The 144,179-nt window shown below is 42.1% G+C and overlaps 4 protein-coding genes, 1 long non-coding RNA gene and 7 pseudogenes across 21 annotated transcripts; 4 read left to right on the top strand and 8 right to left on the bottom strand.

The window, feature by feature from the left end:
• Positions 1-3,680: 3,680 nt before the first annotated feature.
• Positions 3,681-7,740, bottom strand: LOC113577037 (uncharacterized; annotated as a pseudogene). Its single transcript, XR_014118165.1, has 3 exons — positions 7,467-7,740; positions 7,155-7,368; positions 3,681-5,155 (listed from the first exon to the last, which is right to left on the bottom strand). The product of XR_014118165.1 is annotated as an uncharacterized LOC113577037 (transcript).
• Positions 5,248-11,537, top strand: LOC145652030 (uncharacterized). The gene is made up of 3 exons (XR_014118198.1): positions 5,248-6,922; positions 10,188-10,371; positions 10,872-11,537. It is a non-coding gene; the product is annotated as an uncharacterized LOC145652030 (long non-coding RNA).
• Positions 11,538-11,904: 367 nt separating this feature from the next.
• LOC145652017 (uncharacterized) lies at positions 11,905-18,069 on the bottom strand (annotated as a pseudogene).
• Positions 18,070-18,223: 154 nt separating this feature from the next.
• On the bottom strand, positions 18,224-23,165 carry LOC118242713 (uncharacterized). Its single transcript, XM_035534976.2, has 2 exons — positions 22,895-23,165; positions 18,224-21,299 (listed from the first exon to the last, which is right to left on the bottom strand). Exon 2 carries the CDS (start codon positions 21,153-21,155, stop codon positions 19,296-19,298), a length of 1,860 nt encoding a protein of 619 aa, XP_035390869.1. The 5' UTR covers positions 21,156-21,299; positions 22,895-23,165; the 3' UTR covers positions 18,224-19,295.
• A 1,324-nt stretch (positions 23,166-24,489) lies between these two features.
• LOC145652112 (uncharacterized) lies at positions 24,490-25,940 on the bottom strand (annotated as a pseudogene).
• Positions 25,941-25,977: 37 nt separating this feature from the next.
• On the bottom strand, positions 25,978-28,995 carry LOC118242715 (uncharacterized; annotated as a pseudogene).
• Positions 28,996-33,020: 4,025 nt separating this feature from the next.
• On the bottom strand, positions 33,021-36,038 carry LOC118242716 (uncharacterized; annotated as a pseudogene).
• Positions 36,039-37,399: 1,361 nt separating this feature from the next.
• LOC145652111 (uncharacterized) lies at positions 37,400-40,026 on the bottom strand (annotated as a pseudogene).
• Positions 40,027-40,063: 37 nt separating this feature from the next.
• Positions 40,064-42,982, bottom strand: LOC113577685 (uncharacterized; annotated as a pseudogene). The gene is made up of 2 exons (XR_014118171.1): positions 42,905-42,982; positions 40,064-41,321 (listed from the first exon to the last, which is right to left on the bottom strand). The product of XR_014118171.1 is annotated as an uncharacterized LOC113577685 (transcript).
• A 24,975-nt stretch (positions 42,983-67,957) lies between these two features.
• lbx1b (ladybird homeobox 1b) lies at positions 67,958-69,620 on the top strand. Its single transcript, XM_027010065.3, has 2 exons — positions 67,958-68,471; positions 68,683-69,620. Exons 1-2 carry the CDS (start codon positions 68,135-68,137, stop codon positions 69,162-69,164), a joined length of 819 nt encoding a protein of 272 aa, XP_026865866.1. The 5' UTR covers positions 67,958-68,134; the 3' UTR covers positions 69,165-69,620.
• A 4,013-nt stretch (positions 69,621-73,633) lies between these two features.
• Positions 73,634-77,399, top strand: cenpk (centromere protein K). Of its 3 annotated transcripts, none has more exons than XM_027009990.3 (10): positions 73,634-73,780; positions 74,251-74,392; positions 74,693-74,749; positions 75,033-75,096; positions 75,574-75,620; positions 75,706-75,788; positions 76,076-76,174; positions 76,537-76,672; positions 76,933-76,986; positions 77,102-77,399. In XM_027009990.3, the coding sequence occupies exons 2-10, from the start codon at positions 74,273-74,275 to the stop codon at positions 77,255-77,257; spliced, it is 816 nt and encodes a 271-aa protein (XP_026865791.2). In that variant the 5' UTR covers positions 73,634-73,780; positions 74,251-74,272; the 3' UTR covers positions 77,258-77,399. The 3 variants fall into 3 exon arrangements, with proteins under 3 accessions (XP_026865791.2, XP_035390864.1, XP_026865782.2); XM_035534971.2 differs by having other exon boundaries at positions 73,634-73,886; positions 75,712-75,788; XM_027009981.3 differs by having other exon boundaries at positions 73,634-73,886.
• A 4,754-nt stretch (positions 77,400-82,153) lies between these two features.
• Positions 82,154-141,241, top strand: rims1b (regulating synaptic membrane exocytosis 1b). 13 transcript variants are annotated; one of them, XM_081700993.1, is made up of 32 exons: positions 82,154-83,040; positions 94,049-94,262; positions 96,704-96,715; positions 104,533-104,819; positions 105,249-106,114; positions 108,368-108,408; positions 109,124-109,234; positions 109,598-109,697; positions 110,354-110,477; positions 110,845-110,901; positions 111,196-111,242; positions 111,455-111,573; positions 111,715-111,845; positions 112,344-112,515; positions 112,904-113,057; positions 113,454-113,510; positions 115,342-115,495; positions 118,821-118,934; positions 119,442-119,504; positions 121,611-121,703; positions 122,949-123,032; positions 123,305-123,370; positions 123,632-123,742; positions 130,047-130,153; positions 130,813-130,928; positions 132,397-132,548; positions 134,629-134,837; positions 135,799-135,946; positions 136,753-136,859; positions 137,240-137,341; positions 137,744-137,883; positions 138,112-141,241. In XM_081700993.1, exons 1-32 carry the CDS (start codon positions 82,874-82,876, stop codon positions 138,328-138,330), a joined length of 4,644 nt encoding a protein of 1,547 aa, XP_081557119.1. In that variant the 5' UTR covers positions 82,154-82,873; the 3' UTR covers positions 138,331-141,241. The 13 variants fall into 13 exon arrangements, with proteins under 13 accessions (XP_081557119.1, XP_081557120.1, XP_081557121.1 ...); XM_081700994.1 differs by lacking the exon at positions 96,704-96,715 and having other exon boundaries at positions 82,157-83,040; XM_081700995.1 differs by lacking the exons at positions 96,704-96,715; positions 110,845-110,901 and adding an exon at positions 97,245-97,265 and having other exon boundaries at positions 82,160-83,040.
• The last annotated feature ends 2,938 nt before the right edge of the window (positions 141,242-144,179 follow it).

The following is a 144,179-nucleotide window of genomic DNA, read 5'->3' as shown; positions in this document are numbered from 1 at the left end:
AAACTACAACCAAACATAAAACAACAGAATAATTAAATAAGTATAACACACTATGGACACAATTTACATCGGCAACCAATTTCCATACGGAGGATAAACAAAGATCATGAATGTGGTTGCAAAGCCAACGTCAGAACACGTTCAGAGTCTGAATCATAAATAAATAGGACAAACCTGTTTTTTTTGGACAAACTAAGTTTGAGAATTGCATAGATGTATCCACAGGTACATATGGGCTGAGCAATGATGTGCATAGTTTTGGTATTATTTCTTTATGTATATCAACCCTGAATACACTATATAGTGTGTCTTTGCTGACACCTTCTTAAAGACAAAATGAGATTAAAATTAAAGGCAATGTTTACAACACTTGTTTAAGATCATATTTTACCTGCCCAATCATTACCTTTTATAAACTAATGACTTACTCTTCTGCTGAATGTCCCCAGTGAATCTGAGAGCCCAGCAGAGACTGGAAAACCTCTATACATAAATCCGCCTTTCACAGTGCATAATCTGGAATATTCCCTTGTTAACTACTGAGCCATTGTGCATTAGTAGAACAAGAAAATGACTGAATTAGGTACAATAGGCACTATTCTTTAGACTGTTATAACATTTTAAATACAATAACAATCATGTACATAAATACGGCTGTCATAGTAAGACCCACAAATGATGTTTTCCTGCAATGCAACAATTTATTTAATATTTTTTACAGGAGCATTGCGTGAAGGAAATTTTAAATTTCAAACATTTAAGACCTTAACAAAATTTAGCATCTTAAGAAATATCACACTTTCTTTAATAGAAATGAGAATTTATTGAGTTCTTCTTTGTAAGGCCAAATATAAAAAAAAAAATAATAAAACATTTTAAAAGGGGGGGGGGGTTGAATCAGCCCCTCTGGCTCCACCTACTGCTCCTAATTATATTTGCAAGAATCCACTGCACCTGAATCAAATCAACCAATCAGAGCCAGCAGGAGTGTAAACAGAAGTAAACAAAATGAAGAAAAGCAAGCTAAAAGGAACAGAAAGGAACAGACGGAGTCAGATCAAACAAACATTACAGGAGTGGAAGGAACTACAGGACATTACAGGACAACATAGCACATTTCTCATGAATGCAGTTGTAGTCAGGCTGTTAGAAACTGGTTCAAAGTGACCAGTCCTTCAGATTCTATCTCCTCCAATTTACCCTCTGCCCTCCGTCCTCTGTAGCTGGATCAGGGGAAGTCAAGAGATACTGACACCAAGGTAGAGAATCAAGAGAGTTCAACTTTATTGAGGAAAGCACAGAGTATATATGTGTCCTATATCTACTATCTAAATCTACAGGATGACGGGGAAAAGTGAGGCATGTTCTAAGGGTCTACGTAGAAAGGAAAGAGACAAGCTTAGTAAAGATTAGATGTTCTCTGCATGAACGAGCCACGAGCTGTTCCCGTGCTCGCCATGAGCCACTCCTGTGCTTAGAGAGAGAGACAGGGAGAGAAAGGGAGAGAGAGAGAGAGAGAGAAAGGGAGAGAGAGAGAGAGAGAGAGAGAGAGAGAGAGAGAGAGGTAAAGGAGACAAGAAGAGGGAGCGGATGCCCTTGGGCAACCAGCAATGTCATGGCTGATAGGCAGAGACTTGTGTTTGGTGCCTGAAGAGAGAAAGGCTCCAGTATCCAACACTAACATGAGTGTGGCTCTAATGCAAAGGCCAGTGATGAGCTGTTTTATCTGAATGTCCCCAAGCTGTTCTATCAGTTAATTACTACTTAATTAACACTACTTACAATAGTTCCTGTAATCAACAAACATCTACAGCACACTGAAATAATTGTGCTAGATATTTTACCAAATACATATTTCTCATATCTAAAGGATTCATTTCTGCTTGTTCGTTGGCTCTGAAAATGGAACAGCATAAGGCTTAAATTTATGACTGGAAAAATAAAGTACAATACTAACTACAAACCAATTCATCATAGTAAATCCATTACTTTAACTGTAGTCAGGTCTACCCTGATCATATCTTCCAAATCTTTGTATAGGAATGGAAGCATCGAGGCGTCAGTTTGGTACTTTGTGAGAAATGGCTGAAACCATTGATCCACGTAGGTGACGATATATTGGCAAACTCCAATGGCTCTCTCCACTGCTGGCATTTTTTGCAGCTTAAGATGCCCACAAAATGGCTGATGAAATGTACCACACTCATTCACAAACATGAAGTTCTCCCTTCTTCCAGGGGCACAGTGAAACAGGTAATACAGGACGCTGAGCACTGTCAATATGCCACACCATGAAGCCATTCTTAAAGGAGTTGTGCATCATGTGAAGGTCATTGCTCTTTGCTTGTGTGGTAGCTCAGTGGTTAAGGTACTTGACTTGTAATCAGAATGTAGCTGGTTCAAGCCGCACCACTGCCAAGTTGCCACTGTTGGGCCCCTGAGCAAGGCCCTTAACTCTCAATTGCTCAAGTTGTACTCAGTCATAATTGTAAGTTGCTTTGGACAAAAGTGTCAGCTAAATGCCATAAATGTAAATGCTCCTCTAGTATGAGCTCAACAAACTCCCAGTTAACAGTGGGCCCATCCACTCACAGAGACTGCATGTTGCTCAGAAGCAACTCTTATGTACGTTCCTACACATTTGAAAAAAAAAGGAGGAAACAGTCAGTTCTTTGTCCCAAGTAATCCACATCAGGCTAAGGGATGCTTGTATTAGCCTAATAATAATCAAATTCTAATTATTGTTTCTTGTTAATATACACAAAAACAAAAGCATACACACCATACAAAGATAATATAGTATGTACACACAAATGATATAATTAATAATTATATAATTCATATATAGGATACCGAACTTAATTATTTCACTATTTATCAGACCACAGATTAATTGTATGTCATATTTAGTATGAAAAGTATGTTAGTGTGTGACTTGAAACAAAATGTTACTTACACTGAAATTATCTAACGTCCTCGGCTCAGGAGTGGCCCAGGAATTGCAATCCATAATAACAGAAGAGCACGTGCGTCTCTTCACTGCTTCAGTACCTCAAACAGAGATCCACTTGCTTGCACTTTGCTGTTTAATTCCTGTATTCATTGAACAAGATCACACAGGTTTTCTCAATAACACTGCATGATGGCTCTCTTTTAATGAACGAAGCGACGCTATATTTGGCATCAGGGGTGGTTTTAATTTCACCACAGGTGCTCTGAATGAATGGTGCCTGCTCAGCACGTGGAGAAGACACAGCACTTCAGTCTTTTGAGTCTCTGGCAGTGACACAAAACTGCTCAAAGCCGACGGCACAGAAGTTGCGAGGGAGTCTACTGTGAGGGAGTCTTCAAGGACTGCCAAGTGCAAACAGTGCAGGAATTAGCGTGGCCCCACTGCCACTAGCTGCCGCTGGTGCTTAAGAGATCCAGTATGGAATTCAGTTGGCTCAACCCCACCTATGACATGATGAGGACAAGCATCCAGAAGTTGATGTGTGTAGGGAACCCTGGATATTCCTTCTGTCCTGTGAATAGTCATGTCAGAGATGACTCTGTACAGTAAAACTCACAGAGAGTGATACAGCTACTGTCCTGAGTGAATGCGCTGGTGATTACAGAGACTAGTCTGTTGAATAAAACTCTTCCCACACACTGAGCAGTGATATGGCTTCTCTCCTGTGTGAATGCGCTGATGTTGCTGGAGACTACTCCTGTGAGAGAAACTCCTTCCACACTCTGAGCAGTGATATGGTTTTTCTCCTGTATGAATGCGCTGGTGCTGTTGGAGACTACTCTGTTGAATAAAACTCTTCGCACACACTAAGCAGTGATATGGTTTTTCTCCTGTGTGAATGCGCTGATGTTGTTGGAGACCACTCTGGCGAGTGAAACTCCTTCCGCACTCTGAGCAGCAATATGGCTTCTCTCCCGTGTGAATGCGCTGATGATGTTGGAGACTACTCTGGTGAGTGAAACTCTTTCCACACTCTGAGCAGCGATATGGCTTTTCTCCTGTGTGAATGCGCTGGTGTTGTTGGAGATTGCTCTGGTGAGTGAAATTCTTTCCACACTCTGAGCAGCAATATGGCTTTTCTCCTGTGTGAATGCGCTGGTGTTGTTGGAGATTACTCTGATGAGAAAAACTCTTTCCACAATCTGTGCAGAGATACGGCTTCTCTCCTGTGTGAGTGCGCTGGTGTTTATGCAGATTACGCAGTTGAGAAAAACTCTTTCCACACTCTGAGCAGTGATACGGCTTCTCTCCTGTGTGAACGCACTGGTGTATACGGAGATGAGAGAGTTGAGTAAAATTCTTTCCACACTCTGAGCAGACATATGGTTTCTCTCCTGCATGAATGCGCTGGTGTTGTTGGAGATTACACAGTTGAGTAAAACTCTTTCCACACTCTGAGCAGACATGTGGCTTCTCTCCTGTATGAATGCGCTGGTGTTTTTGGAGAGCACTCGGTACAGTAAAACTACTGCCACACACTGAGCAGCGATATGGCGTCTCCCCTCTATGAATACGCTGGTGTTTACGGAGATTACTCTGGTGAGTAAAACTCCTTCCACACTCTGAGCAGTGATATGGCTTCTCTCCTGTGTGAATGCGCTGATGATGTTGTAGACCACTCTGGTGAGTAAAACTCCTTCCACACTCTGAGCAGCAATATGGCTTCTCTCCTGTGTGAATGCGCTGGTGTTTCTGGAGATGAGACAGTTGAGTAAAATTCTTTCCACATTCTGTGCAGAGATACGGCTTCTCTCCTGTGTGAATGCGCTGGTGTTTCTGGAGAGCACTCCGTGCAGTAAAACTCTTTCCACACTCTGAGCAGTGATGTGGCTTCTCTCCTCTGTGGATGTGCTGGTGTTGTCGGAGATAATTCTGTACAGTAAAGCTCTTTCCACACTCTGAGCAGTGATATAGCTTCTCTCCTGTGTGAATGTGCTGATGTTGTTGACCACTCTGCTGAAAAACACTCAACCCACATTCTGAGGAGAGGTGAGTTCTTTCCTCTTCCATGTCTTTCTGCGATTGTCTGAGGTGTGTTAGTGAGGAGATTATTATGTTTGTGGAGCACTGAAGCTTTTTTTTGTTGTCAGACTCGTGATAAATCTCCCAATCTTCTGATTTACTAGTCGAAGCACATTTTACCTGTATAGAAATATGGACACACAAAACAGAAGACTTGCATCAGATTATAACATTTGTGCTGAGTTTATGCCATTTTTGTGTGGACTGCTTTAGAAAAACAAACAAACATTGTTTTACATTGTTATGTAATCAACCTGAAGTCTGCACCCCATGCGTATGATTTTAACTAAACCAGTCTCAACCGTTTGTGCTATAAAGAGTTTACATTGTGCTGCAACTGCTCTCTCAGATGTGTAGCGTTGTTTACGTTGCTTACATCGCCTGCATGATGGGTTCCAACTTCACGCCAATTGTATCTAAACTAAGCTTTATATCTCAAAAACTAAAACTGCAAAAATTACAAATTCAAAGGCAGAAACGATTGACACTGAGACACATGGGGTGCCAACTTCACATAGATCTATATCATCATGGTAACAATATTCAAACTGAAACTGCTTAAGGTCAAATAAAACTAAAAAAAATACAAAACATGAGTACATTTCAGTGCAAGACATTGGATAGGACACCAGGATTAGGCAGATATTTGTATTTTCAGAGTTATATTAAGATATTGCTACTACTAAAAATGTGTACTAAGAAAAATGTGAATGAATGTCTAATTCACATCTAAGCATAGTTTCAATAACAAGGACAATGTAAAAACAAAAACGTTGTGTGTTGTAAATGTCTGAACTCTCCAAAGTCATAACTTGAACATTTGATCGTTAAGGACTGGTGAGCTACATGGGTGAGTTAGAGTACGACAAATATTGACCTGGTATGATACACTTCAGGTTTTAACAACTAAAGTAAGTTAAGATTAAATTATCAAAATAACACATAGAATGTTTGGACTTAACCTTTAACAGAACAGTTTGTTCCAGAGGTCATTTAACATGATCTTTGGTGAATTCGTCTCTATCACACTAGAAGCTGCTCTCCTGTTTTGATTCACCAAGAGCAACAGTAGAGAATCTCCCCTTGAGATCAGAAGGCCATCAGATTCTGCTCATCATCATTATGAGAACAATTCACATATTTGAAAGAAAACAGGCAGACAGAGAGGAACAAATAACTGGTAGGGAAAGGTTGACCAAAGAAGCAATAAAAGTAATTAAACTCCAGTATGTAGGGGTTTTACCTACGAATCCTTACACTGCATATGATTTACTATGCCTCAATTATTAGTCTCATATAATCCAATAAAAATGACCACAAGCTCTTATTTTTACCTAAAGAATGTAACATTAATGATTTGGTCTCTGAAGAATTGAATAAATATGAGCTCTATATCTGAAGATATTGGCAAAAAACATAATCTGAATATCAAAAGAAATAACTTGTTCAAGTTTGGTTTATTTGTCACATACATAGTCATACACAGTATAATAATAATAAATGGTATTTATTAAACACAACTACTAACTGCAGAGTCAACGATCAATATATGCACAGAGAATAAGTAAATTGGCTATTTAGCCTGTGTGTGTGTGTGTGTGTGTGTGTGTGTACAAGCAAAGCCGTAGGCATGATCTGAACATTGGTGGGGACCAAATCTCCCCAGGGGAGAATTCGCCAACTCATGAGGAAATAATTATGATTACAAAAATATATATTATTATAATAACATTGCACAAAGCTAGTGTGGAATTTTTTTTATTCGTTATATTGGGGGATATCGGGGGGGGGGGGGGGGGCATTTTGAGCTTAATATTGGAGGGACGTGTCCCTCCCAATGTGTGTTGTGTCTACGTCCTTGTGTACATGTCCTGATGCAAGGAGGAGGTAGGGTTTGCTATCCTGGTTCTTCTATAGAGTACAAAGGAAAATGGTGCAGAGTTTGAACAGCAGAGTAACGTGGCTGTATATCAATGAGCTCAGCTGGTTTGTCAAAGCGTGATCGTAAATAAGAGGACAATGTCGCTGTTTCAACAACGATCAATAACGTCACATTCAGAGACTGTGCTGTGCTGTTTAACTAACTCTAAATAAACAAGGGTCTTGGAATTAAACGTACCCAGATGTGAAAGTCTCACGTGTTGATTTTGGTGCTTGTCCTCTGGAATTAAAGAGTAATTTCCAGCGCTTGTTCCTCGGTGATGAAACGCGACGTCGTGCGGATGTACTGGGCCTTTGTTTCAGGCCGACTGACCTCCGTCGCACGTAAACAGAAGCAGTGAATCTGTTGCTGTGGTAACGCTGATCTCGCGTTAGCTCAAATGCTTCCGTTCCTTAGATTAAAATAAACATTCAAGGGAAATAAAGAAACATACTTCTCAGCTGTTTGATAACTATCTACGTAGTACCGATAAAGAAAGAGCGAAATTACCTTAGCGGGAGGCAAAAACGAGGACAGAACGAAGCTCTGTTGATCAATGTTCGAATTCCGCGTGGTTTTGAATATACCCCTTCCTTCCGATGACGCAAACTTGCGCTGTGCGTTGCTGGTGGTGCTGCCACCTGCTGGTGGGCATGATACCTACAAGAGCTCAGTGCTGCATTCTGAGCTCAAGCTGGGCTAACCATCATATGAGATAATGCACACTAATCATTTTTATGTATATTTTCTTTAGCTAGACACAAATCTATTTCATGTTGTGTCAAGCTCGATTAAAGACAAATGTAACGTGCTAGTCAATGTACTCCCGCTCCTTTGACATCCCGACACACACGTTGTTTAAAGTAATGATTTTAGATTATCTGGTTATGTTTAGGTTTTTGTTTTTAGATATCAAATTAATAATGTGTTTATCTGGAGAAAATAAGGTTTCATTTTCTCAATACCTCCATAAAATTTGTCAATTATATAGAGAAAACAATGTTTATGATGTGGTGTTAATAAAATAATTAGAGATCTCTATAAAAATAAAATTAACTCATTATAACAGTAAATTGGAATTTTTAATAAAGATGCTGATTCATGGCCTTTTAGGGCTTCCATGCCCAACCAGTTTTGTTCATTTAATCACAGCTGTCAAATTGGTTATAAAAGTCTTCCTACAGGAGGATCACTATACTTCTCTATATGTTGTTGTTAATTGCAATTACTTTAATTGTCTTCTTAAGACTCATTTGGATTTGTGTTTATAATAATAATAATATAATACTTTTTTAACATTCTGAGCAAATTTTAACCATACCAGATAATACTGATAACAGTAATAATTTTGATCACAATAATTCTGATATTACATGTTTCACCAGTTTCATCTCTCAAACAACAAATTATTTAAAAAAAAAACCCCCAGATAGTCCATCTAATGACTTTACTGAGATACACCACATGTCCAATTATCCATCAATGACAAGTGTACCACAAGCCAAATAACCTTAAACCACAACTAGCCCACATCTAAAATAATCCTTCAGATTCATCTACCCCAAAGACAGTTGCCCCTCATCCAAAATACCACTCCATGTCTAGATGCCCTTCAACAGATTAAAGTCAAACGTAACGTTTGACATCCCGATACACACGTTGTTTAAAGTAATGATTTTAGATTATCTGGTTATGTTTAGGTTTTTGTTTTAGATATAAAATTAATAATGTGTTTATCTGGAGAAAATAAAGTTTCCTTTTCTCAATATCTCAATATGATGTCTGACCTGCATTTGGTGCAGTCTTGTCACTGGTTAAGTCATTCCCGAAAATAAATTATATACCTCTGATAGGTAGTTGACTGCACACTGCAACTTTGACCGTGCCAGTTACAAGCTCAGAGACTAAATAAACGGTATGGAGAGGTATTTTCAATACATAAAAATCTATACCTTGTATTAACACATAAGAATCGCATCTAGGATCCTCAGACAAAGGGAGAACAGTGTCTAAAGTGAATGACTGAGCTGCACAAGTATCTCTCAGTATGCGAGCTGGGTACTGGTTTGCATAGTACAGCGACAGTGGCACCATCCCATAAAATACAAAAGGCTTAAAAGAAGCGTCTACAGCATAGAACACAAATGAGGAATTATAAAGCAACTGGGATGACAGAACCTGAAACAAGCCAACCACACGGGAAACAACTAGGCATTTTCTGGTTCCTTTGAATTGATTTTGAACAAGCCACGATGAGACGACCACTTTCATGACAATAAAAACACTCACGAGACTCACGCAGTGTTTTCTTAGGTGCGTTCTGGATTGGTGTATCAACACGGGTGTTCTGACACACACGCTGGGGAGGGTGAAACATCATTTTGTTCATAAGCACAAATTCGTCTGCCAGAATGGCAGCATTAATGAGGGCTGTAACCTTTTGTTCATTTAGATGCATGACAACCTTTTCCGGGACACAGTTTTTAAATTCTTCTAACAGGACAAGTTCTTTAAACTGTTCCAAAGTGGTTACTTTGCATGCAGCGCACCACTTATCAAGGAGTGCGGTTTTGTCTCGAGCGAATTCAACATATATCTGGCTGGAGGTTTTGGAATGTTTTCGGAACCTTTGTCGATATGCCTGCGGCCCTAGCTCATATGCACACAAAACCGCAGACTTCACTGTATCATAATCTAAACTTTGCTCCAAAGAAAGAGCAGAACACACCCCCTGAGCTCTTCCCACAAGCTTACAGTGCAACATTAACGACCGAACGTCTTTTGGCCACTGTAGTGTGGTTTAGTTACGTTCAAACACCTGGACACACATGTCGACCTCATTCTCATGGAAATAGTGTACCAACAACCAGGTTTTTATTGACATCAAAGCCAGTACAAGGCGATGGAGTCAAATGCGCAGACAGGGGTGTGCCAGAGGTGTTCTACGTAGGTGTTCGAGGAGTAGAGACAGTGGTAAGGGTCCACACCTTGCATGGAGTGGGCACCGGACGAGAGTCAGCAGGAGGAGTAAGAACAGAACGTGCTCGTCTCTGCTCCGGTTCTAGGTCCCATACTCTGACAAACTAAGTTTGAGAATAGACGTATCGACAGGTACATATGGTCTGAGCAATGATGTGCATAGTTTTTGTATTATTTCTTCATGTAAATCAACTATGAATACAATGTCTTTCCCCACCAAAATTCATATCATTGTCATCTACCGCCCTCCAGGTTCCCTTGATCACTTCACTGATGTGCTTGACATCCTCCTGAGTCAATTCCCCATTGAAGGAAATTTACTCATTCTCCTTGGTGACTTCAGTATTCTCAGACAAGCTGCATTCCTCCTGCATCCTTCCACTATTGACAGCTTTTGACTTCACCCTCAACCACTCTCCACCGACTCACAAAGCAGGTAATGTTCTGGACCTGATCTTCACCCGGACCACCACATCACATCAGACATCACAGTCACCCCCCTTCACCTCTTGGACCATCAATTTCTATCCTTCTCTCTCTCCCTTCCTTCTCTTTCCATCCAGACCTCCCCAACGTGTTCCTCCTCCTTCCATCACAATCTGCACTCCATAACTCCCTCTTGCCTTACTTCTTCTATTTTGTCCACCCTTCCTCACACCTCCACATCCAAACCATGTACTTCTCCACTGGTGTTCCACAGGGCTCAGTATTAGACCATTGTGACAGCATCGTTTCAGCCCACTAGCCTTTCCCCACCAAGACTTCGGTCCCCCTCACCTGAGTACTAATAAGCTACACCTGTCTCTCATTCCAGTCACCCTTATAACATCCCAGTTTCCCACCTCCAAATCGCAAAGTATTGTATCCTTATATGCATGCCGAGCGTTCTTTGTTCCTTTTGATTCCCCTGGCTTTTGACCTCTGCTTCCTCCTCAGACTACGCCTCGTTCCTAGCCCCTTGGATTACTCAGGTTCATGCCTAATGATTTACAGAGGGAACAGTGCCCTCAACTCTCCTCGTCCGAACCACCGCGTTGACGACTGCTACTCATATCCACCTCGCACCCATTCCTGTCAGTACCAATAAACTCTTACAATTGGATCCTCACTTAACTGTGTTTGGGAGCTCGTTACAAAATACTTCGCCACTTCGATAGATCCAGCAGAGTTACAGGCTAAGCTCACTGAGCAGGAAGGCATACAGCAGTCCCTTGCTGTCTTTAAACGCAGACTGAAGACCCATCTATTCGTGAAATATTTAAATGACAATTGACCCTGCTCCTACATTGACTTAATACTTATTGTAGGGTATTGTTTATTACACTGATGTTGTACTTATTATTACACTTATCAATGTTTCAGATAGACCTTATGTATTTTGTACTTCTATGTATCAGCAGTGATCCCTGTATTTCTACAGTATTCTAGATCATTGGTATATTGGACTTTAAACTACTGTAGAGACTAGGATATATTCTATGAGTAAATGACAAAGCACTTTTGTAAGTCTCTTTGGATAAGAGCATCTGCTAAATGCCATGAATGTAAATGAAAATGAATACAGTATATAGTGTGTCTTTGCTGACAGCTGTTTAAAAACAAAATGAGATTAAAATTAAAGGCAATGCTTTACAACATATTTTACCTGCCCAATCATTACCTTTTATAAACTAATGGGATACTCTTCTGCTGAATGTCCCCAGTGAATCTGAGAGTCAAGCAGAGAGACTGGAAAACCTCTATACATAAATCCACCTTTCACAGTGGATAATCTGGAATATTCCCTTGTTAACTACTAAAACATTGTGCATTAGTAGAACAAGAAAATGACTGAATTCGGTACAATAGGCACCATTTTTAGACATTTTAAATACAATGATCATGTACATAAATAAGGTTGTAACAGTAAGACCCACAAATGATGTTTTCCTGCAATGAAACAATTTATTTATTATTTTTTACAGGAGCATCGCGTGAAGGACATTTTAAATTTCAAACATTTAAGACCTTAACAAAATTTAGCATCTTAAGAAATGTCACACTTTCTTTAATAGAAATGAGAATTTATTGAGTTCTTCTTTGTAAGGACAAAAAAAAAAAAAAAAAAAAAAAACATTAAAAAAAAAGGGGGGGGGGGGGGGTTTGAATCAGCCCCTCTGGCTCCACCTACTGCTCCTAATTATATTTACAAGAATCCACTGCACTTGAATCAAATCAACCAATCAGAGCCAGCAGGAGTGTAAACAGAAGTAAACAAAATGAAGAAAAGCAAGCTAAAAGGAACAGAAAGGAACAGACATTACAGGACAACATAGCACATTTCTCATGAATGCAGTTGCCTTCAGGCTAACATGAGCTTGCTTCTAATGCAAAGGCCATTGATTAGTTGTTTTATCTGAATGTCCTCAGGCTGTTGTATCAGTTTAATGTTTGACTGGATATTTGCGTCTCTCTTCCCTCTCACAGCTAACGTTTTCATAAGCACTTTACTACTTAATTAACACTATTTACAGTAGTTCCTGACATCAACAAACATCTACAGCACACTGAAATAATTGTGTGCTGGATCTTTTACCAAATACATATTTCTCATATCTAAAGGATTCATTTCTGCTTGTTCGTTGGCTCTGAAAATGGAACAGCATAAGGCTTAAATTTATGACTGGAAAAATAAAGTACAATACTAACTACAAACCAATTCATCATAGTAAATCCATTACTTTAACTGTAGTCAGGTCTACCCTGATCATATCTTCCAAATCTTTGTATAGGAATGGAAGCATCGAGGCGTCTGTTTGGTACTTTGTGAGAAATGGCTGAAACCATTGATCCACGTAGGTGACGATATATTGGCAAACTCCAATGGCTCTCTCCACTGCTGGCATTTTTTGCAGCTTAAGATGCCCACAAAATGGCTGAGCAAATGTACCACACTCATTCACAAACAAAGTTCTCCCTTCTTCCAGGGGCACAATGAAACAGGTAATACAGGACGCTGAGCACTGTCAATATGCCACACCATGAAGCCATTCTTGAAGGAGTTGTGCATCATGTGAAGGTCACGACTCCAAACAATCTGTAGATGGGCTCCAGTACATTGTTCTCTCTGCTCCTCTAGTATGAGCTCAACAAACTCCCAGTTAACAGTGGGCCCATCCACTGACAGAGACTGCATGTTGTTCAGAACCAGCTCTTATGTACATTCCTACACGTTTGAAAAAAAAAGGTGAAAACAGTCAGTTCATTGTCCTAAGTAATCTACGTCAGGTTAAGGAAAGGTTGTATTAGCCTAATACACCACCTGGATTTAACTAAGGAAATAGGTAAGAGCCTCCCATTGGATAATTACTGTATGGGTGATTATGTTTCAGCTGGCAAGTTATTTAACCCTAACTGATGCAGTGAGTAGCTTCTCATTTGTTAAACAACCATGTCGAAAGACACATCCTGTGGTCATGGAAAAGATGGCAATCTATTTCAGAAGAGTCAAATTATTGGCATGCATCAAGCAGAGAAAACATCTGCTGAAACTACTAAAATCAGTTTAAGAACTGTCCAACACATTATTAAAAAGTGGAAGGACAGTGGGGAAACATCATCTTCGAGGAAGGAATGTGGTCGGGAAAAAAAATCTTGAATGATGATCGGCGATCACTTAAACATCTGTTGAAATCAAATCGTAGAAAAACAACAGTAGAACTCAGGGATATGTTTAATAGTGAAAGTAAGAGCATTTCCACATGCACAATGCGAAGGGAACTCAAGGGATTGGGACTAAACAGATGTGTAGTCTTAAGAAAACCACGTCAGTGAGGCTAACCAGCAAAAACAGCTTCAATTTACTAGGGAGCATAAAGATTGGACTCGAACAATGGAAGGTCATGTGATCTGATGAGTCCAGATTTAACCAGTTCCAGAGTGATGGGCACATCAGGGTAAGAAGAGAGGCAGCTGAAGTGATACACCCATCATGCCTAATGCGTACCGTACAAGCTTGTGGGGGCAGTGCTATGATCTGCGGTTGTTGCAGTTGGTCAGGTCTAGGTTCAGAAACATTATATGCCCAAAGAATGAGGTCAGCTGACTACCTGAATATACTGAATGACCAGGTTATTCCATCAATGGATTTTTTCTTCTCTGGTGGCATGGGCATATTCCAAGATGACAATGCCAGGATTCATCAGGCTCAAATTGTGAAACAGTGGTTCAGGGAGCATGAGACATCATTTTCACACATGGATTGGCCACCAGAGTCCAGACCTGAACACCATTGAGAATCTTTGGAATGTGCTGGAGAAGACTTTGTGCAGTGGTCCAAATCTCCCATCATCAATAGAAGATCTTGGGAGAAAATGAATGCAACTCTGGACAAAAATAAATGTGACGTTGTGGAAACAATGCCACAGCAAATGCGTGCCGTAATCAAAGCTAATGGCAGTCTAACAAAATATTAGTGTGTGAACTTTTTTTGGCCAAAAATTTTAATGATTGTTTCTTGCTAAAATACACAAAAATAAAACCAAACACACCATACATAGATAAACACAATATAGCATTTACACACAAATTATATAATTAATAATTATACTGAATTTAAGTCATTCACTGTTTATCAGACCACAGATTAATTGTATGCCATATTTAGTATGAAAAGTGTTAGTATGTGATTTCAAACAAAACGTTATTTACACTGAAATTATCTAAAAAGTCCTTGGGTCAGGAGTGGCCTATGAATTGCCATCCATAATAGTAGATGATGACATGCATTTCCCATCTCTTCACTGCTCAAGTACCTAAAACAGAGATCCAACTGCTTGCACTTTGCTGTTTTTTTCCTGCATTCGTTGAAGATGAACACACAGGTTTCTTCAATAACATTGTGTGATGGCTTTCTTTTAATGAATGAAGCAATGCAATATTTGGCATCAGGGGTGGTTTCAATTTCACCACAGGTGAAAGACTTTACATATCTGAACGTAGTAACCAAGACACTACTACTCATGTCATTTGCTCTGAATGAATGGTGCCTGCTCAGCACGTGGAGAAGACACAGCACTTCAGCCTTTTGAGTCTCTGGCAGTGACACAAAACTGCTCAAAGCCGACGGCACAGAAGTTGCGAGGGAGTCTGCTGTGAGGGAGTCTTCAAGGACTGCCAAGTGCAAACAGTGCAGGAATTAGCGTGGCCCCACTGCCACTAGCTGCCGCTGGTGCTTAAGAGATCCAGTATGGAATTCAGTTGGCTCAACCCCACCTATGACATGATGAAGACAAGCAGCCAGAAGTTGATGTGTGTAGGGAACCCTGGATATTCCTTCTGTCCTGTGAATAGTCATGTCAGAGATGACTCTGTACAGTAAAACTCACAGAGAGTGATACAGCTGCTGTCCTGAGTGAATGCGCTGGTGATTACAGAGACTAGTCTGTTGAATAAAACTCTTCCCACACACTGAGCAGTGATATGGCTTCTCTCCTGTGTGAAGGCGCTGATGTTGCTGGAGACTACTCCTGTAAGAGAAACTCCTTCCACACTCTGAGCAGCTATATGGCTTTTCTCCCGTGTGAATGCGCTGGTGCTGTTGGGGAGATGACTCTGGTGACTGAAACTCTTTCCACACTGTAAGCAGCAATATAGCTTTTCTCCCGTGCGAATGCGATGGTGTTTATGAAGATTACTCTGGTGAGAAAAACTCTTTCCACAATCTGTGCAGAGATACGGCTTCTCTCCTGTGTGAATGCACTGGTGTACACAGAGATGAGAGAGTTGAGTAAAATTGTTTCCACACTCTGAGCAGACATATGTCTTCTCTCCTGTATGAATGCGCTGGTGTTTTTGGAGAGCACTCGGAACAGTAAAACTACTGCCACACACTGAGCAGCGATATGGCGTCTCCCCTCTATGAATACGCTGGTGTTTACGGAGATTACTCTGGTGAGCAAAACTCCTTCCACACTCTGAGCAGTGATATGGCTTCTCTCCTGTGTGAATGCGCTGGTGTTTCTGGAGAGCACTCCGTGCAGTAAAACTCTTTCCACACTCTGAGCAGTGATGTGGCTTCTCTCCTGTGTGGATGTGCTGGTGTTGTCTGAGATAATTCTGTACAGTAAAGCTCTTTCCACACTCTGAGCAGTGAAATGGCTTCTCTCCTTTGTGAATCTGCTGATGTTGTTTGAGATTACACTGTTGAGTGAAACTCTTTCCACAATCTGTGCAATCATACGGCTTCTCTCCTGTGTGGATGCGCTGGTGTGTACGGAGATGACACAGATGAGTAAAATTCTTTCCACACTCTGAGCAGTGATATAGCTTCTCTCCTGTGTGAATGTGCTGGTGTTGTTGACCACTCTGCTGAAAAACTCAACCCACATTCTGAGGAGAGGTGAGTTGTTTCCTCTTCCATGTCTTTCTGTGATTGTCTGAGGTGTGTTAGTGAGGAGATTATTATGTTTGTGGAGCACTGAAGCTTTTTTGGTGCCAGACTCGTGGTTAATCTCTTGATCTTTCCTGATTTACTAATGGAAGTACATTCTACCTGTATAGGAATGTGGACGCACAAAGCAGAAGACTTGCATCAGATTATAACATTTGTGCCATTGCAATTTCTGTCTGGACTGCTTTAGAAGAAAAAAACAACAACATTGTTTTACATTGTTATGTAATCAACATGAAGTTGGCACCCCATATGTATGATTTTAACTAAACCAGTCTCAACCGTTTGTGCTATAAAGAGTTTACATTGTGCTGCAACTGCTCTCAGATGTGTAGCGTTGTTTACGTTGCTTACATCACCTGCATGATGGGTTCCAACTTCATGCCAATTACATAAACTATACCTAAACTAAGCTTTAGATTTTAAAAACTAAAACAGCGCAAATGAAAAATTCAAAAGGCACAAACGATTGATGCTGGTTTGAATTAAAATTACAGTGCAGGACATTGGATAGGACAACATGATTAGGATTTTTGTATTTTCAGAGTTATACTATGATAATACTGCTACTGTACTAAGAAAAATATGAAATCAATATCTACTTTACATCTAAGCATAGTTTCAATAACAAGGACAATATAATAACAAAAATGTTTTGTCTTGTAAATGTCTGAACTCTCCAAAGTCATAACTTGAACATTTGATCGTTGAGGACTGGTGAGCTACATCAGGTGAGTTAGTCGGGCAAACACTGATCTGATATGATACCTGATGTGTTTGGACTTAACCTTTAACAGAACACTGTTTGTTACAGAGGTCGTTTAACGTGATCTTTGGTTAATTCGTCGGCTCTATCACACTAGAAGCGCCTCTCCTTGCTTTGATTGATCGAGAGCAACAGTAGAGAATCTCCGTCTGGACGTCGCCGTTTGTTTCAGGCCGACTGACCTCCGTCGCACGTAAACAGAAGCAGTGAATCTGTTGCTGTGGTAACGCTGATCTCGCGTTAGCTCAAATGCTTCCGTTCCTTAATTTAAAATAAACATTCAAGGGAAATAAAGAAACATACTTCTCAGCTGTTTGATAACTATCTACGTAGTGCCGATGAAGAAAGAGCGAAATTACCTTAGCGGGAGGCAAACACGAGGACAGAACGAAGCTGTTGATGACAATGTTTACAGCTGAATTCCGCGTGGTTTTGAATATACCCCTTCCTCACGATGACGCAAACTTGCGCTGTGCGTTGCTGGTGGTGCTGCCACCTGCTGGTGTGCATGATACCTACAAGAGCTCACTGCTGAACCCAGTCCATAGTCCATCTAATGACTAGAATGAGAAACACCACACGTCGAGTTATCCCTCATGACAACTGTACTATGAGCCAAATAGCCTTGAACCACGATTACCCCACATCTAAAATGATCCTTCACATTCATCTACCCCAAAAACATGTCTAGATGCCCTTCAACAAAATCTTCCCAATCAGCCCAATAGCCCTCAACTGCCAACTATGTCAACAGCTAAATAACCCCTCAGCTTCAACCACCCCACATTCAATTGCCCCTCAGCCAAAATATCCATCAACAGCCAAGTGACTTTCAAAGGCATCAAACCCCATCAGGTATATAACCCTCACACAGAACTATCCCAAAGCTAAATACCTCTACCAAAATTTAACCCCTCAGCCAAATACCCTTCAAGCTAGCAGTGAAACAGCTTCCCCTTCTCCATCATCCACGTAATGAGACCAGCACGTGGCTTTGTGTTTATAGTGACGATCAAACAGTGATGATCTTGGCAAAACATGCATCTTCTGCTATAACATGCTTTAAAATCTTCAATAAAATGTTTACAACAATTTGTGAACAATGTATTTACTTAATTTTTTACAGGAGCATTGCAAAGAACATTTTAAAAGTTAAAAGGTTTTTTTTTTGGGGGGGGGGGGGATGAGAATCAGGCTCTTCCAGCTCCACCTACTGCACCTAAGTACATCTGCAAGAATGCACCAGTCCTGAATCAAATCAACCAATCAGAGCCAGCAGGAGTGTAAACAGAAGTAAACAAAAGATGACTAATGAAGAAAGGCAAGCTAAAAATAATGACTGAGCCAGAGATAAAACAAACTTTTCAGAAGTGGAAGGAGCTACAGGACATTACAGGACAACATGGAACATTACTCATGAATGCAGTTGCAGTCAGGCTAACATGAGCTTGCTTCTAATGCAAAGGCCATTGATTAGTTGTTTCATCTGAATGTCCTCAGGCTGTTGTATCAGTTTGGTGTTTGACCGGATATTTGTGTGTCCCTCTGCTGTCATATTTGACATGTTATCATAAGTGGCTTACTACTTAATTAACACTATTTACAGTAGTTCCTGTCATCAACAAACATCTAAGCACTGAAATAATTGTGTGCTGGATCTTTTACCAAATACATATTTGGTTTAGACTACTTCTCATATCTAAAGGATTCATTTCTGTTTGTTTTTTGGCTTAGAAAAACAGAACAGCATAAGGCATAAATGCATAACTAGAAAAATGCAGAACAGTACGATACTAGCTACAAACCAATTCAACATGTTGAAAACTCATTACTTTAACCGTTCCTCTCCTGTGTAGGAGGAAAGCAATGAGGAAGAAACAAATGAAGCCTTCTCAGTTAGGGAGTGATGCAGCTACTCTCCTGTGTGAATGCGCTGATGATACTGGAGACTGCTCTGTTGAATAAAACTCTTCCCACACACTAAGCAGTGATGCAGCTACTCTCCTGTGTGAATGCGCTGATGATACTGGAGACTGCTCTGTTGAATAAAACTCTTCCCACACACTAAGCAGTGATGCAGCTACTCTCCTGTGTGAATGCGCTGATGATACTGGAGACTGCTCTGTTGAATAAAACTCTTCCCACACACTAAGCAGTGATGCAGCTACTCTCCTGTGTGAAGGCGCTGGTGTGTATGGAGACTACTCTGCTGAGTGAAACTCTTCCCACACTCTGAGCAGCGATATGGCTTCTCTCCTGTGTGAAGGCGCTGGTGTGTATGGAGACTACTCTGCTGAGTGAAACTCTTCCCACACTCTGAGCAGTGATATGGCTTCTCTCCTGTGTGAATGCGCTGGTGATATTGGAGATGACCCTGCTGAGTGAAACTCTTTCCACATACTGAGCAGCGATGTGGTTTTTCTCCTGTGTGAATGCGCTGATGTTGTTGGAGATTATGATGAAAAGTAAAGCTCTTTCCACACTCTGAGCAGACATATGGCTTCTCTCCTGTGTGAATGCGCTGGTGTTTCTGGAGAGCACTTGATACAGTAAAACTACTCCCACACACTGAGCAGTGATATGGCTTCACTCCCGTGTGAATGCGCTGGTGTACATGGAGATTACCCAGCTGAATAAAACTCTTTCCACAAACTGAGCAATGATGTGTCTTCTCTCCTGTGTGAATACGCTGATGTCCTTGGAGACTACTCTGTTGACTAAAACCCTTCCCACACACTAAACAGTGATATGGCTTCTCTCCTGTGTGAATGTGCTGATGTCGTTGGAGACTACTGCGGTGAGAGAAACTCCTTCCACATGCTGAGCAGTGATATGGTTTTTCTCCTGTGTGAATGCGCTGATGCTGTTTAAATGTACTTTGTTGAATAAAACTCTTCCCACACACTGAGCAGTGATATGGCTTCTCTCCTGTGTGAATGAGCTGATGTTGTTTGAGATTACTCTGTATAGTAAAACTCTTTCCACACTCTGTGCAGAGATACGGCTTCTCTCCTGTGTGAATGCGCTGATGTGTACGGAGATGACACAATAGACTAAAAACCTTTCCACACTGTGAGCAGACATATGTCTTCTTTACATGAATGTGCTGGTGTCGTTGGAAATGGTACAGATGAGCAAAACTTTTTCCACATGCTGAGCAGACATATGGCTTCTCTCTTGTGTGAATACGCTGGTGTTTTTGAAGAGCCCTCAGTACAGTAAAAGTACTCCCACAAACTGAGCAGTGATATGCCTTCTCTCTTGTGTGAGTGCGCTGATGTTTATGAAGACTACTCCGGTGAGTGAAACTCTTCCCACACAGTGAGCAGTGATATGGCTTCTCTCCAGTGTGAAGGCGCTGGTGTGTATGGAGACTATTCTGGTGAGTGAAACTCTTCCCACACTCTGAGCAGCGATATGGCTTCTCTCCTGTGTGAATGCGCTGGTGATATTTGAGATTACCCTGTTGAGTGAAACTTTTTCCACATACTGAGCAGCGATGTGGTTTTTCTCCTGTGTGAATGCGCAGATGTTGTTGGAGATTATGATGAAACGTAAAGCTCTTTCCACACTCTGAGCAGACATATGGCTTCTCTCCTGTGTGAATGCGCTGGTGTTTCTGGAGAGCACTTGATACAGTAAAACTACTCCCACACACTAAGCAGTGATATGGCTTCTCTCCTGTGTGAATGCGCTGGTGTGCACGGAGATTACCATGCTGAGTGAAACTCTTTCCACACTCTGAGCAGCGATATGGCTTCTCTCCTCTGTGAATACGCTGATGTTGTTGGAGAACACCCTGTTGAGTGAAACTTTTTCCACAGTCTGTGCAGAGATACGGCTTCTCTCCTGTGTGAATACGCTGGTGTTCCTTTAGAGCGCTCTGTGTAGTAAAACCCTTTCCACACTCTGAGCAGCAAAATGGTTTCTCTCCTGTGTGAACACGCTGGTGTCGCTGGAGACTTCTCTGTTGAAAAAAACTCAACCCACATTCTGAGCAGTGGTGAGTTCTTTCCTTTTTCATATCTTTCTGCAAATGTCTGACATGTGCTAGTGTGCAGATTATTATGTTTGTGGAGTGTTGAACCTTTTTTTGGTGCCAGACCCGTGGTTAATCTCTCAATTTCAGCAATCTGAAATGCTCCTCAGGATGGCCTTTCTTGATTTACTAGTGAAAAGAAGAAGAAAAAAAATCAAAATTTATTTCTATAGTGCTTTTCACAAAACATGTCACAAAGCAGCTTTACAAGCCCCCAGTGAGCAAGCCAAGGGCCACAGTGGCAAGGAAAAAACCCCTAGAGCATGAGGAAGAAACCTTGAGAGGAACCAAGCCTCAAAGGGGGGGCTCTATCCTCCTCTGGCCAACAATGCTCACCACAATAATATTCATTTAAAGAGAAAAATAAATACAAAAATGAAAAAATAAGCAATTAATGTCTATTCAAAGTACATATTAGCTGCATAGGAATGTGGACACACAAAACAGAAGACTTGCATCTGGACGTCATGCATTTCTGGATGGAAAAGACAGACATTACTAACTCATTACATTACAAATTATGACATAGAACTTTTACAGGGACAATACATAACCTATGTGAAGATGGCAACCCAGATTGTCTAAGATTATAACATTTGTGCCTTTGCATGTTTTGTCTGGACTGCTTTAGAAACATAAAACATTGTTTTAAATTGTTATGTAATCAACATGAAGTTGGCACCCCATATGGGTGATTTTAACCAAACTAGTCTTAACCATTTGTTCTGTAAAGAATTTACATTGTGCTGCAACTGCTGGCTCTCACGTGTAGCTTTGTTTACACTGCTTACTTTGCTTGCATGATGGATGCTAACTTCATGCCAACTGTATCTAAACTAAACTTTATATCTCAAAAACTAAAACAGCACAAAATGAAAAATTCAAAAGGCACAAATGACTGACACTGGTCTGAATAAATCTGAGACATATGGGGTGCCAACTTCACAAAGATTCATATCATGATAATGATATTCAAACAAATTGTTTGAGGTCAAACAAAACTAAAAAACATGATTAAATTTCAGTGCAGGACATTGGACAGGAAAACACGATTCAGCAAGATTTTTGTATTTTCAGAGTTACACTATGATAATGCCACTACTGTACTAAAAAAAATGTGAATGTCTAGTTCACATCTAAGCATAGTTACAATAACAAGGGCAATATAATAACAAAAAGGTTTTGTCTTGTAAATATCTTAATCTAGCAGATTTTCAATACCAAGTTAAGTGGCAACCCACGAACTATAGAACTTTCCTGAAGCAAACACTCCAAAGTCATAACTTGAACATGTAGCTCACCATTCCTCATCGATCAAACAACATCAGGTAAGTTAGAGTAGGGCAAATATTGACCCGATATGATCAACTGAAGGGTAACAACTAAAGTAAGTTTTAAGGTTAAATGAGCAAAACAACACACACAATGTTTGGACTTTAACAGAACTAGAAGCGCCTCTCCTGCTTTGTTTGATCGAGAGCAACAGTAGAGAATCTCCGTCTGGACGTCGTGCGGATGTACTGGGCCTTTGTTTCAGGCCGACTGACCTCCGTCGCACGTAAACAGAAGCAGTGAATCTGTTGCTGTGGTAACGCTGATCTCGCGTTAGCTCAAATGCTTCCGTTCCTTAGATTAAAATAAACATTCAAGGGAAATAAAGAAACATACTTCTCAGCTGTTTGATAACTATCCACGTAGTACCGATAAAGAAAGAGCGAAATTACCTTAGCGGGAGGCAAAAACGAGGACAGAACGAAGCTCTGTTGATCAGTGTTCGAATTCCGCGTGGTTTTGAATATACCCCTTCCTTCCGATGACGCAAACTTGCGCTGTGCGTTGCTGGTGGTGCTGCCACCTGCTGGTGGGCATGATACCTACAAGAGCTCAGTGCTGCATTCTGAGCTCAAGCTGGGCTAACCATCATATGAGATAATGCACACTAATCATTTTTATGTATATTTTCTTTAGCTAGACACAAATCTATTTCATGTTGTGTCAAGCTCGATTAAAGACAAATGTAACGTGCTAGTCAATGTACTCCCGCTCCTTTGACATCCCGACACACACGTTGTTTAAAGTAATGATTTTAGATTATCTGGTTATGTTTAGGTTTTTGTTTTTAGATATCAAATTAATAATGTGTTTATCTGGAGAAAATAAGGTTTCATTTTCTCAATACCTCCATAAAATTTGTCAATTATATAGAGAAAACAATGTTTATGATGTGGTGTTAATAAAATAATTAGAGATCTCTATAAAAATAAAATTAACTCATTATAACAGTAAATTGGAATTTTTAATAAAGATGCTGATTCATGGCCTTTTAGGGCTTCCATGCCCAACCAGTTTTGTTCATTTAATCACAGCTGTCAAATTGGTTATAAAAGTCTTCCTACAGGAGGATCACTATACTTCTCTATATGTTGTTGTTAATTGCAATTACTTTAATTGTCTTCTTAAGACTCATTTGGATTTGTGTTTATAATAATAATAATATAATACTTTTTTAACATTCTGAGCAAATTTTAACCATACCAGATAATACTGATAACAGTAATAATTTTGATCACAATAATTCTGATATTACATGTTTCACCAGTTTCATCTCTCAAACAACAAATTATTTTAAAAAAAAACCCCCAGATAGTCCATCTAATGACTTTACTGAGATACACCACATGTCCAATTATCCATCAATGACAAGTGTACCACAAGCCAAATAACCTTAAACCACAACTAGCCCACATCTAAAATAATCCTTCAGATTCATCTACCCCAAAGACAGTTGCCCCTCATCCAAAATACCACTCCATGTCTAGATGCCCTTCAACAGAAACTTCCCATTCAGCCCAATAGCCATCCACCACCAACTATGTCAACAAGTAAACAACCCCTCAACTACCCCACAGCCAATTGCCCCTCAACTAAAATATTCATCAACAGCCAAGTGACTTTCAAAGGCATCAAATCCTGTCAGGTAAATAACCCTCAAACAGAACTACCCCACAGCTAAATACCTCTACCAAAATTTACCTCCTCAGCCAAATACCCTTCAAGCTAGCAGTGTAACGGCTTCCCCTTCTCCATCATCCACGAAGTGAGACCGGCACGTGGCTTTGTGTTTATAGTGACGATCAAACAGTGATGATCTTGGCAAAACATGCATCTTCTGCTATAACATGCTTTTCAATCTTCAATAAAATGTTTATAACAAATTATGAACAATTTATTTACTTCATTATTTTTTGACAGGAGCATTGCGTGAAGAACATTTGAGAAGATAAACGTTTAAAACCTCAAGAAAATTTAGGAGCCCAAAAATGGTCAAAAACAATGTATTTAATATAAAAGAGAATTTATTGACTTCTACTTTATAAGAGCAAAAAAAGAAGAAAAAAAAAGAAGGGAGAGGGGTTTTGAATCAGGCTCTTCTAGCTCCACCTACTGCACCTAAGTACATCTGCAAGAATGCACCAGTCCTGAATCAAACCAATCCAATCAGAGCCAGCAGGAGTGTAAACAGAAGTAAACAAAAGATGACTAATGAAGAAAGGCAAGCTAAAAATAACCGACTGAGCCAGAGATAAAACAAACTTTTCAGAAGTGGAAGGAGCTACAGGACATTACAGGACAACATGGAACATTACTCATGAATGCAGTTGCAGTCAGGCTAACATGAGCTTGCTTCTAATGCAAAGGCCATTGATTAGTTGTTTTATTTGAATGTCCTCAGGCTGTTGTATCAGTTTGGTGTTTGACCGGATATTTGTGTGTCCCTCTGCTGTCACATTTGACATGTTATCATAAGTGGCTTACTACTTAATTAACACTATTTACAGTAGTTCCTGTCATCAACAAACATCTAAGCACTGAAATAATTGTGTGCTGGATCTTTTACCAAATACATATTTGGTTTAGACTACTTCTCATATCTAAAGGATTCATTTCTGTTTGTTTTTTGGCTTAGAAAAACAGAACAGCATAAGGCATAAATGCATAACTAGAAAAATGCAGAACAGTACGATACTAGCTACAAACCAATTCAACATGTTGAAAACTCATTACTTTAACCGTTCCTCTCCTGTGTAGGAGGAAAGCAATGAGGAAGAAACAAATGAAGCCTTCTCAGTTAGGGAGTGATGCAGCTACTCTCCTGTGTGAATGCGCTGATGATACTGGAGACTGCTCTGTTGAATAAAACTCTTCCCACACACTAAGCAGTGATGCAGCTACTCTCCTGTGTGAATGCGCTGATGATACTGGAGACTGCTCTGTTGAATAAAACTCTTCCCACACACTAAGCAGTGATGCAGCTACTCTCCTGTGTGAATGCGCTGATGATACTGGAGACTGCTCTGTTGAATAAAACTCTTCCCACACACTAAGCAGTGATGCAGCTACTCTCCTGTGTGAATGCGCTGATGATACTGGAGACTGCTCTGTTGAATAAAACTCTTCCCACACACTAAGCAGTGATGCAGCTACTCTCCTGTGTGAATGCGCTGATGATACTGGAGACTGCTCTGTTGAATAAAACTCTTCCCACACACTAAGCAGTGATGTAGCTTCTCTCCTGTGTGAATGCGCTGATGTCGTTGGAGACTATTCTGGCGAGTGAAACTCTTCCCACACACTGAGCAGTGATATGGCTTCTCTCCTGTGTGAATGAGCTGATGTTGTTTGAGATTACTCTGTATAGTGAAACTCTTTCCACACTCTGTGCAGAGATACGGCTTCTCTCCTGTGTGAATGCGCTGGTGTGTACGGAGATTACACAGTAGAGTAAAAATCTTTCCACAGTCTGAGCAGATATATGTCTTCTTTGCATGAATGTGCTGGTGTCGTTGGAAACGATACAGATGAGTAAAGCTTTTTCCACATTCTGAGCAGACATATGGCTTCTCTCCTGTGTGAATACGCTGGTGTTTTTGAAGAGCCCTCAGTAAAGTAAAAGTACTCCCACAAACTGAGCAGTGATATGGCTTCTCTCCTGTGTGAATGCGCTGGTGTGTACGGAGATTACTCTGATGAGCGAAACTCTTTCCACACACTGAGCAGTGATATGGCTTCTCTCCAGTGTGAAGGCGCTGGTGTGTATGGAGACTACTCTGGTGAGTGAAACTCTTCCCACACTCTGAGCAGCGATATGGCTTCTCTCCTGTGTGAATGCGCTGGTGATGTTGGAGATTACTCTGCTGAGTGAAACTCTTTCCACATACTGAGCAGCGATGTGGTTTTTCTCCTGTGTGAATGCGCTGATGTTGTTGGAGATTATTATATATAGTAAAGCTCTTTCCACACTCTGAGCAGACATATGGCTTCTCTCCTGTGTGAATGCGCTGGTGTTTCTGGAGAGCACTTGATACAGTAAAACTACTCCCACACACTGAGCAGTGATATGGCTTCTCTCCTGTGTGAATGCGCTGGTGTGCACGGAGATGACTCTGCTGAGTGAAACTCTTTCCACACTCTGAGCAGTGATATGGCTTCTCTCCTCTGTGAATGCGCTGATGTTGTTGGAGAACACCCTGTTGAGTGAAACTTTTTCCACAGTCTGTGCAGAGATACGGCTTCTCTCCTGTGTGAATACGCTGGTGTTCCTTTAGAGCGCTCTGTGTAGTAAAACTCTTTCCACACTCTGAGCAGTGATATGGCTTCTCTCCTCTGTGAATGCGCTGATGTTGTTGGAGAACACCCTGTTGAGTGAAACTTTTTCCACAGTCTGTGCAGAGATACGGCTTCTCTCCTGTGTGAATACGCTGGTGTTCCTTTAGAGCGCTCTGTGTAGTTAAACCCTTTCCACACTCTGAGCAGCAAAATGGTTTCTCTCCTGTGTGAACACGCTGGTGTCGCTGGAGACTTCTCTGTTGAAAAAAACTCAACCCACATTCTGAGCAGTGGTGAGTTCTTTCCTTTTTCATATCTTTCTGCAAATGTCTGACATGTGCTAGTGTGCAGATTATTATGTTTGTGGAGTGCTGAACCTTTTTTTGGTGCCAGACCCGTGGTTAATCTCTCAATTTCAGCAATCTGAAATGCTCCTCAGGATGGCCTTTCTTGATTTACTAGTGAAAAGAAGAAGAAAAAAAATCAAAATTTATTTCTATAGTGCTTTTCACAAAACATGTCACAAAGCAGCTTTACAAGCCCCCAGTGAGCCAGCCAAGGGCCACAGTGGCAAGGAAAAAACCCCTAGAGCATGAGGAAGAAACCTTGAGAGGAACCAAGGCTCAAAGGGGGGGGCTCTATCCTCCTCTGGCCAACAATGCTCACCACAATAATATTCATTTAAAGAGAAAAATAAATACAAAAATGAAAAAATAAGCAATTAATGTCTATTCAAAGTACATATTAGCTGCATAGGAATGTGGACACACAAAACAGAAGACTTGCATCTGGACGTCATGCATTTCTGGATGGAAAAGACAGACATTACTAACTCATTACATTACAAATTATGACATAGAACTTTTACAGGGACAATACATAACCTATGTGAAGATGGCAACCCAGATTGTCTAAGATTATAACATTTGTGCCTTTGCATGTTTTGTCTGGACTGCTTTAGAAACATAAAACATTGTTTTAAATTGTTATGTAACCAACATGAAGTTGGCACCCCATATGGGTGATTTTAACCAAACTAGTCTTAACCATTTGTTCTGTAAAGAATTTACATTGTGCTGCAACTGCTGGCTCTCACGTGTAGCTTTGTTTACACTGCTTACTTTGCTTGCATGATGGATGCTAACTTCACGCCAACTGTATCTAAACTAAACTTTATATCTCAAAAACTAAAACAGCACAAAATGAAAAATTCAAAAGGCACAAATGACTGACACTGGTCTGAATAAATCTGAGACATATGGGGTGCCAACTTCACAAAGATTCATATCATGATAATGATATTCAAACAAATTGTTTGAGGTCAAACAAAACTAAAAAACATGATTAAATTTCAGTGCAGGACATTGGACAGGAAAATACGATTCAGCAAGATTTTTGTATTTTCAGAGTTATACTATGATAATGCCACTACTGTACTAAAAAAAATGTGAATGTCTAGTTCACATCTAAGCATAGTTACAATAACAAAAAGGTTTTGTCTTGTAAATATCTTAATCTAGCAGATTTTCAATACCAAGTTAAGTGGCAACCCACGAACTATAGAACTTTCCTGAAGCAAACACTCCAAAGTCATAACTTGAACATGTAGCTCACCATTCCTCATCGATCAAACAACATCAGGTAAGTTAGAGTAGGGCAAATATTGACCCGATATGATCAACTGAAGGGTAACAACTAAAGTAAGTTTTAAGGTTAAATGAGCAAAACAACACACACAATGTTTGGACTTTAACAGAACACTGTTTGTTCCAGAGATCGTTTAACATGATCTTTGGTTAATTCGTCGGCTCTATCACACTAGAAGCGCCTCTCCTGCTTTGTTTGATCGAGAGCAACAGTAGAGAATCTCCGTCTGGACGTCCGTTCCTTAGATTAAAATAAACATTCAAGGGAAATAAAGAAACATACTTCTCAGCTGTTTGATAACTATCTACGTAGTACCGATAAAGAAAGAGCGAAATTACCTTAGCGGGAGGCAAAAACGAGGACAGAACGAAGCTCTGTTGATCAATGTTCGAATTCCGCGTGGTTTTGAATATACCCCTTCCTTCCGATGACGCAAACTTGCGCTGTGCGTTGCTGGTGGTGCTGCCACCTGCTGGTGGGCATGATACCTACAAGAGCTCAGTGCTGCATTCTGAGCTCAAGCTGGGCTAACCATCATATGAGATAATGCACACTAATCATTTTTATGTATATTTTCTTTAGCTAGACACAAATCTATTTCATGTTGTGTCAAGCTCGATTAAAGACAAATGTAACGTGCTAGTCAATGTACTCCCGCTCCTTTGACATCCCGACACACACGTTGTTTAAAGTAATGATTTTAGATTATCTGGTTATGTTTAGGTTTTTGTTTTTAGATATCAAATTAATAATGTGTTTATCTGGAGAAAATAAGGTTTCATTTTCTCAATACCTCCATAAAATTTGTCAATTATATAGAGAAAACAATGTTTATGATGTGGTGTTAATAAAAATAATTAGAGATCTCTATAAAATAAAATTAACTCATTATAACAGTCAATTGGAATTTTTAATAAAGATGCTGATTCATGGCCTTTTAGGGCTTCCATACCCAACCAGTTTTGTTCATTTAATCACAGCTGTCAAATTGGTTATAAAAGTCTTCCTACAGGAGGATCACTATACTTCTCTGTATGTTGTTGTTAATTGCAATTACTTTAATTGTCTTCTTAAGACTCATTTGGAATTGTGTTTATAATAATAATAATATAATACTTTTTTAACATTCTGAGCAAATTTTAACCATACCAGATAATACTGATAACAGTAATAATTTTGATCACAATAATTCTGATATTACATGTTTCACCAGTTTCATCTCTCAAACAACAAATTATTTTTAAAAAAAAACCCAGATAGTCCATCTAATGACTTTACTGAGATACACCACATGTCCAATTATCCATCAATGACAAGTGTACCACAAGCCAAATAACCTTAAACCACAACTAGCCCACATCTAAAATAATCCTTCAGATTCATCTACCCCAAAGACAGTTGCCCCTCATCCAAAATACCACTCCATGTCTAGATGCCCTTCAACAGAAACTTCCCATTCAGCCCAATAGCCATCCACCACCAACTATGTCAACAAGTAAACAACCCCTCAACTACCCCACAGCCAATTGCCCCTCAACTAAAATATTCATCAACAGCCAAGTGACTTTCAAAGGCATCAAATCCTGTCAGGTAAATAACCCTCAAACAGAACTACCCCACAGCTAAATACCTCTACCAAAATTTACCTCCTCAGCCAAATACCCTTCAAGCTAGCAGTGTAACGGCTTCCCCTTCTCCATCATCCACGAAGTGAGACCGGCACGTGGCTTTGTGTTTATAGTGACGATCAAACAGTGATGATCTTGGCAAAACATGCATCTTCTGCTATAACATGCTTTTCAATCTTCAATAAAATGTTTATAACAAATTATGAACAATTTATTTACTTCATTATTTTTTGACAGGAGCATTGCGTGAAGAACATTTGAGAAGATAAACGTTTAAAACCTCAAGAAAATTTAGGAGCCCAAAAATGGTCAAAAACAATGTATTTAATATAAAAGAGAATTTATTGACTTCTACTTTATAAGAGCAAAAAAAGAAGAAAAAAAAAGAAGGGAGAGGGGTTTTGAATCAGGCTCTTCTAGCTCCACCTACTGCACCTAAGTACATCTGCAAGAATGCACCAGTCCTGAATCAAACCAATCCAATCAGAGCCAGCAGGAGTGTAAACAGAAGTAAACAAAAGATGACTAATGAAGAAAGGCAAGCTAAAAATAACCGACTGAGCCAGAGATAAAACAAACTTTTCAGAAGTGGAAGGAGCTACAGGACATTACAGGACAACATGGAACATTACTCATGAATGCAGTTGCAGTCAGGCTAACATGAGCTTGCTTCTAATGCAAAGGCCATTGATTAGTTGTTTTATTTGAATGTCCTCAGGCTGTTGTATCAGTTTGGTGTTTGACCGGATATTTGTGTGTCCCTCTGCTGTCACATTTGACATGTTATCATAAGTGGCTTACTACTTAATTAACACTATTTACAGTAGTTCCTGTCATCAACAAACATCTAAGCACTGAAATAATTGTGTGCTGGATCTTTTACCAAATACATATTTGGTTTAGACTACTTCTCATATCTAAAGGATTCATTTCTGTTTGTTTTTTGGCTTAGAAAAACAGAACAGCATAAGGCATAAATGCATAACTAGAAAAATGCAGAACAGTACGATACTAGCTACAAACCAATTCAACATGTTGAAAACTCATTACTTTAACCGTTCCTCTCCTGTGTAGGAGGAAAGCAATGAGGAAGAAACAAATGAAGCCTTCTCAGTTAGGGAGTGATGCAGCTACTCTCCTGTGTGAATGCGCTGATGATACTGGAGACTGCTCTGTTGAATAAAACTCTTCCCACACACTAAGCAGTGATGCAGCTACTCTCCTGTGTGAATGCGCTGATGATACTGGAGACTGCTCTGTTGAATAAAACTCTTCCCACACACTAAGCAGTGATGCAGCTACTCTCCTGTGTGAATGCGCTGATGATACTGGAGACTGCTCTGTTGAATAAAACTCTTCCCACACACTAAGCAGTGATGCAGCTACTCTCCTGTGTGAATGCGCTGATGATACTGGAGACTGCTCTGTTGAATAAAACTCTTCCCACACACTAAGCAGTGATGCAGCTACTCTCCTGTGTGAATGCGCTGATGATACTGGAGACTGCTCTGTTGAATAAAACTCTTCCCACACACTAAGCAGTGATGCAGCTACTCCCCTGTGTGAATGCGCTGATGATACTGGAGACTGCTCTGTTGAATAAAACTCTTCCCACACACTAAGCAGTGATGCAGCTACTCCCCTGTGTGAATGCGCTGATGATACTGGAGACTGCTCTGTTGAATAAAACTCTTCCCACACACTAAGCAGTGATGCAGCTACTCTCCTGTGTGAATGCGCTGATGATACTGGAGACTGCTCTGTTGAATAAAACTCTTCCCACACACTAAGCAGTGATGCAGCTACTCCCCTGTGTGAATGCGCTGATGATACTGGAGACTGCTCTGTTGAATAAAACTCTTCCCACACACTAAGCAGTGATGCAGCTACTCCCCTGTGTGAATGCGCTGATGATACTGGAGACTGCTCTGTTGAATAAAACTCTTCCCACACACTAAGCAGTGATGCAGCTACTCCCCTGTGTGAATGCGCTGATGATACTGGAGACTGCTCTGTTGAATAAAACTCTTCCCACACACTAAGCAGTGATGCAGCTACTCCCCTGTGTGAATGCGCTGATGATACTGGAGACTGCTCTGTTGAATAAAACTCTTCCCACACACTAAGCAGTGATGCAGCTACTCCCCTGTGTGAATGCGCTGATGATACTGGAGACTGCTCTGTTGAATAAAACTCTTCCCACACACTAAGCAGTGATGCAGCTACTCCCCTGTGTGAATGCGCTGATGATACTGGAGACTGCTCTGTTGAATAAAACTCTTCCCACACACTAAGCAGTGATGCAGCTACTCTCCTGTGTGAATGCGCTGATGATACTGGAGACTGCTCTGTTGAATAAAACTCTTCCCACACACTAAGCAGTGATGCAGCTACTCTCCTGTGTGAATGCGCTGATGATACTGGAGACTGCTCTGTTGAATAAAACTCTTCCCACACACTAAGCAGTGATGCAGCTACTCTCCTGTGTGAATGCGCTGATGATACTGGAGACTGCTCTGTTGAATAAAACTCTTCCCACACACTAAGCAGTGATGCAGCTACTCTCCTGTGTGAATGCGCTGATGATACTGGAGACTGCTCTGTTGAATAAAACTCTTCCCACACACTAAGCAGTGATGCAGCTACTCTCCTGTGTGAATGCGCTGATGATACTGGAGACTGCTCTGTTGAATAAAACTCTTCCCACACACTAAGCAGTGATGCAGCTACTCTCCTGTGTGAATGCGCTGATGTCGTTGGAGACTATTATGGCGAGTGAAACTCTTCCCACACACTGAGCAGTGATATGGCTTCTCTCCTGTGTGAATGAGCTGATGTTGTTTGAGATTACTCTGTATAGTGAAACTCTTTCCACACTCTGTGCAGAGATACGGCTTCTCTCCTGTGTGAATGCGCTGGTGTGTACGGAGATTACACAGTAGAGTAAAAATCTTTCCACAGTCTGAGCAGATATATGTCTTCTTTGCATGAATGTGCTGGTGTCGTTGGAAACGATACAGATGAGTAAAGCTTTTTCCACATTCTGAGCAGACATATGGCTTCTCTCCTGTGTGAATACGCTGGTGTTTTTGAAGAGCCCTCAGTAAAGTAAAAGTACTCCCACAAACTGAGCAGTGATATGGCTTCTCTCCTGTGTGAATGCGCTGGTGTGTACGGAGATTACTCTGATGAGCGAAACTCTTTCCACACACTGAGCAGTGATATGGCTTCTCTCCAGTGTGAAGGCGCTGGTGTGTATGGAGACTACTCTGGTGAGTGAAACTCTTCCCACACTCTGAGCAGCGATATGGCTTCTCTCCTGTGTGAATGCGCTGGTGATGTTGGAGATTACTCTGCTGAGTGAAACTCTTTCCACATACTGAGCAGCGATGTGGTTTTTCTCCTGTGTGAATGCGCTGATGTTGTTGGAGATTATTATATATAGTAAAGCTCTTTCCACACTCTGAGCAGACATATGGCTTCTCTCCTGTGTGAATGCGCTGGTGTTTCTGGAGAGCACTTGATACAGTAAAACTACTCCCACACACTGAGCAGTGATATGGCTTCTCTCCTGTGTGAATGCGCTGGTGTGCACGGAGATGACTCTGCTGAGTGAAACTCTTTCCACACTCTGAGCAGTGATATGGCTTCTCTCCTCTGTGAATGCGCTGATGTTGTTGGAGAACACCCTGTTGAGTGAAACTTTTTCCACAGTCTGTGCAGAGATACGGCTTCTCTCCTGTGTGAATACGCTGGTGTTCCTTTAGAGCGCTCTGTGTAGTAAAACTCTTTCCACACTCTGAGCAGTGATATGGCTTCTCTCCTCTGTGAATGCGCTGATGTTGTTGGAGAACACCCTGTTGAGTGAAACTTTTTCCACAGTCTGTGCAGAGATACGGCTTCTCTCCTGTGTGAATACGCTGGTGTTCCTTTAGAGCGCTCTGTGTAGTTAAACCCTTTCCACACTCTGAGCAGCAAAATGGTTTCTCTCCTGTGTGAACACGCTGGTGTCGCTGGAGACTTCTCTGTTGAAAAAAACTCAACCCACATTCTGAGCAGTGGTGAGTTCTTTCCTTTTTCATATCTTTCTGCAAATGTCTGACATGTGCTAGTGTGCAGATTATTATGTTTGTGGAGTGCTGAACCTTTTTTTGGTGCCAGACCCGTGGTTAATCTCTCAATTTCAGCAATCTGAAATGCTCCTCAGGATGGCCTTTCTTGATTTACTAGTGAAAAGAAGAAGAAAAAAAATCAAAATTTATTTCTATAGTGCTTTTCACAAAACATGTCACAAAGCAGCTTTACAAGCCCCCAGTGAGCCAGCCAAGGGCCACAGTGGCAAGGAAAAAACCCCTAGAGCATGAGGAAGAAACCTTGAGAGGAACCAAGGCTCAAAGGGGGGGGCTCTATCCTCCTCTGGCCAACAATGCTCACCACAATAATATTCATTTAAAGAGAAAAATAAATACAAAAATGAAAAAATAAGCAATTAATGTCTATTCAAAGTACATATTAGCTGCATAGGAATGTGGACACACAAAACAGAAGACTTGCATCTGGACGTCATGCATTTCTGGATGGAAAAGACAGACATTACTAACTCATTACATTACAAATTATGACATAGAACTTTTACAGGGACAATACATAACCTATGTGAAGATGGCAACCCAGATTGTCTAAGATTATAACATTTGTGCCTTTGCATGTTTTGTCTGGACTGCTTTAGAAACATAAAACATTGTTTTAAATTGTTATGTAACCAACATGAAGTTGGCACCCCATATGGGTGATTTTAACCAAACTAGTCTTAACCATTTGTTCTGTAAAGAATTTACATTGTGCTGCAACTGCTGGCTCTCACGTGTAGCTTTGTTTACACTGCTTACTTTGCTTGCATGATGGATGCTAACTTCACGCCAACTGTATCTAAACTAAACTTTATATCTCAAAAACTAAAACAGCACAAAATGAAAAATTCAAAAGGCACAAATGACTGACACTGGTCTGAATAAATCTGAGACATATGGGGTGCCAACTTCACAAAGATTCATATCATGATAATGATATTCAAACAAATTGTTTGAGGTCAAACAAAACTAAAAAACATGATTAAATTTCAGTGCAGGACATTGGACAGGAAAATACGATTCAGCAAGATTTTTGTATTTTCAGAGTTATACTATGATAATGCCACTACTGTACTAAAAAAAATGTGAATGTCTAGTTCACATCTAAGCATAGTTACAATAACAAAAAGGTTTTGTCTTGTAAATATCTTAATCTAGCAGATTTTCAATACCCAGTTAAGTGGCAACCCACGAACTATAGAACTTTCCTGAAGCAAACACTCCAAAGTCATAACTTGAACATGTAGCTCACCATTCCTCATCGATCAAACAACATCAGGTAAGTTAGAGTAGGGCAAATATTGACCCGATATGATCAACTGAAGGGTAACAACTAAAGTAAGTTTTAAGGTTAAATGAGCAAAACAACACACACAATGTTTGGACTTTAACAGAACACTGTTTGTTCCAGAGATCGTTTAACATGATCTTTGGTTAATTCGTCGGCTCTATCACACTAGAAGCGCCTCTCCTGCTTTGTTTGATCGAGAGCAACAGTAGAGAATCTCCGTCTGGACGTCCGTTCCTTAGATTAAAATAAACATTCAAGGGAAATAAAGAAACATACTTCTCAGCTGTTTGATAACTATCTACGTAGTACCGATAAAGAAAGAGCGAAATTACCTTAGCGGGAGGCAAAAACGAGGACAGAACGAAGCTCTGTTGATCAATGTTCGAATTCCGCGTGGTTTTGAATATACCCCTTCCTTCCGATGACGCAAACTTGCGCTGTGCGTTGCTGGTGGTGCTGCCACCTGCTGGTGGGCATGATACCTACAAGAGCTCAGTGCTGCATTCTGAGCTCAAGCTGGGCTAACCATCATATGAGATAATGCACACTAATCATTTTTATGTATATTTTCTTTAGCTAGACACAAATCTATTTCATGTTGTGTCAAGCTCGATTAAAGACAAATGTAACGTGCTAGTCAATGTACTCCCGCTCCTTTGACATCCCGACACACACGTTGTTTAAAGTAATGATTTTAGATTATCTGGTTATGTTTAGGTTTTTGTTTTTAGATATCAAATTAATAATGTGTTTATCTGGAGAAAATAAGGTTTCATTTTCTCAATACCTCCATAAAATTTGTCAATTATATAGAGAAAACAATGTTTATGATGTGGTGTTAATAAAAATAATTAGAGATCTCTATAAAATAAAATTAACTCATTATAACAGTCAATTGGAATTTTTAATAAAGATGCTGATTCATGGCCTTTTAGGGCTTCCATACCCAACCAGTTTTGTTCATTTAATCACAGCTGTCAAATTGGTTATAAAAGTCTTCCTACAGGAGGATCACTATACTTCTCTGTATGTTGTTGTTAATTGCAATTACTTTAATTGTCTTCTTAAGACTCATTTGGAATTGTGTTTATAATAATAATAATATAATACTTTTTTAACATTCTGAGCAAATTTTAACCATACCAGATAATACTGATAACAGTAATAATTTTGATCACAATAATTCTGATATTACATGTTTCACCAGTTTCATCTCTCAAACAACAAATTATTTTTAAAAAAAAACCCAGATAGTCCATCTAATGACTTTACTGAGATACACCACATGTCCAATTATCCATCAATGACAAGTGTACCACAAGCCAAATAACCTTAAACCACAACTAGCCCACATCTAAAATAATCCTTCAGATTCATCTACCCCAAAGACAGTTGCCCCTCATCCAAAATACCACTCCATGTCTAGATGCCCTTCAACAGAAACTTCCCATTCAGCCCAATAGCCATCCACCACCAACTATGTCAACAAGTAAACAACCCCTCAACTACCCCACAGCCAATTGCCCCTCAACTAAAATATTCATCAACAGCCAAGTGACTTTCAAAGGCATCAAATCCTGTCAGGTAAATAACCCTCAAACAGAACTACCCCACAGCTAAATACCTCTACCAAAATTTACCTCCTCAGCCAAATACCCTTCAAGCTAGCAGTGTAACGGCTTCCCCTTCTCCATCATCCACGAAGTGAGACCGGCACGTGGCTTTGTGTTTATAGTGACGATCAAACAGTGATGATCTTGGCAAAACATGCATCTTCTGCTATAACATGCTTTTCAATCTTCAATAAAATGTTTATAACAAATTATGAACAATTTATTTACTTCATTATTTTTTGACAGGAGCATTGCGTGAAGAACATTTGAGAAGATAAACGTTTAAAACCTCAAGAAAATTTAGGAGCCCAAAAATGGTCAAAAACAATGTATTTAATATAAAAGAGAATTTATTGACTTCTACTTTATAAGAGCAAAAAAAGAAGAAAAAAAAAGAAGGGAGAGGGGTTTTGAATCAGGCTCTTCTAGCTCCACCTACTGCACCTAAGTACATCTGCAAGAATGCACCAGTCCTGAATCAAACCAATCCAATCAGAGCCAGCAGGAGTGTAAACAGAAGTAAACAAAAGATGACTAATGAAGAAAGGCAAGCTAAAAATAACCGACTGAGCCAGAGATAAAACAAACTTTTCAGAAGTGGAAGGAGCTACAGGACATTACAGGACAACATGGAACATTACTCATGAATGCAGTTGCAGTCAGGCTAACATGAGCTTGCTTCTAATGCAAAGGCCATTGATTAGTTGTTTTATTTGAATGTCCTCAGGCTGTTGTATCAGTTTGGTGTTTGACCGGATATTTGTGTGTCCCTCTGCTGTCACATTTGACATGTTATCATAAGTGGCTTACTACTTAATTAACACTATTTACAGTAGTTCCTGTCATCAACAAACATCTAAGCACTGAAATAATTGTGTGCTGGATCTTTTACCAAATACATATTTGGTTTAGACTACTTCTCATATCTAAAGGATTCATTTCTGTTTGTTTTTTGGCTTAGAAAAACAGAACAGCATAAGGCATAAATGCATAACTAGAAAAATGCAGAACAGTACGATACTAGCTACAAACCAATTCAACATGTTGAAAACTCATTACTTTAACCGTTCCTCTCCTGTGTAGGAGGAAAGCAATGAGGAAGAAACAAATGAAGCCTTCTCAGTTAGGGAGTGATGCAGCTACTCTCCTGTGTGAATGCGCTGATGATACTGGAGACTGCTCTGTTGAATAAAACTCTTCCCACACACTAAGCAGTGATGCAGCTACTCTCCTGTGTGAATGCGCTGATGATACTGGAGACTGCTCTGTTGAATAAAACTCTTCCCACACACTAAGCAGTGATGCAGCTACTCTCCTGTGTGAATGCGCTGATGATACTGGAGACTGCTCTGTTGAATAAAACTCTTCCCACACACTAAGCAGTGATGCAGCTACTCTCCTGTGTGAATGCGCTGATGATACTGGAGACTGCTCTGTTGAATAAAACTCTTCCCACACACTAAGCAGTGATGCAGCTACTCCCCTGTGTGAATGCGCTGATGATACTGGAGACTGCTCTGTTGAATAAAACTCTTCCCACACACTAAGCAGTGATGCAGCTACTCCCCTGTGTGAATGCGCTGATGATACTGGAGACTGCTCTGTTGAATAAAACTCTTCCCACACACTAAGCAGTGATGCAGCTACTCTCCTGTGTGAATGCGCTGATGATACTGGAGACTGCTCTGTTGAATAAAACTCTTCCCACACACTAAGCAGTGATGCAGCTACTCCCCTGTGTGAATGCGCTGATGATACTGGAGACTGCTCTGTTGAATAAAACTCTTCCCACACACTAAGCAGTGATGCAGCTACTCCCCTGTGTGAATGCGCTGATGATACTGGAGACTGCTCTGTTGAATAAAACTCTTCCCACACACTAAGCAGTGATGCAGCTACTCCCCTGTGTGAATGCGCTGATGATACTGGAGACTGCTCTGTTGAATAAAACTCTTCCCACACACTAAGCAGTGATGCAGCTACTCCCCTGTGTGAATGCGCTGATGATACTGGAGACTGCTCTGTTGAATAAAACTCTTCCCACACACTAAGCAGTGATGCAGCTACTCCCCTGTGTGAATGCGCTGATGATACTGGAGACTGCTCTGTTGAATAAAACTCTTCCCACACACTAAGCAGTGATGCAGCTACTCCCCTGTGTGAATGCGCTGATGATACTGGAGACTGCTCTGTTGAATAAAACTCTTCCCACACACTAAGCAGTGATGCAGCTACTCTCCTGTGTGAATGCGCTGATGATACTGGAGACTGCTCTGTTGAATAAAACTCTTCCCACACACTAAGCAGTGATGCAGCTACTCTCCTGTGTGAATGCGCTGATGATACTGGAGACTGCTCTGTTGAATAAAACTCTTCCCACACACTAAGCAGTGATGCAGCTACTCTCCTGTGTGAATGCGCTGATGATACTGGAGACTGCTCTGTTGAATAAAACTCTTCCCACACACTAAGCAGTGATGCAGCTACTCTCCTGTGTGAATGCGCTGATGATACTGGAGACTGCTCTGTTGAATAAAACTCTTCCCACACACTAAGCAGTGATGCAGCTACTCTCCTGTGTGAATGCGCTGATGATACTGGAGACTGCTCTGTTGAATAAAACTCTTCCCACACACTAAGCAGTGATGCAGCTACTCTCCTGTGTGAATGCGCTGATGATACTGGAGACTGCTCTGTTGAATAAAACTCTTCCCACACACTAAGCAGTGATGTAGCTTCTCTCCTGTGTGAATGCGCTGATGTCGTTGGAGACTATTCTGGCGAGTGAAACTCTTCCCACACACTGAGCAGTGATATGGCTTCTCTCCTGTGTGAATGAGCTGATGTTGTTTGAGATTACTCTGTATAGTAAAACTCTTTCCACACTCTGTGCAGAGATACGGCTTCTCTCCTGTGTGAATGCGCTGGTGTGTACGGAGATTACACAGTAGAGTAAAAATCTTTCCACAGTCTGAGCAGATATATGTCTTCTTTGCATGAATGTGCTGGTGTCGTTGGAAACGATACAGATGAGTAAAGCTTTTTCCACATTCTGAGCAGACATATGGCTTCTCTCCTGTGTGAATACGCTGGTGTTTTTGAAGAGCCCTCAGTAAAGTAAAAGTACTCCCACAAACTGAGCAGTGATATGGCTTCTCTCCTGTGTGAATGCGCTGGTGTGTACGGAGATTACTCTGATGAGCGAAACTCTTTCCACACACTGAGCAGTGATATGGCTTCTCTCCAGTGTGAAGGCGCTGGTGTGTATGGAGACTACTCTGGTGAGTGAAACTCTTCCCACACTCTGAGCAGCGATATGGCTTCTCTCCTGTGTGAATGCGCTGGTGATGTTGGAGATTACTCTGCTGAGTGAAACTCTTTCCACATACTGAGCAGCGATGTGGTTTTTCTCCTGTGTGAATGCGCTGATGTTGTTGGAGATTATTATATATAGTAAAGCTCTTTCCACACTCTGAGCAGACATATGGCTTCTCTCCTGTGTGAATGCGCTGGTGTTTCTGGAGAGCACTTGATACAGTAAAACTACTCCCACACACTGAGCAGTGATATGGCTTCTCTCCTGTGTGAATGCGCTGGTGTGCACGGAGATGACTCTGCTGAGTGAAACTCTTTCCACACTCTGAGCAGTGATATGGCTTCTCTCCTCTGTGAATGCGCTGATGTTGTTGGAGAACACCCTGTTGAGTGAAACTTTTTCCACAGTCTGTGCAGAGATACGGCTTCTCTCCTGTGTGAATACGCTGGTGTTCCTTTAGAGCGCTCTGTGTAGTAAAACTCTTTCCGCACTCTGAGCAGCGATATGGCTTTTCTCCTCTGTGAATGCGCTGATGTTGTTGGAGAACACCCTGTTGAGTGAAACTTTTTCCACAGTCTGTGCAGAGATACGGCTTCTCTCCTGTGTGAATACGCTGGTGTTCCTTTAGAGCGCTCTGTGTAGTTAAACCCTTTCCACACTCTGAGCAGCAAAATGGTTTCTCTCCTGTGTGAACACGCTGGTGTCGCTGGAGACTTCTCTGTTGAAAAAAACTCAACCCACATTCTGAGCAGTGGTGAGTTCTTTCCTTTTTCATATCTTTCTGCAAATGTCTGACATGTGCTAGTGTGCAGATTATTATGTTTGTGGAGTGCTGAACCTTTTTTTGGTGCCAGACCCGTGGTTAATCTCTCAATTTCAGCAATCTGAAATGCTCCTCAGGATGGCCTTTCTTGATTTACTAGTGAAAAGAAGAAGAAAAAAAATCAAAATTTATTTCTATAGTGCTTTTCACAAAACATGTCACAAAGCAGCTTTACAAGCCCCCAGTGAGCCAGCCAAGGGCCACAGTGGCAAGGAAAAAACCCCTAGAGCATGAGGAAGAAACCTTGAGAGGAACCAAGGCTCAAAGGGGGGGGCTCTATCCTCCTCTGGCCAACAATGCTCACCACAATAATATTCATTTAAAGAGAAAAATAAATACAAAAATGAAAAAATAAGCAATTAATGTCTATTCAAAGTACATATTAGCTACATAGGAATGTGGACACACAAAACAGAAGACTTGCATCTGGACGTCATGCATTTCTGGATGGAAAAGACAGACATTACTAACTCATTACATTACAAATTATGACATAGGTTATGTACTGTCCCTGTAAAAGTTCTATGTGAAGATGGCAACCCAGATTGTCTAAGATTATAACATTTGTGCCTTTGCATGTTTTGTCTGGACTGCTTTAGAAACATAAAACATTGTTTTAAATTGTTATGTAATCAACATGAAGTTGGCACCCCATATGGGTGATTTTAACCAAACTAGTCTTAACCATTTGTTCTGTAAAGAATTTACATTGTGCTGCAACTGCTGGCTCTCACGTGTAGCTTTGTTTACACTGCTTACTTTGCTTGCATGATGGATGCTAACTTCATGCCAACTGTATCTAAACTAAACTTTATATCTCAAAAACTAAAACAGCACAAAATGAAAAATTCAAAAGGCACAAATGACTGACACTGGTCTGAATAAATCTGAGACATATGGGGTGCCAACTTCACAAAGATTCATATCATGATAATGATATTCAAACAAATTGTTTGAGGTCAAACAAAACTAAAAAACATGATTAAATTTCAGTGCAGGACATTGGACAGGAAAACACGATTCAGCAAGATTTTTGTATTTTCAGAGTTACACTATGATAATGCCACTACTGTACTAAAAAAAATGTGAATGTCTAGTTCACATCTAAGCATAGTTACAATAACAAAAAGGTTTTGTCTTGTAAATATCTTAATCTAGCAGATTTTCAATACCAAGTTAAGTGGCAACCCATGAACTATAGAACTTTCCTGAAGCAAACACTCCAAAGTCATAACTTGAACATGTAGCTCACCATTCCTCATCGATCAAACAACATCAGGTAAGTTAGAGTAGGGCAAATATTGACCCGATATGATCAACTGAAGGGTAACAACTAAAGTAAGTTTTAAGGTTAAATGAGCAAAACAACACACACAATGTTTGGACTTTAACAGAACTAGAAGCGCCTCTCCTGCTTTGTTTGATCGAGAGCAACAGTAGAGAATCTCCGTCTGGACGTCGTGCGGATGTACTGGGCCTTTGTTTCAGGCCGACTGACCTCCGTCGCACGTAAACAGAAGCAGTGAATCTGTTGCTGTGGTAACGCTGATCTCGCGTTAGCTCAAATGCTTCCGTCCCTTAGATTAAAAGAAAGATGCTCATCAGCTGCGCGTTAACTGTCCACGTAGTGCCGGCAAAGAAAGAGAGAGAGACGACGGAGAAGATATTTAAGGCCAAACCTTAGCGGGAGGCAAAAACGAGGACAGAACGAAGCTCTGTTGATGACAATGTTTGCAGCTGAATTCCGCGTGGTTTTGAATATACCCCTTCCTTCCGATGACGCAAACTTGCGCTGTGCGTTGCTGGTGGTGCTGCCACCTGCTGGTGGGCATGATACCTACAAGACCTGCATTCCTCACCTCATCCAATTATAATGGGTGCTCACATCTATGCGCCTCACAGTGCTTGCACTTGTATATCTGAAAAAAAAGAAATTTTAATTTACATAAATGAATACAAAGTATTCTACTACAGTAGGACTCAATATAACAGATTCGTTAGGGATTGAAGGACAAAAAATGTAGTTGTGATGACTGGTGGTTATTGCCTCTATATGTAATATCATGATTTTGGAAGGAACTTCTAAATGAATGAACAAATAACATGAAACAAACTCAGCACCCTGGAGTAGCTGCTTTCCATTTCCTCCTCTTTTTCAGTCAGTTCTCCCTGGTAGTGGCCAGAGTGTGCACAGACTAGAACAGTATTACCGTGGTTAAACACTGGCATCAGGAATACTGGACTTCCGAACCTCCAAATGAGAGGGAAGTGTCTGTCTGACTTAATTTGTGACCCCCACAGAAACAGGGGAATCAGGGATGATGTGAGCTGCACTGTGAACCCCACTCTCATCAATCAGGATCACTTGCTTGGGAAAATGTCTTCCTTCCAAAAACTCTACTACTCTTTTAAACAGATGCAAAATAGTACTATGATTTAGGAAACAGTCTAAATTTATATTATTGCCCAAGCCTTCATGGTGTAGTGTCATTATTTCTCTGTGAGGTATCGATGGTAAATCCAATGTTTCTAATTCTATAGTTGAAACAACATGAAAATGTATTTCAATTTTCTCAAGAAAAAGGTGTTCTGTTTTGGGTGGTTAGTGTATAATTAGTGAGTATGTAAGTGCAAATCACATGCCGAGCTTAAAGATACCCTGTGTAACGTTTCAGTCTGGTGATCTGCTGTATCCCTGGAAGTGAGGTCTAAAGATACTGGTCTTCATAGAATTCAAGAAGTGCCCAACACTCCTTTTTTGCACGTCTGCACATTTCCCCCTCCATACCCCAGTTACGATGGAGGACTGAAGAGTTCTGGGCTGCTTACTCAGGTAAGCCTAGATCAATAGCCTAGATTAATTTATTTTACCATTTCAGTTGTATCCTGTTGTTGCTTCCCACACATTTTTTATTAGGACATTCTTTAAGTCACTTAAATGCCCATAGGTTCTTATGGTGTGAGATCAAGACATACTTGGAGGAGTTGGGCACCAAAGTGGCAGTGAACTGACTGCTAATTGCACTGAATCTACTACTTAATGGTAACTTTAATGGTCAAGACAGCTAGGACACAGGGAGGTTTAGATCCAAATGCGCAAGGCTTTAATGGGTTCACCATACAGATAGGGACTGTATGAGGGGTTTATAGGATTAGCATTAGTAACCAGGAGATCACGATGCAGAGAGTAGTCAAATCCAGGGTCAGAACCAACAGGCAGAGTCCAGAGTGAACCGAAGGGCTGGGAGCGAGGTGTAGTCTGGGGAGGAAACAGGTCAGTAGCCACAAAAATCAACAGGTGATGAGCCTAGCGCAGAGGTAGCGTGAGGGAAAATGCTTAATGCTGGTTTGAAAGAGGAAGTGAGAAATATGTGACCTTTGCCCTTGCCTTGACCAGTCTGCAAGAAAGGTGGCTAGAGAAGTGATGGAGCATGACAGTTATCGCTTCTCTGTTGCCGGGCAGGGGTGCAGCAGCAGGGAATAACAACTTGTTACTTGTTACTGCCAGGAAAGAATGTTTAGGGACAGTTGAGATGCCTGGCACCTGGAGTCATGAGATTAGCGCATGAGAGAACAGCGGGGAATGGTGGGGGTATATGAACTCATGTTTGAGAGAAGTTTGAGGCTTCTCTCCATCGATGCATAAGGGACAGTACCAATAAAGCTCGCTCATCGAGTCCTATTGGCTTTTCCTCCACAGGTAGCTCAGTGGTTAAGGTACTTGGCTTGTAGTTAGAAGGTTGCTGGTTCAAGCCCTGTCACTGCCAAATGAAAACTGCTTCTTTAATAATGAGTGGATAAAAAATGACAACTACACCACATGGCTAAAGCCAACCCTGGGTTATTCACTTTCTGCTACCTGTTCCACATGCTCAGGTAAAACCTTGAAGAAACACAAGGCCAAAACCGTTTTAGACGACCATGCTGATATAAACAGCAAAAAAAACCAAAACAAAACAAAAAAACGCCAGAAACACATTTTTATTATTTCCTCTTCATATATTTACAAAAGCAAACTGAGGTAAAGGTAGGCCTTCTGCATACAGACACATGCAGCTTTGGGTCTGGCTGTGACTTATTGAAGACATGCACGTGAGACGCGTGAGGTAGCCCCCTCAGGTCGTGCGCAGTGACGTACGTGTTGCCTGAGCAAGCTCTCCAAACTGCCACAGAGGACTCGCACGCCACGGCCTCAGGGGCTTGTACAGGATCAGCGTGTTCTTCGAAACTTGGCATCGTTACTGGCATCACAATGTTCAGAGCTGCCTTTTTGAAGTGTCTCTCTTGAAAGTGCCAGCATGTCTGCTGCTCCACCCAGAGAGCGCACCGGGTGAAAACGCCGCTTGGCAGTAATTAATCGGTTAACGTTAGCTGTTAATATCTCGTTTGGTGGCTGCACCTCCGGCTTTGCAGGATCTTTTCTGGTTTATACGTTTCTTAGAAATTGTTTGTTTTATGTATATGGAAACTAAAACAGAAGTGTGATGGTTCTGCCTCCACCATTCTCCCAACGCCCAGAGCCCTTATTCGCCCATGTCACAGGCGCGCAGTGACACTGCATTCCAGATGGATGCCTTGCATTCTAAGAGTTTATTAATACAACATTACAATACTGGGACATATCCTCAGGTTCCACAGAGTATAGGACCTACTGGCTGTCAATCACTGCAATCTACATACCTGAACAATCTTAAAATAGCTAGGGCCACTGGATAGTCACCTTCAATAAAGGCAAAAGCAAAAAAGAAATTCACTACTACTCCACTCAATGTAGTATAAACCATTAAATAGAATAGGAAAAAATAATCCCATATCAATACAAACTATCCCACCTACCATACATGGAGAAATCCCTACGTGACCAACTACAATGGCACCTCGCCTAAATAGCCTAACAGTGGCGTGGAACAGATTACCTTGTCCAGGCAGTACGTCCATCAAGAGACTAGGGTTTTAAAAAAATTAAAAAGGTATTTGGCATAGAGCTATTGGATTTTGCAGGGACTAATGAATTTAATAGAAGTTACCATATCCATAGGATTTTCTTTGCATCTTTTGCATATGTTCAATGTTACATATGTCAGAGTGAACATTAAGTGAATCAGGGCTAAGATGTAACAATTACATTTACATTTACATTTACATTTACGACATTTAGCAGACGGTCTTATCCAGAGTGACTTACAAAAGTGTTTTGTCATTTACTCATAGAATATATCCAAGTACAGTACAGTAGGGTAGAGTCCAATATACCAATGAACTAGAATACTGTAAAATACAGGTGATACCTGCTGATACCTAGAAGTGCAAAATACATAAGGTCTATCTTAAACAATTATAAGTGCTATAAACAATAAGTGCTAGAGTTTGTTAAACAACATAAACAGTGCCCTACAATAAGTATTAAATTAGTCAGTCAATAATGGAGCAGTGTCAGTTGTCCTTTAAATGTTCTGCAAATAGATGGGTCTTCAGTCTGCATTTGAAGACTGCAAGGGACTCTGCTGTCCGGACAGCAAGCGGGAGTTCATTCCACCATCTCGGAGCCAGGACAGAAAATAGTCTCGATGCTTGTCGTCCATGAGACCTGAAGCAAAGCATTTCAAGCCGAGCCATACTTGAGGTTGGAAGTACTCGATGTACAGATCGGGCTTTGACCACTGACCTCATGTATGAAGGGGCTGGTCCATTTTTGGCTTTGTAGGCAAGCATCAAGGTTTTAAATCTGATGCGTGCAGCTACAGGGAGCCAATAAAGGGAGCACAGCAGTGGAGTAACGTGTGAACTTCGGAAGATTGAAGACCAGTCATGCTGCTGCATTCTGGACAAGTTGTAGAGGTTGGCTCTTAGAGGAAGTCCAGCAAGTAGCGAGTTGCAGTAGTCTAGTTTGAGATCACAAGAGACTGCACAACCACCTGGTTAGCTTCCTGCGAAAGAAAGGGTCGAATCCTTCGTATGTTACAAAGGAGGAATCTGCAAGACCAGGTTAGATTAGAAACATGAGTTGAGAACGACAACTGGTTGTCCAAAGTTATGCCCAGGCTACAGGCAGCTTCGGATGGTGATACCAGGGAGTTCTCAAAGGAAACAGTGAGGTCATGGTAAGGGTTGGGAGTACCTGGGATGAACAGAAGCTCAGTCTTACTGGGGTTGAGCTTCAAGTGGTGGGCTGTCATCCATGACGCAATGTCAGTCAAACATGCCAAGATATGTCTGGAGAGCTGCGTGTCAGAGGGTGGAAAAGAAATAAATAATTGAGTGTCATCGGCATAGCAGTGGTAGGAGAAACCATGAGAAGATATTACATCACCAAGCGAACGAGTATACAAAGAGAAGAGAAGGGGGCCCAATACTGAGCCTTGTGGAACACCAGTGGAGAGTCTACAAGGTTTGGATGTGGATCCTCTCCATGTCACTCGATAGGACCGTCTATCCAGATAGGACTGAAACCATCTCCAAGCAGAACCAGTCACACCAAGCCTGGAAAGAACAGAGAGAAGAATGTTGTGGTTCACTGTGTCAAAGGTTGCTGAAAGGTCTAGAAGAATCAAAACAGATGACTGTTTGGCAGCTTTAGCGGCATGAAGTTTCTCAGTCACTGCTATGGGGGCCGTTTCTGTAGAATGTGCCAGTTTGTAGCCAGACTGATTGGGATCATGCAGCTGGTTCTGGGTGAGAAAAAGAGACAATTGATTATAAACTGCTCGCTCAAGGCCTTTTGAGAGGAAAGAGAGAAGTGATAACAGTCTGTAGTTGGTAACGCTGGAGCTGTCAAGTGTGGCCTTCTTGAGGATTGGTACCACCCTGTTGGTTTTGAATGCAGTAGGCACGTATCCAGAAGATAAGGAGTTGTTGACGATGACAGAGATGAAAGGAAGCAGATCTCTTGCGATTGTCTGGAACAGAGCAGAAGGAATTGGATCCAGCGGACATGTAATCGGATTGCTGGAAGTCAGGAGTGGAAGAATTTCATCTGTGGAGAGGAGAAAAAGCAGAGAGGTGGATGTTGGGGAACGCACGCTGGTTGGAGGGCTGGGAACAGAGGAAAAGGACTGCTGGATTGCTGCAACCTCCTCAAAGAAGGTGATGAAATCCTCCAGAGTAAGAGATGAGGAAGGAGGGGGAGGGGAGGATTAAGGAGAGAAGAAAAAATAGTGAAGAGCTTGCATGGATCAGATGATGATGATGCGAATTTCTCCAAAGAATGGACCAAAGAAACCTGAAGTACAATTAAAATAATGCTTGGGCATGCCCCACCTGCCACATAGTTTTTTTGGATTATTTGCCTTGAAGGAAGAGCATTGTATGCTGTTCATGTTCCCTTGGTGGCAGTAGAGCTGTGGAGAACCCACTGAAAACACTGAGCAGAATGCATCAACAGCAGATGAAATCATTCACAAATGGTAATGTAGCAGAATTTATTTGAATATTTAGATATTATTGATGTGACATTGGCGACACAGAGGGAGCAAGGGGCATGGCTGAAGAATAGAGCTCTTTATTCTCCATAGCAAAAACGAAGTCAGTACAATGACTGAAGGAAAACAATAAAGATAGTATAGCGTAGCGTAGCACTCCGTCTGGATACATCCGGGTTTAGTCCGCTAATGCACAATGCTGTCCACAGGGACCTATGGGTTTAAATAATGGGAAACAATCAAGGAACAGGTGAGTGAATCAATAAGTGGGTGATATGGAGCGAGGCAGGTGTTTACTATGATCCCGATCCGGAGTGGGCATGTACATACAGAATGTACAGATCCATTTCGTATAATAACATATCTACAGTTGTTAGGTTACAAGGTAATTGAATATATATATATATATATATATATATATATATATATATATATATATATATATATATATATATATATATATATATATATATACAGATATACAGTTATGTTACATGGTGGTGGTGGTCCCCACAGTTTATCAGTTTCCCTGATTCAGGGCCCGAATGGCCTGTGGGAATAAGCTCCTCTTCAGTCTCTCTGTCTGTCTTGGTCTTCAGGGAGCGAAAGCGCCTCCCTGACCTCAACAGAGAGAAGAGCCTATTGTTGGGATGGGTGGGGTCCTTCACAATCCTCCTGGCCTTGGTCTGGCACCGCTTGTAGTAGATGGTCTGCAGGTCAGGAAGTTCCGTGTGAGTGATGCGCTCTGCTGAACGCACCACCCTTTGGAGTGCTTGTCTGTCCTGCTTGCATCACAGCTCATAATCACGCACAAGTGATTGCTCCAGTGCTCCCTGAAAATGTAATTCGCGGACACGTTACAATTCATTGTGCTACTGACCCCTTGCATAGAAGTAACTGGCTCAGTCATCTAGCACAGTAAACATTTGTTTTGAGGTGGTGTGTAGGGGGTGTATTATAGACTACTGATTATTCCATGGCGTATTAGCCACCTCTTTCCCTTTCAGAGGTGTTCAGTTTGATAAGTTGTGTCTCTCCTTTGCTGGTCTCTCTTATTCTTTGTGCAGTACTGTTCTGATTGTCTCAGTCCTACTTTTTCTTCCAGTTTGGCGAGCTCAGACTGCAGGTTCTGATCATGTTCCTCTCGCTGTGTTGTCTGTTCGGACACATCAAACATTTAGTCCCCTACAGTATGTAATGCACACCAGTCTTCTGTTGGATTGTGGCCACAGTCCTTCAGCAAATGTTTCTCCAAAACAATCAAGAAATCCCTACAACCCTGACTGGGATGTATATACACTTCCTCCTTATGCAGACAAACATGAAAAACCAGAGTATAACAAGAATAAAGAGCGAGACACAAAGAAACTGTTGATATCCAACCAACAACCAATCTTGAAACTGGCGTTCAAACAGATGGTGGAGGAAAATGTGCTGTTCTATGAAGAGGACCTGAGAGAGTGCGGCATTGATATCACTGAGACCTCAGCCTACTCTGATATTTGTACTGAGATCTTTAAGGTGGAGTCAGTGCTCTACTAGTATAAGGTCTACTGCTTTGTGCATCTGAGCTTGCAGCAATGTCTGGCTGCGCTTTCTATGTTTCATTGCTATGTGAGCAGGAACATGCTGGCACTGGGATTTTTTCTAGAGAATGTCAGAGCTCAATTTATGAATGTTAATCCTGACATTCTGCTGAAGAGAGCAGTTGATAAGTCTTTAGAAATTCAAAATGGATGCCTGGATCTGTTCCTCCATTTCCTGCTGGGAATTTCAGCTGTGTCCAATCAGAGACTCCAGCTGGGTGTCCTGAAACACACAGAGAAAACTTCAGAAAGCATCAAGACAGTGGCAGACCATATAAAAACAAAAATGGACTTGTCCAATGAAAATATTTTAAATGATAGACGTATCAATGTTTCACTGTCTGTCTGAGATGAATGACAAATCTGTTCACAGAGAGATCCTGGAGGTCATAAACCCAGATAAGTTCTAAGATAAATACGTTAGCCCTGCATATTGCTTAATAAGCCCTGCATATGCTTCAGGTTTCTGAGCAGGTTCTAAATGAGTTTAACCTGCAGAAATACAATACATCACCAGAGGGTTGGAGCAGACTGATCCCAACTGCCTATAACTGCAGAAAGGCCATGTAAGTATATAGGATTAAGAGTAAACCATAAATGATAATAATGCAGTTTTTGTGTGAATCAGCTAAAAAAATACAATTGTATTTGTATGTGTTTCGGTTTGTTTTTTTTGTTTGTTTGGTTTTTTTTGATAACTTCTCAAGGCTAGCCAATTTCAGTCTTAGAAAAGAGTCCTTTGAAATTGTGAGTTTGGCTCTACAATCTCCATCCTCACACCTTAAACAGCTGGATCTTGGAAACAATAATGTCCAAGATTCCGAAGTGGAGCTGCTCTCTGCCGGACTAAAAGATCCCCACTGTAAACTGGAGATTCTGAGGTCTTTGGTCCTGTTTTTCTTTTGTTTTACTTTCTGTTTTTATTTACTTTATTGTAATGAATACTGTGGAAATAATTCTGAAATATTCCTACATGTATGTTTGCAGCATTTAGCAAATTAGCAGATGCTGTCCAGAGTGACTATGTGTGTACATTCCTATCAATGACTTACTAATTATGGTAATAAATAAGTACATAAAATGTACTATATTCATTTCTTTACTGCAGACTTTATCTTTATCTGTGGTCTCACAGAGAGGTCTCGTAAAATCATGGCTGCAGTGTTACGATCAACAACCCTGAGAGAGCTGGATATGAGTAATAGTGACTTAAGTGATTCAGGGGTGAAGTTACTCTCTACTGGACTGAGTGATCCACACTGTAAACTGGAGATACTCAGGTAAGAGTCTATGAAACATTACTGTGAGGTTTTTTTTTTAAATCTTTTTTTTTAAATTATTATTAAACATTCTTTTTTCCCCCAATGAGGACAGTGGTAGCTTAGTTGTTAACGTACTTGACTTGTAATCAGATGGTTGCTAGTTCAAGCAATATATGCAATTGCACACAATATGCAGAAGAACATTTTTTCACACGTGTTGTGCTGTATTCTATTTTCTCGAAGCGGATTTATGTTATTGCAAATGCGTTCATGTTGAAAGAGTGTTAAAAAAGAACAAAATCAAAACTCATTATTGGAAATATCCTCTGAGGATGTAAGTGCATTCTGTTGTAATCATATCTTCATAAGTACAATGCTGCCTTTGACACTGCAGATCACAGAATACTTCTAAAGTTGGCAAATTCGTTTGGGTCTTATTTAAAAGGCTGGAGTGCCTTTGTTGGGATCAAGTTATGAATCTGAAAGGATAGCTATAAACACCTCTCATGGACCAGTTCTTGAGCCAGTTTTATATGTCCCCATTAGACCAAATTCTACAAAACAACAGAAAAAATTGTATCACAGTCATAAATTTCTACTTTCTAATGGACTAAAATCTCACCTTTACTAGCCACATCAAATCACCTTCTAAATATAGCTGGAATCAAAGATTTAATGTCACAACAAAACCTACAGAAAATCATGCATGATTTTATCTCCAATTATGTTGACTACGGTAGTGGTCTGCTAACTGGACCTCCCAAAAATACCATTTAAAAGGTAGAACTACTGCTATGAGAATTGTAACCAGAACAAAGGGAACCAAGAACATTACTCCAGATTTAAAATATCTACTCTGACTTCCAGTTAGTTACTGCAATTTACAACTAAAGGCACATCATTGACAGCAAATACAGCAGTAATGAATTATCAGTGGTCCAAAACAAATTCAGTGAAAGAAACAAATGCATTATTTGTGGCCATGTAGTTTATACAGTCTTCTGACTTCTGTTTCTGGTTGATGGAACACCCACATCCACATACGTAATTGTTGGGATCTTAAACCAGTGGAAATGGTGGGTCTGTTCTTAAAAGGTTTGATAGTTTGCAGGAACCGGCTCCATCTCTCACACAAACACCAGCACTTTGGTGGAAAAGTGCTATTAGATCCATAGATACAGACCAGCTTGTGGAGTCCAGAATTCAAATAAAACATGTTTAGAGTTTAGGGTGTAAGATACACATAATTGGAACAAACTCCCAGATTAATTTCTATGTGCCCCACTTAAATCTAGGTGTTCACAGTGGAGCACTTGCACTCTATTTTGGCAGCACTTTATCACACTTACAGCGTTTAGCTGGCACTTATCCAAAGCAATTTAAAATTATCTCTGAATACAGTTTGAGGGTTAAGGGCCTTACTTATGGGCCCAACAGTGGCAGGGCTTGAACCACCAACCTTCTGATTGCTAGTTAAATACCTTTACCACTGCCCTGATCTTTCACTATTACTAAGTTTATATATTTATTAATTAAAATAATTTTAATGTTCCAAATACAAGTTGGGTACCTTAAACACTGAGCTACCACTACCACTAATGTACTTTAATGTACCTCTTTTAAATGGATTTTTATTTAATTATTTAAAAATTCTGTTTAACTCACCTGTATTTAACTTTAATATTAAATTTTATACTTGGAGTGAGTATCGTGTCTCTCACTCACAACAGCCAACCTTTTAAAACCTGTATTCATTATGCACCAAACTCACGTCAACTTCTCTACCCTAAATTAAAGGAAGGGAAACCCATATGTGACCATATTCTGCTGAATTAGCTGGTTATGGCATTTGTGCTTGGAATTGATTAAATGAGGAAAAGGTCCAGTTAAATCAGCTTAACATGAACTGGAGAGAAACACATCATTCTTCCTTGGAATTATTCTTGAATAATAATTTTTTGAAACTATTGGGCTGTAATGCATTAAAAATCATTTAAAATGTGACTGCTGTGTTCAATTATTGCTTGGCAACATCAGAAAATATTTTGATGCAAATATTAGCTATGTCATAGTGTTTCATCTAGTGTGAATTCCAAAAAGTGTGTGTGTGTGTGTGTGTGTGTGTGTGTGTGTGTGTGTGTGTGTGTGTGTGTGTGTGTGTGTGTGTGTGTGTGTGTGTGTTTGGTTTTAGTATGGATCATCCTGGAAACATATGGATCAGACAAGTACTAAGAAAATGTAAGATTTTACTGTTAGAAGCTTTTTCATGTCTTTTTGTATGTTTTCTGTATTTCTGTAAATAATTTCCTGTCTTCAGATGCCTGTAAGCTCACGCTGGACCCAAACACAGCATAAAAAACCCAATGTCTCTCTAAGAGGAACACAAGAGAGACTGGTGTGAATGCTGACCATTTGTATCCTGATTATCCAGAGCGATTTATGTCTGTTGGAGAGGTTCAAGTTCAAGTTCAAGTTCAAGAGGTTTTATTGTCATTTCAGCTATATACAAGTACACAACAAAAACGAGACAATGTTCCTCCAGGACCATGGTGCAACACAAAAGAACAGTGCAACAGACAACATGCTGCACAAGTACAAACAATGCAATATATTGCGAAATGTCATTAAATAAACATTAAATAAACAATAATAAATATAGGACAGGACAAATACAAAATACAAAATGAGTAGACAGTGCAATTTAGTACAGTACACAGTACTGGGCATATGTAAAGCGAGTTGTGCGTAGCAATAGGTACTGTGCAGAGAGAGTCTGTTAGGATACTGCTATTGGAATTTTGAGGTCTGTGCAGTCTGGGAGGTGGGGGGAGGCATAGCAGTGACATAAAGGAATCAGTCGGAAAGGAAAAAAACTCCCATTTTGGCTACAGTGAAAAGTCCTGATGTGTGTATTTCGATACACAATGGTCAGCACAGGACTACAGGTGACCTGAACGTAGTCTCCAACAGGTTAGGAGCGTATCTGGACTGGCAGGCTGGTACCCTCTCTGTCTACAGCATCGAAAAGACAACACACAAATTGCATCATGTGTACTGTAATGATCGTGTCGTGAGAGTGGGATGCCAAGACAATTCTCCCCTTTAAAGTAACAAACACGAAGAATAACGTCAGACTCACCAAACATTAACAACACAACGACCGTATACATTAAGCTTCTTGTGTATTCGCATGCGATACACGATACACACTGGGTTAAACACCGGCAGCTTTGACGACACGACACAAGACTTATATACACGCATGACAGTTACACACAACAAGGATCAGGTGAACAACACGAGAGGGCGTGGCAGGACACACATACAGACACACACACACACACACACACACACACACACATTTGAGGGGGGAAGGGGCCGTACCGTGACATGTACACAATTCACTCTACATTCACTGGGCCCCTCTATGCAGGGTTTACACTTCACGGGTCTGGTTGTTCACGGACGCTGTGCCCCCTTTAATAAAGGCAACATCCAATCTAGATGGCCATGCATGTTACTATAAGTAGAATTGCATGTACATTAATACTATGATCATTAACTGATTTTATCTGATTCAAGAAGTCATGTAAACAGCATCTTTTACTAGATTAACATCATTATTGGACATCAAACAAATTTACAATTATAAAAATTCCTTCCCAAGTAGGTCTCTTACATTGTCCCAACAGGAAGCTTTCAAAACAGAACAGGAAGTTTGACTTTTTTTTTTGTGGGGTTATTATTGGGCTTGCAATTCAAAGAATTCACCACCTTGGATACAGGCATAAAAGAGGAGATAAATCGCTGTGGAATAGTTGTCTCTTATTAAACTATAGGTATAATGCATGAGATATATTACTGTGAAATATAGGTATAACACAGAGGGGATAAATCACTGTGGAATAGTTGTCTCTTATTAAACTATAGGTATAATGCATGAGATATATTACTGTGAAATATAGGTATAACACGGAGGGGATAAATCACTGTGGAATAGTTGTCTCTTATTAAACTATAGGTATAACGCATGAGATATATTACTGTGAAATATAGGTATAACACTGAGGGGATAAATCACCGTGGAATAGTTGTCTCTTATTAAACTATAGGTATAACACATGGGATATATTACTGTGAAATATAGGTATAACACGGAGGGGATAAATCACCGTGGAATAGTTGTCTCTTATTAAACTATAGGTATAACATGGGATATATTACTGTGAAATATAGGTATAACAGTGGGGATAAATCACTGTGGAATAGTTGTAACACAAAGGGGATAAATCACTTTGGAATAGTTATCTTTTTTTCAGAATTATAACATCATTGTATGTAGTTAAGATGAGACTTTAATTCCAGTTTATGTAATTAAACTGTTTCTCTGCATTCTAAATTAAGATTTAAGGTTTTCAGATATATGAGGGGCCTAGTTCTACATTAAATTTGTATATGATGTATATGAAAAATGTATTTACTAAAAAGGGTTTCATATAGGTGAAGTCATGTCAGTCATGTTGATATATATGACACATGTATTTACTAAAGGATTTTTAAATACATGAATAGGCTTATTATACAATAAGCATATATGATGTATATGACACATGTATTTACTAAAGGATTTTCAGATACATGATGAGGCTACTTCTACAATAAATGTAAGACATGTGTATTTCCTAAATCATAGCAGAGGTTTGCACTCAGTCCCTAACCAAGCGAAATTTACATGTAAAGATGTATCACTAGAATTTTGACCTAATTGGATGACATGAGACTACAGAGACTTTGTAAACAACTCCCATTAGACCAAAGTGAAATGTTTACTGTAAGGGGCTGCTTCCAGTTTGACCAGAGGGAGCCAGTTTAGACCTGGGGTTTAGTGATTTGTCTACTAAGCTGACCTTTGCATGTCTGTCAACCCCATTCCCATCTTTTCCCTGGGCCAGTACTGGATTAGAAGCAGTGGTAGTGATTTGGTTAGCATGTTCTCTTTTATCCCTGTTGCCACGCCCCCTTTGTTACTAATTAGTGTGGTCCCAGCATCACCTGTTCCCCATGTCCATCACTAATTCGATCCTGTCTATATTCCTCCTGTTTCCTGTCTTATCTGTCAGTTGTTGTTTACTATATGGATGAGGGTTTTTGTGTAAAGGCTTATAGATGTAGCTGTTTTTGTCTTTCGATTTCAATACATCCTGCTCTTTTTGCTTTGCATGCCATGCCAAAGGCTCGATGTATTAAGTAATGATTTGAGTAATGTTATGCTTGTTTTTGTAAATCAAGTTCTGTGGGTGACGATGATTGTCAGATATTTTCAAGGGACTGACAGGGGCCTTCAGGAGAAAATGTTTTACGATGTTTTACGATGCGACTATACGATGCCGATATAACAGACGTGCACAATATTTCTTTTATTGATAATTGCTGATAGGCTTGAGAAACATGGACATAAAACCTTTCATGAACCTTTATGCATGTCCCAGTGCTGATTTCTTTTCAGTGAATGTGTGTGCAAAAGGAATTCATAGGGAACATAATTTTAAGGGGCAGTTGAACTGAATGCAACGTTCAGTCCACATTTTTGTCTCCAGAACTTTTCCAAGCAAAGTTACACCCATGGGTTTACGGTTCGGTTCTAGAGGTAATGCTGGACCGAAGAGAACATGCCAAAGTCCAGACTGTGCTGACATAGTAAAGATGTTCACGTAATGTTATGGTTAGGTTATGTGGTTACATTTAGTATAAGGGCCTCTCTTATGGGGTTAGGGGTTTATGGTTAGGTTATTCAAGTATGGTTAGGTCAGAATGCAGAATATGAAGTATGAATAGCAGTAATGCACTCAGATGAAGCACACACGGAATTACTTATCGTAAAGTTAATGAATCAAGTGTAGATAATGCATCACATACTTGCAGTACAAAGCAATCATAATTTCTCTCTCAAGTAACAACTGATAAGGCATATTTGTGCATTGACATGGTAAGATAATGCAAGCATAGTCAGAAACATTTTTGATCTGGGCTTTGATCAAGGACACTGTCTGCTTTCACGTGCTGCTTTTTTTCCAGTTCCTGGTCCCTCTTTGCCAGTCTTCAAAGAACAGCACGCTGTCAGGCAGCTCTTAACTCACTCAGATCTTTTGTCACAGATTACACAATGTTAAATAAATTACAGACAGCAGGAAGTAAGCATTTAGCTGGCCTCCATACCATTATTTAAAAGGTATATAGCTTCTGTAAGTCTCAGGACAGGGAAGTTAATGTGAGTCAATAAATCTCCTACATAACCATACACCTTATAGAAAAGTTCACGTACATGCATCAAAACAGTTCAAGTTCAAGTTCAAGTTGGGTTTATTCGTCACATACGTAGTCATACACAGTATAACGCGCAGTGAAATGGTGGAGAGTGCTCTGTCCAAACTGAGGAAGAGAACCAGGGGTGCATAGAGAAAAATATATATATGCAGATAAATATATATATTCTATGTATGTACAAAATATATTAATAATGTATGTACAATATATGTGTATATTATGATTATATACACAATGTACAATGTATATGGTTGGGTATATATGTACACAATCTACAGTGACGAGTAACTTTTGAGTTCAGTCAGCAGGTTCTCCCCGTTACACAGATACAGATAATGATTAGATTATGTCATCATGCACCAAGCTTCCAAGGTGTGAGAGAATGTTTTTGACATCTTGTTTGGTTTTGAAGTTAAAATTATATCATTAGCACTCAGAAATTGCATGATCACAACAAGAAACTGATGAGATCTGATGCATTTAAAATCTTTGCATGTATGAGAGGTGTAAACTTCAAACCTGATTTTCAACAGACGTTCCACTGCTGTGGAAAAAGTAAGATAAAGATAAATTTCTTTCAATTCCTAAGTTTTTACTACTAATTTTTGCTGAATGGCCATTGATATTGGGCTTATCTCTAGAAGCCAATGATCCAAACGCTGACTCTACATAGTTTCAGACTGGCCTGTTCATAATGTCTCTCTTTTGTTAAGAAACTGGCTGCAGTACAGGTAAGCGTTTACCACTTACCGAGGGGAAAGGGATACACAATGTTTTGTTTACTCGAGCCTGGATCTCTCCCGTGGCCTTGTCTCTTTAGCATGTCCATTTATTTTTGACCTCTTGACCCTGCAACCCTTCCTAGTTATCCCCCTTCAAGACAGTAGCCGTTGCAAGGAGTAGTGTAAAGGTATGATCACTACCCAGGGAGTAGGGTAGAGGTATGATCACTACCCAGGGAGTAGGGTAAAGGTATGATCACTACCCAGGGAGTAGAGTAAAGGTATGATCACTACCCAGGGAGTAGGGTAACAGTATGATCACTACCCAGGGAGTAGGGTAACAGTATGATCACTACCCAGGGAGTAGGGTAAAGGTATGATCACTACCCAGGGAGTAGGGTAACAGTATGATCACTACCCAGGGAGTAGGGTAAAGGTATGATCACTACCCAGGGAGTAGGGTAAAGGTATGATCACTACCCAGGGAGTAGGGTAAAGGTATGATCACTACCCAGGGAGTAGGGTAACAGTATGATCACTACCCAGGGAGTAGGGTAGAGGTATGATCACTACCCAGGGAGTAGGGTAAAGGTATGATCACTACCCAGGGAGTAGGGTAAAGGTATGATCACTACCCAGGGAGTAGGGTAACAGTATGATCACTACCCAGGGAGTAGGGTAAAGGTATGATCACTACCCAGGGAGTAGGGTAACGGTATGATCACTACCCAGGGAGTAGGGTAACAGTATGATCACTACCCAGGGAGTAGGGTAAAGGTATGATCACTACCCAGGGAGTAGGGTAAAGGTATGATCACTACCTAGGGAGTAGGGTAAAGGTATGATCACTACCCAGGGAGTAGGGTAGAGGTATGATCACTACCCAGGGAGTAGGGTAAAGGTATGATCACTACCCAGGGAGTAGGGTAAAGGTATGATCACTACCCAGGGAGTAGGGTAAAGGTATGATCACTACCCAGGGAGTAGGGTAAAGGTATGATCACTACCCAGGGAGTAGGGTAACAGTATGATCACTACCCAAGGACTAGGGTAGAGGTATGATCACTACCCAAGAGGTAGGGTAAAGGTATGATCACTTCACAAGGATTAGGGAAAGGGTTTAAACAAAAAGGGTGGATTTGTATTCAGTGTTGCTGGTTTCAACAGTTTCTACAGTTTTTTAAATTTTTCTAAGCACCTTTTTGACAGTAAAGCTGCACAACATTACATTTCCAAAAAATTGTTACACAGAATTGCCAGTAGAGTGTGCCAGTAGGCAGCCCTTTTAGCAGACTGTGAGCAAAAATACAAGAGAGATAAAAACGTAAAAACACATGTCCTAATCTGATAGGGAAATCATGTCAATTTCGCTATGTTGCAGCTCTTTATTTGATAATACTTGTAATATTATCTCTTTATTTTCTAATGTGCTGAATTTCTGGGAGCATTAAGCATTAAGTAGGAATTTCTCGGAGCATTAAGTGAATTAATCTAGTGTTCATGTCTATATAGTAGTGTGTCCCCATGTCCACTGGATGATGCAACCCCCTGAGGGGACCAGCCCTTAGGAGACCTGCTCTGAGGAGACCAGCCCTCAGGGGACCAGCTCTGAGGAGACCAGCCCTTAGGATACCAGCTCTGAGGAGAGCAGCCTGAGGAGACCAGCTCTGAGGAGAGCAGCCTGAGAAGACCAGCTCAGAGGAGCGGCGTGGGCTCAGACGTCCATCACTACCTTCCCAGGCTGCTCCACATCTCCAGGCTCCACATCCCTAGGGCCGCTATGTCCTCCTATCAAGCCTCTCTCCAGAAACACCCACCCATGCTTTAGTTCCTGGTCTATTGAGCACAACACCCTCCCCCCTCAACTGTTTCCCATCACATGCAATTATCAAAGACTATAAAAGTCATGGAAATATGATTTGGTAAGTAGTTTTTTTTTCTTGGATTTCCTATTGGGATTATTGATTTGAATCTGTTTTCTGTCTTTTTTTCTTCTTCTTCTGGCACATTTTATTTGTGTTGTGATTTGAGATTTTGCCTTTTAGACTGTGGTATATATATATATATGTGTGTGTGTGTGTGTGTGTGTGTGTGTTTGGAAAACCTTTTTTAAAACTTGACACTAACATTTATTGTCATTTGTGTATTTGTTCAGTTGATTGCTCAGTTATTAATGGCCCATTTGCTTTGAGTTCATCCTGGTTTGGAGTTACTCATGGCCCAAGGAAAGAGTCACGCTTACCCAGCATCCTCTACCAAGCTGCACTCCACATACTTCCTACCTGCCAGCTTCATGTCCTCTGAACTTTGACCTTTCCTTTTACACTCTGCAAGGCCTGTGCTCCCTGCAGAGACGCGCGTCCACAGCAAGCCGTCCGCTTAGCGGTCCGTCTGCTAAAGGCTCTGCTGCAGCTGCCTGTCTGTCGTGACTAAGCACCCTCTCCATCACTAAAAGTGACGAAGGTTTTTACCGTCCTCCCATATTTTTCCAACACCCCCCATTCAGTGCTCCAGCGGGGGGCACCTTGTGTCCTCTGGTCCCCAAGCCTTTACCCCCATCAGCCTTGCGGCTCTGTGTCCTGTGCTGCAGTGAATGGGCAGAGCCCAAGGATGTGTTAATGTGTAGCTGCTCTTTGTGCCGCACGCCTTGTGTGGGACAATAGAGGGGACAGGCGTGAAGGGGAAATGGAGTCGGTGGGCGCACGGAGCTAGTTCATTCAAACAAGAAGAAAGGGACACCCGGATTCGTCATTGTCTTATTTTGTGTTTGTGTATGTGTATGTGTATGTGTATGTGTATGTGTGTGTGTATGTGTATGTGTATGTGTGTGTGTGTGTGTGTGTGTGTGTGTGTGTGTGTGTGTGTGTGTGTGTGTGTGTGTGTGTGTGTGTGTGTGTGTGTGTGTGTGTGTTTAGTGAAGTGTAATGATGTTGTGGTTTGGAACAGACCTGTGGGGACGTTTATACAAGAAGGTTGAGTACCACTGTTTTAAAGGCAGTAGAGATAATTACAACAGAGAAATTTTGTGATGACACTTTAGAGTCAAAATTGACAGGGACAATATGAGCGTAAGACAGAAATAGCATCCTCTGATAATAAAGTAATTTACAATAAGAAAGAAAATCGCAGTTCTAAATCTAACAAGGTTTTTAAGCTTCTTACTTTTTAATAGATAAAATTATTTACTAAGTCATTTGTGCACCAGAGGAGCAGCAGTGCATTAACACACTGCATATAGTACTGCCATTCAGTAACATCAAACCTCCTCTCTCTCACTCACAAGGGCAATTCAGTATGCTAATGAAAGCTCTTTCATTGTGATTGGCTGGCTCGTTAAAGTGCCCGAGAGGCTATTGCTGAGCCATGTGATTGATCACTGCCTGACAGGCTCAGTGTTGGGATCGTGCTCAACCGGATTGACATTGTCATTAAATGAAGAGAGGGGGCTGGAGCTGTGAACACGTACACACACACACACACACACACACACAGACACACACACACACACACACACACACACACACACACACACACACACACACACACACACACACACACAGTTATAACAGAGATCATGTGCTAACATTTTAGAGTCAAAAATAACAGTGACAACAGGACAAAACTGCACACACATGTAGACATACACAGATATCATTATGAATGTTTCTATGCCTAGATACACCCTCTGCATACACCAGCACATAATTTTCATTGATCAAACGGAGTGTAACTGGGGATAAGGCAGCAAACAACTTGAGGTAGATCTTTAAAACCCTCTCAGTCTTTTTGACTCTTACACACACAAACACACACACACACATACACACATATACTCAAACTCCCATTCATCACTTTGAGGTCACTCTCGGTTTTAAGCAGATTTCCAGCAGGTTGGATCTGTCTCTGTCTCTGTGCTAGGTGATGATGGAGAGGCTTGGGTAACGTGGAGCCCACTGATCTGGATGGCATGTGTTTCATGATGCTCAGTTCAGAGGTTCCCTTCACCAGAAGAAAAAGTTCCTTTAACCTGCAGTACAAGACAATATCCATGTCACAGTTCCAGTGTAGCTGCTCTCTACCGTACTGATGCATATATTCACACACAGAATTCACTGTCTGGTATAATATGCAGTACACATGCAAATAAAACAGAGGCGTCACAGCCGAATATAATCAAACTAAAATGTTCAGTGTGGGAATACGTTTTCGCTTTTGCAGTCATTAAAGACGAATGAACTAAAAAGCTAAATTAGCAATAAACAGTTTAAATGTCAAATAATTATGAGCTAAATAGGGAAAACTTCAAATAGTAACACCTCTTTCACTCTCTCACTCTGTCTCTCGTTCCCTCTTTCAACCTCTCTACTCTCTCTCTCTCTCTCTCTCTCTCTCTCTCTCTCTCTCTCTCTCTCTCTCTCACTCCTTTGGGTTGCTTTGCACATGTATGGGGTGGGCATGTATATGTGTTTCAGCAGACAATAATAAATGGAATGCGTTCACCGTGAAAATGGAGTTGAATGAAAAGGGAAGGAGGTGAAGTAGTGGCAGGTGTCACAGGTGAGCAGATCTGAGAGTGAGTTCTAATGGACATTTACTTTAAGCTGAATTCTACAATTATCACTCAAAAAAAATTTTTTTTTCTTATTTTTCACCCTTTTTGTTTGTTTTGTTTGTTTTTTTGGTTTTTTTTTGCAACTGTAAAATGCTCTCTTAAGCTACTTGGGAGATAGCTGCACTTCTTCACTGTTATTCTTTACCCGCTCCTCCATCTTGTGTGATGCCGTTGTGGTGTCACAGATGAGGCACATATACATTTAAATGTGTGAATATTATTCCCATAAACACTGCATGCTTCACCATGGTAAAATGTGCACTGTTGGCATCTAGACATGAGAGGAGGGTTAGAGAGTAATGACTATCAGTGACCACTGGCACTGGGCCTAATCAGCTGTGACCCCCCTAACCAGCTGACTGGCACAGAGCCTTATGCAGCCTGGACGACTAATATCCTTCCACACGCACAAAGAGCAAGCAAGCCGCCAAGCAGGCCAAGCATGTAGACAGAAAAGATTCCTGTTTTTAGTATTTGAACACAAACAAATGCAATGTGAGACTTACGTATTAACACAAAGAGCTTTCTGAGTAGTCTTGTAGAGCAATTTTAAAAGTTCTTATAGAATACCATGTTCAGACTCAAAAAGACAGACTCATTCTGACTGTACTACGGTTTCTCTAAAAATTAACACTGCGATAGACTCTCAGCAACTGCTGTGGTGATATTCAAGAGATGGTCTGAACAACTGTTCCCCTTGTAAAATGAATAGTTCCATTTGTAAAATCTGATTGGCTGAGCCACATTCAATGCCGTCATATACTGATAAATACAGTCATACACCGTCCACACATGTACTGAATTCTGTATTTGAATCATACCTTACACTAGGTTACTAGGTTCCTTCATCCATTCACATTGATATAATAACAGCAAACCGATGTCTAAAATAAAAAGTATACGAAAATAACAAAAAAGAGAGACAAATTAAATAAACAAGTATAAAGTGAACACTTTTAAACTGGGTGTGTATACTTAATTATCCAGCTCACGCTGGCCTTTTGTCTGTTCTGGTCACAAACGTTAGATGATCATTAGAAATGGAAACCACTTAGAGTTAATGCCTGTAAATGCACAATCACAGCAGGACGTGCTGTTGAAGGATGTAGGCACCTTGCCTAGAATGAGAGGCTATAATTGCCTAATATAAAGAATTGAGCTTAAATTTCAGTAGTTAACAAGGCATGTCACGATGCATGTAATGGTAAATGTGCAGTTAGATACATTTATGTTTGTGTGTATAAATGATATGTGGTTGGTTAGATGAAAAATATCTTCAGATGTTGTTAGCATTTAAAGATTGCTTTGTAATTAAAGATTAACAGATGTGGACATGCAGAGACAGCAAAGAGATTTTGCATTGTGTCATTACAAATTATTACATTACATATCTATGGCTTTGGTGGGGGGGGGCGTTTGGATACAGTAGGAGATTTTTGCTGAAAATGGCCCCAGTTTATATCTCATTCACTTTGAGTGAAAATGTCTTCATTCAGCTACTGTTACTTATTTCAGATCATTAAACACTGAGGAAAAAAGAAAAAAAAAAAAAATGTACGCCTCAGTATTCTGCTCATCTGTTCTTGATGAGCTTTTGCCAGGAGTAATTTAACCTCTTAATTAGATTAGAATTAGAATCTAATTATTCCAAAAACCTGAAGCCTTATGATGGTCATATGTTTTCTTGTCATGCAGACAAGTAAATCTGGCTTGTCTTTATCACCCTTTATCATTTTATCTCTGTGTTGTTCTCTTCACAAACTGGCAAACATTCTGTCTGACAACATCTAATGGTGAAGAATATCTCTGGGTCAACATAAAACTGCAGGTGGTAACTATGTGGTAACCATGCTCAGTTCATTAGTTTTAAAGATTCAAAGGTTTTTTGTTTAAAAATGTTTGTATGTACTGGGACACAGTAAAGTTGAGCATAGTGTTGGTTGGGATGTCCCCAAGCCTTCAGTAAATTACTCCATTTATAGAAGAGCAATCTCAGTAAAAAGTAAGTGCAGGGGTCATTTGGGTAGGCTGGTGTCCATGTGTGTGTGGGCATGTGTGTGGCTGTGTGTGTGTACATGTATGTAGGTTTGTGTGTGTGCACATGTGCGTGTTTATCTAACACACTTCAGCTTCTAAACCTGAATAACCTCAAAGTAACATGTTCTATTTTTTAGCTATTTGTTTTGCCATCAGTCTCTGAAAGATTTTTGAAAAATGTTTTAATCCAACATTAATATTAAAGGTGCTACAACTGTTGTAGGCCACTTGTTGTAGGCCACTTGTTGATTTGCTTTATAGATTGTGTAGGGCATTTTGACTTTGTGTAAAGTGTCATAAAAATCTTGATATACACATACCTTCATTACAAATTGTTATAAATATGATATAGTTTTAGTTCATCACCTCACACTTGCTTCACTGCCTACTGATATATAACTTAATAAACATTCTCTAAAAATATGGAAGCAAAATAAACTTTATATTTGGGATACACTTTTCTTAAACTCCACAGAGATGCATATGTGCAAACAGTTTAATTTAATTTTGACATTTTAGACTAAAGGCAGCATGGAACATTTCAATAGCTGAGCAATTAATTGAATAGAACAAGCTCAATAAATCTTCCTCTTTTTTCCTTATGTCATGACTATTAGAACTGATTAGGTCGGAAGTGCAGGCTCTGGAGAGGAGTGCACACAGATCAAGTGACCCTACAGAGGGCACAAGGTCATGCACCCCTGCTACCAACATGATCGAATGATTGCAGATTCACGAGGGTTTGCATGATGGTGTTCATTTGAAAAGCTGAGAGTGGCTGCATAGACTGAGGAGCACACACTGAGGTTAGAGCTAGTAAAGGAGAACACATTGAGGTTAGAGCTAGTGAGGAGCACACACTGAGGTTAGGGCTAGTGAGGAGAACACACTGAGGTTAGAGCTAGTGAGGAGAACACACTGAGGTTAGGGCTAGTGAGGAGAACACACTGAGGTTAGAGCTAGTGAGGAGCACACACTGAGGTTAGAGCTAGTGAGGAGCACACACTGAGGTTAGAGCTAGTGAGGAGAACACACTGAGGTTAGAGCTAGTGAGGAGAACACACTGAGGTTAGGGCTAGTGAGGAGAACAGACTGAGGTTAGGGCTAGTGAGGAGAACACACTGAGGTTAGGGCTAGTGAGGAGAACACACTGAGGTTAAGGTTAGTGAGGAGCACACACTGAGGTCAGGGTTAGTGAGGAGCACACACTGAGGTTAGGTTTAGTGAGGTGACCAAAAGATAATTTTACTGGACGAAAAAAACATTTCCAGTTTAATATTGGGAACAAGTTAAAACGACCTGTCCACATCATATAAGCAAGGAAACATAATTGTATGTCATACAAAATGTATATTTCCTATGACTTTATTTTTCATGTGCTAAAACATATTAAATAAGATATATACAAAATATACAAATCATGTCCCTAAATACAAACATTTTTCTTAGCTCTTGGATAGCTATAAGCAATGCTTCAATTTCTGGGTTTTTTTTTGGGGGGGGGGGTTTTGTGAACAGTGATTGTATGCTGTTGAAGGAGTTCAGCAGCATATGTCCCATGTTAGGTTTCCTCCAGAGACCCTCTCAGTATTAGCTGGGCAAATCTATTGTCAGCCCCACTTCATCCCACTAGGCTGATCTTTATTCATAAGCTTGGGGCTCTTAAGAAAGACATCAGTCCAAAAAGACAATGTGTGGTCCATAGCACAAGCCTGCATTGACTGGGATAATTCACGTTTCCTACACTCAGTCCACAATAAAGCCGTGTGTGTGTGTGTGTGTGTGTGTGTGTGTGTGTGTGTGTGTGTGTGTGTGTGTGTGTGTGTGTGTGTGTGTGTGTGTGTGTGTGCTCGTGCTCAGAGGAGTGGGGTGTTGACCTTTTTGTCTGACTTTCGCCCCATGGGGTTTAAGTGGCCATCTCAGTGTTTAAAGAGGGATATTGTCCCTCAGTTCATTGTGGTCCCCATGCTACACAAGCTGGGAAATATGAGTATATTGTAATGAGTGTATTGAAGCACTGAGCTAGTGGCAGTTTCCATATTCCATCCATATTCCTCCCTACCAAGGGCTCTGCCAACATTGTGCTGTGTGTGTGTGTGTGTGTGTGTGTGTGTGTGTGTGTGTGTGTGTGTTTGTGTGTGTGTGTGTGTGTGTCATAGGGAGTGTCTATGTGCACACTTGCTGATATTTCTAAGTATTAATCCAAAGTAAAATACCCCAATTGTAACAGTTGCTCAGTTTTCAAAGTCACCACCTCTTAAAATTAACACAAATTTGAGAGTTAAGCACAGTTCATTAGACAAAAAAAAAGACTGTGTTAGATCCCTGATATTAGTAGGCTGAGTTTGCTGAAATGCAGAAGGAAAACAAAATTGTGTAAAAATACTGGTGTGTCATGGTCATTATAAATACTCAGACAATTAATAATGACTGAAGTGTCCACCCTACCCATATTGATTCAGTTTGACTTTTAATTTTTTCTTATCTTAAAATGACAGCTTACTTGGAATAGAGTGTAGCGTACTGCACAAAGTTCATTTGCCTTTCTTTGTTTTGATTGATTGTGTATTTGCTTGTTTTAAACTGGCCTGTGAAAAGAGACCCGCTAAAGAGGCCATATATTGAGCAGAACTCCTCCTACTCCTCGACATGCCAGCTAATTATCGGGCCTCAAACTGAGCTCCCTTCTTTCCAAACTTACAGTGTCCCCGCAAGTATTAAAGGACCGAGGGAGAGGCAGGAATAATACGCTTCCAACGTTTCACGCCATTTAACGGTAACTTACACTTACTTGTCAGCTGCCTCTGCAGACTTTGATCTGAGGATATAACATTTTTGATGTACGAATAGGATTTCATGAGACAAAATCCTTCATGAACTTCAATTAAAGTAATTCGATCTCTTTGCTTTCCTGATACTATATTTCGATATTAATCTCACTGGATATAATGACGTCCGCCAAGGTGGTCAGCATTTGTGAAGTGATTCATGAAAACAGAAGACGGAGCGCCTTGGACCATCTTCCGCCACCCGCGAGCTCTAACAAACCCCTCACACCTTTCAGCATCGCCGACATTCTCAGCAAGCCGTCCGGGAAGAGACATTTTTACAGGGATGCCTGTGGAATCACTCACCTCAGTTCTGGGGCCGTGAAGCACCGATCTTCGAGCAATGGCATATTGAAACGATCGCTTATCTCCCAAACGTCGCCTCTTTGCGCACTTCAGGAGCTAGCTTGTAAGACTTTCAAAGGTCTTGAATTGGGGGTGCTCCAAGCAGCTGAAGGTAAGGACTGCTTTATGTTAGACAACTAAGGAATTTAAATAGTTAATAGCGATTTACTAATACTTGTTGTTGATAATGATACTGGTGATGCTGGTGATAATTTGGACACAGTTTACTTCATGTATTTCCAAATGTTTAAATAACGCCTCGTCAAAGAAAAGGCTATAGTGTCAGAGGTAATGTCATGGGTGATGTGTTGTATCTTCCACAGGCAGAGATGGGATCACTCTGTTTGAACAAAGGGGCAACCCAAAAAAGCGCAGAAAATCCAGGACTGCGTTTACCAACCACCAGATTTACGAGCTAGAGAAGCGGTTTCTCTATCAGAAATATTTGTCACCGGTGGATCGAGACCAAATAGCGCAGCAACTAGGTTTAACTAATGCACAAGTAATCACTTGGTTTCAGAACCGCCGCGCCAAATTAAAGCGGGATTTGGAGGAAATGAAAGCTGATGTGGAATCCGCCAAAGCCATCGGAGCCGTTCCTCTAGAGAAAATTGCCAGACTGGCCGACCTAGAGAGGTGTGCTAGGGGAACCATGGGACCCTCGGGGCCAGAGTGCCCTGCCCAGCTGGGCCACGAGCGGGAGATTACACACAAATTGCGCCTGTCACCCATGGCGTCACTCTCAGACCACACAAGTGAAAACTACTCTGAAGACGAAGACGCAGAAATAGACGTGGATGACTGATTGCGTACGAGCGTGGAGCATAAAAATGAGATCTAAAACTTGCTCTTATCTCCTCATTTTCTGTCCTGTTTATAATGTCACAGTTGTTGTTCTTGTTTATTTTATTTTTTTTGTCTTTTTAAAAATAACGCTATTTTAACACTAAGCAAATTCATGCTAGTTACAAACACATTTTGACTCACTTCAAATATCTACATTTTACGTGTTTCTCTGCAACATGTGAAATGTACTGATTAGTGTGATACGTTCATTGTTCTAGAAATTGCAATAAACAAGACAAGTGCGGTTGTTTTATGTGGTTTACGAGTATTTATATTGATTAATTTCCATTATTTGTATAAGTTGTACAGTTATGTCATTTTGCAATAATGTCTGAAAGCATATAGTCGTCCTGCAAGTCCTACCTAAATATCTAGGAATTATGAACCAGAGCATAGTGCGTAGGCATAATGTATTTGAAAGCAAAAAATAAAAATAAAAATGTTCAAAATATTGTTGAGTCTATTATTATTATTATTATTATTATTATTATTATTATTATTATTATTATTATTATTATTATCATTATTATTATTATATTTTCAGAGAACTGTAATGATAGTTTCCAGTAGGATAAGCAGTTATATTACTATTTACATCGGCTATGTGTATCTGTTTGGTTGGTTTATTTTAATATAAGCATTTTTTTTATGGAAAATTATCTCAGTCTGAGCAGCCTGCTTGTCATTCGAGTTAACGAACTGCGTGCGGCCGCCAAGATGCTAAACTACCCTACTTTTTAGCAAACGCTAACTGCCCCATCTTTTTTGTAGATTATTCGTTTTAGAAACATTCTTGCTATTGTTTCTACACTCCTTGAAAGGAATAGCAACCCCTTGGCTTGCGCAGTACCGCTTTTTCTTTCATTGGATCTATATGCGTGTCTTGGCTTCTTGACCCGGCAACGTGTGTTTGCCTATTCGGCGCGAAATTTATGTGAGAAACACCAATCTGGGACTGCGCAGAGAAAAAGAGAAAGAAAGCCACAAAACCACAAAGTTTTGGTCCAGTTTTTCTCGTCCTTTTTGTTCACAGATGAAGCCGTAATTTTAGCGTAAAGCATGAAGGCTGAGGACAAACGAGCCGTCCTCCCTGATGTGACAAGCGACAATGGAGCGCAGCTAGCCTCCCGCGGCTCGCCATACTGAAACAAGTACGTCCCACCGCACAAAAAGGACGCAAACGCTTGGAGGCCATATGGTTTTGGAAATTTCCTCACAATTTCAGACAATTTGATGGATTGCGTTAACCCTTCCTTTTAAATTGTTTAACTCCGCGTAGACAAAAGCCATAGAGCATGGTTTCTCCTCGCGAGGGCATCTGTACTCATGAATGTTCGGTCTTTTCTTTTCTTTTAGCCTGGCATTTTGAACAAGTCAATGAATTACAATGAAACTCTCTCTTTTTGGAGGCCAGTTGCCTTTCTTGTCTTTTTGAGAGCTTTAAATGGTATGTTTCACTTTTGTGTGAGCTTTTTTCTTTTTCGTTGAAGAATGGCTCCTTATTTTGTGTGTTTTTCATGTTAAGTAGGCATGGGGAGTCGTAAAATGTTTAGACCGTGGATCGTGTCAGAGAGTGCTAAAAGGGAAGGCTTTGTTGATTCGATTTCCACTCTGTTAGTTCGCCAAAAACACGATGATGGGAGAAAGCGTCTGAGCTAGAAAAAAGAAAAAAAACCACTTAGGCAGCAAGGCTTTTTAACCTCATGTCAATTTAAATGAAAAGTGATAACATAATCAAAAAGGATTTTTAAAAAAAATTATACAAATAACATCATCATTATCATAATAATAATAACAATTATTATTGTTGTTGTTGTTATTATTATTATTATTAGTAGTAGTAGTAGTAGTAGATTTATTATGTTTATATATCGTTGTGGTTGCTAATGTTGACATGAAGAAGAAGAAAATGATAAAATCAGGAAACAGCACAATAATACAATTTTTATTAAAAGCCTACCGGCTTGTAATTAGCCTACTGGAAATGTGGTCTTTACAGTAACATGCGAGAGGAGGGACTCATCAGTGAGGATATACCACTACGGCAACTACTGGACCGGAGTCTAAAACGAAATGTTTAGTACTTTATTTGTGTATTTATTTGTTCAAACCATCACAGATTTAAATTTGTGCTATTTGTTGTGCTATTTATGAAAACTAAGATCACATTGATTTGTCAAAATATTAATAAAATATAAATAACACAAATTATTACTCAACTAGCGTAATCTAGAAAGCACTTTATTCGAATATGCCTCATACTTATTTATTATTACATATTTTTCTATTACTTTCAAATGAAGACTGACTTCATCAGTAGACACACTCCTTGTTTTATGTTTAATCCCAAAAAACGGATCTCCCATAATTATTTCTTGTGCTATTTTATTCTTAAATCAGTGTTACAGTTACACATGAATAATATTGGATTGGATGTTTTTATGCCATATTAATTACAATCCACAACATTTCCACCACTTTTGTTTCATTTAACTGATTCTGTAATGTCATTGACTAGATTTTGTTTTTTATGTGATGAATATGAAAAGGTGTTTATACCTATATTCAGTATTAGTCATATTAGTATAATTTAATGTGCTTATTCCCTTATTGAATTATGTGATGCTCTTTGTTGGTAATTTACAGTTTAGAAGGCAGATTTCACAGAGTTGACAGCAAAAACACGTTTCCTCTTGAGTCTGTCAGCTTATTGTCACTGAGGTCTCTAAGTCTTCTGAACTCATTTAAACTTCATATGCGTCGCTATTAAAAAATATTGCAATTATTTAACTTAAATAATTTTATTTAAATTGCCTATAATATAGCTCTAAGGAGTGTGATTCAAAGTTGCAGGAGTCAAACCAATTTTGTTTGAAATCCGCTATATTCTCATGTTGAAACAGACATATTTTTACATAAAATGTCTCATATTCTTCATACCTAAGAAAATATTTTGATGTGACAGGTGTCTTACATTTATGTTTTCACTTCCTTGAGGATTCTGACCAAAGAACTGAGGCTAGCTGTCTGCAGCTTTTGTCTGGGAGATACACAGCCTAAAAGAAGAAAATCAGCATAATGAACTTCAGTTACTGTAGATCACTGTAACAACACACACACACAGTTTTACAGACTGACATTGAAAGAGGGAGTCATACAAGTTCGTACCACTGAGGACACCACAAACCCATCTCTTATAGTTTACTGGCTGTGTCGTGCACATTTATTTCCCACCGGCGTTACCACTGATATAACGTTGTATTTCATCTATTGGCAAAGTGGATAGTCCTGGAAAGAAAGAATGAAAGAAACAAAGAACGAAAGAAAGAACGAAAGAAAACAAGAAAGAACAAAAGAATGAATAAATGAAAGAAATAAAATAGATACACTTAGTCTTTCTGGATCTCATTTTGAGTCTGATAACACATTACCCAAATTGGTCATATTTACCAAGTTTACACTCATACAATGAGAGATGGCCACTGCCCAGGGGGTGACCACTGAACAGGATTGACCACTGAGCAGGAAAGGGTGTGAGAGATGGCAAAAGTCTCTACAAAAGGACCATTGGACCAAAGATGTTTTTTTTTAACTTCAAGAGTGTGTGGAGTGTGTGGTTTTTTGAGTCAGAGTCTTGCAGATCCTTCTATGTTGTGATTCCTTTAACATTCCCACTGCAGCTGTGACCCAGCTGAAGACAGGTGGGTGGCACATGTTGGAGGGGCTTCTTGATGATGCTACTTATTATTGATTATTGGTGATTATTTTGCAGGCCAGGCCCTGGTCATTGATAATCCTCCTGAAATACTCTTCTTTCTGACCTCCATTGAACCCTCTTACCAGTCCAGAATTAACCTCTGCAGAAAAAAATGGTGTTTTTTCAGTCCCAGTTACCCCTTCAGACAGAACAGTTCTCACAGGTTTGTCATGCCCACTTAAGAAGTTAAAGATCTAAAGTGAATTTGTCCTGTATAGCTGGTGTCTCTGTGTATCTTACCTCATACTCCTTATATACTACCCTCCACTTTCACCAGCTGGGATATAAAGCTCTGTGTAGATATTTTTAGTGTCTTTGTATTGAGATTCCTTCATTGATTGATTTATTTTTTTATTTTTTTTGCATTTTGTGTGCTTGTTGTTTCTACTGAAACTCATTAACCTCGCCTAATAGGCCTATATCATCGCTTTTTTCAACAGTTTCTCCATCAAACCACTCGTCTGAAACCATAGATATACACACATATACTATGTTTGTAAGTATGCCCGAAGCAATGAACTAACTGCTATTGTAATTAGAAGTTCCAAATATAGTTTAAATAAGAAGTTTACCAGTGACTGGACCGGTACGAATTGCGCGCAGGTTGTGCCGTTTTTACGCTCATGAATCTGTTCTGCAAATTACGCGAGGAAGTACGTCATGACCGTAGTCCTGGCGGCATTTTTGTTTGGGTGTAGAAAAGTCAACGTCTCGTCTCTGGAGTAATGGCGCTTAACTGGGCTGGGTAGCTCTAACTAATCTGTTACACTACCGAGAGTTTTAACCAAGACGATAAGAAAAAAAAAAAGACTTGTGCTGTGAGTGCTATGAAGAGACAGACGAATGGATACGAAGAAGTCTTCTTTGTTAGCATAGATAGCTAACCTAGCTACAATTATCTTCAGCTATAAAGTCAGTGGTTAGGTAAGTTAGCTAGCTTAGCTCGCTCATTATGACTGACAGAATAAGTAACCTAGTAACCTACCCGGTGATTTTTGTTTGGGTTTACTTGGCTAAGCTATCGGGCCAAGTAAGCTACTTATCTAAAGTTAGCTAACGCTTGTTTAATTGACTTGCTTGCCACACAACAGTCCGATCATTAACGCTAGATTGCTATAATAGCTTATAGCCTAGGTATTAGCTAGGAGACCTTTTTAGCTCCTCCTGCCAATCTGTGTTTTTATAAGTATGGTTGTAGCCAGTTCATCTTGCCAGCTCGTTTGCTTGCCATACCGGGTACGTTGATTTAATAATGGAATGTCTGCAAATACACTTTCACTCTGCTTAGGCACGAATATAAGCAGTAAGTAATGGACGAGGAGATACAGCAGACACCGGGTGCTCAGAGTCCAGCACACACCGGGTGCTCAGAGACGATGAGAGCCGAGTTGCTGGACCAATGCGAGGAACAGTTTGGGCTTTTACAAAAGGTGATTTATCTAATAACGGGCTTGCCTCAGAATTTAAAGATCTGGGTTTTTTTCTTTTTAGCCCTGCCAATTAGCTGATGCTGCAGTCACATCCCACATAATGAAATGTAAAATGATAATAAGGTTTAGTTTTTATGAAAGTTTACAATGGAAGAATGTAAAGCATTATTCTGTTGTACATATTTGAGAAAATCCATGCCTTTGGTCCTAAAATTTAAGTTTATACTAGTGGACTTTAAGAAGTTCATAAAGGTTGTTGATGTTTAGGTGCTCAGTGCATGCCCTGATTGTGTTTTTCAGCTTCAAAATGAGATCATTTTAGCAGACACAGAGTCTGGTGATGGAGAAACAAGCGAGGTGAGACATCTAGACCAGCTGTTACTCTGTAATGCTCTTCAGTTGTTTTGACCAGCAAAAGTGTCAAGTGTGCCATCAGGCTTTACTTTCTACCACCACCCCCTCTATCCTACACTTTCTGAATAAATGAAAGTCTTGTAATGTAATATTTCATTCTAATGAAATATTCTAACATGAAACAAAATACTATATCTAAATTTGTCCTGTCTGTGTTTAACATTTTAACCAGCGGCACATGCTTATGTGATGTACACCAGCCAAATCACTTTTTTTATACTGGCAGGCTATGAATCGCTTGAATGCCATAATGTTGGAACTGGAACAGTGGCAAGAAATGGAACCCAAATGTAAGTCTTCTGAGAAGATGTTTGAATTATGAATGAGCAGAGGAGGGCAGTGGTGCCTGAGTGGTTGGCCGTGGCTGGTGCGAGCCCCACCGTGGCCAGGTTGCCGCTGTTGGGCCCCTGAACGAGGCCCTTAATGCTCAGTTGCTCCTGGACTGCCTGGCAGTGTCCTAGCCCACACCCGTCGCTGGCCGTGACAGCGTTGTAGTCAGCAGTAGTGTGTGTGAGTGGGAGTGTGTGTGAGTGGGAGTGGGAGTGTGTGTGTGTGTGTGTGTGTGTGTGTGTGTGTGTGTGTGTGTGTGTGTGTGTGTGTGTGAGTGAAAATCAGGATCATTAAAAAAAAAAAAGAATAATATGCACTGGCTGCTCATGCATTGGGAGTTGCAGTGCAGTGTCTGCTGCCATATTCTTTTCTTTTTTTCTATCACCAGTATAAACACTTTTTCATCTTCTCTTTTGCTTTCTTTGTTATCTTCTCAGTGCTGTCAACAAACCCAGAAATCTTGCTGACGCTTGGGAAGGAAGAGGTGTGTTATGCACTTCATAAAGTAGCTTTTTCCCCCCCAATCAATTTGCTTCTTTCTATAAAGTGTTTTCTCCCCTGTCTTCAAGTTGCAGAGACTCAATAATCAGCTGAAGATGGTCCTCTCCTGCTCCCAAGCCAAGCAAGATTCTCTGAGGGACCTTTTGCAAAGGTGTCCTGCTCATCACCTAACTGCCTAATGCAACAGCACAGGCTGTCTGGGATGGACTACCGAAACATTTGCATTCTGTATGTGACTGTTATAAATGTGACTGAAAACAGTCCGAGAACACAACCACCACTCTGTTGTCCCACAGCAGCATGGCCAACAACCACACATTGTACAATGATCATCACAGAACGTCATGTTATGTGTTAATTTCCATCCATGTTGCATCTAGACACTTAACAGTTGTGGGGGTTTTTTTTGTTGTTGTTTTTGTTGGGGTTTTTTTTTAGGGAACAGGCCTGGCTGAAAGAGAAGGAGGAAGTCCTGAGTGCAGTGACTGAGCGAGTAAGCACATTGCGTGATGAAAATGAGAGGCTGTCGGAGCACAGGTACAGATTTTTTAACAGAGACGTGTGAGAGCAGTAACCCTGAGCTGGGTCTGCTAACAAGGGCCAATGTCCTCAGTGGTATAGAGGGAGGAATTCCTAAACCAGATTTTCCCTGTATGAGAAATTATATGACAAAGTGGTATGAAAGCTGTATGTTTTAGAGTGACATGCTCTGGATTAAATGGAGTTTATTAACACTTCATTATAACTGCTTAAGCATCTGAACTACTTTGAAAGCTTTGACATATCATATGACATTATCTTATAATAACAGATGTCAGGCTCTAAACAGGCATTTTACATTAATCTTACCTGTAATTTTGTGTTTAGTAACACAAAGCCATTCCCTTTTAATTCCAAAGCATCCTACAGGACATGAAGAGAAAAATCACCAAGGTGAAGGATTACCATGGCAACCTCATGGAGACACTGAGTGACATGCTTGCTGAACATTTTCCTCTTCCCAGTCAGCAACTGGTTGGCACCAAGAAAAAGAGGGTTGGCTTCCTCTCTACTCGGTCCAGTTCACACCATACTTACACTGAAGCCAGATTTGTTTGTTTCAGTCAGGATGTAACAGATTTAGTACTCTCCAAACAGCCAACACTGGTGATAAATTTAATCCAGTACAAAAGAGCATTGACATTCTTTTCAAGTATTATTCTCTTAGTCTGTAAAGTACACCACGGGGAAGGCGCTTCACACAGCTCTGACTATAGTTAATCGATTATTATTTTGTCCGCATGTGCGTTCTGTAGGGTGCTGCGGCAGTATCAGGAACAGCCCTTATCTCACTGAGTGAGATTCTTGAGGTATGTTTGCATTTCCAGTTTTTATAGTGTTGAATTAAAGTCTTAGAATGCCTTCTAAATGTACTGTTCACCTATCGGTCATTAATTTGTGTATTCCTTCATTTCTCTCAAGCAGAAGTTAACAAATAAAACACTGGAGACCCCGCACGAGCCCTATGTAATTATTGAGGATTCCTTTTGGCCACCGTACATAGAAATGCTTCTCCGTAATGGCATTGCAGTCAGACACCCAGAGGACTGCAGTAAAATCAGACTGGAGAATTTTTATTGAGTCAGAAGCATTCTTGTGAAATATATTTAAATCTTTTACTATTATCTTTTGCAAAGAAACGCATGTATAGGCTTTTATTGTTTTTCCTTGTTTTACTGTCTATTTTAAGAGCTCAGTTTGTTAAATAAAACGACTTGCATCATGACGTTTCTCTGTGCCACTGACATTCTGAGGTCATGTAAGGTAATCAGATTTTGGCCCACTTTTGGGGGCCCTCCAAAAATGTTTAAGCATTAAGGTGGACCTCAGTTAAATCTCATTTCACAGATTCTGTAAAGGCATGAAGCAAGCAATAGGGGACTATTCAGCCATGAATGTTACCACGTTTCCTTAAGAATATTTGTGCAAGAGCAAAACTGCCACATTAGTGTTTGAAGAGTAATAAGCAGAGCCGTGTTATTACACTGACCTCTAGTGGTAAGAGCCCAGAATGCAACATGGTAGAAATGTGTGGCGTTCAGAGCTTGGAGTTCTGAAATGTACAAGTGTATGGAGTTTAAAAAAAGGATGAGCAGGGTTATGACTATGTTAACAACTTTCAAAAACGTTATTATTTATTACTACATAAGAAACTGCCTTCTTAGAAATCAGGAAATCTGTCAAAATACCTCTGAAAATGTATTCAAAGACTTATTTACTGAGCTCTGACGACCGTTGTAATGATGTTTGTTTATTTATTTTGCATAAGTGAAGGTAAATGCGGCCTGCCAGCAAAGTGGACAGCACTGTTTAATTCTTGTGCGTTTCCTGTAGACTAGGCTATGAGAAACATTCAGGCATCGTTGCTGCAGTTGGCCATGGACCCAAATGAACCGATGTGTTCTTCAAGGAGGAAAAGGACGTGTTCCTCGTGAGGAAACTTGGGTGCCTTTTAGCGCAGTGGGGATGCGTGCGTGTCGTCCAAGGATGCTGCTCTATTTTTCAGGGGATCCATCTCACAGTTCTTTGTTACATGTCACCTGAAGGAGACGCCAGAGCGTAATTATAGCTTCCTCTGCAAGTCTCCTTCAGTACAGGGATAAATCTGACCACAGCTAATTTGGAAACGGCTCTGGGACTGAACTGAGTGAAGGCAATGCAGTGAGACGGGTCTCGCAACCTCAAAGAAAATATCTGGTTCTGCATTTTGTTGCTGGTTAATTTATATCAAGAAATGTAGGTATTTAAATAACAGTAATCAACATCCAGGTGATAGGCATAATACCCTCATTTTATCTAGGAGTCAGAGACCCATTTACATTATTTGTCAATTAACCTGCAGTTCTTACAAAGTTTCAGGGTTTAACATTGGATTCCAGGGCTGGAGCCGAATGCCTGTTAAATTACGCTGTGTATTTACAATCAACATATCCTACTGTTGCCACACAGTGGCAAGAATAAGCATTACAAGTACATGTTGGTTCAAAAAGAGATTGTCAGGCTAAGCTGTGCCATGAAGGAGGGGCGTGTCCATAGTTGACAATATGGAAAGTTACAGGACGGAACTCCACTGGACGACTTTCTTGTAGTAATGCTACCTGACTGCAGCGATGTTCACCGGTGTAAGGCACTGTGTATTTTATCCGGTCTGGTTGGTGAAATAATGTTACTTCATGTCAAGATCGTGTATTCAGACATGCCTGACAGCTAACAAAGATCTGTTTACATTTGTCTAGTCTATAAAGGATTCAGGCGCATAATGTTTGGACACTGGAGAAACGGCATGACTGAACCGTGCCCTGCTGTAGAAGGGTGATTCAGAAAACTGACGCTCAAGGCTTAGTTCTACAGCTAAACGTTTATTTGGAATTTAGTTTTAAAACAAACATGTAAGTTTGTTCACAATCGCACAAACGCGTTTTTCCACTCGGGCTGGGGTCCTTGACCATTCGGTTACTGGTCGTGGGAAGTCAAGGGGCAGTCGGCGACTGCAAACATCTGACTGAAAGCCCACTTTACGGACACAGCTTTCAGTCAAAGATGTTTACAGATGCCCCACTACCAGAAGTTTCTGTTCTCTGCAGAAGTCCGTCAAGGTCACTGAATCTGCGTGCGCAAAGAGACATGTTTAGCAGTGACGACATCCGACACCGGACGCCATGCAGTAAACACATGAGGTTTTTTGGAGCGGTTGGCGCGCTCCGCCGTAGCTGCGCTAATTAGGCCCGCATTGTTACGTAGATCGCCGCTGCGCCTCTGGTTTCAACCCACGTGACTTGTGTTACGTTTGATTCGAGGAATCCGGCGTTCGCTCGTCTGTCCTTGAAAGCCGTCTCGCACGCGAGCCTCTGCTCGCTCGGAGATTTTGATTCATATGTAAATGACCGACCTTACACCAGATGTTCTGATTATGAAATGTCTGAGTGGCTAATTTGACGTCTAAATGTTTAATATTTGTGGACATAATTACACCAATATTACCCTACCGTGGCTCACCACTCAGCTATTCTCATACAACTGCCTGTGTGCGTGCGTGTGCGTGTGCGTGCGTGCGTGCGCATTTCAGAGACGAAGCACGTCATATTCCTAAGCCTCCACAGGAGGGCGCGGAAGACGCTTACGAAATGTCTGAATTGCCCTTGATATAAAATATCTAAGAGATTTGTCCTGCGCATTAATTCCACGCGTAATGTTTCTTTTTTTCTAATCAGTCCGTTAAGTGTATTGTGTTATTATTCATTAGGCCTAACTCAGCCAAGCTGTGATGAGCAATCTGCATAATTAATAAACAAATATAACGAATTTCAGTAAAGTACACTTGTATTCCTAATAACTTTTTCCCTTTTCATGTTTCGATGTTTCTGTAAAAAATATACAAACTGGGGTCTGCTGAGATCGTTTTTAAGTCAGTAGTATAGCTTGTATTAAACAATAAAGCGATTCCTGCTCCGATCCTTGTGTTACTCACAGAAAACATATCGCGTGCATTAATAGTATATACAAAGTATTGCTGTTCACCTCTTGCAAGAAGAGTGCGATTTTTCGTAAATGCTATGCATCCAGTACTTACCTACTTTCTCAAACTGATTTACTAGCATCCGCGTCCATGGAGCCGTCGTTTTCCATGGTTTTCACCTCGCATGTCCTTTTGTAGCTCTGATTCTTTGTAAGCCTCGCGCAACGTTGACCAATAGCCAGACAACTTACTCACATCAATTGGAAAGACCTTGGCCACATGCTCACGAGCATGCGCGACTCGCCGGCATTGACCTTCATCGCTTCACAGTTTTCCTCCAGAAGCTATCGGTCACTTGTCTGACGTCACTACTGTATTTTATATAAACACGAAAAAGCATAACATCATTAGCTTCTCATTTGCGTCATCTTAACCACTGAACGTCCTACCTGGAGTCTTTTGTTTCTGACATCTTTCCGATAGCTTTGAGGTAGTGAGTGCGACTCCATATTACGGCGCTTGTGGGTGCTAGAGGATTTCCTACTAGTCTTGTACTGAATTTTAGATTAATGCATTAAACAGCTGTGTTTTGTTTCGTAAACGATTGACTCAGTGATACCAGAATATCTTTATAAATATCTGATTCTTATTTGTAAACAATAAAACTCATCTTTCCTCAATACAGTGTCAGATTAACCTATGGAGTGTGAACAGTCTGAAAGTTTCTTAGACGTGCATCCTGTAATGTACATGGTAATGACTAAATTTGAGTCTCTGCGGCTAGTTATGTGAAGGTAAACACTAGAAACAGGTGACTCGCCTGACGCGATGGGAAAGAACACACCTGTCCACTGTCGTGATGGCGCCGGGGGGACTCCAGAGTATTTCTTTACCTTTCTGATAGACTTTCTGGTAAACACATTCAGAATCAGAATTCATTCATTCCCTGCCTTTCTGTTTCTCTCATTCACACAGAGACACACACATATATGCACGCAAACACACGAGGTTGCTTAATTTCAAAACAGGAACGTTACAGCACGAATCCCAGTCTAAATATAAACGGATAAACCAGTTACATGGGAAAATGGGTAAGTGCTGACGTCATATCACATTGTAGTCCTTAGACCCATTTGCTTCATGCATGTATGCTACGCCATTCGTGCGCCTCTCTAGGGTCACAATATGCCCAAATTATGACATTGATAGCGATTTTCCACACAAAGATAAAATTATTCACACCATTCATTTTTAAATAGTCTGTCATTATGTTTTGGGTTTTTAAACTTTGATTCAAGTATTCATATCCGACTTCTCTGTCACAAGTTATGATCGACACCTTCAGGTTGCAGTTTATGTTTAAGGCCACTAGATGGCGTGTGGCGCTTGTCTGATCTTTCCTATAACCTAAAAGACAATAGTGCAACAGTGCACTCATGGAGTTTGTGGATACCAAAGAACATCTTACTAATCGCACACTGAAGAAGCTAACACAGGCGTGTTTGATATGTTTGTAAATTATAGAGGCAGTGTATACATAAGCATTTAAAGTTTAAAACTCTCTTTAATAGTATACTTGGCGGTACCGTGGACGAGATGTAAACATGTGTTTAAGTAGTTGTTTCATTTACGTGAGTTGTTGTTTCAAGAATAAGGTTTCCTCATTGTTTGAAAGAGGCTGGTTGAGTTCACGGGGCACTGACACCGTTCTTTCGGTGAATGGTGATTTGAGCAGTGTACCGCGTGAGCCACAAGCCGTCGCTGTCCATGGTTCTGAAAAACAAGATTTACTCGAAAAAGATTAGTTTATTACTCGTTATTCTGATTTATTTGTATAAATTAAAATTCGGTACAGATTAGAATTTTGATTTACTTCAGATTTACTTATATCTACTGTAGCATGTTATAAACCGCTACGAGCGCAATGGTCCAGTTTATCGTTGCCTTTCGTGAGGGGTTTAGTGTAGTTCTTTTAATGCAGTAATATTCAGAAACGGCTCAACTAAAAACTGAGCGTTCTCAGCATGCCCAACATTGATTTTGTTAAAAATATCTCTCAAGTTTAGGTCCGAGGTCCGTTTAAGTGATGCCAAAAATAGGTTTGGCGTGCGCGAGCACGCAAGCAATGCGAGGGTTACTCCTAACGATGTGCGCGCGTGTGAAGGTGTGCCCGAAGGTCTACGGAAAAGTGAATGGGGGCACGTCTCGCACAGTTACAGTTTATTCCTATCTCCTGTACGAGTAGGCGCAACTCGTTGTTGGTAGCGCTACGTGTTGACGGATCGGTATTGCCGCCGACTGTTCTATTTCCACATCAGCAGCCGGTGCACTTACAGTAGTAAGTGAAAGAGAACAGAAGAGAAGAACAGGAACACGGGCTCCGCCTTCGCAGTCGTTTTGTACCGAACGCCGGTCTAGTGGATGGTGCATTACAGATTAGCGATCTGATGCTGGGGTTACACCGTTTGCGTCGTCTCTCGGCGTAGAGATGGGCTTCCCGTAACCGGAGGTGGACGATAGAGGCGGGAAGGAGGGGGTGGGGGGGGGGGGGATTTCGAGAAGAGAGGAGGAGAGAAGAGGAAAAACGCCGAACGGAGACAAAGGGCTCAAATGTGAGTTCCCGCGACCATGAGAGGCTCTCAAAGAACAGGTCCGCTCGAGCCACGGACCATGCCCTGAGGTGAGGTTCCCATCGCCCAGGATACTGCCAACAGACAACCTAGGAAGAGGGGGCAGAAAAGATGTCCGCCTCGGTAGGGCCCCAAGGCGGCCCGCGCCCACCCACCGCGCCGGCATCCATGCACGATATTCCGGACTTGAGTCACCTCACAGAGGAAGAAAGGAAAATCATATTGGCAGTGATGGCTCGGCAAAAGGAAGAAGAAGAGAAGGAGCAAGCCATGTTAAAGTAAGGGTAGAAAAATTCCCTTCATGGACACACACACACACACGCACGCACACACGCCCATTCACAAGTGTCTGTGTCCAGAGACCAATTCAGCAGCTGTCGTGCGGAAAAGCCGTGGCCTCACAACCTCGTTTCGCCTCGAGGTTTTGTTTTTTCTGTAACTGGGGTGTAATATTAAGGTTTGACGGGCCGTGTGAGGCGGTGTACGCTCTGGCAAACGTGAGAATCGCTGCCTCGGCCCACAGCTTAGTCCTGTTTCCATCGTGGGCTCCCACGGCTACGTGCACAGCTTTGTGTGAGCTGGCTTTGGATAAAGACACAAGCTCGGTGTTTGGTTGCGCTGTAGGTGCAACGAACAACGAAAAGTACCCGTACATAATAACGTTTTAACCTTAACGCCAGTATACGTGTTTGACGTCTGACCAGGAGAATCGGTCAGCTGAGTTACATGTGCGCCTCGTCTTGAGTCGGAGAGAGATGGGGTGTGACACACGGGGTGCGAGGATGAATCATACTTGAAGAGTGCCACCCCCTTCTCCCGTCGCTCTACCGGAGGTTATACGGGCTACGCTGTTCCTCTTGCAGTCGTGAGCCGTCGCTCCGCGTCGCGTTTCTGTCTGGCGTCCTTCGTCGGTGCAGCTGGCTTAAATGAAACTAACGCGAGCCGAAACCTTGTCTAGAAACCTTGACAGCAAATGTGCTTTTCCACACGTAGGCTGCTGTCAGTCACTAGAAAACACAGCATATGCTAACAATTCGTACTACCCAGAAAAGACACTTGTTCCTTTTTAGCGCCTAGCGGGGTGTGGTTGTTAAACGTAACGGATTGAGGAGGACGCACGATAAGGTGGCTGAGTCGTACGATCACGCCTTCGTATTCTCGGTATAAATGCTTAGCTCGAGTTGCCTTTTATTGCCCATATGTGCGATTAAGATGTTCGTGACCACGACGTCCCTGCTCTCGCAGTGGCCACGGTCTAACGGGAATGACGTGAAAGTACCGAGGCGAGGTTATGTACATTTTCGGTATTCTGACGACTATCCGGTATGAAAATGTAGAGCGTTGTGCAAGCGATGATTGAGTCATAACGGATCTGGATCACGACTCACCGGTCGTGTTTAAAAGGTTGGGATCTGGCGTGAGCATTTAATACTGAATATTTTATGTTCACACAACGCCAGCTGTCCACACAGCGCCAGAAGTTCTCGTCTATTCTTCTTCATCCATCTGAAAAACACATTTACATATATAAGTCTAGTTAGTTTTAGGTGAGCGATCTGCGATGGTAATATGTGAATGGTTTTAATAACTACATATGGACAGTTTTGATGTTTGTCATTGTGGCATGGGAAAGTGACACGACATCTATTGCTTTTTTCATCTACATTGTACAGTGTGAGCTCATAGGTTTTGCAGTGTTTCAGGTCAGCGTATGTATGTGCGACAGAAAGAGAGGTAGAGCATCTGGCTGCGTCTGGTAAATGTGTTGGGCGTACTGGTGAGCATCCAAAGATTCCACACTGCCTGTGGTGACTGCATGGAAACTTCGGAGCGAGTTCACAATGGGAGAACGTCCACATAAATCCCCGTTCAAAAAAATAAAAGAGCCACTTAAATAAATTACAAGTGCAAGTGCGCACTGCCTTAATGCTTGAAAAGCGATGACACAGTAACCGAGGCTTTCATGCCCGGTGTGCCAGACTGCCAATCTTCATCAGACATTTCATTAGCAGACGTGTATGAATGCACCAATTGGCGGCCAGCGTCATTTGAAAATCTATGGTCACTTCAGCGGTTAACAGTCCCAGGTCAGCACTGTACAGTTTTATTTCCCCTGAATGCATGTAATTCATTAGACATCAAGCCTTTAAAAGTAATACAGCTACCTGATCTAGAAGCACATTCCCCAAGTCATTTTATTTAATGCAATTTACACAGTTAAAACTGATTCTGGACCAGCACTTCCAACCCCCTTTGAGGTTTGGCGCATACATGCCCTGGTGGATTTGTTCAGTTGCCTGTGGTTTAAAAAGGCATGGTGATTATCAGTTTATCCTTCCCTCTCTGGGGTAAAGAGAAGTCAAATAGATGAGGAAAGTATGGGTTTGTTACTGAGAGCGGACCAGCTGGGAGAGATGAGGTGGTAATGCACAGTAAGGTCTCTGTGGTATCTCTCTCTATCTTTTCCTCACTCTCTCGCTCTCTGTTTCTCTCTCCATCTCTCTTAGCCCTTTCTTCTCCCGTTCTCGTATTATGAGTACGGTTTAAGAACTTCTCTGAAGGGAGGGGAACTATAGAAAGTGTGTGTGGGAAAGCAGCACCTGGTCAAGTAATGTGCACAAAGACACACACACACCAACACACTCTCACAGCAAACAGAAGCAGAAGTCCCTCACAGCTCTGGGAGCTGAACTCACTTTATCCTCAATGATTTTTTGCCTAGCACACACTTGCAGATGCATTCCTTTTGTTCAAATGGACTGCACAATATTTTTGTCCAACACACTTGTCTTATGAAAGGGTTACATTAGAATGGAAACTTAAAAGCCCCAAATGTGCAGTGCGTGGTGTCACCTAGACTGTCTTTTAAGGGCTGCAGGTCTGACGTGTCCCTGCGCTGTTGAATGACACAGACTGGCTTAACACCCCAGACAGTCACCCCGGGGAGCCTAGATTAGACTCTCTCTTTCTCTCTCTCTCTCCTTCTCTCTTTATTTTCTCTCTTTGGACTAGACACATAGTAAAAAAAAAAAAAAAAAAAAAAAATCATTTAAAAAAAGACTTTAAAAAGAATTCATGACTACAGCCTGTTAGAAAAACAATTTCTGACTGGAATATTCCAGTCAAAAAAAAATTCCAGTCAAAATGTCAAGTAAAAATGTTTTTTGTCAGGTACAGCACTTAAGCTTCCATACCTCTGATATTTCTGGGGATGAACTTATTTGTAAATGCAAGGCATCAATAACATTTTCTTGATAAGGCCGCTGATACCCCAGCCAAGTATGGCCACATATTCTGACAAGGTACTGACAGAACCGAGCTCAAGGCAGTGGCAGGACTAGAACTATTTACATAGCTTTGAAACGGATATGGTCACACTGCAAGATGTGCCACGCTTATGCTGGAGGCAGTGAATCAACAATGACAGTGTAGGTTGGGATGACGTCATGCTAACTAACGATGCTTATTTTCATTCTTTGTTAGCTGGATCAATACCGCCTCGGCTGGCCCTTTAACGGGCTGCCTAGGTGAGAATGGTTCAGTTGCTGGTGAGGGGTGAATGAGGGAGAGAGCAGGTGGAGAGAGACAGAGGGAGGGAGAGAGAGGGGAGAAAGAGAGAGAGAGAGAGGGGAGAAAGAGAGAGAGGCGTTTCCTGTGCTCTGGAGTCTTCCTCGGAGAAGCTGGAGGAAGGCCTGAGGATTGACTGAGGTGAGAGGATCAGACAGAGCCGCGACAGGAAACGCCGCTGGACAGTAACAGGAGTCATTCAGGGTGCAGCGGGGTCCTACGGCACGGGGCCTGCACACGGGCCAAACTCCTCTTTGCAGCGGCACTGGAAGGTGACGGCAGCGAATGTCTGGCTGTGCAGAACAGAAGCGCGCCGGCAAAGCCACATACACGTGTGCACATACCGTGGGTACACAAATTGGCCAGGGCACATAAATACACACCCAGAGGGAGAAGAGGGGACATGAATGCACACATGCACAGCACCTGCTGACAAAGGCCGTTAGCCGCACGCTCCGCATGACCAACAGAGGACGTTTGCAGTGTTGACATATTACTTGTTGCCAGGGGCAGTGGAAACACAGGATAAGGGTAGATCTTTTAGGCGGGAGGCCCTGTTCATCAGAGCCAGTTATTACAGCAGGGCCGGGTATGTGTGCGCGCGTGTGCTTGCAGATTGCTAATAGTAATCCTTGTCATTTTAAGAAATGATTTGTCCTGTCTAGCCGTCTCTCTTTGCAGCTATCTCTTCCTCTCAGTTTTACCCATTAGTGCTACACCAACGGAAGCCAGTAATCCCAGCTCTTCCCAACAGTCAGCACCAAATCCAAACCTGACTGTGGAAGGAAGAGCCAAGAAAAATCCTGCTAACTGCAGGATAAATCCTTTTCAGTGGAAGAAATATCTTACCAGACTAGACTGGGCAGAAGGAAAACCATCAAATTATGGGTCAGCTCTGGGGGAAAAGGTGGTGTTAAATTATACATCGTTACTGGAAATAGCTCACACTGGAAAATATTTAAATATTTAAAGATTCCGCTCCTGCACCACCTTCTGCTGGTGCTGTAAATCTATTTTCAACCTGTTTATTTTTTATTTCTTGGTACATAATTCCTGTCTCATTCCTGTGTGTGTGTGTGTGTGTGTGTGTGTGTGTGTGTGTGTGTGTGTGCGCACACCTGAAGCTCTAGGTGAGGCTATGTGAGATATCTTTCTCAAATGATGGGAACACAACCATCTGTAGTGTGTTGACACTAGTTCTGTAACCTGGCTCCAAATTCACTGGTTAATGATTGCACCTGGTCCTACATCCCTCTGGGGTACAGATGGATATCAGTAGTACAGGTTTACCAATTCAGATTTACCTCAATGCAAAAGGTTAGCAGCAGTGGGCTAGTGGAGCTCAGGGGTTAACACACTTGACTTGTAATCAGATGGTTAACAGTTCAAGTCCCATCACTGTGGAGTTACCTCTGTTGGGCCCCTTAACCAGCAATTGCTCATGTTGTACTCAGATGCAATTGCAAGTACTTTTGGATAAAACCATCAGCTAAATGCCATAAAATAGGAAAATTAGTATTGGAGGAATTACTGAGTACTCAGGAACATTGTAGCACAGAATTGGACCCTGGACCGATAGAATAAACTTACCTGATCTGATGAATCCTGTTTTCCTTTTTCATCATGTGGACAGTCAAGTGTGTGTGTGTGTGTGTGTGTGTCTTACCCGAAGAGACACCAGGTTGCACTATGGGAAGAAGGCAAGCTGGCAGAGGCCATGTGATGCTCTGGGCAATGTTCGCCTGGGAAGCCATGAGTTCTGGCATACCAGTGGATGTTACATTGACATGTACCGCATACCTAAACATTCTTGCAGCCCAAGTAAACCCCTTTATGGTAACAGTGTTCCCTAATGGGAGTGGCCTCTTTCAACAAGATAATACACCGCAAAAACTGTTCAGGAATGGTTTGAGGAGTATGATAATGATTTAAAACTGTTCAGGAATGGTTTGAGGAATATGATAATGATTTAAAACTGTTCAGGAATGGTTCGAGGAATATGATAATGATTTAAAACTGTTCAGGAATGGTTTGTGGAATATGATAATGATTTAAAACTGTTCAGAAATGGTTTGAGGAATATGATAATGATTTAAAACTGTTCAGGAATGGTTTGAGGAATATGATAATGATTTAAAACTGTTCACTTGGCCTCCAAATTCCCGAGATCCCAATCTGATTGAGCAACAAACATCCACTACAATTTTGTAGTGAATCTGATTACAATCTGGTTAGTGGCGGTTAGAGTCCTGTTGTGTACTTCACCGCATGAAAGTTTAATGAACAGGCATTCTGTCCTGACCACTCAGGATTTCTCTATGAGTGGGTGTGTGAGAGGGAGAAACCCTGGCCAGTGTGTTTGTGGTGTGTGTGTGTGTGTGTGTGTGTGTGTGTGTGTGCACTTCACCATCTTTACTGAAGCACTTCAGCATCTTTACCATTGCTTCCATTGGACTGAACAGCTGCTAACAGACAACTAGCTACAAAAGATGAGAGAGAGAGAGAGAGAGAGAGAGAGAGAGAGAGAGAGAGAGAGAGAGAGAGAGAGAGAGAGAACCAGAAAGACAGAGTGAAACAGAAAGAGAGAGTGAAACAGAGAGAGAGAGAGAAACAGAGGGACAGAGAAACAGAGAGAGAGTATGAGCAAGAAGAGTGAGTGGGTAGGTCCATTACAAAAGGCACTTTACTCTATAAAAACATAAATTTCTCCAACAACAACAGCAAGCAATCACAACATAAACCAAAACGCAAACACCATCACTATGTGAGCATTAGCCCAAGTTTACAAGGCTGTAGCTTTTTCACCCTTCAGATTGTCATAGTGGGTGTGGCTGTGTGTGGGGGTGGGGCATGCAGTTCTCTCTCTTGCATATATGTGGCTTTAGCATTTAGCTATGAAGTGAATCCAAAAAGCTATTCTTCCTCTTCTCATCTTTCTCACTCCCACTCCCTTAGTCTCCCCCTGTCTCACATCCTCCTATAAGACTCTTTTTCTCTCTCAGGTGAAAAGAACACAAGATTTTATTTACATTTTTATTTGATTTTTAAACAGCTCTTTCAGTTGTATACTTATGTTCATATTGTCTTTCCATTCAGTCCCTTCACTCAGCATTTTGGCTGAACGGTGGTGTGGATACATTCCACAGGTTTTATACGTTACTTGTCCCTGCTAGATTTGTTAGGTTCATATTCTCTAAGTAGCTCCATTTTAAAATGGCCTTTCACTGAAAGAAAGTCTCACTTTGCTTTGAAGGTCTAATATTACTGATCAAATTACACAAGAGGTATATGTGTGAGTGTGAGACTGAGTCTAGGGACTCCTGCATCCACTCATCTTCACAGGAGGTCATTTATCTTTATGGTGGCTTCCCTACTCTGCCCCATCCCTTCATCTCTCCACTCTATCCTTTCATCTCTCCACTTTATCCCTTCATCTCCAGTCTATCCCTTCATCTCCACTCTATCCCTTCATCTCTCCACTCTGTTTGTCCCTCTGTCTCTCTACTACTTCCTGATTCTTCCGTGCAGCCTTCCTGTCGTTCCCTGCCTGTTCATACACACTCCTCTCACTAGGTTAAGAATAGATATGAAGCTCCACATGCTGATCGATCCTTCTCTGGTTTTCTTCCAGCACCTCTTCTTTCTAGTTCACTTCTGAAGTAGGAACCGCCAAATGTTTCTTTCAAAGGACACCTTTTGTCATACTATGCAAGGTTTTCGCACGTCGGAAGTCAAAGAAACGTTGTGTATGTGTAGGTCTATCCGCTTCGCTGACTTGGTAATACCAACACTGTTAAATCAACAGAAAATCAAAATAATAATTTGCAAGAAGCAAAATATCAGGCCAAGCGATCAGGGTTCTCAAACCACCAATTTTGTGCAGACAGTTAAAATAAGAACTATTCGGATCAACGTGGCCAATATTCTCTGTACATTGAGTCTGGCAGTTGGAACCTGCTAGGAGAGTGTTTCCTTGGAAATTTGTGAGGCAGGTCATGTAGGGAATTCTGGCGAATTTCTGATGCAGTTCTGATTAGCTGATGGCAGTAACTACATGCTACACCCACATGCTCAAATAATTCACCACTGGTGTAATGCCAGACTGGATTCATCAGTCAGAACAGGTGGAGCCTCATGAGACTGAGCCAAGTAAAAAAATTCTGCCATACACTATGCCCTTTTAGAAATGCGTATGTGTTTGTATTTCTCACCATCGCTCTGTGAAACTAAAGCTTTCTAAAAACAAAAGTGTGAGAGAGAGAGAAACACCCTTCTAAGGCGTTAGCCAAGAACCAGCCGAAAGGACAGAAATAGTTCCTCCTCTCCCTCACACGCTCCACACTCCCCCCTTCCTCCTTTTCACCAAGCATCCATCCATCCATCCATCTCCCCATCCATCCATCTCCCCATCTCCCCATCTCCCCATCGATCTTGCACTGCGCCTTCTCTGCCGGTGTATTCATAGGGTGATAATTACCAGCCAGACTGAGAGAGAGAGAGAGAGAGAGAGTGAGTGTGAGGGAGAGAGAGAGAGAGAGAGAGAGAGAGAGAGAGAGAGAGAGAGAGAGAGTGAGTGTGAGGGGGTGAGAGAGAGAGAGAGAGAGAGAGAGAGGAAAGAAGGGAGCAAACCCTGTCACACACAAAAAGACTGAAAGAAAGGAAGAGAGCCATGTACCAAAAAAGAGGAGAAAGAATGGGGTTTCCCTCCTCTTGGGCTTTTTCTTTTTTCCAAAAATCATCTTCAGAAGGGAATGCTGATTCCGATTCAGCCTTTTCACGTGACAGAGCCACGTCACCATGGAATAATAAACGGATCTGGCTCCAAAAGATCAAAATGTTTTCTAATCCCACTCCCAAGAGACAGACCTGTAAAAAACTTGGTTGTGTGCATCTTGTAATGATCCAAATTTAACCCGAGGTAATAAAAGTGAACTGTGATCATTTGGTGGAATCATGTTTTGTAGTGACTCATAATGACCAAATAAGCTACCCAAATATAAGCCCCCTTACCCCCCATGGCCTACAGACACAGAAGCACACACAGGTTCACTTTTTGTTGCCATATTTGTTGTCTGCCTTTGGGCGTCCCGACGCGGTGCCGCCTCTCTGCCTGGCAGAATGAGGACATCCCTGCATTCCTCTCCAGTCCCGTGAGACCATCTATGTCACATGACCCTGAGTCAGACGAAGGAGGAGAGCACTCCCAAAGCTATCAGAGGTTCCCACAGTAAAGGAGGGCATGAGATCCTGAGTTTTCCCAAGCGCTCCCTAGCTCCCCGCAGTAAAGGAGGGAGAGAGAGCATGAGTTTCCGAAGTGTTCCCTAGCACTCCACAGTGAAGGAAGGAGAAAGAGCATGGGTCTTCCCAGTCATACCATAGTGCTCCGCAATAAAGTAGGGAGAGAGAGTGTGGGTCTTCCCTGGCACTCCCATGTGGCTCCACTCCTCTGCTTTTCCATGTATTCAGAGGCTTGGAGCAGGAGCCGTGGAGCTTTCCGGCCGCTCGCATTCCTGCAAAGCATTGCACTATGTCAGGGAAGCTGGCGGAAGTTTGAGGGATGCCAGCTTGATGGATGTTGTTTAGATTTAACTTCTGTATTGTTTTCTTGACGTAATCACAAAAGACATAACATACACTTGTTCTCAATCTCAACCATCTGCTCTCAAACAACACATCATTTGGACTGACCTTTCCTCCAGAATTTATGGTCACTTGAATCATGAGACAAGATTCTCCTTCCTTTGGGTCTGCTTGAAATTATAGTATATTTAGTAGTCCTGTCATAACTGATCACACAGTTCAAAACTATTCAAATGTTCATAATATTTACATACACAACACACAAGAAAACATGTTCTATACCTGTCATTAGAGGTCAGTAGAGGGTTGTCACTAGACTATGGCCACAGCGCTTATTAACTCGACCTTTCTAGCTTGCTAGCGTGGCTGCTACAAAATCACTGGAAAATGAAAGAGTAATTGTAAGCTAAATCATCTTTTAAGTAATTAACATTCAAATACGTTTGAAAGAAATTTGACAGTCTTAGTATTTTTGTAGCAGATGGATGTCTGATAAAATCCCCCTCCCCTGTGTGTGTGACTGCACCAACAGACCAGCTCTCTTTCTCTGTCTCACTCTCTGTCTCTCCATGCCTGCATGTCCGGTACTCTCAACTGCCAAAACAGAGCACAACTTCGTTTTAGAGGAGGAAGAGAGCTGCCATACTGGTGTTTCCATGACGACTGTTGCCCAGGTCTCTTGCTACCATGACAGCTGTTCCCATGGAAAGAGTACTGACCTTAGAGCCTTAGTGCTCCTTATCCTCTCCCCTTCCACTTAACTTACAGAGGTCAAAGGTGGCTGCATGGATGCCACTCAGTGGTGTAGAGCCAGCTCTGTGGTTATGGCTTGAATTAATATGTAGATTAGCATGGCATGTCTTGAGAGAACTCACCACCTAGAGAATGCTAATACAGTGAAGTGTGTGCTGAATCCAGTCAGCATTTGGAGCGATTTCACACATTTGCAGCTTATGGTCTCACTGATGCTTTTGATTCATTGAAAATGCCTCAGTGTTAAGTCTTCACATTTTAGATACGCCTGTATTCTTTTCTGACCTGCACTTGATCTACTCATTTTCAAACTGCAAAAAAACAAAACAAAACACAGAAGTTCTCTTCAGGAAGGACACGGTCGCGAAGATGACTGGCACCAGCACACCTCACCCCGGAGGCTCCACGTCATGGTTTAATCCGCCCAACATAACAGTCTCCCGGGCCAAAAGCAGCAAAGCCAGTTCCGCGCTCCAGCTACCTGCGGCCGCAGTCTGCTGCGTCCTCTCGGAGGAGAAGCTTCGTGTGCGGGGGAGAGAGAAAGTGTGCTCCACACACCAGCCGGGGCGATGGTCGAGCGCACGACCCGCACTGCTGCTACACCTCCACGGAATTCGGGGTTGAGTTCGTTCAATTTGGCCTTTTGGGAACTCTAATGCGACAACATGGCAGTGCGCTACAAAAAGAGGTGACGTTTAAACTCGCCTTCATGGCCACAGGCACCCAGGTCTTGTGTGTCACGGATATGAAGTGCTGGCGAACGATTACATTACATTTTTGCTCATCAGACATGGGTTAAACTGCTAATACGGTACTTCTGTAGCATGTAGAAGATCCATAGAAGGTCCACAGACATCGTATACATTTTTATGATGCCAGTCCAAAGTTTATCTGTGGGAAAATATTTCAATAATGTTTGCTTGTTATTGTGGTCATTAGATGCAGTAGTGGCTTCTAGGTTGTCAATAACCTCTGTGGTAACAGGCTATTTCTCTGGGAAATGGTTTCTATAACATGGTATTTCTTTATACCTGACATTAGCCTTCTTTGGAGATTCATTAACTGTTTATTTCTTTCTCAGCAAAAGGAGAGTAAATTTTAAGCTCCAGTGACTTGGGGCTTTTGGTTCAGGCTTAGTTTGTTTGGAGTATATCTGATTATTTTGGGATTTGCTGCATAGCTGTTAACTGAACTCAAATCACTTCTCTTACATTCACAACTAGGGGTTGTTTGGAGGTGTACATACACAGAGACACACACACTACTTTCAACTGGTGCTACACTGATAGTTACTGGCTGGACTGTTTAGGGCAAAATGTCCCTTTTAGTGGTAAAATGTCCCTCTCTCTTTCTGTCTCTCTCACTCTCTCTGTCTGTCTTTTTCAGGACGCTCCATCAGCAGTTTGAGAGCTATAAGGAACAGGTAAAGAGGATAGGGGCAGAGACCAAACAGCAACAGACCACCCACAAGGACGATGCCCCGACCTGCGGGATCTGTCGCAAGACCAAGTTCGCCGATGGCTGTGGACACCTCTGCTCCTACTGCCAGACCAAGTTCTGTGCCCGCTGTGGAGGACGGGTGGCGCTGCGCTCCAACAACGTGAGCAACAGCTGCTGCAGCTCCTTTCTTAGATTCGTCCTTCTGAGCCTGTTCTCTGGTGCCAATGCCAGCCAACCACCCATCCGTTCACCTATTCATCCATCCATGCTTTCATCTGTACTTTCATGCTTTCAGTCTGTCCTTCACCTGTGCAGTCGCGCTCACACATGCTCATCTCAGTCTCTGGCTTGAGCCTTGTCTTTACACATTAATGGCCACATATTTACGCATTTTGCTATCTGTTGAGGACCGTTTTCAGGGGAAGCACTAAAGTAGATAGCTGTGTATCCTGATCATTTATGGCTAAAATGATAAATAAGTCAGATTAATCAACCAGAACCAGAAATGGAAGATGACACTGGTGCACCAGTTATATTTTATGTGACAAAGTGGAGACCGAAGGGAGTTCCATCTATCTGGAGATGTCATGTCAAATAAATTCATGTTATGTCATTCAGTGTTGCTTTTGAGAACAATTAGAAGCAGGGTCATACAATACAATGACTCAGCCGGTCCCAGAAGAGCCCACAAGCAGATGCTCTCTAGGGCTTCCTCGTCAGAGGTTCTTCAACGTTGCCTGTGCTTTTACATCAGCAGAGCGTCAGCTGGCGTAGCTTCCAGGATCGCGGCATGGGGGTGGCCTATTTTCGGCTCCTGCCTCACCCTGCTATTTCTAAAGAGGAGCCGCCTTCCCCCTCTCTTACTCCGCCCCTCGTTACTTAGACCTGCCTGAGAATGGAGTCCTCTCTCTGGACATGCTGAGCGCCAATCTGCCCCGGTTCCGTCCTGCCCATCTGGCATTGCTCCCCGTGGTCACACGCTTTATGACATCCAGTGTTCAATGACAAGAGTATGGCCAATCAGCCGTGACTATAAGTTCTCTTAGACCTGTTCGTTTTGTTGTATGGAGATAGGTGCTTTTTTATAGTGAAGTTTTTAGCTTGAGTTTAAATGACTACAGCTTTTATTTTTTTGAGGAGATATCTGAGTATAGTCCCATAGTTTCTCTCCTGCAAGGGAAAGATCATGTGTGGGTATGTGTGCATGTGTAAAAGAACTGTGTGTGCGCACCTGTATGTTCATGTCCATGTAGTCACAGATCATACCTCTAGAAAGCAGTACTTTGTAAACTAGTATATTTTTCAATTTTAGCCACACCTGACTCTATACTGTCCTTTCTTACTGATCTGAGATCTGTTCGCATGGTCTCTCACCACTTTCCTCCTTAAACAAATCTGACTATGGATCAGCATTTAAGCATCTCGAAGTGCTAGTGGAGTGGAATAACTGGATTAGAGGATGGATTTTTCTTTTTAGTCCATAAATGCACTTTCTCTCCCATCGACATTCATCACTCCAGCAGGATCCTCTGGTATTGGCAGCTGCAGTACCCACCAACTATGGAAAGTGGCTTGTTTATTCACTCTTTTGGTATATAGCGAAATAAGGTAGACTCAATTACATCTACAAACTCTGTATTATTCGTTTGGAAATGAAGCTTAGAAGGACTCAGCGAAGATTTTTTTAATCTACCTGGAGGTCATTACAATTTATAGATGAAATCTGACACCCGAGTGCAATTTTAATGAGTTTATGAATGTGTAGTGTTTCCAACATGCGATACAGGATACAGAGATGCATCAGCAACCTTCAGGTTTCCTGCTGACCTTTAATTTCCTGCAGACATTACAATGAGACATTACCAAATGCACATTGCCAGAACGTATTAACAAACAGACATTACCGAACACACTTACTGCATTTAGCTGACACTTTTATCCAAAGCAACTTACAATTATGACTAAGCACAACTTGAGTAACTGAGGCTTGAGGGCCTTGCTCAGGGGCCCAACAGCAGCAACTTGCTAGTGGTGCGGCTTGAACCAGCAACCATCCAATTACAAGTCAAGTACCTTAACCACTGAGCTACCGCTGCCCTCGCATCACCCAGCACACCTTACCAGACTCACACTGAGTGGTAGCAACTCAAACTACCATCCTGTCAGGCTGCACTGTTGTTGTTTTGTCTTGATACCATTTTTGACATGTATAATGCATACATGTGTGCTGCTGCTCTCTTCATGACCATGTTATACATGTTCCTCGTTGGACATTGTTTATGTATGAAATAACTCCCTTCTTGTTTATGTTATTTGACAAGCTGAGGGTCTGACTGAATTTGTCTGTTTTAACACAGAGGAAGACACTTTTTCTGTACTAACACTCCCCTCCTTCTCTCCCTCCCCTCTCCTCCATAACTTTCCCTCTCCTCTCTCTTTCTCTTCCTCTCTCTCACATGCAATGTCTCCATTTCTCACCGTTTATTTTCGATTTCCAATTTCACACCTCCCTCTATCCCTCCCTCCCTCTATCCCCTTTTTCCTCGCCTCTCCTGTTTGCTTGTCTCTCACTCCTCTGCTTCCTGGACTGCATGGCTCAAGGAGGATAAAGTGGTTAGCATTTTCCCCCTGGATTTTCTACCTCTGTGTGATAATGTGGTTATTGTAAAGATATGAGTGTGTTGTATCTGTGCTTGCTCTTGGAGTGTGTGTGTGTGTGTGTGTGTGTGTGTGTGTGTGTGTGTGTGTGTGTGTGAGAGAGAGAGAGAGAGAGAGAGAGAGAAAGACAGAGAGAGAGAGAGAGAGAGAGAGAGTGCTTGCTCTTGGTGTGTGCGTGCGTGCGTGTGTGTGTGTGTGTGTGTGTGTGTGTGTGTGAGAGAGAGAGAGAGAGAGAGTGCTTGCTCTTGGTGTGTGTGTGTGTGTGTGTGTGTGTGTGTGTGTGTGTGTGAGAGAGAGAGAGAGAGAGAGAGAGAGAGAGAGAGAGAGAGAGAGAGAGAGAGATCACAAGCTCAATATCTACCCAACCACCCATGGGCAGTGTATAGCAAATATACTAATCAGGTATTAATATAAGAATAATCCAAAATTCCTTGCGTGTTATAACTAATTTTGATCCTGTTGTTTGTCTCTTGCTCCTGCAAAGTGTCTCATAGGGAAGGACAGGGTAAGGAATTCTGGGTATTGCAGTTTCTGCATGGGGCACAGAGCCCTTGCTCACTACAATCAGGCTCACAGACAGTTAGCATGTGTCAGTGCCCCTCCCCCTCCTTGTGGTTGTGCATTTGTTCAAGGGTTGCCATGGAGATGTGGCAGCATTGCTATGGGGACTGCCACCCAGGGAGTGGTTGATGGGCAAGGGGTAGCATTCTGATTGGTCTAAATATCAATGTTGTCATAAATAGTTGGTTGCACTTTAGTTGGATGGGCTCTGAAGCTAAATGGATAAATGAGAAGCATGTAAAATTTGCTATATGCACTAATATCATGGTAGTAAACATATCACTGGATTATAAAGTCCCTTTCAAATAAAGTGCCACTAACAAAAGATGAGAATGTGCATGTTCGCTGCACTTGCCTGTGCCCTGGGACTGCAATGGGCATGTCACAGGGGTCAAGGGTCCGTGGTCAGTGGTTATGACATATGGTCTAGAGAGTTTCTCTATTAACCCTCTTAGTATCAGTGCAAACAATCGCATATAAGAACTTACCCTGCACTCCGATGGGCACTTGCGACTCTGTGTGCGTTTTTGCTCTGAATGTGCCTTTCCTAAATGTGTGCGTGTGTGGGTGGATGCGTGTGGGTGTGTACATGAAGCATCTGTGTTTTTTGTTAGATATCTCTATGTGCTGTATGTTCAGCGATGTCCTTTGAAGTACTGATGGTTAGTGTGCTAGGATTGCCCAGTGTCAAAACTCACATGCTAACTTCAAGGGTAATGAATCATCCAGTAGATACACTCCAACATCAGCTAGGTCTTTCAGCTTCCATGCCTGAGCTCAGGCTAGCTGCCCATTTAGTACCCGTCATCAGCAAGCCAAGCATATACGAATCATTAATGCCCAAACGTTTATCCTGTGCTTGAACTACATATGTCACATCCATTCGCTTTAGCAGGTAGTGTGTGTGAGTTAGAACACGGGTGATATCAGGGCCAACACCCTGGGGGCTCATTAGTGTTAGAATGTGGAGCCTGGTCAAACTGCTGCTTTGCCTAGGATCTGGTTGTAAGTCAGGTTGCTGGGTGGAGATGGGAACAGAACTTGTTGCCTGTGGCACCGCTAACTCCACTCACTGGGGGGTCTGGCTGGAGTTTCCATTTATCCAACCCTGCTCACAAGGTCTAAATGCTGACACAGGCAGTATGCGTAATAAACATTACATGATCCACCTACCCATTAGACTCTAGATGGATGATGCCAGAATGTAAGAGTGGGAGGGCATCATGAGGGGAAAAACCCCAGACTGATATTAGCCAGGAACATGATCTGTCAAAGCAGAGATATTGATATTGCTCCAGTTTTGGGTCACATTATATATGTACTTGGAGACTGATAATATTATGGGTATCTTTTATTAAAGTTTAAGAGTGACTATGACATAAAGAACACTATTAAGTTGCTATTTTAATGCGCAATAGGCCTTATTATACAAATATTTAGCCAAAGCTCTGTGATGCAATTCCAGTGTACTATTTCAGTGTAATTTGTAAGTTATGGTGTGGTATTGGGACTGTGTTAAACAACATTGATTATGAATCATCACTGCATTTTCTATAACGTTTTTTCCAACCAGTAATCTATGTCTCAGGCATAGAGACATTAATGTTGTTAGTCTATGGTAGCCACAGTAGTTGTAGCAGGGATGAAATTGTGCAGCCCTGCTGAATCTTCATGGAAAAATGTGTGTATGTGTGTGTGTGTGTATGTGTCTGTGTGTGTGTGTGTGTGTGTGTGTGTGTGCATGCTTGTCTTGAGAGAATGATTTAGAAGTCATGTGTCAGCAGATCTGTCAGGTTTCAGAGGTTGGAAGTTGTTTTTTACCTAACCTGTTTCCTCTCTGAAACCCTGAACTAGCATATTCACACCCTGAGCATCGTCACACAGCCTTCTCTCTCTCTCTCTCTCTCTCTCTCTCTCTCTCTCTCTCTCTCTCTCTCTCTCTCTCTATCTATCTATCTATCTATCTGTCTCTCCCTCTTTCTCTCTCTCTCTCTCTCTCTCTCTCTCTCTCTCTCTTTCTCTGTTTTCCTCCCTTCTTTCTGTCACTTCTTGTCTGTCAGGCTTTCTCTTCATTTTTCTGCCATCATCTTTCACACATGCCTTCTTCTTCTTCCTCTCTCTCTCTAGTTACCATGGAGAACTGTATTCAGCTAAGTGGGGGGAGACTGGCACACTAACACAGAACAGAAGAGAGTATATTCTCTCACAGAAACACACACACACATTATATACATATAAATACACAATCACAAACATTCAGCTAATCAGCTGTATCACACTTCCTCATGGATGCACATCTCTCGTGGATGTACATACAAACACACACACATATATGCGTGCGTGTGTGTGTGTGCGCGTGCGTGTGTGTGTGTGTGCGTGCGTGTGCGTGTATGTATGTGTGTGTATGTGTGCGTGTATGTGTGTGTGTGTGTGTGTGTGTGTGTACGTACGTGTGTGTGTACGTGTGTGTACGTACGTGTGTGTGTACGTGTGTGTGTGTGTGTGTGTGTACGTGTGTTTTATATATATAGATATATAAATTCCCCACTGGCCCTCTGCTAGAGCCCTTCTCCCAGTTTGGGGGTCATATCTGCTCGTGCTCTGATTACTACTGGAGCCACTGTTGCCTTCACCTTCCACACCTTTTCCAGCTCTTCTCTCTGACCTTTGGTATTTCTCCAGCTATTCCTGTTTCTTGTGCCTCCGTGCTGTCTTTCAGTCCAGCCTTTTCCAGCTATTGGTGCAATTCCACTTCCACCATTTGCCGACGGTATGTACCCTGCAGGGCTCCTCGGGTTTCATCCTGCTGTACTCCAGGATCTTGATTGTTTCATCCTGGGTAGTGCCTCTGAGTTCCCTCTTCTTGTAATCACCTGACCAGACTTCCAGTTTGAATGATATTCCAATGTTGTTGCTGTATGGAACCATAGATAAGTAAAGCTCACCCGGCCTTTCCTTGGTTCATAGGAGGGTTTAAACAATGATGGATAAAATCTGGATTTAGTAAATGTATTATTAAAACCGTAGCAAATTGTACAAATGCAATTCAGGCCCTTTTTTTAATAAAGAGGTGAGGGACGGATAAAAGAAATAAAATTTGCTACATGGGTAGTCTTGTTCTTTTCTTAGGTGCATGTTTGGGGTTCAGTCCCATTCAACTGCAGTCTCCCTTGTGTGCATGGGTCTAGGATCTCTCTCTCTCTCTCTCTCTCTCTCTCTCTCTCTCTCTCTCTCTCTCTCTCTCCCAAACGAAGTCTGCATACTGAACAGAAAGGACTCTGTTACATCTCACCCTCAAAGCGCAAAAGAAAGAACAATCAACAGCGCAATTAGCCTTTCCTGACATCCTCAGCAAGGCACTAGCATGACAATGAACATTCAAAAACATGAGCATGTTAGCCAACACGTAAATGCTACACCAAACAAACTCACTTCGGTGTATTTACATACACAGATATTATACATGGGTCTTTTCACAATTCTCCCCTTTGATTTTACCTTTCAGGGTTTAAAGGTCACATATGAAACAAAAGAATATACCTCGTTAGTATGACTTCTAACAATTTATTCTTGCTTAACACAAGAATAAAAGTCTAAATACATGGCAGAATAAACACAAATGAAACCCCCAACTGGTTTTATTACATACAAAAACACTCAACCCAATATACTATGGGTAATCGTTTTATTATCTGTATTTTTCTAGCATGACCACATCCAAATATATCAGTGCTAATATCAAAGGCTAATCAGCTTTGTGGAAGGAAAACAGAAACTTTCCGAGGCTAGACGAGGTTATGGCTGTATACTACTTAAGCAAGGCCTTATGATAACTTTGGAGTAAGAGCTGTAAGCACTCTGCTCACACTTACGGCCTTATGCACTTTGCTATAAAACAACTCTTTAGTGCATTCACAAAAGGAAAATGTCGATGTGGAGTGTCTCTGTGCTCTCATCCATGAAGGGAGAAAAACAACGTGTTGAAAAATAAACTTGCTCACTGAACAGTGGGGACACAATCACTAAATTTAACCCATTACTTGCATGAGAAATGTAGTTTTTTGGTCTCAGTGGTGGTCACAGTAATGACCTTCCAGCAGCCTTTCAGGTAACTCACTTATTCTTATCTTGGTAGTCTGTCCAGTTTAGCCATGATCTTCAATCTCAGGTCAGCAGCTCTGATGTTGAGCTTGGCGGGTCATTGGGTCTCGGTTCCCAATTTCAGGTGTGGGGATGATAATGATGATGATGTTATCTCTCCTCTATCCTGGCTCCCATATTTCCCACATCCGCTGCATATACACTCGCACGCCGGGGGTCTCTTGTGTGTTGGCATTCCAATAGTCCTTTATTCTCCATTCTTGCCCATCGATGTCTTGTTCCAGTAGTCCACATTTCATCAGATTGCCTTGGTCCTCCAGCATCTGACATGGTGTGACTCTCTTGTTTCAAGCTCTCATTGTTAGTCAGGTAGGCTGGTATCATTAAGGACCTTCCCTAAGGGATCACACTGGAGAAACCCCTGGTCAGGATTCGAACCCCCTCCACCTCATTTACAAAAATCAGTGGTGTAACCTTTCTGTGTGCGTGTGTGTGTGTGTGTGTGTGTGCGTGTGTGTGTGTGTGTGTACGTACATTAGCTCATAGTTTCTATATTTCTGCTTTTTTCTGATTCATACATACAAACCTCCAAAGTACAGATCTGCTGACAGAGTTTGGCATCACCAGTAGTTACACGACACTACATATTAATGACCAAATCAGGACGGGTTGTATATGTAGTCCATGGTGTTGGCAACAGCAAGCTGAGTCTCGACACGCTAAAAAAGCTTTTGTCGTACATAAGGATATTTACTTTTTACAACTTAGTACAGTTGATGCTGGCTGCTGAAATGTTGTTTTAGATCTTCCTGATCTAACTAGTGCTGGCGCAGATCTCTGGCCCGGTGGAAGGATTCTTAAGTATCTGTTCAGAGCTGTGTCTGAGCGATATTCTTTCATTTTTTTTATTTCTAAACATTCATTTCTAGCCTGACAGGTGAATGTTTTATGTCAGATTCTAACACCAGCCGTGGGACCCTATGTACCCACCCTGTCTCTTCTATTTACATGTAACATATAACACGCTCCTGTTTAATCTTAGAGCACACTGATTGCCATCAGACATGCCTGGGGCAGCAGTTGGGACAGCATTGTTATGCCTGGCAGCCAGAATAACGGCTAGGAGTTAATGGTAGTGCTAGGAGGTGGGATTAGCACAGATTGCTAATCCTTCCAGGGAGAGTTTCTCTGGGTGCCTGACAGCTGCGGACCTCTGGACATCAGATTTACCTAAGATTACTGTGGAACACTGCCAACTGTAGCCAATCTGGGCATCATGCTCGCTCGCTCGCTCTCTCTCTCTCTCTCTCTCTCTCTCTCTCTCTCTCTCTCTCTCTCTCTCTCTCTCTCTCTCTCTCTCTCTCTCTCTCTCTCTCTCTCTCTCTCTCTCTGTGCCACTTATGTTCTGCCCTAGAACCGACGCCTCGATTCACATTTTGAGCTGGGGTCTGTACTGAAAGGTTCACAAGCTTTTGATATGCGGATATGTGTTTGTTGCCCGCTTTTTTTTTTTTTTTAGAAAGTTTTTTGCTGAATTCAACAAAGCCATATGAAGACATTTTGACCATTTAAGAAGGTACCCATCTCCACCATGTGAGTACAGATCTTTGGGATCAACCCCATCCCACCATCCCCAGCTATCCTGCTCGTTAGCGCTCTTCCAATGAGAATAATGCTGACATCTTTTTGACAGAACATATGCTAATGCCAGGCAAAGCGAACCCTTCAACGTTGTTAGGTAACAAATTCTTTGCCATCATATTTGTAGTCAACGTTTTGCACAGCTTTGCCTAGTGATCCTCAAATAGATTCTTTTTTTAGAGCTTCTGTGAAACTGCATTTTTTGCAGCAGATACTGGCACCAGCATTCATAATTTACGTCTGATTTTCCTTAAGCTTAATGGATGATTGTGACATCACCGGTCTGTCAGGTAATGGCTGTTATGACTGGACAACATACCGCCACTCACTATTACAGCATCTTTAATACCTTTAATGCCTAAACCTATACAGTTCTGCCCTTGGGCCCCCAACCCTCAGTCTTTGTAACTACACATATTTCATATTAGTTTTCAATGTTAGTTACTAAATAAGAAATAATTATTAAATAATACGGAGACTTTAACCGAGGACTTTAAGACTGTTAATATCCAGTTGGTGTTGGAAACATTGGGTTGCAATTTGATTTTAGGTTTTACTATTGCTAGATATTAGGAAAGATAAGACAAGAACAAGAATATGTCTCTTTACTAAACTATTAGAGGCTGGTCTGTACTGGGATGTGGACCAACAGCCTTCGTGCAATAGGAGCAGATTTATTGACAATCTCAGAAGCTTGTAGAAGTCTAAAGTGGGATCAATTGATAGGACTTGTGTGCTCTAGGAGTCCTTAGTGGAACTGATAAGTTGGACCTCCATGTTTTTTAAGGCACCAAGGTGTTGAGGAGTCAGGAGCTGTTCGTGCGAGTTAGCAGCACCACCGGTCTGTTCAGGCATGGCTGGTCTTCGCAATGAATCCCCACCACAAAGATATAGACCGAGAAAGAGAGCAAAGCGGAACCCAGGCGGAGATGTTGGGAAGTCTCAGCCATCCATCTTATAAATGAACCACTGCAAAGCTCAATTAGAGCTGCAAACAACAGCAGGAGAGAGAAAAGAAAGAAGAGTAGAAAAAAAGAAAGGAACAGGGAGAGAGAGAGAGAGAGGGAGAGAGAGAGAGAGAGAGAGAGAGAGAGAGAGAGGGGGAGAGAGAGAGAGAGAGAGAGAGAGAGAGAGGGGGAGAGAGAGAGAGAGAGGGAGAGAGCGAGAGGGAGAGAGAGAGAGAGAGAGGGGAGAGAGAGAGAGAGAGAGAGAGAGAGAGAGAGAGAGAGAGAGAGAGAGAGAGAGAGAGAGAGAGAGAGAGAGAGAGAGAGAGGACCTGAAGAAGAGCTTGAGAGGTATTGTTGCTGAATTGTGCATATGTCTGCGGGACTTTGTGTGTGTGTGTGTTAGTGCATGTGTGTTTCCCTGTGTGTGTGTGTGTGTTTGCGTTGTGCGTGTATAACAGTAATAGGCACAGTACTGCATCCAAACCTATCGCTTTTCAACACCATCTCTATGTCTCTCGGTAGGTGATGTGGGTATGCAACCTGTGCAGGAAGCAGCAGGAGATCCTCATTAAGTCAGGGGAATGGTTCTCATCAGGACCGAGGGCCAGGCCGCTAAGCCTGGGCGCCCCTGCTGTCCGTCCTGAGGCTGATGTGGGCAGGAAGCCACGCCCCAGGTCGCAGGCCCCAGCCGGCACCGACTCCACCACTCCTAGTAACGCCCAGCCACCCAGCAGTGGGCCTGTGGGACGGGCCAGGGTGGCGGGCACCATGCCGGCCTTACGAGCACGCAGCGAACCTCCACGAGAGAAGTACGCCCTCTAGAGGCCTGCGGCCCACACCAATCTATAATTACACAACGGCTTGTTTTTTTTAAGAGCTGAAGAGTCTGCGGTCACTTGATGTGTTGTGTCCTGCGACTGTATGTTTCAATCAGTCCTGCAACAAAATCCAGTTTTCATGCGGAGCAGTTTTTCCACGGGCTGAATAAGTGCAAGTTCCTTTAGTCGTAATCCGTTTTAAAAACTGAAAGGAACAAACAATTGTTGTTGCTCTTGCATTGATTATGGTGAGATTTGCTTTGGTTGCTTGTTTGTTACCAATATTACCATGTATTGGTCATCAAAATCTGTTTATTTATTGTATTTAAAGATTAAATGTGTAAAAGTCGTTTATTGATGTGTTGCTATTATTCTGCTGTCATTAGGCTTGACTCCTGTCTTTCCCTACTGATTCAATAGGAAGAGGCCAGTGTCCCTACATGAGCAGAATGGCAAGGTTATTATCCGAGGTGATAGGAGGGTGGGACCAGGCAGGCAACCTTCTCAGGCTTCAGAGGACCAAGCCCCAGGCGGGAGGTGGGATGCCAAACGTCTGGAGAAAGGCCATTCGCACGAGTACATCCACCCTCAGAATGATCCTGCCCACTGTGACCAGAGGAGGAGGCAGGAAGAAGAGGAGCAGGAGCGCCAGCGTCGGGAAGAGGAGTACCAGGCGCGTTACCGCAGCGACCCCAACTTGGCGCGCTACCCCGTCAAACCTCAGAAAGAGGAACAAGAGATGCGCATGCACGCCAAAGTTTCCAAAATGCGCCAGGAGCGTCACCACAGTGACCTGGCCATCAACGAAGTGGGACTAGCTCAAGATGGAGGCGAAGCCCCAGGTGGCCGGCTAAGCAGGAGAGCGGGGTCTGGAGATGATTGCAAAGCGCTTTTAGAAAACCACCGGGCATACTCTACAGACAGGACCGTGGGGGGGGGTGGCGCTGGCGGACACGGACCCGTTCAGAAACCTCGCATGGGCCCCACGGGCCCTCCAGACCTCAGGGGTGGACAGGACTGGAACTCCAAGGGCCACCTGGAGCCCAAGTCAATGGCATTACTGCACAAGACCAAACGGGAGAAGGCGGCGGAGAGCTTCCGGAAGGATTCCTCCCTCAGCTCTGACCAGTCGGAGTGTCTCCGGCCCCCTCCTCCCAGGGCTTACAGGCCCAAGCGAGGTCTCAACAAGAGGCAGATGTCCATTAGCAGCTCAGAGGAGGAGGGTGGGTCTACCCCTGAGTACACCAGCTGCGAAGATGTGGAGATTGAGAGCATGAGCGAAAAAGGTAGTGACCATTCTACTTAATCTTTCAAGACAGACTAAAGTTTTAAAGGATTAAAGCAGATTAAAGCAAGGATGCTTGACAAAGGGTTGTTTTTTGAGCTGTTTAGGATGCCATAGTAATAATGTGTGTAGCTCTCTCTCTCTCTCTCTCTCTATATATATATATATATATATATATATATATATATATATACACACACACACACACACACACACACACACACACACACACACACAGAATTTAGCTTCTTTACATATTCTTATAACAGGCAGGTATAGTAATAATTTCATTTCACCCTAAATAATCCTTTCCCAATGAATTTCACATAAAAGAAATGAACCCAGAACCACCATTCGTGTCCTACACAGAATGGCATTTGTTTGGAGAGTTCCCTCTTTTGTTTAGGACAGATTTGGGAATTAGGTCAGTAGCTCACTCATGTAACACAGGCCAGCGTCTCAAGGGCTCTCATCCACAGAAGGATACAGAATGTTCATTTTTCTGGAACTTTTGTTGCAAAAAAACAAAAAACAAAACCAAAAACAAAACACACACACGCAGTGAAAAGCACCCCAAATTTACCCTTGAGTAATCTATGCCAACAAGTGCCGTTACGAATTGGGGTCACTCTATTCATCTTAACCTACGTTCACGTTTCGTGCTCAGTGTCCCCGTCCTCGTGTGTTTTTGCTAAGACAGATTAAAGGTTGCCCTCTAATGGCTGGTGGGTGAAGTACAATTAGCCAACTTAGCTACACGAAGACAGCAGGGCTCAGAACAGACGTCTCTTTCTTTTAAGTACGACAACTAATGGAGTTTGGATAAAGTAGTTTAATATTTAGTGTATTTTTATACTGATCACCATCGTCTTCCTTTACAGAGTTCTTGATGGAGTAAATTAAATCTGCTTAAAGCAGAGACTCAAATCCCCATTAGGAGAAAAAGCAGGTCTAAACGATGACGGTGTAGTGAACAACAAGTTTCGTTCTGCCGCTCTTAATATGTATCCCGTCTAATCTTAGCTTCTTTATATAACCTAAACAGCCCCGTACAGTAATACCAGTCAAGATTAAACAGGTTATGAAATTATATAATTTTTATAATGTTTAACTAAAGGGTTGGATGTTGGAACACCTCCCAGCTGTGTATATCAAATCTAATGTATTAAAGTTCCATGAATTTTGTTAAATACATTTTGCTGGCATTACGAATCATTTTATAAAGGCTCACCTGTGAGCAAGACCTGTGAACAACATGATTTTAGCAAGGAGGCTCATAGCAAATAGCAAGAGCAAGAAACAGCTTTACAATGAAGCAAGAAAAAGCTTTACAATGGCGATTTTGCTCAGTCACCATACTTACGGGCAAATAGGAGATACTGAGCGAGTGGCGTGCAAAACTCTGCCAGCAGTAAAAGTAGCAAAACACAGCTATAAAATGTGGCCATAGCAGATATTGAGTGAGTGGTTGTGGCTGGAGTCAGAGCTACTCTACAAGGCATCAGACCACAGACAGGGCCTGCATCAGTTTTCAGGTTCGTTTTCTTTATGAAGGCGTAATGGCAGGTTCAGACGTAACGTTATATTAGCTGGACAACAAGACGTAATATAAGCTATTCGAGGGCCCATGTGAACCACCGATATGGAAAGGAATTTTAATGGTGTCTGTTAGCTTGCTGCCTTCATGTACAGAAATGAGCCACTGGTTTTTAAAGTGGAGCCCAAGATAACCTGAATTGGTTACATAGCTAGCAAGCGAAGATAAGAGGTATTCACATTATCTTAACTTCAAGGGTCTGTATGGTAGCATGATGGTATATTATATCTGGTTGGCCAGCCTATATGTTATGTCTGAACCTTCCAACATGTTCAGAATGAAACGTTTCCAAAATCTATGCAAGCCGATGTAGCTCTCATCCATGGTATGGTGCCCTGAAGTGTGGCCGTTAATACAGCTCCTGTCAATGGACAGATGCCCTGTAGAGCAGCTCCAATGCTTTCCACAACCACTCACACAGTATCTGGTAAGAGCACATCTGCACCAAATTCACCATTTTAAAGATGTTTTCTGTTTGCTCCTGGTAGAGTTTTGTGTGCCTTTCAGTATTACCACCCCATGAATATTTTTTTTTCTGTCTAAAAGTATGGAAATAAAAATGTCTTCCCAAAATGAGTAGCAAGCTTTTGACATTTGGGACCCAACTTTTGTGGGTCTCGCTGTCTATCCTAACATACCTTTGTGCTTTCTGTGTAGGTGATTGGGACTGCCATCCTCTGGACCCCACTGTGTGGCATGTGAGTTTGTATTTAATTGCAGATGAACATCAAGTCTCAGAGCAGGTGATTCTGGCAAAAGATGTCCAGAGGAAGGCACGGGGCACCTTTTTGCAAATATTGTTATTGTGATATGGATTGCGGCATATTGTCAGGCATCTGGAATTTTAAGATTATATACCTAGTGATTAATTTCTTAAATACTATAGGCCAGTTTACTGTTCTGTAATAGAATACAATTTTCAATGGAGAATCCTTGGTCACAGTAATTTAGGAATAGGTATAAGGTATGTGTGTAGGGCGGTGGAGAAAGTGAATTGGAGCACCCACTCTTCTGGATTATATTAAATCTCCCTGGTTTTGGGTAAACAAGGCCTAGATTAGTTTCAAAGCGTAACTAATGTTATGCTTTCATTAATATTGATACATAACTTGCTAGCTAATAGTATCAGTCTAGCAGTGGAACACTTTATGCCTGTAAGGTATTATGAATGAAATGCAGCTACTACATGCAATTTCTTTTTACTTGAATTCCCCTGTGTTTTTCAAAACTATTTATGATTTATACAAAACACTTCTCACACTTAAGCCTTGGTAGGGAAAACTCTTAGTGTGTGTGTGTGTGTGTGTGTGTGTGTGTGTGTGTATGTGTATGTGTATGTGTGTGTATATGTGTGTGTGTGTGTGTGTGTGTACCCATTATTAATGGCATAACTGCCTTTTTATTTTTCCTCAGCATCCGGTCACCTGGCAGCCGTCCAAAGAGGGTGATCACCTGATCGGTCGAATCACCCTGAGCAAGCGCTCGGCTATGCCCCAAGAAGCAGGGTCCCTGCTGGGGCTAAAGGTGAGCCGGCCATGGCCTCTCGTTATGTTACCTGTGTAAATGCATTCATCTATGGAAATTATTAATCTGAGCTGTCTGCTGAAGATGGACACCTGACTAGGCACTAGTTCAACAAAGACTTCTGTAGCAAAGTTCTGACATGTAGTTAGCAGTAGGTTGCCATTACCCAGAGATTAAAAATTTTGTTAAAAGATTTGTGTTTCCTGTCAGAAAAACAGTTACTATAGGGTATGTGATTAGGTCTGATTTCACATGTTCTCATTCACTGAACATCCGTCACAGGACTCAAAGCCCACTTCTTTTCGAGGTGCTGTGTTGTGTGAGCACCTGGCCGTGGCTGACCGCATGTTTCCATTCCCCCAGGTGGTTGGCGGGAAGATGACAGAGACTGGGAGACTGGGAGCTTTCATCACCAAAGTAAAGAAAGGAAGTCTCGCAGACGTTGTTGGCCATTTACGAGCAGGTGAGGAGCACTAAAAATGTTTATTCTAAAAATGTTTAAGGAAAAGGTTTTAAAAAGCCCAATTTTGTTGGGCTGAGGTTCTGGCTGGGTCTTCACCCAGTTGATTGCTGTCATAATACAAATTATGATTATTTTTAATACTCAGAACCCAAAATGGTGATGAATGCAGTCACTATGTGTGTGTGTGTGTGTGTGTGTGTGTGTCTGTGTCTCTGTGTGTGTGTGAGAGGGAGAGAGAGAGCATAGTGACTGCAATGTAACGGTTTAGCACTCAGGAATCAGACATACATACACACACACACACACACACATACAGTGTCTGTGTGTGTGTGTGTGTGTGTGTGTGTGTGTGTGTGTGTCTGTGTGTGTGTGTGAGAGAGGGAGAGAGAGAGCATAGTGATTGCAATGTAACGGTTTAACACTCAGGAATCAGACATACATACACACACACACACACACACAGTGTGTGTGTGTGTGTGTGTGTGTGTGTATGTGTGTGTGTGTGTGTGTGTGTGTGTGTGTGTATGTGTGTGTGTGTGTGTGTGTGTGTGTGTGTGTGTGTGTGTGTGTGATTCTTAAGTACTAAACCATTACATAGTATTAGATTGTATTCCTGGTATAGAATAAATGCTAAATGGGGGCCTTTTTGATTTCAGGTGATGAGGTGCTCCAGTGGAATGGGAAGGCATTGCCAGGAGCAACCAAAAAAGAAGTTTACAACATCATTTTAGAATCACAGGCTGCACCTCAAGTTGAAATAGTTGTTTCAAGACCAATTGGGTATGCATAATGGACAACTCTTCTGTAACTTGTTCTTGGTCAAGGGCAGTGATGCTTTGACAATTTCAATCTCTTACAGTTCTTGTTGAGCTCCTTCTCCTACTGGTGCATATTTCCTTGCACTTAAGCTATCGGGATGCTAGGATAAAGTTCTTGTCTTTGACTTATTGATTCCCGTAGCATATCATTCTAGGTACTTGTGTCATTATTTAGCATGATTTTCAATGTACAACAAATGTTGGTTATTTAATTTATTTTATTTATTGGTCATTTTATTTATTGACTAGTTTCTTTAGATTTAGTTGCTTTATTGCATTTGTTACCATTCAAATATATATCCATTTTGTTTTCCCACTGCATGTAAAAGATGTATCCGTCGTATTCTTTCCAAAAACCTCTTGAGAAAGGTGTATAGAGCTCATCAGTAAGTAAAGCACCCAGTGACAGTGATATTGTCCCCAGTGCCCAGTGACTAACCTTAAAATACACCCAGACCATCAATAATAAGATCATTGTTAACACTGAAAGGTCATTAGAATCTTTTAGCTAACAAGCTCATCAAATCTTATGGCACCCTCCTCTTTCCCTGTTTGGGCATTGTCGCTATGATTAATCAAAGTGCAGTGTTTTTATTTAGCAACAAACGTTTGTGTATTTGTGTCAAAATGACTCAATTTTTGTGATCATTTCAAATATTCTTCTATTTTCCTTTTTGAAGAGACACACCAAGAATTCCAGAGAAGTCACATCCTCCTCTCGAATCTAGTAAGTTTTCGGAGTCATCATTTTGCCTGATTAATTCACATTCGTAAATACATACAGGTGCCGATGGGCGACAGTGAGCTGACAGAAGGTGATCGTCAGGCATTTGCAGTCATGGATAGTTGTGTCAGTTTCGTGTGCCTCTATCTTAAGACTCCACACTAACGTTGGACTGAACCTGTTATGTGTTTTATTTGACACCTTTTCTGCTCTAGCTGGTTCCAGTTCTATAGATGAGTGTCAGAAGATGGATCGCCCCTCTATCTCTGTAATGTCTCCCACCAGTCCTGGAATATTGCGAGACCTCCCTCAGATTCTACCAGGCCAACTTTCAGTAAGTGGGAGAGTTAGAATGATTGTAAGCCATTCTAATGAGTATTACCAGTATCCAAGATAACTGTCACTGTAATTGATCATAGAATAACACGCCTGCAGTAGCTTTAATGCAATTTAATCTGTGTGTTTTCATGACAAGGTGAAGCTGTGGTATGACAAAGTGGGCCATCAGCTTATTGTCAACGTCTTACAAGCCATAGACCTGCCAAGTAGACCGGACGGCCGTCCACGTAACGCTTATGTTAAAATGTACTTCCTTCCGGACAGGAGGTGAGCAGTTTGGATTCTAGCATTGAGAAGTCATTGTTGTGTACTTAATCATATTACACTGATCAAATGTAATTAAGTCATTCCTATTTATTCAACTGTTGAGGGTTAACATAATTCTGTTAATTATTATTAATTATACAGAATATAATTCTGTTAATTCTATTAAAAGAATATCAGGCGTGAGGTGGGCGGGTTGAGACACAAGAAGTATTAGAGACCCCTGTAACACTTTACATAGTCAGTGTAACTTTGCAGCTATACCAGTTACAGGATAACACACTGAGCAACCACGTGTAACAGCAGTTTGGTACTGGGTACTCTCTGTGGACTTACTCCATATACACTGATGCTCTGTTTTTCATTATGTGTACGTGTCAGTGCAGTTATTGCACATAGTATTCCTGGAACACACACACCAAAACACAACATGTCCCATCATGTCTCTCTCTCTTTCTCTGTCTCCCTCACTCTCTCCCTCTCTCTCTCCCTCTCTCTCAGTGACAAGAGTAAGCGGAGGACAAAGACAGTGAAGAAGACGAGGGAACCCAAGTGGAACCAGACGTTCCTCTACTCGCACGTCCGCCGGCGGGACTTCAGAGAGCGCATGCTGGAACTCACCGTGTGGGACCAGCCCCGCGTGCAGGAGGACGAAAGTGACTTCCTTGGAGAGGTTTGTGTGTGTGTTTGTGTGTGTGTGTGTGTGTGTGTGTGTGTGTGTGTGTGTGTTTGTGTGTGTTTGTGTGTGTGTATGTGTGTGTGTGAGTGTGTGTGTGTGTGTGTGTGTGTGTGTGTGTGTGTATGTGTATTGTAGAAGTCCACTAAAAACACGGCGCTTCGGTAGTGTTGCCTGAGAGGACCATTCTGGTTGATACAATGTTTCTTTCAGGCCATATTTATTGATTATTTTTTGCCGAAGCAAGTCCACTGATTACTTTGTGCTGGGATGAAGAAGCAGTGCATCTCCACGTGCACGGGGAATTGTGCCGGGTGTGCTTCTGCAGGTGACCTGTGCATGGTGTAGAATGCGGCGGTAAGCCACCCTCTCGGGTCCTTGTCAGATCCTGATCGAGCTGGAGACGGCCCTGCTGGATGACCAGGCGCACTGGTACAAGCTGCAGTCCCATGACGTCACCTCCCTGCCCCTGCCTCGGCCCTCGCCCTGCCTGCCTCGCAGACACGCCCACGGGGACAGCCCCAGCAAGAAGCTCCAGAGTAAGCGCTCTGGGACTGGAGAAAAACAAAAAACAACCGAATGGCTGAATGAATGAATGAATGAATGAATGAATGAATGAATGAATGAATGAATGAATGAAAGATGTCTTAGAACTTGGCCAGTATACTGTCATGGCATAGTATGTGCTGAGTTCCTAAGGGAATGTTACCACTGCCTCCATATTTTGTGCTATTTCATAACTATGCAGTGATGTAAGCTTCGATTGCCTTCTGTCTAATACTGTAAAGCATAAGCACCTCTAAACGTCCGTCTTGAGTGGTGGGATAAAGGCGTTACAGGAAGTGTTCCACCGCCTGCGTGGCCTCAAGGCTGTGTGCTGCACGATGCCGTGTTTTCCTAGCGACGCAACTGTGTGCTGTGTGTGTATGTCCCAGGATCTCACCGCATCACTGAGAGTGATTATGATGATGTGATTACGATAGTCTCTCAAGGTGGGTGGGATGGGGGCATGGTTGCCGTGGCCATGCAGTAGACGTCCAGCACCAGGTGAGAGAGACAAGAAGCCATTTTGTACTTCGAGGTTCAAGAATTTTCTTGTACCACTAGACCATGACCATCGTTTGTAACAAGTGCCACGGGGTCCGTTATGTGTCTAGAAGCACAGTTCTGTTTTCTGGAATAACTGCTATATGGCTAAAAAAAAACAAAAAAAAACCCAGCAAACCTGAAAAAAGAAAATGCAAAGTCATAGCAGGAAAAAATAATCCCTCACATAACCTTACACGTGTCTGGCAATTAGGAACTGGACACTTACATCCAAAAAGATCCATTGCACAGATGGCCAGATGGGATATCATTCAGTTTCTATTGTCTTTCTCCCCCTCTGCTGGAATGTATTAAATTTGTTTCACATAAGAAAAACTCACAAACAGACAATGCATGGAAGCTGTAGGAATGGCACGGTAGCTAAACTAGTAGTACCACATATAACACCTTCATAAGGCCTATTCAGTTGTGTTATGAAGCTGGCATAACACTAATTAAACAGAAATAACCTATTATGACAGCTCAATACACATTTGTATGGGTCTTATGACAACAGTGTTTTTGTGTTTTTGTGTTTCTTTTGTTTTTATTGCATGCCTGTAGCAAAGCTTGTTGTAGATTATAGCAAAATTGCCAGTGATTATTTGGATATTGTGTAGAAAGTGGCAACTAAAAGCTGTATCATTTTTGTTTAGTCATAAATCTCATAAATTTAGGGTGGATGAGGTTTACATTCAGTGTTTGGTAGATAAGCGTATGACCTTGCATAGACACCAACCTTTAGGAACTTACGCTGACATCTGTTATTGCACAAAGCAGCAGGTCTTTGGGCTACATAAGCAGACTGTCATCCATGTCTGGTATTGTATGGTTCAAGACGTGCAGTAGAGCAGTGCAGGTCTCTCTCTTGGCTTCTCATCAGCATGTTAGTAGTAGTTGCGCTGGTAGCTTGGCCTAACACTTCCGCATGAGCTCAGACAGTAGTTTTAGAAATATGAATGTGTAGGTATCACTGTTAAAGTGTTACTGGTACATTTTAACAGATACCTGCACATCTATCCTATTGCATTCTGAATGGCTGTGATACAGACATTTAATGATCAGTACTGAAGGTTTGCTTTAGTGCAGATTTCCTCACTGTGTGTGTGTGTGTGTGTGTGTGTGTGTGTGTGTGTGTGTGCGTGTATGTGTGTACATGTGCGCACATGTCTGTGCATGTGTGTACATGTGCATGTGACGTGTTGGGGGGCTGGGTGTACATGTGATGTGTGTGTGTGTGTGTGATGTGTGTGTGGGGGGTGTGCATGTGATGTGTGTGTGTGTATGATGTGTGTGTGTGTGTGCGGGGGTGTACATGTGACGTGTGTGTGTGGGGGGGTGTACATGTGACGTGTGTGTGTGTGGGGGTGTGTGTGGGGGTGTACATGTGACGTGTGTGTATGTGTGTGTGTGTGGGGGTGTGTGTGTGGGGGTGTACATGTGACGTGTGTGTATGTGTGTGTGTGTGTGTGTGTGTGGTGTGTGTGTATGTGTGTGTGTGTGTGTGTGTGTGTGTGTGTGTGTGTGTGTATGTGTGTGTGTGTGTGTGTGTGTGTGTGTGTGTGGTGTGTGTGTATGTGTGTGTGGTGTGTGTGTATGTGTGTGTGTGTGTGTGGTGTGTGTGTGTGTGTGTGTGTGTGTGTGTGTGTGTGTGTGTGTATGTGTGTGTGGTGTGTGTGTATGTGTGTGTGGTGTGTGTGTATGTGTGTGTGTGTGTGTGTGTGTGTGATATCCCAGCAGCGGAGCGGAGCTCCCGGGAGAGGGACAGGAGCAGCATGCTGGCGGTGCCTGAGAGACAGGCAGCAATGCAGCACCGCTCACGTTCCGTTTCACCACACCGAGAGGACCAGTGTAGAGCTCGCTCCCGCCCAGCACACGTGCCCACGCAGAGGTGAGCCGCCAAACACGTGCCCACGCGCCCATGCGGAGGTGAGCCTCCAACACTCATGTACGTGTGCACACGTGCCCACGTGCCCATGCGGAGGTGAGCCTCCAACACTCACGTACACGTGCACACGTGGCCACGTGCCCACGCGCCCATGCGGAGGTGAACCTCCAACACTCACGTACACGTGCACACGTGCCCACGCGCCCATGCAGAGGTGAACCTCCAACACTCACGTACGCGTGCACACGTACCCACGCGCCCATGCGGAGGTGAGCCTCCAACACTCACGTACGTGTGCACACGTGCCCACGCGCCCATGCGGAGGTGAGCCTCCAACACTCACGTACACGTGCACACGTGCCCACACGCCCATGCAGAGGTGAACCTCCAACACTCACGTACACGTGCACACGTACCCACGTGCCCACGCGCCCATGCGGAGGTGAACCTCCAACACTCATGTACGCGTGCACACGTGCCCACGTGCCCATGCAGAGGTGAACCTCCAACACTCACGTACGCGTGCATACATGCCCACGTGCCCTCGTGCCCACGCGCCCATGCAGAGGTGAACCTCCAACACTCACGTATGCGTGCACACCTGCCCACGTGCCCTCGTGCCCACGCGCCCATGCGGAGGTGAACCTCCAACACTCACGTACGCGTGCACACATGCCCACATGCCCATGCAGAGGTGAACCTCCAACACTCACGTACGCGTGCACACGTGCTCATGCAGAGGTGAACCTCCAACACTCACGTACGCGTGCCCACACAGAGGTGAGCCGCCAACACTCACGTACGCGTGCACACGTGCTCATGCGGAGGTGAGCCGCCAACACTCACATACGCGTGCCCACGTGCCCATGCGGAGGTGAACCTCCAACACTCACATGCGCATGCGCACGCGCACGTGCCCACGCGCCCATGCGGAGGTGAACCTCCAACACTCACGTACGCGTGCACACATGCCCACATGCCCATGCAGAGGTGAACCTCCAACACTCACGTACGCGTGCACACGTGCTCATGCAGAGGTGAACCTCCAACACTCACGTACGCGTGCCCACACAGAGGTGAGCCGCCAACACTCACGTACGCGTGCACACGTGCTCATGCGGAGGTGAGCCGCCAACACTCACATACGCGTGCCCACGTGCCCATGCGGAGGTAAACCTCCAACACTCACGTGCGCGTGCACACATGCCCACATGCCCATGCAGAGGTGAACCTCCAACACTCATGTACGCGTGCACACGTGCTCATGCAGAGGTGAACCTCCAACACTCACGTACGCGTGCCCACACAGAGGTGAGCCGCCAACACTCACGTACGCGTGCACACGTGCTCATGCGGAGGTGAGCCGCCAACACTCACATACACGTGCCCACGTGCCCACGTGCTCATGCGGAGGTGAACCTCCAACACTCACGTGCGCATGCGCACGCGCACGTGCCCACGTGCTCATGAGGAGGTGAGCCGCCAACACTCACGTATGCATGCGCATGTGCCCATGCAGAGGTGAACCGCCAACGCTCAAGTACACATGCCTATGTGCCCATGTAGAGGTGAGCTTCCAATATGCATGCACACACACATGCCCATGCAAAGGTGAGTATCCAACAGACCCATGCACACACATGCACCCATTCAGAGGTGAACCTCAAATACACATGCACGAATGCACACATGTGCACGCTTCCATGCACACACACAGAAACTCACAGACACACTCGCCCACAAATACACATGCACAATGCACACAAGTCTCCACACACATATTATGTGTACGGACAAGCACATGCACACACATGCACACACACATACTCAGATGCAAATGCAGCTTTTAACACGTGCACACAAACAAAGCCAATGTCACACGCACACAGATCTGAATATTATGTACTGTCCTATAATACAAGCACACGCCCGGATTCAGAGGCTCTCACGTGACTGCGTTTATGTAGTACGCACAACAAGAGCGCCAGACCGAACCCCGCAGATCAGCGGCGCGCCTGTCCCGCAGATCGCCTGTCCCGCAGATTGCCTGTCCTGCAGATCGCCTGTCCCGCAGATCGCCTGTCCCGCCTGTCCCGCAGATCGCCTGTCCCGCCTATCCCGCAGATCGCCTGTCCCGCCTGTCCCGCAGATCGCCTGTCCCGCCTGTCCCGCAGATCGCCTGTCCCGCCTGTCCCGCAGATCGCCTGTCCCACAGATCAGCGGCGCGCCTGTCCCGCAGATCGCCTGTCCCGCCTGTCCCGCAGATCGCCTGTCCCGCCTGTCCCGCAGATCGCCTGTCCCGCCTGTCCCGCAGATCGCCTGTCCCGCCGATCGCCTGTCCCGCCTGTCCCACAGATCGCCTGTCCCGCCTGTCCCACAGATCGCCTGTCCCGCCTGTCCCGCAGATCGCCTGTCCCGCCGATCGCCTTTCCCGCCTGTCCCGCCTGTCCCGCAGATCGCCTGTCCCACCTGTCCCGCAGATCGCCTGTCCCACAGATCAGCGGCGCGCCTGTCCCGCAGATCGCCTGTCCCGCCTGTCCCACAGATCGCCAGTCCCGCCGATCGCCTGTCCCGCCTGTCCCACAGATCGCCTGTCCCGCCTGTCCCGCAGATCGCCTGTCCCGCAGATCGCCTGTCCCACCTGTCCCGCAGATCGCCTGTCCCACAGATCAGCGGCGCGCCTGTCCCGCAGATCGCCTGTCCCGCCTGTCCCGCAGATCGCCTGTCCCGCCTGTCCCGCAGATCGCCTGTCCCGCCGATCGCCTGTCCCGCCTGTCCCACAGATCGCCTGTCCCGCCTGTCCCGCAGATCGCCTGTCCCGCCGATCGCCTGTCCCGCCGATCGCCTTTCCCGCCTGTCCCGCCTGTCCCACAGATCGCCTGTCCCGCCTGTCCCGCAGATCGCCTGTCCCGCCTGTCTGTGAGAAGGACTTGATCATTAGCAGAAGAGTTCAGTCAGCCATGGCAAAGTGAGAGCGTGCACAGTACGGTGCTGTGGGAACGTAGAACACTTCCATCTGAGCTCAGAGGAGGCACAGGCCAAGGAGCTTTTGGGGAACCATTTTCAGAAATCCTGTCTCTCTTCTTTTTGCTCTTCCTTCACCTTGGCCCCTGATCATTCAATTCCATTTCAGTTCAAGATCACTTTCTTGGCACGGCTGTATCGGGTACAAGTTTGCTAAAGGACTGAACATGCTCTGTGGAAGTCACAATGGTTTTTTTTTATTTTGTCTTCATCCCTCCATCTCTCCCTCCATTGCCATTCCTGTCTTTTTCTCTCTCCCTCTCTCTCCTTCTCTCTCTCCCCTCTCACCCACCGCCCTCCCAAGGAGTCTGGATGAAATTCATCAGAAGCGTCCCCATTCCCATTCTCCCACTCCGTACTACAGCTCCTCGCAGGAGGCACGGTCCGGAGACTCGGACTACGACTACTCTGAGGAGAGGTATGGGTCCCTCTTCACCTAGACACTTGCTGTGGCCCGCCTGCTTCCCGAAAACGCTGCTGAACATCTAAGATTCGTATTGATTAACAACCTGCTCTGTGGTAGTGAATTCAAAACCTCCAAGTGAGGCAGAAATACCCAGATTTTTATTTGTTTGCAGTTAAACAGTGTTTATTTTATACATTTGGCTCATGAGCTGTTGCTAATTTGCCCCATGACTAGTTTAAATATTTTAATACTTTGAAAATTGTTTCATGGCACATATGTGATTGCAAAAGTTGTTTAATAGCATAGTTTTACTCTACTAACTTACTAATACTATTAATATAACTAACAACCAAGTTATTTAAACATTATTATTGTTATATCCATTATTATTATCATTTCTAAATATGTGTCTCTCATTACTTGTCTGTATTCACTGATTTGTATTTTTGGCCATCGTCTTACTTTTGGCTTGGGTTGTTTTTTGTTTTGTGTTATTACCCATCATCACAATGGCCTCAGTGAGGTTCTGGACGTGCACAGGTCAATCCGAGGTGGAAGTGCTGAGTGCCTGCACACGAACAGGTAAAAAAAACATTGAAATGCAACAGTTGTCATTTATCAGCATAGTTTCTTCAGTTGAATGATGTAACTACACTTCCCAGCATCCTTTTCCAAGTCACAAACAAACAAAGTCACAAAAAATGCTTTGTTTGTTAACAAAACAAGGCTGTCCACATTTCAGGATTGCCCACGCCTTGGCAAACTGCAGTATATTGAAATATTTTATTGATTGCAAGCACTGGGTTTGAAAAACAACATTTATTCTTTGCTATAATTTGCTTTGAATTATTTAACAAATTTGACTAAATTGATCTTTCTTTTCTATGCATAGCCAAACTGCATGTCTAACGTTTGTTTTTGGTTACTCTTTTCATTGCTTGGCGACTTGCGTACTAACCTTGCTAGGACCCTAGGTAGGAACTGTAATACCTTGCCCCCAAAGATGCCCTTGTTAGCGAATGGCATTCACAAAGACATATACAGGTAAGAGCTTGTGCTGGTTTTCTGCTCCTGAGAGCCCTAACCCTAGACACTGCCCCATGTGACACCATCCCAGCTCTGTGCCGTCTGAACGGTGTTCCAACTTACTGCCACTTCACCTTTAACCTGTGCTCCTGCTTAAGAGGCATGGACAGATGTAACGTCTCGAGGTAAACAGTATGCGATGAAGAGGCACGATTAAACATACGTTTATTACACACACTAATGATACAGAAAACACAACACTCACGCTCTGTACACCGTAAACACCAACACACACGCTACAACACAGGAGACGTATATACACTAAAGACGATTACACATAATGCAAAACAGGTGGACGACACGAGAGGGCGTGACAACACGCACGAACACGCACACACCAAGACGTTTGAGGAGGGGGCGGGGCCGTAACATGACACATGATAATACGCATCCCTCTGCTTCCCATCATCCTTTGCCTCAAAGTTAGAAATTTGTTGTCAAACTACCTCCTACATGGGTGTGGACTACCTAGAGATGCAAACCACTACACCACTGGGTTGCATAAGCAGACTTCGTCATACATATAGAGTATATAATTTATAAAATAACACATGCACAGACGATAAATTATGCGGTCACTCACGTGCGGTCCGACTGCTGCGGTGACCTGCGCTCCACCCCTGTGCAGCGTCGTGTGGTGACAGCCGGGTGGATGCGAGCTTTTTCCCCTCCACGCTGGCCTGCAGCAAGAGCAGCACCAACTGACGCCTGTGGGCAGGGGTGCCCGCCTCCGGCTCCGGCGGAGTCCCGTGCCAGCCCTAATCTGACCTGCAGCATCTTAATATGAGAGCTGGGTGGGCCAGATTAGGGATTAGGCGTGAATGCTGCAAGGCCAAAGAGCACCCGGAGGGGACGCAGCACCCCTGAGCTACAGCAAGCACGCGCTGTAGCAGAATATTACAACCACGTTTTCACTGTGCGTTCATACGATGGGGACGATTTGGGTCGATTTGTATTGAAAAAAGACCTTGAATCTGTAAGGTGGCCTGTGATAGCTATCTATCTATCTATCTGTCTATCTGTCTATCTGTCTGTCTGTCTGTCTGTCTGTCCGTCCATCTATCTATCTATCTGTATATCTAAAACCTGCTATATATATATACACACACACACACGCACACACACACACACAGACACACACACACACAAAGTATATATATTTTATATATATAATTGTATATTATGTTGTATATTATGCAGGTTTTATGTTCGGTGTTAGTTATATGTTATTCTGTTTGTTTTGGTCAGTCTGTCTTAAGTCTTTCAATTATATGGTTTTGTGGGTATGAACAGACCTGAGAATGTATTTTCTTTATGGATGGAGTGAATTTAAATTGTAGGTCATGTATCAAAGTGAATCCACAAACATACCCAAATCCTCTGTTTAGTGCACAGGGGAAAAGGCAAACCATTTGTGCCTTAAGGTCTGGGCGGCTGACATTTGCTTGATCTTTTATTAATTTCTGGGTCCTGAATCACAGTCTGCTTATAACTTCTAAAGTCTTTTCTCGTATCTATACAGTTCATTTGTTTTTGTTTTGTTTTTGGCTTGCCTGCATGCTTTTTTTGCTTGTTTGTTTATTCGTTTCTTCCCATGCTAAGCTCCACCCTTCCTGCATGCCTAAAGACTAAATCGTCTCTCCGTGGTGCCGCCCCCCAGCGTGTGCTCAGATTTACAGATGAGGTCAGCATTAGGTAAGAGCCCAAGAGTGTGCGCTAGACATGTAGGCTAGCAAACAGACTAAAAGATTAAACATGCAGTAATATTTAATTTGATTGCAAACCACAGAGGAGTTATGCAGTTTTGAGGTATCTAAAACACACTCATGAATTACTAACTGGCACCATATCTTGTGTTAGATCATGGAGAAGAAAAAGCTTCAAGCTTTTACAGTAACAGCTTGCTCAAAGGTTTTACAGTAATACGGTTTGTCCACTCGAGAGCCTTGCTGCTAGTATGGTTGCCAGAACTTTAGTTATTTTTACCACTTATCAGAGTTATCTAGCACTCCTACACAGGCTGAAATCTGAGAACAGATTTTAGCCTGTTCTGTGTAAGTGGGCCTGTGATTTTTTTACATGTTCTGTGTAAGTGAGCCCATGATTTTAGCCTGTTCTGTGTAAGTGGGCCTGTGATTTTTTACATGTTCTGTGTAAGTGAGCCCATGATTTTAGCCTGTTCTGTGTAAGTGGGCCTGTGATTTTTTACATGTTCTGTGTAAGTGAGCCCATGATTTTAGCATGTTCTGTGTAAGTGGGCCTGTGACTTTTACTGGGCTGTAATCAGCATCATTAACGCTGTCAGGTTTTAAGGGGAATGAAACCCATAGTCCAGCTGGGTGAAGGCATGTGGACAAGACGAAGTCAGGGGGTTAGAGAAAAGAAACAGACCCAGCTCTAAAGTCTGCGTCAGGTCTGCATCGATGTCCTGGACCTGTAGGCACGGTGCGACCATTCTCCATCTGCTGGCGGGTCTGTCCACAGTAAAGGGTACAGTCCCAAAGCTCTAATGAGGTGTTCTGGCACCCAGAGCTTTGGCTAAAAGCGCTACTCATTGTGCCAAACAAACGATCCCTGGCGTAAAGTTCACGAGCAGAGTGTACTGCCATCGCAATGCCAGAGGTGCAAACACAGGTCCCTGGGGATTAAACTCAGATCTTATCACATGAACGTCACAGCTTGTTAACGACTCCCTGTCTGTCTCTCTCTCTCTCTCTCTCTCTCTCCCTATCTCTCTCTCTCTCTCTCTCTCTCTCTCTCCCTATCTCTCTCTCTCTCTCTCTCTCTCCCTCTCTCTCTCTCTCTCTCTCTCTCTCTCTCTCTCTCTCTCTCTCTCTCTCTCTCCCTATCTCTCTCCCTCTCTCTCTCTCTCTCTCTCTCTCTCCCTATCTCTCTCTCTCTCTCTCTCTCTCTCTCTCTCTCTCTCTCTCTCTCCCCCAGTGATCTTCAGCCAGCGCTGGACAGAGTCAGGAGTGCCAGTACCACCTGTTTGAGGCCAGACGCTGGCTTCCATTCTTCTGAAAGGTATGGAAAAGTGAAAAGAGAACGTAGCAACGGAAGCAAACGACGGCGAGTTACGCAGCAGTTAGCTCCCCCTGACTTCCCACATTCCTTTGATGCTTTTCCTCGACTTTCCAAATGCTGTCACCTAAAAAGCGCAGCCCCGTCTCTGACAGGAGAGACACCCGTCCACCCATCTGGGTCCATCCATTCGGCTGGGTTTTCACATGTCGTTTTCTTTTCTTTGCATCTGTTTCGCTCATTTGCCGACTTCACAACTCCCACTCCGTGAGCAGGAGGTCAGGCACTTTGGATAGGCCTGCCTCTCCCAAATCAGATAAGAAAGCCATTGCCACTGACAGGTGAGATTCAAATCAACATCTGTCACAATCCGTCAAGCCCCCTTTTTCTCTTTTTTTGCTCCGTCTCTGTCCACACAAATCCTTTGTTCTCATTTTTTCTCTTCCTGTGAACCCTTCGCTTGCCTTCTTTGACTCAATCATCCTACTGTTTACATTTGCATTTCGACGACTCATTCACGGTTTTGGTCTCTCTCCCACCTCACCAAATTGCCCCCACTGGCTGTTTCACTTGCTCCTCCTCCCTCTGGTGGCTGTGCTCAGGATCCAGCCCACCTCCATCCTGCGGGGCAGCAGGTGGAGGAGAGATGTGCCCCTCCACCCCTTTGACCCCACTGGCCCTGTGGGCTCCTGCAAGAGCTTACTTCGGGACAGGTGCTCGCCACCCTCTATAGTATACTACTATATGCCCTCTATAGTATACTACTATACGCCCTCTATAGTATACTATTATACACCCTCTATAAATGCCCTCTATAGTATACTACTATATGCCCTCTATAGTATACTACTATATGCCCTCTATAGTATACTACTATATGCCCTCTATAGTATACTACTATACGCCCTCTATAGTATACTACTATACGCCCTCTATAGTATACTATTATACACCCTCTATAAATGCCCTCTATAGTATACTACTATATGCCCTCTATAGTATACTACTATATGCCCTCTATAGTATACTACTATATGCCCTCTATAGTATACTACTATATGCCCTCTATAGTATACTACTATACGCCCTCTATAGTATACTATTATACACCCTCTATAAATGCCCTCTATAGTATACTACTATATGCCCTCTATAGTATACTACTATATGCCCTCTATAGTATACTACTATATGCCCTCTATAGTATACTACTATACGCCCTCTATAAATGCCCTCTATAGTATACTATTATACACCCTCTATAAATGCCCTCTATAGTATACTACTATATGCCCTCTATAGTATACTACTATATGCCCTCTATAGTATACTACTATACGCCCTCTATAGTATACTACTATATGCCCTCTATAGTATACTACTATATGCCCTCTATAGTATACTACTATATGCCCTCTATAGTATACTACTATACGCCCTCTATAAATGCCCTCTATAGTATACTATTATACACCCTCTATAAATGCCCTCTATAGTATACTACTATACACCCTCTATAGTATACTACTATACGCCCTCTATAGTATACTACTATATGCCCTCTATAGTATACTACTATATGCCCTCTATAGTATACTACTATATGCCCTCTATAGTATACTACTATACACCCTCTATAGTATACTACTATACGCCCTCTATAGTATACTACTATATGCCCTCTATAGTATACTACTATATGCCCTCTATAGTATACTATTATACACCCTCTATAAATGCCCTCTATAGTATTCTACTATACACCCTCTATAAATGCCCTCTATAGTATACTACTATATGCCCTCTATAGTATACTACTATACGCCCTCTATAGTATACTACTATATGCCCTCTATAGTATACTACTATACGCTCTCTATAGTATACTACTATATGCCCTCTATAGTATACTACTATACGCCCTCTATAGTATACTACTATACGCCCTCTATAGTATACTACTATATGCCCTCTATAGTATACTACTATATGCCCTTTATAGTATACTACTATACGCCCTCTATAGTATACTACTATACGCCCTCTATAGTATACTACTATATGCCCTCTATAGTATACTACTATATGCCCTCTATAGTATACTATTATACACCCTCTATAAATGCCCTCTATATTATTCTACTATACACCCTCTATAAATGCCCTCTATAGTATACTACTATATGCCCTCTATAGTAGACTACTATATGCCCTCTATAGTATACTATTATACACCCTCTATAAATGCCCTCTATAGTAGACTACTATATGCCCTCTATAGTATACTATTATACACCCTCTATAAATGCCCTCTATATTATTCTACTATACACCCTCTATAAATGCCCTCTATAGTATACTACTATATGCCCTCTATAGTAGACTACTATATGCCCTCTATAGTATACTATTATACACCCTCTATAAATGCCCTCTATAGTAGACTACTATATGCCCTCTATAGTATACTACTATACACCCTCTATAAATGCCCTCTATAGTATACTACTATATGCCCTCTATAGTATACTATTATACACCCTCTATAAATGCCCTCTATAGTATACTACTATATGCCCTCTATAGTATACTACTATATTCCCTCTATAGTATACTACTATACACCCTCTATAGTATACTATTATACACCTTCTATAGTATACTACTATATGCCCTCTATAGTAGACTACTATACACCCTCTATAGTATACTACTATACGCCCTCTATAGTATAGTATTATACACCCTCTATAAATGCCCTCTATAGTATACTACTATACACCCTCTATAGTATACGACTATACACCCTCTATAGTATACTACTATACGCCCTCTATAGTATACTACTATATGCCCTCTATAGTATACTACTATAAACCCTCTATAAATGCCCTCTATAGTATACTACTATACACCCTCTATAGTATACGACTATACACCCTCTATAGTATACTATTATACACCTTCTATAGTATACTACTATACGCCCTCTATAGTATACTACTATACACCCTCTATAAATGCCCTCTATAGTATACTACTATACACCCTCTATAGTATACGACTATACACCCTCTATAGTATACTACTATACGCCCTCTATAGTATACTACTATACACCCTCTATAAATGCCCTTTATAGTATACTACTATACACCCTCTATAAATGCCCTCTATAGTATACTACTATATGCCCTCTATAAATGCCCTCTATAGTATACTATTATACACCCTCTATAAATGCCCTCTATAGTATACTACTATACACCCTCTATAAATGCCCTCTATAGTATACTACTATATGCCCTCTATAGTATACTATTATACACCCTCTATAAATGCCCTCTATAGTATACTACTATACACCATCTATAAATGCCCTCTATAGTATACTACTATATGCCCTCTATAGTATACTACTATATTCCTTCTATAGTATACTACTATACACCCTCTATAGTATACTATTATACACCTTCTATAGTATACTACTATACACCCTCTATAGTATACTACTATACGCCCTCTATAGTATACTATTATACACCCTCTATAAATGCCCTCTATAGTATACTACTATACACCCTCTATAGTATACGACTATACACCCTCTATAGTATACTACTATACGCCCTCTATAGTATACTACTATACGCCCTCTATAGTATACTACTATACACCCTCTATAAATGCCCTCTATAGTATACTACTATACACCCTCTATAGTAGACTACTATACGCCCTCTATAGTATACTACTATACACCCTCTATAGTATACTATTATACACCTTCTATAGTATACTACTATACGCCCTCTATAGTATACTACTATACACCCTCTATAAATGCCCTCTATAGTATACTACTATACACCCTCTATAGTATACGACTATACACCCTCTATAGTATACTACTATACGCCCTCTATAGTATACTACTATACGCCCTCTATAGTATACTACTATACACCCTCTATAAATGCCCTCTATAGTATACTACTATACACCCTCTATAAATGTCCTCTATAGTATACTACTATATGCCCTCTATAAATGCCCTCTATAGTATACTATTATACACCCTCTATAAATGCCCTCTATAGTATACTACTATATGCCCTCTATAGTATACTATTATACACCCTCTATAAATGCCCTCTATAGTATACTACTATACACCCTCTATAAATGCCCTCTATAGTATACTACTATATGCCCTCTATAGTATACTATTATACACCCTCTATAAATGCCCTCTATAGTATACTACTATACACCATCTATAAATGCCCTCTATAGTATACTACTATATGCCCTCTATAGTATACTACTATATTCCCTCTATAGTATACTACTATACACCCTCTATAGTATACTATTATACACCTTCTATAGTATACTACTATATGCCCTCTATAGTAGACTACTATACACCCTCTATAGTATACTACTATACGCCCTCTATAGTATACTATTATACACCCTCTATAAATGCCCTCTATAGTATACTACTATACACCCTCTATAGTATACGACTATACACCCTCTATAGTATACTACTATACGCCCTCTATAGTATACTACTATACGCCCTCTATAGTATACTACTATACACCCTCTATAAATGCCCTCTATAGTATACTACTATACACCCTCTATAGTATACGACTATACACCCTCTATAGTATACTATTATACACCTTCTATAGTATACTACTATACGCCCTCTATAGTATACTACTATACACCATTAATAAATGCCCTCTATAGTATACTACTATACACCCTCTATAGTATACTACTATACGCCCTCTATAGTATACTACTATACGCCCTCTATAGTATACTACTATACACCCTCTATAGTATACGACTATACACCCTCTATAGTATACTACTATATTCCCTCTATAGTATGCTACTATACACCCTCTATAGTATACTATTATACACCTTCTATAGTATACTACTATATGCCCTCTATAGTAGACTACTATACACCCTCTATAGTATACTACTATACGCCCTCTATAGTATACTATTATACACCCTCTATAAATGCCCTCTATAGTATACTACTATACACCCTCTATAGTATACTACCATACGCCCTCTATAGTATACTACTATACGCCCTCTATAGTATACTACTATACACCCTCTATAAATGCCCTCTATAGTATACTACTATACACCCTCTATAGTATACGACTATACACCCTCTATAGTATACTATTATACACCTTCTATAGTATACTACTATACGCCCTCTATAGTAGACTACTATACACCCTCTATAGTATACTACTATATGCCCTCTATAGTATACTACTATACACCCTCTATAAATGCCCTCTATAGTATACTACTATACACCCTCTATAAATGCCCTCTATAGTATACTATTATACACCCTCTATAAATGCCCTCTATAGTATACTACTATACACCCTCTATAGTAGACTACTATATGCCCTCTATAGTATACTACTATACACCCTCTATAAATGCCCTCTATAGTATACTACTATACACCCTCTATAGTAGACTACTATACGCCCTCTATAGTATACTACTATACACCCTCTATAGTATACTATTATACACCCTCTATAAATGCCCTTTGTAGTATACTACTATACACCCTCTCTAAACGCCCTCTATAGTATACTACTATACACCCTCTATAATATACTACTATACGCCCTCTATAGTATACTACTATATGCCCTCTATAGTATACTACTATACGCCCTCTATAGTATACTACTATACACCCTCTATAATATACTACTATACACCCTCTATAATATACTACTATACGCCCTCTATAGTATACTACTGTACACCCTCTATAGTATACTACTGTACACCCTCTATAGTATACTACTATACACCCTCTATAGTATACTATTATACACCCTCTATAAATGCCCTTTATAGTATACTACTATACACCCTCTCTAAACGCCCTCTATAGTATACTACTATACACCCTCTATAATATACTACTATACACCCTCTATAGTATAATACTATACGCCCTCTATAGTATACTACTATACACCCTCTATAGTATACTACTATACGCCCTCTATAGTATACTACTATACACCCTCTATAGTATACTACTATACACCCTCTATAATATACTACTATACACCCTCTATAATATACTACTGTACACCCTCTATAGTATACTACTGTACACCCTCTATAGTATACTACTATACACCCTCTATAGTATACTATTATACACCCTCTATAAATGCCCTTTATAGTATACTACTATACACCCTCTCTAAACGCCCTCTATAGTATACTACTATACACCCTCTATAATATACTACTATACACCCTCTATAGTATACTACTATACGCCCTCTATAGTATACTACTATACACCCTCTATAGTATACTACTATACGCCCTCTATAGTATACTACTATACACCCTCTATAGTATACTACTATACGCCCTCTATAGTATACTACTATACACCCTCTATAATATACTACTATACACCCTCTATAATATACTATTATACTCCCTCTATAGTATACTACTCTACGCCCTCTATACTAGACTACTATACACCCTCTATAAACGCCCTCTATAGTATACTACTATACACCCTTTATTGTATACTACTATACACCCTCTATGAACACCCTCTATAGTATACTACTACTATACACCCTCTATGAACACCCTCTATAGTATACTACACTACGCCCTGTATGAACTCTGTGTATCACTACATCGCAAGAGCCTCAACTATCAGTGCCAGGTTCAGTGTTAGTTGAGTGACATAAAGTGATATAAAGTAGGGCTGTGGGACTAGGTGTGGTAAGTGTTGGTTAAGTTTGCCATTAGGTTAAGATGAAAAACAAGTGTCCTCTCATCTTTGCCTGCATTTCTTCTTTGATCTTTTTCTTGCTCCGTTTCACCCTGTGTATCCATTTTTCTGTCTCTTGCTCTGTGTCACTCTTTCTCTCTCTCTGACTCCCCCCCCAGAGCACATCCGCATGGAGTCCATTCCTCTCCTGCAGGGTCTCCCTTGTCAGTGCGCAGGGGCAGACAATTACCCCAGCTTCCTGCGAAAGGCAGCAGTGCAGAGCAAGGTGGGCTTGCCCGACTTCTCTCCTTTATGCTCTCACACCAGACGTGTGGCCAGAAAAGCCACGCACCTCACCACCCACCTTCATTACTCCACAGCAGACAAATAATCCCACTCCTCTTCCTCACTCATTTGCCTTAACCATTACTACAGTCCTCTCCACAATCATGCTTGCTTCTCTGTCTCTCTCCTCTCTATGTCTGTCCCTTCTTGTCCTTCAACTCATGAAGAACATGTCTCTTCTCATGTAGACCATGTCTCTTCTCATGTAGACCATGTCTCTTCTCATGTAGACCATGTCTCTTCTCATGTAGAACATGTCTCTTCTCATGTAGACCATGTCTTCATGAGCAGTAATAAACCTGAAGAGACAGGTAACTCCCCTCATAGCTTGCTCACCAGTCATTCAGCCTATGTGCCTTGAATTATATTTTGACTGAAAGACATTGATATGATCATTATATATATATATATATCATAATATCATAATTGATTGATATCCCCTGATAGAATCATCTATCTATCTATCTATCTATCTATCTATCTATCTATCTATCTATCTATCTATCTATCTATCTATCTATCTATCTATCTATCTATCTATCTATCTATCTATCTATCTCGCTCTCTGTCTTTCTTTCTTGCTCTCTCTCTCTCTCTCAGCTCTGGCAGTAGAGGATCGATCTCGTCATTTCAGTCAGATGCGAGTGTCGCCTCATCGGCTGGGCTATGCCAGCTCAGGCCACGACCAAGATGTAGAGCTCAAGAACAAGAGAGACGTGAGTCGGCCACAGCCTTGCGCATTTCTGGAATATTCTTCCCTTTCCGGCTGCTTCAGAGTGCTTTAAACATGTCGCTACCTGGAGTTACCCTGGCAACCTATAATTGTGTGGTGCAAATCTGTAAAAAGGCCTGTAATCTGATTCTTACTGATAATTTACATTGCTCTGAACTTCAGAAGTATGATTAATGGGCCCTTTTCAAGTGGAAAAATTACACTCAGATGAAATACGATCTGAAAACAAATCCTATTGCTCTTTTCCTTTTTAAAAATAGAACATTTTTTCAAAACAAGGAAGCAGTTTCTCATTTAGAATCTTTTTAAGTGACTGCTTTGCCAAACTGGAAACAAGGCAAGGCATTCTCTCATAATAAATACATACTTGCATTTATTTTTATACTCAGCACCCATGAGAAAATAGGATAGCAGTTAGACTGTAATAGATAGATAGATAGATAGATAGATAGATAGATAGATAGATAGATAGATAGATAGATAGATAGATAGATAGATAGATAGATAGATAGATAGATAGATAGATAGATCAGTCCATTTCAATACTTTGGAAAGGCGTAGTATTGAGGCTGGAGAGACTGGAGTAAACCAGGCCATGTGAATGGGACTGAGGGACTGGAATGGGTTCTCTCCTGTGTCTAGAGTGGGTTCTCTCCTGTGTCTGGAACACGTTCTCTCCTGTGTCTGGAACACGTTCAGTCCTGTGTCTAGAGCGGGTTCTCTCCTGTGTCTGGAACACGTTCAGTCCTGTGTCTAGAGCGGGTTCTCCCCTGTGTCTGGAACACGTTCAGTCCTGTGTCTAGAGCGGGTTCTCCCCTGTGTCTGGAACACGTTCAGTCCTGTGTCTAGAGCGGGTTCTCCCCTGTGTCTGGAACACGTTCAGTCCTGTGTCTAGAGCGGGTTCTCTCCTGTGTCTGGAACACGTTCAGTCCTGTGTCTAGAGCGGGTTCTCCCCTGTGTCTGGAACACGTTCAGTCCTGTGTCTAGAGCGGGTTCTCTCCTGTGTCTGGAACACGTTCAGTCCTGTGTCTAGAGCGGGTTCTCTCCTGTGTCTGGAACACGTTCTCCCCTGTGTCTGGAACACGTTCAGTCCTGTGTCTGGAACACGTTCTCCCCTGTGTCTGGAACACGTTCAGTCCTGTGTCTAGAGCGGGTTCTCTCCTGTGTCTGGAACACGTTCAGTCCTGTGTCTAGAGCGGGTTCTCCCCTGTGTCTGGAACACGTTCAGTCCTGTGTCTAGAGCGGGTTCTCTCCTGTGTCTGGAACACGTTCTCTCCTGTGTCTGGAACACGTTCAGTCCTGTGTCTAGAGCGGGTTCTCTCCTGTGTCTGGAACACGTTCTCTCCTGTGTCTGGAACACGTTCAGTCCTGTGTCTAGAGCGGGTTCTCTCCTGTGTCTGGAACACGTTCAGTCCTGTGTCTAGAGCGGGTTCTCTCCTGTGTCTGGGCAGATGTACAAGCGGAGTTGCGACAACATGTCAGCGAGGTCGTCTGATAGCGACATGAGCGACGTGTCGGCCATCTCGCGGGCCAGCAGCGCCTCCCGCCTCAGCAGCGGCAGCTACATGTCTGTCCAGTCCGAGCGGCCACACGGACGTGTCAGGTCAGGACACGTTTGAACTAGCACATCTGTTTGCTTGGCTTCTGCCCTCTCCCCTCATGCATGCTCAGCTCTGTCCGCTGTCCGTTATTTTGTTTGTTTGTTTGTTTCCTTTGCATGCCACGCATGTGTCACATGTGCTTGCAATTCACAGACCCCCTCAGGCGGGGCTTCAAAAGGTCAAACTCACTGGAGAATTGCAAAGGGGAGGAGAAAAGAGACAAATCTCATGGGGGGGGCGTGTGAGCCCGAGCAGAGGTGAGCCTGGAGCAGAGTCACTTCTCTGGGGAGTTGAAACACCGGCGCCACACGGTGGCCGGTGATGCCAGGTAACAGGTGGAGCTGTGATGCAACTTTCCCACCCCAGATCCATGCTTTGGAATCAGTAAAACTGAACTCAGATCAGCAAGAAAGAACATGTGAGTTATAATCTAGCGATCAAATGGTGAAAAGGAGGGCATACTGCACTCTCTCCTCCGGTCAAAGGTAAGATATCAGCTAGCTCCTCCACTATACTGAATATATTCATGGTTAGGTACAGTTCATACTTAGCAGATTGCAGCTACTGATAATTCGGGGGTAAGGGAAACCAAAGATTACCATTTGAACTTTAAATTAAATGGGCACCTTTTAATATTAAAGCTGATCCTGTACAAAACACTTGCACCCAAATGGTTATCTGGCCCAGTTCTGGGGGAGGACCTCTCACAGGGATCCGGCCCCACTGCTGTGGAAACCAGCTGGAGTGTTACGCTACCCGAGAACCTCCAGGTCTATCCGCAGGTAGCTTAGAGGCTTTGCTGAGAGTGGAAAGGTTACAGTATTCCACATGCATCCTCCAGATGTGCAATGTCAAGTGAACTCTTGCGTTTTCTGATCCTCTAGGGTCTGATTTACTAAAGTCATTTGGATATCAGTTATTTCTTGCTTTGCAATACCAGTACCACAGCAATAGTTGGATGTAAAATTTGTGATTTTACAGTTATTAACCACCTCATGGAAACTGCACCAGGTGCTCACTTTTTGTCATGTGTTTCGTGTTTTTCCACTGATTTTCCTGTTTTCTGTCTCATGGAAATGCTCTCAAACTGCAGAAGGATACGCTATCCAGCTAATTTTATAGCTAAAATCAAACGCTAGGGGATGAGGCTTGATCTGGTCCGTTGTTTCTCTCCTGACTTCTAACCTTCTTACACAAACCCTCCTTCTCCCTTCTCCGTCACATAGTCGGAATATTTTGCACATGCACTGTTCATCGCTGCTCTCAGTTCCGTGCAAGTGTCTCTGCGTCATGAGAGTGTGTTTCATAATGTGCTTGTGTGCCTTGTGCAGTGTGCTATATGTGTCTGTGTGTGTCTTTTAGAACTCTTCTTGCATGCCTCCGGTCATACCTCTGGTGCTTGGACCCAGTAAAATCGCCTGATCCCCTTCCACTCAGCACTTCAACTGGCTGTCCTTGTCTTACTCCCCTGGGGCGTGGAGAGGAGAGGCCTACCCGCTGCCTTCCTCTCCACGCTGCTGGTGCCCCCTTCCATGGGGAGAAGAGTGTAGTATCTGGCATGGGGGCTCGAGTTTGCGAAGAGAGCGTAACCAGACAGTCCATCAGTATCCAGACTCCCTCAGAGAACACAGACACCCGCCAGCTCCTCCACAGCCCCAGGGGCCTGAGGGCTTTGCTTTGCTGTTTCCTGAAAGAAAACTAATCAGATAACTTGTAATTTCCAATTAACATTTTGAATAAAGTCTGTCCTGTTTACATTGTTAGAACAGCTCTCTCTCTGATATGACAAAAGAACCAAATTAACATGAAATGGAGGATTTCGTTTCTGCAGTTATTGGAATTGCATATTAAAGCAGCTGATTATTGCCAAATTAAACAAAGCTGAATTATACACTCACACTTTTGCAGTGCGAACGGCATCTGAACAATAACTGTAAGCTTTCACATCAGCATAATAAAAAACTAAAATCCCCGACTTCGTCCTTTTCTCTGAACTTTACTGCATAAGCTATGACTGTAACCCACCCCTCCTCATCCACCCCTTCACGTGCGCTCATCTACCCTCCCAACTACCACCCCCAGTCGGCAGGCGAGGGCGATGGGCCGCAGCATGCTGAAGAGCACAAGCGGCGACATCACCGGGCCGGAGCGCACGGACGGCAGCCAGTCGGACACGGCGCTGGGCACGGTGGGTAGCGGTACCAAGAAGAGACGGTCCAGCCTCAACGCCCGCTTTGTGGCCATCGTGGGCAGCCGTCGCTGCCGCAGTACGTCTCAAATCGGCCAGACAGGTCAGTCCGCCACGCCCACAGCCGACGCCCGGCAGGCTGGCTTCGCGCTTCTGTCCAGCGTGGCCTTCTTCCCGAGCGCTGATCGGAATTTCTCTTTAGAACTGAGCCGGTAGTGAAAACGCGGCGCAAATATGCCGTCTGCCACGCTGTCCCAGTCAGCATACTCCAAGGTGCGGTCTGATCTCATATGCTTCACATCTGATCTGCACATTTTTGTGAAGGAAACAGCTCTCGTCCAAAAAGCTTAGCCTCCCAGCTTTTCAACCCATCCTGCCTTGAGGGCTTTCTAAGTGCCACTATCAAAGGTACATCCCAATTAAACCCAACCTGAGTTCTTTTGATTAAAGCACCTGTGGCCATGTCATGGCTTCTCAGACGTCAGGAGTGACTAGTCATTACTGTTCCCCATAAGAAGGCTTTCCATGGTGGGGTCGGGGTCAAGGCACTCAGGATGGACCGTGTGTGTGGGCGGGGGTGACATCTGTACCGCACCACTCATTCTCTTTGAAGCAGGAATAAAAGAACATTGGACGACTGTCGGGCCTGGAGCGGATGGTATCTCTCTTCTCTCCTGCAGAGATTCAGCCCTGAGGAGATGGACACTCTTTTTGTCCAGCGTAGAGTATGCACTTAGCTTAGCGCCGCCGGCCCACATCTCAGTTGTTAGCGCAGCCACAGTGAGACTGTGTTAGCATTCACAGCTTCCAAGGATATGCGTGATAAAGTTTGTGGATTGAAGCTTCCTGATCAATAAAGCTGTTTTTTAATGATACAGTTGACCAAAGAGTTAGGTCTTCTGTGCTGTCTGAGCTAGCTTATGTCACAGTGTTAAGACCCATACAATGCTAACTACTATAGACCTACCTTCCATTCAGTAAGGAAATGCTAACTGTCAGTTAAGGAACTCGTTTTCCCTTGAACCTCATTCAGTTTATAGGTTGTTCTGTCTATCTGTCTCCAGAAGCATCCAATAAGAAGTCAAAGGGAGGTGGGACAATTCAGCGGAGCCAGGAAACAGGCATGGCCGTGGAGCTCCAGCGGAACATGAGCAGACAGCCCAGCCGCGAGTCCAACAATGGCAGCATGACCAGCTACAACTCTGAGGGAAGGTGAGTGACCCCTGCTTAACACCTCCGGCATGTTTTTTGAGGTCTTTATACTTTTCAAACTTTAAAGTGATCACAATTCTCTCAAATGTATGAAAGACAAGGAGGTCTACATAAATAATACTTGTCTAATAAATTTTAGATTTGAGTTCTGTTTCTTGCGATCTACTTTTAATAATTAATTACTACAGGGCCCAGTGTAAATCAGATTTAGTGGTATCTGGGTAGTCCAGTAAATTAAAAAAAATGAATAAAAATGATAATATATTAATATATATATATATATATATATATATATATATATATATATATATATATATATATATATATATATATAAGAGAGAGAGAAGCACTTTGCTTGCACAGCTGATGAGGCACCTCTGTCCACACCTATACATCATATTGAACATGCCCCGTCTAATAACTCAACCAAGCACTGTTCCAGTCCAGAAATAGTCTAAGCATCTTCAAAAGGAGGCTTTGTGTGTTGCCTTGGCAACCTACCTGTCTGTCAACCATTTCCAATGTGGCTTAACAGACCCAACAAAATGGTGCAACAATCTTCTTTGACATTTGCTTAACTACAGCGGTGCCCCTGTGCTCCTTTCTGCTGGTGTCAGAGCGAGCGGGTAAAGGGCAGGGAGGTGTGGGTGGTGTGTGGTGGCACCTGTAGCAGGTGTGTTCACACGAAGGCGTTCTGCAGGGACCAATAAAGCGAAGAACAGGACACGTGTCTCGCCTCGCGCAGGCCGACGGTGTTTGGAAGGCTCTGCCTTGCCTTTGGCTTTTACTTCTTTTGTTTTGTTCAGTCCGATCTTCCCAGCTGTGAGGGTGGAGACTCGGTTCAGTGACTTCCTGGATGGGCTCGGCCCTGCCCAGCTGGTTGGCCGACAAACCCTGGCCACACCCTCTGTTGGTGAGTTTCACCACACTGTCATGTCATGTTTAATGGAGAACTGTCTTTTATCCCTTTTCCACCAATCCCAAGGTTTTGCCATGTTTGGAGTAAAAAGCGTCAGCGTTCCTTCTGTGCCTTCGCAAACTGTTGTTTGTCACTCTGGATGTCACTGTCTGTCTGTCACTTTGTGTTATACAGCCATAGAATTTGAATATATTGTAGAATACATTATAGATCCACAGGCCATAATCTATGTAAATTATATGTCATTTACAAAATGTATTATACACAAAAAAAAAAGGAACGTCTTTTTTTGTTTGTTTGTTTTTTGCACAGTTCTTGGGTATCACCTACATACCTTGTGTCATGTGCATTTTCTGGCCTTCTGTGCCATGCAGGAGACATCCAGATTGGTATGGTGAACAAGAAGGGCCAGCTGGAGGTGGAGGTGATCCGTGCCCGTGGCCTCCTTCAAAAACCCGGCTCCAAATCGCTCCCTGGTCAGTCCCCCAAACCTCTCTGCTCCTTCACACAATGTCAGTGATATGTTTCCTGTAGAGTACAGCATTCACCTACATTAAAAAAATAAAGTTAAAAAATATATATAACAATTCCAGCATAACCCTAATTTTATTCCAGCTCCTATTAGCACATGTCTACAGCAAGTAAATTATAATGTGACTTAAGACCTAGGGTTCAGGGTAGAACTCTTTCTGTCATGTTTCTGTCAAAGTTGAAACTGGGATACACTGAAGAACGCCAAAATAGTTATACCTAGGGCTGTAGAAATGGATTATTATACCTAGGGCTGTAGAAATGGATTATTATACCTAGAGCTTTAGGATTATTATAGTTATTCCTGGAGCTTTCACACTTTAGAAATGGATGTGATCTTTTCTCAGCTCCCTATGTTAAGGTGTACCTGCTGCACAATGGGGCGTATGTAGCCAAAAAGAAAACAAAGATCGCACGGAAAACACTGGACCCCCTGTATCAGCAGACCCTGCAGTTTGAAGAAGGCCCACAGGGTAAAGTGTTACAGGTGAGGGTCGCCACTTTTTGACTTTTGGGTGTCATTGTGCAAATCAAGAGTCAAACGTCAACAAGAGGGTTTTTGGGGGGCTCAGAGATTATTGTTTCCATTTAGTTTTTTTTCACATAGACAGAGCAAGTGTGCAAAGGGTACTTGATTGTTTTTAGTTTATGATATAATTAATTGCATGACTTTAACTAGTTTCTTAAAAGTTATCTTAGTATCTCTTTGTCTTAGGTAATTGTCTGGGGAGACTATGGACGAATGGACCACAAATCTTTCATGGGAGTAGCACAAATCCTACTGGAGGAGCTGGATCTGGCCAGCAACGTGATTGGCTGGTACAAACTGTTTCCGCCCTCTTCCTTAGTGGACCCCACACTTGCCTCGTTGACTCGACGTGCTTCCCAGTCGTCTCTGGACATTTCACCGGGTCCTGGGGCTGTTCGGTCATAGAGGACTGATGTAAAAAGCACACAACCAGAGAGATACAGTACAGATGAACCTACAGGACAACAATCACAGGCAGACAGAAAATGCGATGAGAAAAAAAAAAAACACCACAAAGCTTTGATGAAATCTGACAATCACTCCTGTCACTTATGTTGGGTTCGTATTGTTTTTTAATCTCTCTTGTGTGTGTATGAAAATAACACCTGGACATTCTGCCCATTTTGTTCGGCCAAGATGAAATCGCCTACGCACAGACTGACACAGATTGAAAAATTATGGCTTGTGGGAAGCACTAATTAAATGCGATTCGGAGAGCACACTACACCTGGGTGATTTTCAGTCAAGTCATCATTAAAGACAGGTACCCTGGATCAGTTTATAACAGAGCATTAGAATGTATGGACCCCTCAAAAAATGTCAACCTCTGACCAAGGGGTTGTGGGGTCTGGAAACAGAAAGGGATGCTCTCTGTATAAAAGGTAAAAAGGTAAAAATGAAATGTCAAAGGTCATGACTTTTGGGAAGTCGTCTGGGCATGCGGGGCCTTTCTTGGTGCCCTAAGATGTGGTCCCTGTCCTTTGGGAGGTCTTGTTTTCGTATGTTTACCACTGCTGAGCGAGACCGTGCGCTCCTGAAGATTTTCTCTGTGTTTGTTTAATCTTTTTGCAAATTCGTTTCATACCTCTTGCACACGACTTTTAATGGGATCTTTGTTGTCTGACATACTGTATGCATGGTGAAAACGATACAAAGAATAAGGAAAAAGAATTGACTGGAAGAAAAGAGTGTGCAACAAAAGCACCTTTATGACTGCACAGACTGCATTTTGGCTCCTGTAGTATTTTTTATTCACAGTTAGTTTGTGATACGGTTTTCTATCATACCGCGAGAAGTGCACCATAATATACTCTGATACCTTTAGTCCTTCCTGACGATCTGTGGCTGATCTACGGTAACAGGCAGTTGTTGCCATTCCAGAAAGGCGTGGTGGTAGTTTGAAAGTACGTTAACTGAAAAAATTATAACGCGTCTAACAGATTGAAAGGAATACATAACCCAAAAATGCTAATATGTCTAACAGGCTGACAGAAAATGTGACCCAAAAATGTTAACGTGTAACAGCAAATAAAGGTTGTGAAGGCCAGCATTTGTACTTTGCTAATTTGAACACCACAAGCCTTCATTTCTATGAGTACCATTAGTATTTTTGGTGTCTGCATTCCCTTACAACACTTGCAGAACATCATTCTTTGTCTGAAAGGGCCATTGGTTTAACAAAAACTCTTTGTGTATGTAAATTTTGTATGTTAATTTCAGATTCACTGCAACAATTGTTAAAGTTACACCATATATTTCCTAATTTTATCTCCAAAAGTCAAGGACCAGATGTTACCATATGTTACTGGTTATGTAAGGTGGTGCCCTGTACAAAACATAACAGAAACATAACTTTTCTGTACAGATTATTCCCTTCTCAGGAGCATTGTCAACAGCTGGGATGCAGCATGTCATTGCTGTTACGAGAAAATTGTTTCGTAAAATAAGTCTTTCAGCCATCGGGGTCTTGCAATTTCAAACTGAATTTGCAGTTCCTAGAGGTTTTAAGGGGGTAAATAAAACATATGTCAAAACTGGAGAAGAAGTGATGCGACATCCCTGCACCAGTCTGATGTCTGCCCTCAGAAACTTAGGAGAGTCTTATCTCGCACTGTGTCCCTCTTCCGATGCTTGTGTAGGAATTTTAAAAGAAATTCAGTCTCCTTTGTTTCACAAGCACAAGAGACTTTGCAAAAACGTTTACACTTTAGAAGGATAAGAGACTAAAAAATAAGAAACCCATCAAATGAATTAGTTTTGCCTACCATATGGTTTTATTTCAGTTGATTTCTAAAAGAGGCAGTAAGTGGAAAGCCAGCTCCCTTCACGCATCTTTCAAGCGATTTTGCCATTACGGACACAAGCACCAAGCTTCTGTCAGACCACAGCCCCTTGTCCAATCGGGGTGAAGCAGCATGACTCAGAACTCTTCCAAGCTGCATGCACATTTTTGTAAAACACACAAAACAGAACTGAAAAAGAAAAAAAAAACCTGCAGAAATAGATACGTGTTAGTTCCACATACGGTAGGCCAGCTTGTTTGTTGCATGTACTTGTACAGTTTGCTTGTACTTGATTATAAAGAGATCAACTAAGAAACTCAAGCCATTCACACTCACTGGCAGACTTTCAGATCAGCTAAAAATATTACAGCATCCCCATTCTGGTGATGTTTTAGGTGTTTTCGTTTCATTTATAATTTTTTATTTCCCACATCTGTTTGTCTTTTCTAACCCTTTGGTTAAATACGTGCGCTGTACTCTTAATACAGAAACTTGTTTTATGAATATCTTATTGTAAGTCATATTTTAAGATCAAGAGACAGAGATTAATAAAACATGTATAAAAGCCCATAAATCTATACAGAATTAGAACAATAAAACAAACTATATACACACACACACACACACATACGTGTGTATGTCTTTATATATATACACACATATGTGTTTATATATAAACACATACACACAGATGTAGGTAGCAAATTGCATCCATTTCTATCCATTGCATCCATTACATATGTGAAAACAATAATACATGCACAACACATATATTGTAAATATGAAATAACCACGTGGTTTAGCCATATTTACAAAAAAGGGCAAGGATTTAGTTTTGGGAGAGGACATCCCAGTAGGAGTGGATGGCAAACTTTCTTGAGGGGGAACAATCTCATCTCTGTGCTTTAAACCCAAGTCTGTCTCAGCTTAGGTCTGAGCGGGAAAATATCAGATTGTTGTCTTTTCATGTGAGACTGGTTTTCGTTTACTTTATCAGTATTGTTGGGTAGAGAATAAAAAAAAAAAAAGCTGGTTGTTTACAGCTTGCAGTATGTGTTCCACTGAGTTGAGAAAAAAATAAGATTATAAAAAGTATTCACTTGCAACATTTTTTGTTTGTATAAAGATGTGGCTCAAATGATGTGTATGTTTTATATTGAAGAGTTCATTTTTATTATTTCCAAATAAAAAAAAAAGTGTGTGGAAGAAATTTTCTTCATTGTTCACTTTTGTCTGTTTCTCCAATTGACTGAAACATTCAGTAAATGGCTGGTAGCTACACTTTGGATTAAACAATCATCACAGAAACAGAAAATTAGTTATAGCACCAATATAATGTTTACATCGTGCTTTAGAATGTGTTAAAATCCCTGTTCTTGAGTTTTTTCCTATGACTGGTGGACCAGAGCTAGGATAACAACTACATTATGACCAACAGGGAGTTGTATCATTTCAAGAATCATTCTTTCTCTCTCTCTCTATCTCTCTCTCTCTCTCTCTCACACTCTCTCTCTCACACACACTCTTTTATTCTGGCTGTGGGATAAAGGGAGACACAAATGTGTCTTCGGTGGGGAAAAACCCATCACTTTATAATTAGTTGTATGCATTGTTCATATGTATTGTTTGTATCAGACATTTTATGGGCAACTAAAGGTAAAAAAAAAAAAATCGCATGTCTTTAATTTCCAACTTTTGGTTATATAACACAATTGCACTCCATTTTGCCTACCCAAATATGAACCAGGATTGCTTTTCACTGTAGCCACCAGCAGAGGGCAGACCTCTGTCAGGATGTGAGTTAGACCATCACTAGTTGAGGTTCTCAAAGCTCAAGAGGTCTAGTGCACAGTTTGATATTTCACCTTCTCTAAGACCACTGCTTCAACAGTCAAGCCCTTTGTTAGCTGGATGTGTGTGTTTAGAGCAGTGAAATCACAGAAATTGCGCAATGCTGTGTTTCACCATAGGCATAGTTTGGGGAGGGGGGGTGGGCCAAAGGGGGCATGTCCTCCCCGTAATTCCTGCTCACACTCCTCATGTAATGTATTAGGTTGGGTGGTGCGTGAGCAGTGGTGACACCCCCATACACACACCAATGAGTTTCACAGCCATCTGACCCTAATTATCAGGTGCTCCTTTAGAACGGCTGTGTCTGAATAGGGCTTCGACTCCATTGGCTATCACTGAAGATTTTGTTCAATCGTAGCACTCCGATTTCAAATTACAGGGTAGGCTTTACCAAACAGGTGTGCCTCTCTGTGATGTACCCTAATATATCTTGTACGTTCCCACAGCCCTGGGATGAGTGCAGCAGCGAACAGGCAGGGGTTAGACAGAGGCCGAGACTGCGGTGCCTCAGCCGCTCATCTGTGCTTCTGGACACGATGTTCCTGTTGTCCTCCAGTGTCCCTGCGTCACACAGCAATGCACAGTGTCTTGCACTCATACCTTTACCCCGCATTATACGCAACAAATGAGCTGCAAACTACTCAGTCATTCCAATCACTCTGCACTGCCTCTGACATGTACCACGCCATTGCTACACACACACACACACACACACACACACACACCCTTGTAGTGCTGTAATTATGAAGCTACATGTTTTCTGGGGGCATCTGTATTTCTGTGGTCTCACCCATTTGCACTCGATCCTGGTGTCTGTCTTCTCCAGGTCCTTGTCGTGGCAAGTCACCGTTAAAAAGTTCATTTTCCGACTCTCATTATGCCACCCAACAGAGGCGGATGGTGGAGTCCGTGATCGCTATTTTTAGTGTCCGATGAGCCAGCGCATATGTGATTCGGGGGGTCGTTTTGCTCCTAATGTGGCTAGTTAGCGTACTATTACCGAGCATCCTAACATGGCACGTAGAGGGTGCTGGATGCCAGGCGCCGAACGCCACGGCACAGAGGCCAGAACTTATCAGGAAATTGGTTATTAATTAACATAAAGACCAAAGTAATGAGCGGATTTAAAGGAAGTGCATCAGGTTGGGTAATACAGTGAAAATGTATTACATAGTGGACTAAAGGTTCTGCAGTGCATGACAGGATCTCACTCTGGGGCCATGCGATACGTACACAGCGACCTGCTCATGTGAGTGAACTCATTTAAGTGGGAAAGGGAATACCTGGTTCAGTCTTTCATTTCCTTCTAAAAGACCAAAACCAATCATACGTTGGATCTGTGCATTTGTCCACCACTCTTAAATTAAAACTTAAAGGAGGTTTTTGAGGAGGTATTGATCACATTATCGCAGCGATTATTCTGCGGTTGTAGTGAACTGAATGACACATCACGCAGCAGAGCCAAACTGCAGAACTACATACTTTCCATGTAAAGGGAAATGCACCACCAAACATTCTTTACCTGGAAGATAATACATTTTGTTTTTGTAATCACATATATGTGGACTGGCAAATAAATGTGGTTTTGTTTACAATGTGTCCTTTAAAGGACACTTAGTAAAAATTCAGATTTAAGCAATTTATCACGTACCCAAACTACCCAATTACAATCAGCCAAGACAAAATATTTTCCATAAATACATATTTAATCTTTGCATTGAAAAGTGGGATGCCTGTGTACAACTCAGCCAGGATGCAACCTGACTTCACATATCAACAGCGCAATTATAGGTCTGAATGTGGTATGGAGTGATCTTCACACAAAGCCCCCACACCACATCCAGTTCTATTTAGGACTCAATATGACTTACTGGTTTATTTTCAAAATGAGATTATATAACTTAATGATGCCATTTTAAGCAAGCATATGAAGATTTTAGCATGTATGGAAAAGACTACCACTACTTGCTAGGTACATTAGCCTCATACATCCTGCACAAAACTTAAGATGCACATAACATGTATTATTTCTCTTCAAGTTCATAGTGAATGGATAATTTCACACAACAGGTCTGTTTTTGTGGCACATTCTTGGGGATGGAGAGGCATCAGCGACACTGA

This window comes from Electrophorus electricus, chromosome 18, assembly GCF_041902795.1.
Source record: "Electrophorus electricus isolate QZ-2024a chromosome 18, ASM4190279v1, whole genome shotgun sequence".
Taxonomy (NCBI): domain Eukaryota; kingdom Metazoa; phylum Chordata; class Actinopteri; order Gymnotiformes; family Gymnotidae; genus Electrophorus; species Electrophorus electricus.
The sequence above is the reverse complement of the archived record's forward strand: the minus strand, read 5'-3'. Positions and strand labels throughout refer to the sequence as shown.

What these genes read in the sequence shown, in the direction of transcription:
- LOC118242713 (XM_035534976.2), bottom strand. Translation starts at nt 21,155, where the DNA reads ATGAAAAAGGAAAGAACTCACCACTGCTCAGAATGTGGGTTGAGTTTT.
- lbx1b (XM_027010065.3), top strand. Translation starts at nt 68,135, where the DNA reads ATGACGTCCGCCAAGGTGGTCAGCATTTGTGAAGTGATTCATGAAAAC. An exon ending in GGTGCTCCAAGCAGCTGAAG is followed by an intron (nt 68,472 to 68,682) that starts GTAAGGACTGCT and finishes TATCTTCCACAG; the next exon opens with GCAGAGATGGGATCACTCTG.
- cenpk (XM_027009990.3), top strand. Translation starts at nt 74,273, where the DNA reads ATGGACGAGGAGATACAGCAGACACCGGGTGCTCAGAGTCCAGCACAC. An exon ending in AGTTTGGGCTTTTACAAAAG is followed by an intron (nt 74,393 to 74,692) that starts GTGATTTATCTA and finishes TGTGTTTTTCAG; the next exon opens with CTTCAAAATGAGATCATTTT. An exon ending in CACTGAGTGAGATTCTTGAG is followed by an intron (nt 76,987 to 77,101) that starts GTATGTTTGCAT and finishes TCTCTCAAGCAG; the next exon opens with AAGTTAACAAATAAAACACT.
- rims1b (XM_081700993.1), top strand. Translation starts at nt 82,874, where the DNA reads ATGTCCGCCTCGGTAGGGCCCCAAGGCGGCCCGCGCCCACCCACCGCG. An exon ending in GGCTTCCATTCTTCTGAAAG is followed by an intron (nt 123,033 to 123,304) that starts GTATGGAAAAGT and finishes CTCCGTGAGCAG; the next exon opens with GAGGTCAGGCACTTTGGATA. An exon ending in CGGCTCCAAATCGCTCCCTG is followed by an intron (nt 137,342 to 137,743) that starts GTCAGTCCCCCA and finishes ATCTTTTCTCAG; the next exon opens with CTCCCTATGTTAAGGTGTAC.